At 35.2% G+C, this 144,179-nt stretch overlaps 2 protein-coding genes across 4 annotated transcripts; both read left to right on the top strand.

Moving 5' to 3' along the window:
* Positions 1–1,590: 1,590 nt before the first annotated feature.
* On the top strand, positions 1,591–5,786 carry LOC149807441 (uncharacterized). Its single transcript, XM_089966596.1, has 2 exons — positions 1,591–4,744; positions 5,383–5,786. The coding sequence occupies exon 1, from the start codon at positions 1,654–1,656 to the stop codon at positions 3,172–3,174; it is 1,521 nt and encodes a 506-aa protein (XP_089822722.1). The 5' UTR covers positions 1,591–1,653; the 3' UTR covers positions 3,175–4,744; positions 5,383–5,786.
* A 20,201-nt stretch (positions 5,787–25,987) lies between these two features.
* Positions 25,988–122,263, top strand: LOC149807440 (uncharacterized). Of its 3 annotated transcripts, none has more exons than XM_089966577.1 (17): positions 25,988–26,096; positions 28,860–29,017; positions 42,260–42,400; positions 43,956–44,774; positions 54,067–54,147; positions 56,755–56,921; positions 58,982–59,074; positions 64,834–64,915; positions 69,252–69,340; positions 84,147–84,228; positions 94,189–94,274; positions 95,476–95,591; positions 98,918–99,054; positions 110,599–110,720; positions 115,647–116,141; positions 118,446–119,067; positions 120,715–122,263. In XM_089966577.1, exons 3-16 carry the CDS (start codon positions 42,337–42,339, stop codon positions 119,043–119,045), a joined length of 3,033 nt encoding a protein of 1,010 aa, XP_089822703.1. In that variant the 5' UTR covers positions 25,988–26,096; positions 28,860–29,017; positions 42,260–42,336; the 3' UTR covers positions 119,046–119,067; positions 120,715–122,263. The 3 variants fall into 3 exon arrangements, with proteins under 3 accessions (XP_089822703.1, XP_089822708.1, XP_089822717.1); XM_089966582.1 differs by having other exon boundaries at positions 120,702–122,263; XM_089966591.1 differs by lacking the exon at positions 115,647–116,141.
* The last annotated feature ends 21,916 nt before the right edge of the window (positions 122,264–144,179 follow it).

Genomic DNA, 144,179 nt, shown 5'->3' with positions numbered 1-144,179 from the left:
ATCCATCGACCTGAGAAAATAGAAACCGACACAGAAAATGCTCTTAGAGACATACCTGCTCCTCAGTTTCAAAATATTATTTGTTTTCAGTGCACAAATGTGTGTGCGCATAAAGCAGGAGTACACATTGGTATCGAATTGCAGGAATTGCAACATAATGTTGAAATGTATGATGATATGTCTCTGATAGTTCGTGCCTCTCTGAAGAAAAGTCACAATGTTTATGTGCCTGTCATACTCTTCTTTCCCAAAGGCTGCCTTCCGCCTGGTGAGTGTTTTCTTGCCTGGTGAGTGTCACTTTCATCTTGTCTGGATGACCAAGATCTCCCAGAGGAATATAGAATTCTTGACTCCTTTTGCTTTCAATGTTTTAAAGAGGAGAAACATTGGCTTGCTGATCCCTTAGATATGAACCACTTTCAAATAATGCGAGAATGGCGCTTGCACGTTCCTTTACCATTCCAGTGTTTATTAGAACAAACACTACTGAACAAAGACAGCCTCAGGCGTCGATCATCAGATGATTTCTACACATCAAAACTATCCTCTTTATATTGCCAATTCGATTCATCACTGAACATACTTAACAGAAATTACAGTGGTCTCATACAAGATATTGTCACAGATGAGTTGTTTTTCAACTACTATAACATCACATCTGTTTTTTCCATCACATCAGCTACCAATATGAGTCAAAGTCTACGAAATGGAGACAGACGTCTTAAGAAAGCTGCAGATCCAGAACTTTGTCACTTTAAAACGTATCTGAAACCATATCCACTTTGCTATATAAAAGCAAGTGATGTCTCATCTTCTGAACATTTGGTTTGTCTCAGAGACTGCCATCTTTTATTTTTCATGGACAATCTGGTCCAGCTCACCATGAAAACTGACCCACAACCTGGTGAAAGGAGAATAAATCAACTATGCACCCTGCCCATTACAATTAAAGGCATTCCAAAAGATTCAAACGATGTATTAACATGGCATCTTCCACTGTGTGAAGAAAAAGAAGATTGTGCATGCAAGGAAGCACCACCGCTGGAAAAAGAAGATCTAGAATGGGTTCTACTAAAGATGACCTCTGATGAAGAGTGTGCTTTTGAACGTTTTCAGCAGCAAGCCAAATGGGGCCTGAAATACATATGGACAAGACTTACATCATTACAGCCCTTCACAAACATTCTAGGCAAAGCGGCTTCGATGGAAAATTCAGAATTTCAGGAAGAAAACATGGATCTAGATGAAAGCTTTTCATCCTTGGCCATTCATGATTTGGAGAAAATGGATAAAATTAGTAATAATGATAGAACTGAAAACTTCCCACTAAACATCTCCAGTGAAGATATAGAGAGCATTAATGGAGCCATTACCTCCATTACATCCATTGACAGTAATGGGGATACAGTCGAGGATATGAAAAACATCCAGGATGATCCAAATGTATCTTGTGATTTGTTACCATATATTGATGTCAGTGATATAGATGAGGAGGATGTACATCCAATGTATAAAGATAAAATGAATAAAAAAAGAGGAAAATAAGACGAAGAGGAGGAGGAAGAATATTCAAATATTAGGAAAAAAGTTGGTGCTAATAAAGATATTCTCCAAGATGTTCAAGCCCTCCTTGAAGAAATACAGATACCATTTATGACAAACAAAGATGAAACTGTTGTCTGCAGTACTGATAGTAGCATACTAAAGTATCAGGATCTAAAGAACACACCATCACCGCCACTATTATGCCGCCATCCTCCACCCTCCAGTGGTAGAGATGACGACATAACCACATTGAAAGTGGTTCTCGATGATGTTTTGGAGAAGGCTGAACTGAGTGAAACAAATGATAAGGTTCTGTTTGCACCTGACTACAAGATTGCCAGAAATCTTTTTAAGCTTATAGATGGGAACAAAAAGTATGCAACATTTCTTCCAGAATTTCCAGTACTGCACTTGAGAAAGTCTAAAATCATGAATTTAATATCAGCTTATGAAACATCAGGCCTCATTCATATACTGAAATATATGAGAGATGATGATATTGAAAAAGACTGCAGTAAATTGATAAGTATCGAGAACATCGAGACAGCCACGCGAAATGGTTGGCGATTGTCAGCAGCTTTGCATATCTCGGTTATCATCACGTTTATCAACTCGCTACCACATTCACATGCAGAGGAGCTGGTAAAAAATTTGTATGATCAGGAGTTATCCGTCAGCCAGCTTGAATTGAGATGGGGACAAATGTTGAAAGAATTCATTAAGAAAACATCCACTGAGAATAAAACATTTTCCCTGCATATTGATATAATGAGGCATTGTGACGAAATTGTAGCCATCGCCGTTGCTGAAAGACTAAGAGGAAAAGATGGATACAACTTACTACTGGCCGGTGTGAAGTCTTCACTTCCGTTCTCATTCTTAAATGGAGCTTCCAGTTATGCTGGATTTTGCACACGGCTTTTGATAGAACATTACAAATCAAGTCACTTTCACAGACAAATGAAACATGCTCTATTCAGTACCTCTCACAATGGTAGTATTGTCAGGTTTGGATTAGACACTGCTCGAGAGATTGACCACAGAGATGCAAAGAAATGTATTCGACCAGGGGCCACACTAAGCAATGTAATGATAAGGATGTCCACAGTAGACGAGCAGAGACAAGTCCATAAAGTAATCCAGTCTGTCATCTCAGGAGAGGATGCTTCAAAGATTAAGCAAGATGAGAAAAAAGATGAAGAGATAGCATCCAAAATTTCAGAAAGGTACATGGGAAAAAAAGCCAGTGATAATGACTTGGGCCATATTGCAAGAACAGTTGGTCTGATACATCGAAGAAAGGGAATGTCATCAAGTTTTGATCCCATTCTAAGAAATGTATATCACAATGAGAATCCAGAGTTTCAGCAAGAGATGTTAGATTCAACCACAGAAGAGATAGGAACATTCATGATTCACAGATATGCAGCAAGAGAGTGTCTTTTGGGTATGACACTTAGTGATTGTCCTTACATTGAATTGATAAACGGACCCAAACATCTCATTAACAGAATAAAAAGATCAAAAGGGTCAGCAATCAAGAGGACTAAAGGCGTACCAAAAAATACATCATGTAAGAGCATAAGCCAGATGGGACAAAGTCATCCACAAATAAATCAGCTGGTGTGAAAAGAGCTCTTCTCGAATTGATAAAGAAAATATCTGATACCAGAGCTACAAGTGAGCAAAAGGACGATTTGCCAGACTTAGATGAGTTCATCCTGACAGATTTCAAAGCTGTTCCACCGACCATAAAGGAACAAACGAAAGCTTCAGTTGTAGAATTTGCCGGTGTGAAGTTCAAGACATCAGCTTCGACTGGAGACCAGTACTTAGAGTACGTATCAAAGGCAATTCTTCACAAGCTGATAGGACACCTTCCAAATTTACGTCACATTGTTATATGTGAGGAAAAATATTCCTTCATACCAGACACACTAAAAGCGCATACAAGAAAAATGCGGGATTCTAAAGGAAAAATATCTATCTTACATTTGAAGGAATAAAAAGAGGTGATCAGTGATGATACATTTCACAAGCCCTCTGTTGTGGGAACAACGATCGGCAAGAAACTTGTAAGTTCCTATTGAGGCAATCACATTGATCAGCTTCTTCTTAAGCAAAATATTATACTGGCTATAGACAGTGAAGCTCTGCTGACAGCATGTCATTGCCAAGAGGTCCCCTGCACATGTTGTCCTTTCACAACACCACTGAGAGTTCGATTTACTTCCGAATCAGGAATTGTTGGTATGGAGAAGCTGTCTAACATCAGGCAGAGAAAGGGAGAAGCAGAAATGGCTCAACTTGATTGGATGAAGGAGCTTGATGCTGAGTTGTCTGATGGAGATTCTGTTGTCAACTTTGTATCATCAGCTGATATCGACACAGTCCTAATTCACCTATTTGGTATCAGTCTCCACTGGAAAAGAAACCAAACTGGAACCTTTACACGCCCTGTTTATGTTTGGCTACAGAAACAAAAGCCTGAGCTGTACATTTCCAAAATCATAGAAAGTATTGAAAGATACTTCAATAAGAAGTATTCGGCGGCTCTGATTGCCATCATTTTGTGCATGGGAGGAAATGACATTTTGCCACGACATTATGGAATTTCACACGAGAAGATTTTAATGAAAGCCATTGACAATCAAGGTCTTGAGCTTTTCAAACTCTTTCACATGGAAATCCATGAGACAGATGAGTCAATTTCATCCATAATGCTAAATATTGATGCATACATTTCCTTTTTAAAGGATTTGTACTGTCCAAAGATCTACAATGCAGCTGCATTGTCCTTTGAAGAAGTAAGGCAAATGACAATCAAAATGCCTGGGAAAGAATTCCGACATCCACAAACATGGATGCCCCCGGAAAGTGCCCCGAGGAATTTAGGAAGCCTTATTCAAGTTCAGATAGATTATTTATTGACTATATGGTGTCACGAGGCCGCTTTGCCAGATCTTCTTCGATACTGTTGTATTTCCATGTGTCCAGACGGTGAAGTTTATTACAGTTTTGGAGATGATGTTCATGTATCTGACAAAGAACAATTATTATCAATACCAGAGGAGCTACTTCAGGAGAAAATTAATTGTGCGAAACAAACTAGAGTACGAACATCAAAGAAACGTGCCTTGCATGATACACCATGCAAACAGAATCCGAGAAAACGACAGCCTCTAATGTCAACTCCAAGGTAAGCATACAAACATTTTTAACTCAACAAATTTCTTTTTTCTCTCTTTCTCTTTCTTTTTGGGTTCTCTATGAACAAGCTGTGCAGTTGAATTTGAATTGTAATTAAGCACACCACACATGCATACATGTACATTGCCGTTATACACAGTTTAAATTATTCTATTTGATCATAAAATGCTTCAGTAAGGTTTATCAGATAGCTATTCATAAAATAAACAAAATTATTTTTAGACCATTTTAAATGTATGGCTACTTCTCATAGATTTCTGCTTCTCATTTTTCCTGGCAACATCTTTGAAAGAAAAACTGTTAACTTAGCCGCTAAATATGGGGAAAATTTGTACTGGACTGTTTTGGTCAAACGTCACATATCAAATGGCCAATTGTAGATCAATTTACATTTTATCAACATCAGTATTTTCCTCAGTAGATACATTCTTCTTGGGACAAAAAAATTGCATGCATCTATGTGTTAATTATCATTATTAAACTGATTTATATACCTTACCGTGGTGCATCTATATATACAGTTTTGAGGAACCCATAAATCGCATTCCATCCAGATCTATTTTTGAATCTAAGTTTCATTGTTTACCATACAGCAGTGTACTTGGATGAATTTGTGTTCTTTTCCAGAAAGATGAAGTTTTCCTAGCGATCAGCAACCAGACGTTGTAAAACACAACAAATAATGTACTACAGGACTTAGAAAGGAATGATGAAAATATTGAATGGCCATTAAAGTCCAATGCAATTCAGATAGGATAACGACTCATACCTTAAAAAGGAATTCATATAAAATGGAAATAACACACAATGTGGACAGTATACCCCATAGGGCAGCATTTTGAACAGTTGTAAATACTATGCTCAAATAATTCTAGGATCTTGTAATAAGCATGGATAGACGCATAGTTGATATCGTACCATAGATGTTACCTCTGATGTGTTCTGGTTCGGATGTATGAAATGTTTATGTAAACTTTGACAATACTTTTAATTTACATATCATCATTTGGAAAATAAATATCAGATTCGTTCATTGGACTTTATTAATTTACAGTGCAGTCTGCAATAGATGTTAAACATATTTTGTACAAAAGTGTTACAGTAGAAGAGTCATATGTAAAAATGGGGCATAGCAAATGATTTTTTCATAAGTTCATGTGTTTACCATCTTAGAATTTCTAAAAGTAGTATGTGATATTTTTTTTTAAAATGCACATTCATTGAAATTAAAAAAGCAGGTGCATTATTCTTTGAGACCGACAAATTACAATGTGGGATGTAACAACATTTATATGGACTATTCATAAAACCATATAGAATGTTTTTATGTGGCTGGAAGAAAAAAATCATATGAAGTAATAAGCCTTTATAGTACAGTAATGAAATGCATATAAAACGACACTCATTATATTGTCCAAACACTTGCTTCAATTGCAATATTTGGAGGTTCTGTGAACTAATAACCGGGTTCATACAGTAGTTTACACCAGCCTGGAAGAACTCATCAGGCTCACACAGGCATGGGCTTGGGATGTTAATAGCTGAGGGCCATTCAGCTGGGGTGTCATATTACCTTGGATAGAAACTATCCAAATTTTTGGGGCCTGTCCTATGAGTACATAGTCCAACTTTGATTTAATACATATTTTAAGGGAAATAGAACAAATTTGAAAGGCATAAGATATTTATCAGATTCAATGCAAGATGTATGTCTGTCTTCCATGTCAAAGAGTTCATATGAATAATTAGAAAGACCTAAGACATTTACCAGATTCACTGCCGTCCATGCGAAAGAGTTCATTGGAACAATTAGAAAGACCGAAGACATTTACCCGATTTACTGCCTTCCATACCAAAGAGTTCATTGGAACAATTAGAAAGACCAAAGACAAATAACATATTTACTGCCGTCCATGACAAACAGTTCACAGGAACAATTAGAAAGACCTAAGACAATTAACAGATTTACTGCCTTCCATGCCAAAGAGTTCACAGGAACAATTAGAAAGACCAAATACAAATAACATATTTACTGCCGTCCATGACAAACAGTTCACAGGAACAATTAGAAAGACCTAATACATTTAACAGATTTACTGCCATTCATGCCAAAGAGTTCACAGGAACAATTAGAAAGAAAAAGACAAATAGATTTACTGCTTTCCATGCCAAAGAGTTCACAGGAACAATTAGAAGGAAAAAGACAAATAACAGATTTACTGCCGTCCATGCCACAGAGTTCATTGGAACAATTAGAAAGACCTAAGACAAATACCAGATTTACTGCCATCCATGCAAAAGAGTTCATTGGAACAATTAGAAAGACCAAAGACAAATACCAGGTTTACTGCCTTCCATGCCAAAGAGTTCATAGGAACAATTAGAAAGACCTAAGACATTTACCAGGTTTATTGCCTTTCATGTCAAGGAGTTCATATAAACAATTTGAGAGACCTAAGACAAATACCAGATTTAGTGCCTTGCATGCCAAAGAGTTCACAGGAACAATTGGAAAGACGAATTTAAGACAAATAACAGATTTACCGCCGTCCAAGCCAAAGAGTTCACAGAAATAATTAGAAAGACCAAAGACAAATAACAGATGTATTGCCTTCCATGCCAAAGAGTTCATAGGAACAATTAGAAAAACCTATGACATTTACCAGATTTACTGCCTTCAATGCCAAAGGGTTCATTGGAACAATAAGAAAAACCATAGACATTTACCAGATTTACAGCCTTCCATGCCAAAGAGTTCATACAAACAATTAGAAAGACCAAAGACAAATAACAAATTTACTGCCTTCCATGCCAAAGAGCTCACAGGAACAATTAGAAAGACCAAACACAAATAACAGATTTACTGCCGTCCATGCCAAAGAGTGCATTGGAACAATTATAAAGACCTAAGACATTTACCAGATTTACTGCCGTTCAAACAAAAGAGTTCATTGGAATAATATAAAGAAATAGGTATTTATCAGATTCTAGCAAGGTTTTTTGTCTGTCTTCCATGTCAAAGAGTTCATTGAAACAATTAGAAATACCTAAGACATTTACCAGATTTACTGCCTTCAGTGTCAAAACGTTCATTGGAACAAGTAGAAAGACCTAAGACGAATACCAGATTTACTGCAAGATATCTTTTTGCAACCAGTGCCAACATTTGTCTAGTATGAACCAAAGCAGAGATGGAGAGAGTTAAATGGTGATTTTCATATGGTGTCCAATCTACAATGTGCTGCAAATTTCATAAAAAAAAGTACAATGTTATATAAAGTTAATAATATATATATACAATCATTGTGATAATTCTATTCCGAAAGCAAATAAGACAATGCTTACAGATTCTTTAATAATATGTTACCATGGCTACTGAAGAAATATCTATCAGCCAATGTGTTACGAGGCTACTGAAGAGATATCTGTTAAGATCATGTGTTACCAGGTTATTGAAAAAATATCCATTAAGCCCATATATTACCAGGCTACTGAAGAGATATATATTAAGCCCATTATGTTACCATGGCTTCTGAAGATATATGTATTAAGCCAACCTGTTACCATAGATATATATATATATATATATATATATATATATATAGAGAGAGAGAGAGAGAGAGAGAGAGAGAGAGAGAGAGAGATATAACGCCCATATTTATTTGTGTGCTCAAGGCATAACACTAAGAATTAGTGGAAAAAATATTTATCCCTTACAAATGTTCTGTATGCAGCATATGGATGACTGATTACAAATGTTCTGTATGTAGTTTACAGATGACTGATTACAAATGTTCTGTATGTAGTTTACAGATGACTGATTACAAATGTTCTGTATGTAGCATATGGATGACTGATTACAAATGTTCTGTATGTGTGATATCAATGACTGATTACAAATATTCTGTATGTAGGATGTGGATGACTGATTACAAATATTACTGAAAATATGACTGAATAAAGTATACAAGATTTTTATGTGGAAAAAGCATGAAATAAGGATGATGAATAAGGATAATAAGGCTGACATATTCAAGTTCATCATGTGGAATAAGGGTGACAGAGTCAAGTATATAAGTTATTCATGTGGGATAAGGGTGACATAATCAAGTATACAAAAGCTATATGTGGAATAAGGGTGACATATTCAAGTATACAAGTTCTATATGTGGAATAAGGATGAGAGATTCAAGTATACAAGTTCTATATATGGAATAAGGCTGACATATTCAAGTATACAAGTTTTATATGTAGAATAAGGACGACAGGTTCAAGTATACAATTTTTATATGTAGATAAGGACGACAGGTTCAAGTATACAAGTTCTATTTGTGGAATAAGGATGACATATTTAAGTATACCAGTTAAGTTCTTTACACGGGGTAATGATGACAGATAGAGATATTACAAAGCTCTATATAAGATGTATAACAGGTTGCATTACAAGTATTTTGCATGTAGAAAAAGGATTGCACTCTGAATACTGTGAAAGTGCAGCCAACACAGCTGTCTGACTTTACTCCTTAGATCAAACTTTCTGAATACCATGACAGTGCAGACAACACAGCTGTCTGACTTTACTCCTTATATCAAACTCTCCCAATACCGTGACAGTCCAGACAAAATCGCTGTCTCACTTTACTCCTTGTATCAAACTCTCTGAATAATTGTGACAGTGCAGACAAAATAGCTGTCTGACTTGACTCCTTATATGAAACTCTCTGAATACTGTGACAGTGCAGACAAAATAGCTGTCTGACTTTACTCCTTATATGAAACTCTCTGAATACTGTGACAGAGCAGACAAAATAGCTGTCTGACTTTACCCCTTATATCAAACTCTCTGAATACTGTGACAGTGCAGACAAAATAGCTGTCTGACTTGACTCCTTATATGAAACTCTCTGAATACTGTGACAGTGCAGACAAAATAGCTGTCTGACTTTACTCCTTATATCAAACTCTCTGAATACTGTGACAGTGCAGACAACACAGATATCTGACTTTACTCTTTATATCAAACTCTCTGAATACTGTGACAGTGCAGACAACAGAGCTGTCTGACTTTACTCCTTATATGAAACTCTCTGAATACTGTGACAGTGCAGACAAAATAGATATCTGACTTTACCCCTTATATCAAACTCTCTGAATACTGTGACAGTGCAGACAGCACAGATATCTGACTTTACTCCTTATATCAAACTCTCTGAATACTGTGAGATTGCAGGCAACACAGCTGTCTAACTTTACTTCCTGTAACACACTCTCCGAATACCATGACAGTGCAGACAATACAGACGTCTGAATTTACTCCTTAGATCAAACACTCTGAATACCATGACAGTGCAGACAAAATAGCTGTCTGACTTTGCTCCTTATATCAAACTCTCTGAATACTGTGACAGTGCAGATAACACAGATGTCTGACTTCACTCCTTATATCAAACTCTCTGAATACCATGACAGTGCAGACAACACAAATATCTGAGGCAATACACAACAAGTTACAAAGAAAAAATTCAAAACTAGCTGCATGTTTCAGACAAATTCAAAAACTCAAAAACTAACTAAATGTTCTAGGCAAATTCAAATGTTCTGGACAAGTCAAACAATCCAAACCTAGCAACATATTGGAGTCAAATTAAAAAAATCCAAATCTAGCTACATATTCCAGACAAATTCAAACAATCCAAAGCTAGCTACATGTTCCAGACAAATTCAAACAGTGCAAACCTAGCTAAATGTTCCAGACAAATTCAAACAATCCAAACCTAGTCACAACAAACAAACAAATTCAAGCAATCCAAACCACAAAAAATGAAACAAACTGATGAATTGAAACAATCCAAAAGCTAGCTACATGCTGGAGACAAATTCAAACAATTTAAGACTAGCTACATGTTGGAGACAAATTCAAACAATGCAAAAATTAGCTAAATGTTCTAAACAAATTTCAGAGAAATGCACACTGTAACAGCAATATATAGAATAATGGCCATGCAAATTATATTCTAAGGCAAACTTGGACTAGTGTAATATAAATATACCAAGGTCATAAAACAGCAAAAAATACATAGTCACAAACACTTGTAACAGTGTTATATATATATATATATATATATATATATATATATATATATATATATATATATATATATATATATATATATATATACCAGTATCATAGGTCCGAAAATATATATACCACACTCCATACGAACCTAAAGTATTATTATACTGTTTTAAGGTAGAAAACAATTACATTTTACCCTTCATAAGGACAGAAAGAAAGAGAACCAACAGAAAAAACTGTTTCCATCCATCTTATCACAATAACCAGTCTCAGGATGGACCTACTGCAACTATACTGTCTCCTGCCTAACTTATTACCATAACCAGTCTCTGGATGAACCTGCTGCAACTATACTGTCTCACCCTGACTTATCACAATAACCAGTCTGTGGATGGACCTACTGCAGCCATACTGTCTCCTACCAAACTTATCACAATAACCAGTCTGTGGATGGACCTACTACAACCATGCTGTCTCACCCAGACTTATCACAATAACCAGTCTGTGGAGGGACCCACTGCAACTATGCTGTCTCAGCCAGACTTATCACAATAACCAGTCTCTGGATGGACCTACTGTAACCATGCTGTCTCACCCAGTCTGTGGATGGATCTCCTGCAAATATACTGTCTCTTACCAAACTTACAATAATATCTGGTTTCTGGAGGGATCTCCTGCAGTCATACTGTCTCTTGTCAAACTTGTCACAATATGGAGTCTATGCATGGATATCATACTGTTTCATTCCATACTTTACATTCCTATATGGCTTCTGGATGGATCCTGCAGCCACATCAAGTACAACTTCCAAATATATTTTAAAGTGCTTGTAAAACTGCCAAAATATTTTAATAAATATGCTATATGTTGCTAATGTGGATGATATTCAACTGTTAATATTATACTTCCAGGTATCTATCTATCTATCTATCTATATATATATATCTATCTATCTATCTATCTATCTATCTATCTATCTATATATATATATATATATATATATATATATATATATATATATATATATATATATATATATATATATATATATATATATATATATATATATATATATATATATATATATATATATATAAATAACTATGACTAAAATGACATATGGTCAAATACATGTCTTTATTATTCTTTAACCTTTGAGATCAAAATATATAAAAATCAGTATACCTTATGTTCCATTTTCTGGACTTCCAGTCAAACTGACAAGCCATCCTCCACCTCACCACAGACAATGACTTCAAGGTTTATGTACTAACCTTCAGAGAGACTTCTACACCATAATTGACTGAAAGACTACTACACCACAGCTGACTGGCAAGCCTGAAAAATAAAGTTTGTTTCTAGTACACTAATGAATATCCTTTACAAACCTCACATCTGATGCTAGGTACAGTTGCTCAGGAGAAAAAAAATTGAAAAAGTTTTAATCATTAATGACTGCAGTTTGATACAAAGAAGTTGATTGGTTCAGTCGGTTCAGTGATAATACAGGTGAAGTTGGATGGCATTTGGGACAAACTAACAGACTCAATTAGTGCAGTGAAACTTTAAGTGTAGTTCATTGGTATTTGTGAGATGCTGATTGGTTCAATTAGTGCAGTGATACTTTAAGTGTAGTTCATTTGTATTTGGAACATGCTGATTGGTTCAATTAGTGCCGTAATACTTTAAGTGTATTAATTGGCTATTGGGACAACTTAAGTTATTACACCACTTCAAAGGGTGTGTCCATGGTTATCAGTGAAAGTTAATAAGTTTAGTTAATTGTCATTATGGACATTTGTACCAACTACACTTGTTCATAACAGTCTCAATGACTTTCAATAAGATAATTATTGTATAGATCTACAATGTGTGTTTAACTTTCGTCTATGATTTTAAAATGTAATGGTCATTGATAAACAACATATTACATAACTAACTTTTGTCCATGAATGTAGACTATACCTTAAACTACTGATCATATGTAAATAACATTTGTTGCTTGGATTTGAGTTCAGGACCTTGGTTAACATTTGTTGCTTGGATTTGAGTTCAGGACCTTGGTTTTTCCCTGGGGAATTCTATCATCTACCAGATTTTTTTCTCATGATGTTTACTTGAATTTAGGAATGGCTTTCTTTACCAGTATGGCATTTTTGGAAATGAAAATGTTATGAATCTGATTATGAAGTGACCCAAATCCTGGACATTTCATTGTCGGATAGGTCAAATGACAGTCTGCATATAAGGCACTGTTTGGGCAATTATATATTCCTACCTTAAAATCAGTCTGTGGAGTTATTTACTGTTGTCATCATATATACTTATATGAGGTGTTATGGTAGACTAAAGAACATTACTATCATTATGACTATATGGTCTTAAAATAAGTAATATAATTATATGAGGTATTATGGTACACTAAAAGGCATTTCTGTATTATATGAGGTGTTATGGTACACTAAAAGGCATTTCTGTATTATATGAGGTGTCATGGTAGACTAAAGGGCATTACTGTATTATATGAGTTATTATGGTACACTAAAAGGCATTTCTGTATTATACGAGGTGTTATGGTGGACTAAAGGGCATTACTGTATTATATGAGGTGTTATGGTAGATTAAATGGCATTGCTGTATATTATGAGGTGTTATGGTACACCAAAGGGCATTACTGTATTATATGAGGTGTTAATGGTACACTAAAGGGCATTACTGTATTATATGCAGTGTTATGGTACACTAAAGGGCATTACTGTATTATATGAGGTGTTATGTTAGGGCATTACTGTATATTATGAGGTGTTATGGTAGACTAAAGGGCATTACTGTATTATATGAGGCATTATGGTACACTAAAAGGCATTACTGTATTATATGATTTGTTATGGTAGACTAAAGGGCATTACTGTACTATATAAGGTGTTATGGTAGATTAAATGGCATTACTGTATATTATGAGGTGTTATGGTACACCAAAGGGCATTACTGTATTATATGCAGTGTTATGGTACACTAAAGGGCATTACTGTATTATATGAGGTGTTATGGTAGGGCATTACTGTATTATATGAGGTGTTATGGTAGACTAAAGGACATTACTATTATTATGACTCTATGGTCTTAAAATAAATAATATAAAAGAGTGAGAAGCAACAAGCTTTGTAAACTTCAACAAATAATGTATTCCCATATAATACAAATTGAAAAAATGTTGAAAGAACTTACAGTATTGTGAAATAAATTCCAATTAATCCTAAAATTTCCAATATGAGTAATAATGACTAAAGGTTTAAATAAAATTCAGTGGTATTCCAATATTTTGGTTTCCGGCTGAGATAAACATGTTGTTTACAAAATGAAAATCAATGATTTAGATCATGTACAAAATGAACTTGATGGGCAAGGTAAAGTCCAAAATACAGTTATCCATAGCATATAATGAATAAAGAAATCTAACAAACAATCCAAATAAAGTTAACACTATCTTAATTATAATTAGAAGGTATGTTACAAAAATTATAATATAAAATGCAGTAGAGAAACTAGTAGACCCAGCATTTCCTGGGGAATATCCAATGTTCTAGACTCAGATTGAGATGCACAAGCTGTTTGCAAAACAACACCAATGATTCAGGTCAGGTAAAATACAAACTTGATTTTGGATAGGGTCAAGTCCACAATGCAATTATCCATAGCATACAATAAGTAAAAAGCTAACAAACAGTGCAAATTAAATATACATAACACTATACAAGGTATGCATATAAATCAGCATGCATGTAAATGGTATCATAATGATATTATAAGGATGTTATTGGAAAGCCAATATTTTAACAATAATACTATAACACTTCATGTAAAATATACAAGTATATTATATTAATGTAAATTGACCTCTCTATACTAAATTTTTAATCAGAAAATATAAATTGGGGGAGAGGAATAGCTTAGGTTTTATGGGCCAGCCATTATATATGTATATTGTAACATGTTTTTTTTTAAAAATAACATATTAACATTTGTTTAAAAAAAACAAACAACTTATGATCATAAGTACTGTATGACTCATTGTTGAATTAATTGTTTTATTGATGTTTACAGCTGGTAAAATAGCTCTAGCAAGCTAGTGTTTCTTATTATGTAATGGAGTTCCAACTTTAAATAAAATATGTCTCTGTCTGCACACTATGATGTCATCTCACTTATGTGCATTGGTTGTGCATTCCTGTGATGACATCTCACACAGCCACTGGCTGTACACTCTTGTGATGTCATCTCACATAACCATTGGCTGTACACTCTTGTGATGTCATCTCACATAGCCATTGGCTCCACACAATGTTATGTCATCTCACATAACCACTGGATGTGGACTCTTGTGACATCATCTCACATAGCCATTGAATGTGCATTCTTGTGACATCATCTTACAGCCATTGATTGTACACTCTTGTGATGTCATCTCACATAGCCATTGGCTGTACACAATGTGATGTCATCTCACATAACCACTGGCTGTACACTCTTGTGACATTGTCTCACATAGCCATTAGATGTGCATTCTTGTGACATCATCTCACAGGCAATGGCTATACACTCTTGTGATGTCCTTTAACTTAGCTATTGGTTGTACACTCTTGTCATGTCATCTCACATAGCCAATGGCTGTACACTCGTGTGATGTCATTTAAATTAGCCATTGGCTGTACACTCTTGTGACATCATCTCATGCAGCTATTGGCTGTACACTCTTGTGACGTCATTTAACTTAGCCATTTTATGTTCACTCTTGTAACATCATCTCACATAGCCATTCGCTATACACTCTTTTGATGAAAACACCATGTAATAGTATACAGAGTTTCACGAGTGATGAAACATGACTCTAAAAGAAGCATGTTTTAACCATATGTGCATATCTTTCACCATACACTGTAAAGGGAGATAACACATGACTTTAAAATAAGTATGTTTTAACCATGATATGTACAGTTTTCATCATGCATTGTAAAGGGAGATAACACATGACTCTAAAAGAAGTGTTTTAACCATGATATGTGCAGTTTTCACCATGCATTGTAAAGGGAGATGACACATAAATCTAAAAGAAATATTTATTGAGCAAGATAGGTGGCACTCTACAGCTGCATATTTTGCACAGGGTTAGAATTTTACAGAAAAAGAATTTCCCCAGGTGTCTTTACTGGTTATATTGACTATTTTAAAAAGATGTGTATATTCGGTATTATTTAAAGAACCTATAATTCCCTTTATTTTGGTGTATGGTTGACGGCTGTAATATGGATTATAGAGTATACAGCTTGGCCTTACTCCAGATGTGCACCTTTTAAAAAAGTGCTTGCTCCACTTGGTAATTTTCACTTCCTGGGCTTCAGAGGAAAATTGTAAAAAAAAAATTAGCCAATAGCTTTTGTTATATTTTATATATTTGGTAATTCATCCATTAATCTTTCAGAACTTGGTATTGTGTAGTTGGGCAAAATTAATTTTCCCTATTTTAATAGGTGCTAAAGATAGGGTATATTTGACTTATTCAAACCACACGACACACAACACATATATGGATGATGATAGCTTTGTGTGTGTGTGTGTGTGTGTGTGTGTGTGTGTGTGTGTGTGTGTGATTAGGATTTTTAATGTAGCTTTAACAATTTTTCAGTCATATCACTACGATGTCTAAAGCATGGCAGTTAATAGTGATGTCTAGCATGGGGGCATCATGCCGCAGACATGTAGCATGATGTCCCACCCAGTCACATTATTCTGACACCAGGCTGATCAGTCCTAACACTAACCTCTTAATGCTGAACACCTAGCAAGGCAGCTGTTAGTACCATTTTTGTAAGTCTTTGGTATGACTCAGTCAGTGTTCGAACCCATGACCTCCCACTTCCGAGGCGGATGCTCTAACCACTAGGCCACCAAAGCGTTTTATAACTTTGTGAGAAGTGGATCAAATAAAACAGAATTGCACCAACAAAAGAAGTTATGTACCATGGATGCAGCTTTCAACATTTTTACATGTCACAAAATGAACAGTATGTGCACTTTTATGCAGATTTGAGCATCTCGGAGAACCCTGACAAATATATGCATACTTAATTTCATCTGTCAACCAAGAGTAATGTTTGCTTGATCATGCTGACAATGTGTTCCTCTAAAGATAGACACACGACAGATATAGAACCATGTCATAAGTCACACAGATATGGAAGCAATGCCACAAGCACACACATACGGTGAACCATGTCACAAGCACACAGACAGTGAACCATGCCATAAGCACAGACAGTTGAACCATGCCATAAGCACACACAGAACCATGTCATAAGCATGCAGTGACAGTTGAACCATGACATATGCACACACATACACTGAACCATGCCATAAGCACAAACTAACAGTGAACCATGTGATAAGCACACATATATTGAACCATGCCATAAGCACAAACACTGAACTATGCCACAAGCACAGACAAAAGAACCATGCCAAAAGCACAGTCACTGAACCAGGCCACAAGCACAAACAGACACTGAACCATGCCACAAGCACAGACACTGAACCATGCCAAAAGCAGACACATACACTGAACTATGTTACAAGCACACACAGCACTGAACCCTGCCATAAGCACAGAAATTGAACCATGCCACAAGCACATATAGACACTGAACCATGCCATAAGCAGACACTGAACCATGCCACAAGCACACACACACAACCATGCCACAAGCACACATAGATACTGAACCATTCCATAAGCACACACATTGAACCATGTCATTAGCACACACAGCCATTGAACCATGTCATAAGCACACACACACAACCATGCCACAAGCGCACACAGACACTGAACCATGTCATTAGCACACACACTGAACCCTGTCATAAGCACACACGGACAATGAAGCATGCCATAAGTACACACAGACATGGAACTACAGAGTCTTTCAGTATCCTAGTTATCTCCCTCTAGTATTATATACTACATCCAGTAGGTGACTAAGCCACTGGATAAGAAGATAACTGCTATCGTCACTAATGAATCTGCCTTTGCTAAGTGTTTGATATGCAGTTATGTTATTGCTAATGTATCTATCTTGGCTAAGTGTTTAGTATGTAGTTATGTTATGTTAACAATTATACAGTGCTGAGTGATTTCTAACCCCCATCACATTATACAATTACTATGGGGGAAAGACTGGGGAATAAAGAAAAGATCTCTGTGCGTGTGTGTGTGTGTGTGTCTATATATATACATATATACATATATGCATATATATATATATATATATATATATATATATATATATATATATATATATATATATATATATATATATATAGATATTAATTATACTATATACAAAAGCTCCAGTCTTGTCACTATTAAAAAATAATTCCTTGACCGAGACTGGATAACCATCACAACCCATCATTTTACACATCTATTATACCTTAAATTTTAATTCTTTTCTTGTATGTAAATAAAAAGTGAATAAATAAAAAGTAAAATAAAAAATTAAAATATATAAATTGGCCAGTCCTAACACAAACACAATATATAATGTTTAAAACAGTATATCATATACATATAAAACACACAGGACATTAGACTGATCCTTGGCCAAGATCATTAAAATGTATGGACCATGATATAGAAACCAAGTGCAAGACAGTCTCTGAGGAGGGAAGTATATATCATAAAAAAACATATTGGGAAGGAAAACAAAGTGACCAGCTACAGTGACATTGTGATTATGACCCACCATAAAATAACAAAATGAAAATATCAAAGAGCATCCCCTGAACCAAAATAATACATTTTTCTTCCAAAAATTCTTTTTGATTTTTTGTTTCACATAAAAACAGACACATACACTACGGGGGACACAGAAATACATAAAAGCCTTTCAAATATTTGGATGGCTGTGGCGGGGGGGGGGGGAACACTTCAAAGGCCAGTAGCTTAACATAGCTAAAGAATGAGAAGTTCCCACAATTAAAACAGTATACAGTTCATCATTTGTAAAATAACTTTGATGAATGATCTAGTTATTCTAGAACATGATCAATGGATTATAGAGCATTCTGCCTAAAATACCCAATGAAAAAATGGAAAACAAAGGCAATGGAAATAAAATCAGCAACGGAAATGATATCTATTTGCTTCATAATTTTTTCATTGAAAAAACAATTAAAAGAAGTTTTTAAATATCAGATATATATATATATATATATATATATATATATATATATATATATATATATATATATATATATATATATATATCAGTATGAATTGCACAATAGAAAATAAAATTAAAAAATGTGACACTACTAATTGTATGAAACATGCGCATTTGACAAAATACGCAATCATTGTATGCAAATGGAAATGATCACTCATGAAATAATATTCACTGCCAATTTCGTTTCTAGCACAAATCTTTAGCACAGTGGGAACAAACGCAGTGCAATTTATTTAGGCCATATCGTTTCGGAAGATGGCGTGCATACTGACCCAGATAAATTTTCGTTTGTTCAAGAGTGTCCGCAACCAAAGACTCCTAAGCAAGTTCGCAGCTTCTTAGGTTTATGATCTAATTACAGACGGTTTGTGAAGAACTTTGCTGATACTGCTAGAGCTTTTAATAAGTTGTGTGAAAAAGTGTCAAGTTTGCTTGGAAGGAGGAGTGCCAGGCATCATTTGATGCTTTGAAACTAACCCTAACCACTACTCCAATCATTGCTTTTCTACAACCTGGGCTTCGCTTTATTTTAGACACTGATGCTAGTAAATATGCAGTTGGAGCTGTACTTTCCCCAAGAGCAAGATGGACATGAGAGGGCGATTGCTTACAGGAGCAAAGTCTTGAATAAGCATGAAGTTTCATACTGTGTGATAAGAAAGGAGTTGCTTGCTGTACTCTCTGCACTTAGGAAGTGTCATCATTATCTCTGTGGGCAAGAGGTCATCATACGCACTAATAATTCTGCAGTCAGTTGGATACAAAATCTGAAATGTCCAACAGGGCATGTTGCAAGATGGCTGCAATAACTGGGCACTTACAATATTCACGTCACTCATAGAGCTGGTAAGAAACACTCTAATGCTGATGTATTGTCCCGAAATACTTACGCTGTTTGCCGGCGGCAACAAGAATCTGACGAAATCTGTGATGATGTTTTTGAACTCTCAAATTACAAAACTGAGTCACCAACACTCAGATATCCGTTGCTCCCTCCGACATTGCTCAGGTATCTCCGAACAAAATCAGAACAAAAGTGTGGATGTGAATTCTTTCCCTGTACAAGAGAACGATTTAGACTTCCTGAGGGTCATAACTCGAGCTTGAAAGGCACATAAGGAACCTGGTCCAAAGCCTACTCAATGTGTTATGGTGGCATGGTCCAGCGAAGAAATACGTCAAGACCAGTTGCAGGATACCAATATTGCCCCTATCATGGTACCAGCTGAATAAGATTCTGGCAGACCTAAGTGGTTAAATATCTCAGACAGTCCAGCAGAGCTGAAGACGTTATGGCGCATTTGGGACAGGTTAGACCTGAAGGAAGGCATGTTGTACCGAAAATGGATAAGTGAAGATGGCAAGACCACCCATTACCAGCTGGTTGTCCAGACAAAAATGAGGGCAGATGTAATCAAGTAGTTTCACGACGTTCAATCGGCTGGCCATCTGGGTGCAGATAAGACACTTGAGAAAATTACACATAGCTTTTACTGGCCAAATATGAGAAGGGAGATAGAAAGCTACTGCACAACCTGTGATAGCTGTGTAACAAGGAAAATACCGAAGATATCGCACAGAGCACCACTAGGCCAATATTTGGATGGCGAGCCAATGGAGCGAGTAGCAATGGATCTTTTGGGTCCATTACCTAAGATTAAAAATGATACCGATATATCCTTGTCATGTGTGACCTGTTTACAAAATAGACAGAAGCTTATCCATTGCTTGATCAGGAAGCTCAACCTATTGCAAAAGCCTCTGTTGACTTCTTTGTTAGTAGATTTGGCACCCCACTTCAAGTACACTCTGACCAGGGTACTAACTTCCAGTCAAAGATTTTTCAAGAAATGTGTGTTCTTCTTCACATCATGAGGACGAGGACAACCAACATGCATCTTCAAGCAAATGGAACTGTTGAAAGATTCAATCGGACCTTCACATCTATGCTTACAATGTATTGTGAAAAGAAACTACACAGTTGGGATGAGTATCTCCAACAATTAATGATAGCCTATATGTCATCCGTTAATGCCAGCACTGGATGTACACCAAATTGATGACATGGGGAAGAAAAATTACATTACCTAAGAAGGCAGTAATAGACACTCCGACGGAGTTCAACAACCTGGACACAACTGAAATTGGAAGTGCAGATTATGTAAAAAATCTTCAGTCGAGGTTGAAGGAATCACACAACATCGCCCGTACCCATCTTAAAGTCAGTACCCAATATCAGAAGAAATACTATGATCTAAAGGCAAATAAGAGATTATTTGAAGTTGTACAGGCAGTTTGGCTGCACAATCCAATAAGAAAAGTAGGAATCTATCATAAGTTCATTACAAAATGGAAAGGACCTTATCTGATCTCAAAGACGCTTGATGACCTAACTTATTTAGTTAACAAATCGAAGAAACAGCAAAATCTTATTACGTTGCATTATAGAAGAAAGAAGATACCGGTTTTGTTCTACCCACAGAAGTAGACATATCACAAATTGAGTAACATGAACCGTGTGCGTGATAAAATTATTTCAGTTTTCTCGACGGTTATGAAGAGACGAGAGTGGCATATTGAGAAGGCTGCTAAAGAAATTACCAGGGTAGGAGACGATTACATGATAGTGGACGGCTTCGTGCTGGCAGGGGGATATTTAAATAGTTTGACTCTGATGAGTCAATGCTGGAAGGTAGCTACCAATGATTGTTCGGTTTGGGCTAGGTTTGGCCAACCTGTGCTCCAAATCATTGGATCCCTGTCCTCCCTGGTTGTAAATAAGTACAACAACAGGAACCTGCGTGGTGAAGTGTCAAATTACGTGAGTTAATGTTGTAATGAGGTCCTACCGATGGAATACGCTGGGCCGCAATACAACCGAGCTGATGCAGAAAAGAACATGATAACTTTTCGCATGGAAAACGTACAGTGTTAAGCGTTCTGCTATTCAAATTAGAAACTGTGTGTTTGTGTGTGGGGGGAAGCAACAGCGTTTTAATAGCAATAATGTTTCGCGGCAGATAGACACAAGTTCTGTTACCAGAGAAAAACAAACATGTGTTTCTTGTTATCTTACATATATTGCGGTCTTCTTTCTCCATATGATGATAGAGATCTGAGAATGCAGAGCATTGAACTGTTATTGCTAGCATGTTGCTGGACCTTGTCAGTTAATAAAATGGTTTGAAAATTTCAGAATGTTCTCTAAAGCAGTTGCAAAATGTTGGTTGTGTCCAGCGGAATTCGAACGGAGGTGGGAATTGAAGACTCATCTCGCTGCTGCCCCACTTCCCCATTCAAGCCTACTCGTTGTCTGCGTCTGGTTCACAGATGATGAAAAAGGTGCTTCGCAGGATGGTGGACTTGAAGCAGCATGTCATGCAGTTACATGTAGTTACATACTAAAGTTGCAGATGATGTATCATCGGACTTCACCCGAGCGACTACAACCAGATTGTTGGTGCTTCCCCCATGGAAAGCAGTGTAGCTGTTCAAGCTAGAGTAAGGCTATTAATTTGGGTGGGAACGTGCTAAAATACCTCCCTCTTCAGGACTGAGTGGCAGAGACGATGGGAAGTTCTCTACAGCACTGGAGCTAGGCGACCCCTTGGAACCTCTTCCTTAACTATTCGTAAGGAACACAAACATAATGCATATATTGTATCAGGACATAGTTCAGTTGAGAATGCGTTTGTAACAGATTATCAAGATGATATCGATGGCATGATGGCGCCTCCCTACTCACCATCGAGGCCCAAAATTAAAAGGGAACATACTATTCATCATGTCAAGAGAGATGCTTCAAATGCAGTGGTGGAGGTCTTTGACAAAATCATTCAAGTTTGGTATAAGGTTGTCATCCGATGCCAGGAAAAAGGGATGCATGTAGCCTGGTGGGAAAAATGAAGGCGGTCACTTCGGGCAGTTGTCATTTATTCCCAGAGGTAGGCGGAATTCAAGAAATGTCAGAAGATATAACGCATGAACTCATCAGTGTTGTTGGGGTCTCCAAGGGGAGTTTAAGTAACCATATCAAGATTCATGCCACCAACCTTCGGACTAGGTTGTAAGAGACGAGAATCATCTGAAATATGTGCAAAGTCAGCAAAGAAGGCACAGGCCACAAAACCAATTGAAGATTCTTCGTCCGCTAATCAACCAGCCGCAAAAAAGTCAGGTCCTGTTAGTTGCGGCCGTACCTGCGATTTCAGCAACACCAGCTCACCAGTCACCTGAACCAAGAAGCTGTACACCTCTGCGTGACAACAACTTAGATATGTTTATCAAGAGGGATAAACCAGTCAGGCTAGGCAAACCCTATACGGCATCATCTCCGCCAGTATCGGCATACAAAACAGTGGCAGCCAACCTACAGGAATGGGGTTGTATGCCCTTATTACCACCAGCCAGACGGGAGCGGCACGAGGATACAGTCATCCAGATACCAACTGGATCAATTACGTCGCCTTAGCCACCCAAGGATTGGAGGAGAATGAATCCAGATCAGAAGTTACTCCAGTTGGTGTACGCCTCTATGCTTTGGAGAATTCCATTTACAAGCCATTACAAACTTCTCTATATAGATGCGTCTTACTGGACAAATTTAATATGTTGGCCGTCCCTGGTACGGCGGTCCCAATAATGACAGAGGAACAACTGATTTACAGGAAGGCAAGTTATTATAATTATGAGACTTTAAAATCCATTGCTATTGGGAATTTATCTATAGAAGACTGAAAAATAGGGGAAATGTTGGAAATGTATAAAGCAGCAGCTGAAAGGAAAGATATAACTACTGACTTCTTAATTAAATTAACCCTGAAGGCCGGAGTCAGCCATCGACTCGAGAATTAGCCCACAGACATCAACAGTAAATATAGTATGTGACCCGGAGTTTCACCAGTTAAGGTGGGGAGGGTGTAATGCCTAACTCAGCACATCATAATATTAGGCGCTATTAAAAACTACATTCCTTCTCCAATAGTAATACTACTAATAATAATGTATGAAAAAGAACAACATGAAACAAAGTCGGAAAAACATGAGCCAGTTCACTACTTTGTAATACCTTAATAGTATTGTGAATGCAGTTTTGCATGAACATTGTCCAATTAATGTTTGAAGATTATTTGATGATTAAACGTTGAGATATGAGATGATGTTTGTATATGTCACTGGAAACATTTACCACGTGTGAATGCTTCTTCCGTTCCCCAACGCATGCCACCCACCGACCATTGTTTAGATAGCCATCTGCATCTCTTATAAATGTGTACTCTATGTTTTCTACTAAATGTGGGTATAAAACCTTGCTCTGGTCCTCGTACTGTCACGCTATTGTCATGAGTATTAATGAAGTCGTCAAGAAATTCATTTAAAGACATCAACAGTTTTACATGCCCTGGGATATCAACATTAAGTTGAAGTTCGCATAATAGCAGTTATTGTGCCATATTCATTTTCATGGTGGACCATGCGTGTGTAGTGCTGGAATTTCACATAAATGGTTTATGAAATGAATTATCTTACCTTCCTTGATTTTGGAATATCAAAGCCAGAAATATGATGCTTGACCATAAATTAGAGATTTCAACCATCCGGTGGAGTTTTATTGCCGAAACAGGGGAAATGCAGGATAGTGTTGGAATCAATGTGCCCAGCCAAATAATCACATTTATATTGTCAGACTTTTGTTGAACAATAAGTTAGAAATAATGTTACTGTTCATTATTGTAAGTTATTGATTTTGTAGAATTTGTTATTTTACTTTAATGTGCGCACTAGCATGCATTTGATAGGGACTATTTCAAACTGTATGACGACTCATTGCATCATCAGTACGTTGTACTCGCATCGAAATTCACTTGTCCGTTTCGTTCAGTTTTATTTAATCATAGGCATGAATATATAAATAAGATTAAAAGTAAAAACGCACACGACGGACATTGAGAGGACAACTTCTGTCTAAATTGTGTGTGCGGAGGGATTTTGCCAAGCAGTTTGAACAGTTAACGCGGTTACCGCCAATGCTAACCCTGAGAAGGACAAACATTGATTGGCTAACTAAGATCATCTGACGTGAGTAGTACTCTATAAATACGAGTGCAGACAGTGCACTGGCAGATAGCTGTCAGAGCGGCAAAGTATGAACATCTAAGTAGAAAAGAAGTTCGTCAAACCATCACATATATTTTTAAACAACCGATATTAACTTTGGCACTTTAAAATCCTAAAACTGAATCAAATTGTTAATTGTTATGAGGAGTTTTAAATAGATTTAATACACGATTGTCAGTGAATTTAAATGCTGTATAATTATTATATAATTCCTTATAAAGCCGCTGCTATCTCCCACCACATTGCTCAAGTACACTAGTACCTATTTTTTTTTTTACTGAGATCACTCTACCTTGTCAGAATATATCACAGTCAATCCAATATTTAGCTGTTAATATACACAGGAGTTTAATAATATAATTAATTTCACCATAATATGGTGTATTATAAAATTGTCTTTTGACATTTAGACAACTAAGTCTTATCTATATTATCAAAAGCCGATAGAAGTGTGACGAACACTGTGTTTGTGTAAAGTCACTATGCCATATTGAGAAGCATGTTCCATCTCACATTTATTATTTATAAAAAGCATTTTTAATCTTGAACTCTGGTCTTTTCGATATATATCACACGGGTTGTTACAATATATAAAACCGATTATATGTGGACTAATCCCCTTGAATGAGACATAACTCTCCCAGGATAAAATTTTAAGTTTGCACTAATCGTCCTCCACTGATAAGACTAACATCTGGGTTATGACGTAGTTCGTTGCTGTGCATTGGAACACATTTTTGTAGTAATAAGTTGTTTTGTTTATAACAACCAGGCCTTGTCTGTTGAAACGAGACAAGTAACTTTCAACGAAATCAGCACTCCAATGACATCGAAAAGGTTACTTTGAAGGAATTTATATAACTTTTGTAAGTATCAGTTCTCTGTATATATTTACGAACATACTTTAGGTATAGTCACCAGTCATGTAATCTATGTACACTGTTGTGTATATTTTTTTAATTGATTTTATCTGAGGAATGAAATGAAAACGACATTGCATTGCTATGTAGAACCAGGGAATATTATGTTCTGTTACCTGGATTGAGTATCAAAAGGGCATCCTTCGTTTGAAGAACAAAAATATCGCGGTTATTAGGGGAATCCGTGACGGCTCAAGTGTTAGCGCGATGGATATGTCATCCGTATTTGTGTGTCTCTAAATAGCCTAGCATGCGTTGGGGTACAGTTCTACGCCAATGAATTCCATTTAATCCCAGCAGTCAGTAAACGGTGCTACTGGACGTTATTTTCCGAATGAATAAGATGTTTTTAAATTTTAACTAAATCTTGTTTGTTGGTATCTTGACGCCCATCTATAAAAATGAATTTTTGAATATCATTATATAACTTGACTTGTTGGTTACTGTAAGCTTAACTGTAAAATATCACTTTTGAATAACATTATTGAGCTTGTTTATCTTTTGAAGCTCAAGTGTAAAAAAACAAACTCTGAATAGCATTATGAACTTAACATAATATTGTAGGGCTTTAAGCAGTATTAAATACCATAAGACTGTTTATTTGCCAAAAAAATGTTTCTTGCATGCAGATCTTTTCAATTTAGTCGTGCTTCTTCTTGACGCAAAAGTACGCAAATTGTCATAATATCCATTCCATTTTAAGCACTGTACTTGGAAGGATTAAAGTAATTTAGACAAAGTAGATTTAAATTTTGACATTATATACAGTTCTCCAAATACTTTTCTGATATACTGGCCTCCACAAGAGTACGCATTTGCATGTAATGACCTGGAGAAATGAATATTACATGTATATAAAAAGAATATTTATGCTAATTGCCCGAAACCCTTTGATTTTCTAATAAGACACTAAATGCAGCAATTGATTCTTTCCTTTGTCTCCAATGATAATATTTATGTATGTGTTACGATACGACTCGTATGTATGTCCACCCGTGCGTCGCTTTTAGCTTTCCTTATTTGTGAACTGTGCCTATTTTAATCGAGAGTAATTATATTGGACATACATGCGAGTCGTATCGTAACAAATACATATTGGATGTTTTATGAGGATGAGTTAATGATCACGGTTTTAGCTCCTTCATGCAGCCACACGGGGAAGGATGGATTGTGGGGATGGGGTGAAAAAGCTCATAATTTTGCAAGTAATATTGGAACGTGAAAATAAGTAAACAACTGCAGATATTTGTGATGGTTCTATTTCTAGAATATAATTCTTTATGTCTAAACTCTTATGTTTGATACACATTATGCGATATATTGGTGTTTTTGCATAAAGTAGCCATTAAAAGTAATAATCCATAGTTGAACATATTTCCAAAGCAATCACAAGGTTGATGATACTCAGATGAAATCAGAGCATGCTAATTTCGATATAGTAAATATTAATATAAACATTTTATGCAACCAAAATAGCAAATTAACAAAATATATTTTCTAAAGAATGTAGTCGTGAGGTCAAACTGCTGCATCGGCTGATCCGATCACTTCGTCAAGTTTCAACTCTTATATCAATTAATCGGATCTCTTTGTCGAGTCTGACCTCCTACATCGGTTAATAAGGTCTCTTTGTCGATACACCTGTTAATCAGAACTCTTCGTCGAGTCTCGCCTGCTATGTGTATTGATCAGATCTAATCGATGAGTCTCGAAACTGAACTGAACTAGACAGCAGGTAAACATTTCCAAATGTACAACAACTCCGGATTGTGAATGTTATGAGTCTTTTAATCACAAATGCAATTGCACTGGCCGTGGATGAGCTACTCGTTTGGAAATGAAATCAGCGATTTGCATGAATAAATCGAGACAATGATTATTATTTTATGTTCAACGTTACTTCAGTTCCAGGAAAGTTGACGGATTTATATGGGCCTAACAGACTGCATGGCTGAAACTCATAGTGATTTGGTTTTCAATTTAGGAAGCAAATCACCCATACTTACCTAGAGATCAAGTTCACTGTTTCTACCAAAACTTTTTACTCCTTTGCCATTAACGGGGCATCAATGTTTTTTATCTTTGCTCTACCTGAAACGAAATAACCGCATTCATTTTAAATGTTCATTAATCATTTTCAAATCAGAGTTTCTTCCATTGTATAAGAAAGTGCAACGACACTCTTATCGGATTTCTTAATGTATACACACCCAGGACTACGTCAATAGAAATATATCTTGTGAAGGGAAAATATGTAAATAAAAATGACTAAACTTACGTCGGGATTTTAAAACTATTTAGTCATTCTGATTTAATAGCAAACATTAAGCCATTATCAGACTACATCTATTTCATATGATGTATATGTTGTTAGCTAAAAGTCCAAATTCATTTATATTTTGCAGAACAGGCGTCAGATAGCTACAGATATATGGATGATCTCAAACCAAAACCAGACCAGGGCAATCCAACGATCATTTATATCCGATTTTTTTTATTAATTATTGTGTTGTTTGTTTCTTTTATTGTAGTTTTTGTTCTTGCATGAAATCTCTTTCTCTGAGTCCAACTACCACAAGTTTGATGGAAAGGAGTGAGAAACGCGGAGATTTAAGCCAAATGATCCGTGATTACCTCTATGAATATATTTTGCCTCTCATTTTATCCACAACGACAAATATTACCATATACCTTTGTTGATTGTTTCAGTGTGGGTTTACTTTTGGTGGAGGAAGAAAACCCAGGGAAGAACCGTCCAGCCATTCGAAGCTACAGACAAGCTTTCTCATCTTTCTCATAGATTCATGCTGGCCATGCTAAGATTCGAGTTCACGCACACAGATGTCAGATGAGAGTGATTTGTAAAGGTAAGCGCCTTAGATCACTCAACCATAGTGGGTCCCTAACCATGCAGACTTACTTCCTTGTGTAGAAGTGTACACTTTGTCCCTATCCTTGCAGGTGTATTTCCTTGTGTAGAAATGTCCATGGTGTTCTTGCAGACACACTTCCTTGTATAGAACTGTACATGGTGTCCATATCCCTGCAGACGTACATCCTTTGTAGAACTGGACATTGAGTCATTATCCTTTTAGACGTATTTCCTTGTGTAGAACTGTACATTGAGTCCCTATCCTTTTAGACGTATTTCCTTGTGTAGAACTGTACATAGAGTCCCTATCCTTTTAGACGTATTTCCTTGTGTAGAACTGTACATTGAGTCCCTATCCTTTTAGACGTATTTCCTTGTGTAGAACTGTACATTGAGTCCCTATCCTTTTAGACGTATTTCCTTGTGTAGAACTGTACATTGAGTCCCTATCCTTTTAGACGTATTTCCTTGTGTAGAACTGTACATGGATTCTTTATCCTTGCAGTTGATATTACTTAAAATCGTAAACTGGGAGTTTCGAATATTGTTTAATAGTGTTGGCTGATAAGATTAATTATGATATATTTTTAACACGGCTTCTAAGTTCGGTTTATCAACTAGAATATTGCTGTTTCTTCTGTTCCTGTTGTTATATCTCCCGTAATTTCCATACAGCACGCACACGCACTGTTTACCTCAAGGTCTAATCTTTTGAATAATGTACGACTGGGTTGAGTCTCACAGATATATTTCATCACTTTTGTCCAAAACATTTCTATACATGCCTGGTATTAAAGCGGGTATCGTGAGTACATATACTTATTGATCTCCTAGACCTAGTTTCCTTGGTCACGAAGCAGTGTCATCTCAAACTTGAGAGGGCATGAAGGATTGCTGAAGATAACAATATAGATAGCTTTAGTTTAATTGTTTTTTTATATATTTAGGTTTCCAAAATAAGATTCACAATCATTTATTATAATATAAATTAAATTTCTAGAACTTTCTATTGAGGAATAGATGAAAACTCTTCAATATTACTCTGTCGGAAATGGTACAGGCTATGTGGCTCAACAGTAATTGATACAACATTTACAGATATAGTTCTGACAGGAATTATTTAATTTGTATATTCACCAAATTGCAAATGTGGATCAATATATAGAAAATTGTTAAATAATTTGTAAGTGAATATCACGACAATGAAATACAAAATGCAATTTGGTTTTGTATCCCTTGAAAACGAAAACATCAGAAATTATTCTTGGATACAACCATGCTAACAGAAGATTGAAAGTATTACATCAGCCCATTCCTGAAAGGTTTTTAGGAAGCTCAAGCACTCAAGCCGAAGATTTATTATAACTTTGATTAAAATGAAGTTAAACTAATAGAACGTTCTTGATCCTCTAACATGGGTTCCTGTTTTAGCTTGTTGAGTCCCACCAGCATCTGAGTTTGTTTTGGGTTTATTCTTGAGTCTCTTGCATAAAATGTTTCTGACTTATAATAAGCGTCCAACAGTACGATATGTATGCATACGTACCGTAACATAATGCGTCATTGCTGTTAGTCATTGTGGCACATATAATTTCGGATCTGCCAGCTGTATGCTGCAGAGTTATTTATAGGTCGATTTTAGTGCAACTATCATGAATCCATGAAGTTACAGGCATTGATGTATGATTTAGAATGGAACACTAATATTCCCTGTTTTCTAAGTTTGTGTTATATATTTTGACTTTGTGTTATTATTAAAATTATACAAATGTTGAATCTTGAAACTGAATATGGTTTGGATTGTATGCAGGAACATTGCTGACCGTCATATTTGCAATTTTGTCTAATTTATGCGTTCGTTATAAATGTCAACTCTTCCGTGTTTTTATTATGAGACCCGTTATTAGAGTGCTAATGTAATTGTATGTCGTTAAAAAGGTTAAATTCATGTATCCTTAACTGTATAACTAAAATTTCATCTTACATCTTAAATTTCACACTTAATATTATTTCTAGAAAGAGTCAAATTGGTTTTTCTTGGAGTTCATTGATGCCATTGTGTGCCAAGGTAAATCGGTTTAAGAGGAGAATCATCCTTTACGCCTGAGTTAATTATGTTGCATATGTATGCGTCCACATCTACCTGGAAATGTGTGCCTGTTATGCCATGATATCTGTGCATGTAATATTAATTTTGTAGTCTAGTTGGAAATCATTATCTATTATCATCAACAACAAAAGAGCAGAGTAATCCTCGCTTACAGAAAATGCCAATTTCCCTTTTAATCATATTTTGTATTCAAGAAGCGTCACAAACAATCGGCTGACATTTGTTAGCTTAGTTTAATGTCATGTATTAATAATAGCCGAGCTTCAAATGCCGCGTAGTACCTTGATTATCAACCTGTGAGAACTGAGTCGATGTGACAAATGTTTAACCTTGATTATCTACATGTGTAAACTGAGCCGATGTGACACAGCATATTACCTTGATTATCGATCTGTGTCAACAGAGTCGATGTGACGTAGAATAATACGTTGATTGTCTACCTTAGTTGATGTGACACAGCATATTGGCTTGATTATTTGCCCTTTATAAACTTGTTCGATGTAACAACCAATGTACCAGTTTATATCTAGGCATCTTATTCTATTACTGTTGTATCCATCCATGTATGTACGTCTCTCATTAGCACTAATGTACCTCAGTCATAGAAAGCTTCCAGAGACCATTATTTCTGGATTTAAAAAGATTGTATGCATTTCAATAAGAAACAGATACACTGTAGTTTTAAAATTGCAATTATGCTTAATCCTGCCAACATTGCTCCAGAGTAATAATATGTATTTATTCGCTATGTCTCTCTACGAATCACGAGAACTTCTTCGTCTAAATATTATAATAGATTTTGTAATGAACAATCATTGCTACAAGCCATTAGTTTTATGTCATTGACTACTCATCTAAACCATCCGAACGGTCTTAAATAGGAGATAATTGTGTTATTGTTTGTCTTGCTGACTTGTTTAAATTCAGTATGTTGTTTTAATAGTTCTAGATACTTCTGACCAGGTACTTAACGTCTAAACCATGTCTTTGTAAAATTTAAACAATTGCATAAGCAAATCATTTAATTTAAAAGGTGTGATTGTATTTATATTTGTAATTAAATACCTTACCTCATGATCCTGGGTCAATATCTCAGTTTTGTTGTCATAGTTTATATATGTTTATTATTACACACACGTCCTGGATTACGTTATTTAGCAACTGTATAAATCCTGCATACAAAGAGTGTTTGTTATTACAAAATTATTTATTTAATTAGATGCACATTATATCTTTGTAAAACAGTAGATACAGACATCGGTAAACATTATTGGGTATTTTCGCGTTGTTTTTAATGCACACTTCTGTTCCATTCCTGGAAGAAGATTTATTTAAAAAATATTTGTTCAAATCAAAGAAAATGTGTATGTTGATATATGCGTTATCACAGCAACTTACATTTAATTGTCTCTTTAAATATAGCTAAGGTATACATGTTACCCCAACCATCTCTTCATGTCTATATACAGAGTGTCTGACTTACGATTGAAGAGGGCTTTTTCGAATCCCACAATCGGATCTTCCCGGATAATATCCTATGTTTATCTGCAAGGTACACTGATCAGACTTAAAGCTGGCTTTAGTTAGGTAAATGTTTTAATGCGATACATGTTGCTTTGTACTGGGAAAATTATTTGCAGTGACGGGTCGTTTTAACAACAACGAGACTTTGTCTGGGGAAAAGAGGTAGGAAGATGACATGGCCCTTACTTCGGGAAGAATATCTTTTAAAGAAATTACAAAATTTTATAAGTTAAAGTTCTCCATATAAACGTTTAAATCTTAGCACAATCTATTGTGTCCTGATTGCTGTTGCATGATAGTAACACCAACTTCTGAAGGCAAAAACATACTTGCTGCTCAACAAGTTGCTAAATAATTAGCCTAGACATGGCAAAGTAATTATTTATAAGCTCTATTCTAGCCAAGATAAATACAACACATTTAGCGAATTTGACCAATCCGTGAGAGGATCTAAGTCTGCTGAATAAAACAAGACAGTTAACAAACTCTTCAGTACTTGACTAAATGGGCTGCTCTATTGTATTTGCTGCCTACAATAAACGCGGCGACCATTGCCATGAGAAAGATTCTGCTAAATATAAGTAGTTTTATCACGAAGCCTGGTGGTACCAAAACTATACATTTATAGCAATTTATTGAAATGCAACAGATATTCTTGAATGTATATAACTGCCGTTGACGAATTTAATTTACGAGACTGAATGTACAAGTTAGCTAATATTTATAAACATATATAGTATAGTCACATTTTGTGAGAGGAGGGGCGCCAATATGATGTTATGAGAAAGTATGTGCCGGAACAGCACCAACTACCCGTTTGAATTCTTGCAGCAAACATTGGTAAGCAAGAATTTCAATCTAAAGCAGCAGAAAAAATAATTATACATGTCATAAAATATAGAAAAAAGCCGCAGTGACAAACGTATTAGAGTACTTCGCAATATTATTTTCACGTCTGTAACATTGACTTCATGTAATTAGTAATGTAATCGAGTTAGTGTGATTAATAATGCAATTGCGTAATATAATTGCTTGACAGATTGACCTTGATCAGGTGTAACACGTCAACGCATTTCTAATCAATTAGACCGTTTTACATGCAGAACTGTCATACAATCATAGCAATTATCTCCTTGGAGGTATTTAAAAATGTGCTTTCGGTTGAAGAGTGGTATAACGCCATGTTCATTTACGAACATAATGATTACAGGACTACATGATATTTCCCGTCATCTAAAAGGCATTACCCCAAATAAGTGCCTACTTGCTGAATAACATTCGAGATCGTTTTCTTCAGAATCAGCCAATGTTTTGTAAAATATTTGTTGTTGAACGTAACAGCGGTGGATGCAGCAGCCAAATTCACTTTTCGCTGTAGCAACAATCTCTGAGTATTGCCACACCTGATGGTGCCGTCAAAGATTTGACGTTTTCACGTGCTAATGCTAAAATATCACGTTAATGATATTGACATGTCAGGGTTGTCCCAACTATCAAGTTCAATTTTGTGTTTAACAATAATATATTTTAATGTATACAAAGGTCTGGTACAACCGTTTCCACGAAAATATACAGTATGTTTGATGAAATCACCATCAACATTATCATCCTCTGTCGATTAATCTAACACGTTTCCGAGAAACTCAGCAACCTCGTCACTGCAGTCTGAATCCATTACCTATATGTAATAAGTCTAATCTTAAACACAAATGTTAAACACGTGTTGAAATGCTTCAAAATGGAATTCATTTTTGAGGACTGATTAGATTTGATGCTCTCTCTCTGTGAAATGGGTCGAAATCAATTTCATCATTTTACAAGCATATCACATCAGAAAAAAAATTCTAATATCACTGAGGTGTTATTACATTTCGCTGCATTAAACTTATCGAGTTGTTCCCGAGTCATCGACACGGTAACATTATCCGGTAATTTTGTTTGAGAATTATTTTATGGACCCAGCAATAATTGTTTGTGTTTTTTATTTTATTTTCACGAGCTGATATTTGCTAGTTCAGGCATTCTTCTAGCGATGATAGATTATCAATTAAATTCGTAACAGGTTCAATATTTCTATATCAAGTACTATATCAATATTCCAAAGGCGCTTTGAAGACCCCTCATTCAGCACAAGCTCCCAACGAGAAAGGATATAATTTCCACAATACATTTGCACCCATTATCACCACGTGCATGAAAATACACATCGACATCGGATTACATCATCAGCTCTAGATGTTCCAATAAAAAGAAATAAGTCTGCAACGAAGTAATGCAATCATGGTGGAAAATGTTTGCAAACCAGTATCATCGTTATGATGCCAGTCCTTTGAGACCATATATTATGATATGCACGTGCAATGTGGCGTATGAATAGGTATGTAAACTTAGGGCCTGATGACCATTTGACCACAGATAAACTTCAGTCATTTCTGAATTGTCAAATATCATCTTAGTCTGCGTTTAGTCAACATCTTCATTTGTAAGTTGAAACGCCGTAAGACCATGTCGGGTACTTATTTGCCATATAACATAACCCGTAATATTACTTAGTGGGTGCGCAAATATGATATGACACGACACCGATAAAGCGGTTCCAGATCGCATAAACAATAACAGACGCGAAGGTGATGGGAATACCGTAAGTATCCAAATTTTAATATTTCTGATAACGTTTTACTAGTAGCGGCACCTGCACAACGCCAAATTGCATCGTTGGTGTTCTTCGTAAGGCTTAATGTGAATGTGTTTTTTAAATAGCCATGGTGCGTTTAACTCTAGGGTCCGTTCTTTTTTCTGCACCTGCTAGAGCTGACACCTGTTCCAGTGATTATGTTTATGCTGCTTATTTAATATCCTTAGAATGTTCCACAATTTCCCTTGTTGATTTAATCTGAGGTACAAATGTATGTTCAAAACGAGCAGTGAGACCTTATCGTGCAGGGTGTAGCCACCCCGACTGCAAAGCATTTTGACACTTGTACTACCTGCTATAATATTGGTGTTCACGAGCATCTGTATGACGTCGGTTTTCATGCTATTATATGATTTCAATTTCTGAAGGCGGAGCTTTCTCATTCGACATTGTATAATGGTTGAATTGTGTTGTAAGACACGTTTGTATGAAACTCTTTCAAGCGTCACACGTTCGTGTCAAGACCCGCACCATATTTTATTGGACCAATTGTAACATCAATAGTAAGAAAACTATACATTTCTTGCTGGTCTTGGAAAACATATAACGAAATTTATTCATAGTTTGTGTGGCGGCACACCAATTACAATGAATGTTTGAGAGACCGTACGCGCCAATACCACCATCATCAACATGTTACAGTTGTCTCTGATTACCTTAGGCAATCATGCGTATTGTTAAATTAAATAAACCAATTTGGTATTGTTGTGTCAACCGCGTGAAAATATGTATACTTGATTATTTTAAAGCACCACATCATCATGTGCTACATGATTATTTTCATTTGCATCTACCTCATCAGTGGTAGGTGCTCCATTAAACCGTCCAAAGACGTTCCATTCCTGGAAATGTGGAAAAGAAGTTTAATGCAGTAGTTATGCCATCTCTTTTCGGCGTTTCCTTAAACTATATTAAAACATTACAACATGTTTGATCATCAGCCGACTGTGCAAGCACGTACAGACAATCAAACGACGTGAGTCATATCAAAATTAGAATCAACAACAATTGAGTGCTGATGATTACGTGGTACCGATGACTGGTCTGGGCTATGTGTTCGTGGAAAAGTAAACAACAGAAAGGTCTTTGATTTGTTCAAGTCAGAGCTTATGAGATCTTTGATTTTCCTTTTTCTAATTCCATGGAATAGCATATTAAGTTATAAAAGTGTTATATAATTCAATCAGGGATTCATGTTGTGTGCGATTGCGGAGCTTTTCATTGTTGCAGAGCAAACAAGTGTATATTTATTGGACCTTCTAGTTCAATTGGGAAAAGCTCTGGATGCAAACAAATATTTGCAAAAGTCGATGATGATGATGATGTCTCCGCTACATTGACGAGTTTACCAGGAACAATATGGAGTAAATATTCTGGTGGAAACATATAAAGTTCCTTCCATAACCTAGATACAATGAATTATGGCCTGGAACACCACTTGGTTGTAAAATCATTCAAATTCTGGTGAAGCATCAATAAATCGTGACTTTGATTATCAATCATCAATACATATCCGTGTACGTCAATGTTCCGACGTAGATCTGATGTGTGACTTAACTGTGGCTCATCAAACATATGTTGTTTTTTTTTGTGGCATAAACGACATTCTACAAAGCAATATACGCTATACATGGCGGGCAGTAGAACTGCTGAGGGAAGAGACCGGGAAAACTCTGCTGAGAATAGCAAGCAGCTTTTGGGAGGTGGGCAGGTATATTGTATTGATATAAACAAAACAAACATGAATATAAAATGACGAACATTATCGACAATATACTATAGTCTTCATTGGTATTGGAATATGAAACCTCTTTGGAAAAGTTAGCAAGACCGGCAAAGATAACTCATGGATAACTCGAGCATGGTTAATAGTTATTACTAAACAAGCCGGAGATCGTATAGCAGCCCTATAAAGGGAGACAAGGCCGAGTGAATATAGTCCACGGAAAGAAAAGTCTCCCGGCACAACATTTTGTATGAGGGCAATTGCAATTGGTTCCATCAAGTACAAAATTACAACCAAAAGTTAGTTTTTACACGTAATTAAATCACTTTGTGATTCACAATGTCCACCAATGCACTAGTGGATGTCAGTTTACGTCACTCGTAAGGTGAGGCGATTATGACCCACCAACCACTGCCAAAGCTTCTAGCGATAACGGATAATCGTTATGAGCGGGGTTAAGTTGCTCAGATTAAGTTGCTCAGATTATTGTAGATCAACTTCAAAGAGGTAACTATTGTTAATGTTGCCATTGTATTGAGTTGGGTAAATGAGCAGTTGTTCGGCGCTATATACATGCTTGGAAAGATCTTACCTTAGTACTTACTTTGCCGATTATCCAACCGGGCCAGTTGTCATTGCATAATGCAATAAAGATCCTGAACCAGTCCAATCTGTCAGCAATAATAATATTAATGTGGATATGCTCGCTTTGTTCGTGTGGGGATAGTGCGAGTGGATTAAAGCCTGTATCCCAAGTAAACACATAGCACCGATACCGGTTACAGTGGAGCACGTTTATGCAATGTAGCTTAGTAACCTGCACACATGTTTCACTAGTGTAACTATTTTCATGTGTGCTAGGGGATCTATTCAGCGTTAAATATCAGATAAAGTTATGTTTTTCTGCTCATAAGCTTAACCAAGAATGCGTCGTTTCCGTTTTAAGATAATTCATAAGTTAATTACTTTGTCAGTATATTCCGGCCTGCGAACCTATATAACCTCTTTTGAGCCGTTTTCATAAATCTGTATGGTGTATTCAAGGCGGTAATGATTTAAGTGTTCCTTCCAGGTTTTTAATCTACAATTCACATTCCCTTGATAAATTAATCTCATTATTAGAGACCTCCACAATCTTTCAAACTATTACAAGTGTCGTCTGTCCATTATATATATATTAACATTAATTCTGCCTACCATTATCAAGCATTCTCCTGTAGAATCCAGGGATATCACTTTCCGTTATGTTAGGTGTATATTAATAATTCTCTCCATGCATCTATCAGCCTAACTATCTGTCTATCTATCTATCTATCTATCTATCTGTCTGTCTTTCTGTCTGTCTGTATATATATTTATCTGTCTGTCTATCTATATATCTATTTATCTATCACTATATCTATCTATCTACCTATCTATCTATCTATCTATCTATCTATCTATCTATCTATCTATCTATGTAACTATATATCTATTTACGTATCTATATATCTATATATCTATATATATATATATATATATATATATATATCTACATATCTATATATCTATCTATCTACCTACCTACCTACCTACCTATCTACTTATCTATCTATCTATCTATATATCTACCTATCTATTTATCTATATATCTTTATATCTATCTATCTATCTATCTATCTATCTATCTATCTATATATCTATCTATCTATCTATCTATCTACTTATCGCTACTAATGTTTCAGTGCAGCATATTCTGTAGTAAAATTGCAATCAATCATTCAGGCCTGACTGAAGGTTTTACTATGATGATCATTATCATACCATGTAGTGTCTATCGAAATTGTGTCATAGTCGTTTTGCTGGTTACTGAGGTTGCTGTCTCTGACATATATGATTTTTGCCACTTGCTTGACCACTTGCTTGAGCACTTGTTTGAGCACTTGTTTGAGCACTTGTTACACCACTTCACTGTAGTCTATTAATAAGACTAGCTTTTATGCTACAATTAAGAATAGTTCTGACGATAGAGGCTTTGCAATAGAAAATTAACACAAATATAAAACTGTTAGTATCAAGCTACTAACTGTTTGATTTTATTGCATCGATAGCTGGCAAATGCATTTCACATGTAGAAGTGCAGAATGTGCATCTGGAAATATGCGAAAACATGTTATTCCAAGTTCTGCTTCAGTCTTGTTAGTTGAATGTAATTTGGAAATCTCACCACCCGATTTTGTCACTGTGAAGTTGATTGTTCTAAATAATCATGTCGCACTGCGATCTGCGATTATCAAATGTTGATTTCAAATTCTCACAACCACATGAAGACACTGACATCACTCTTTGAAGATGATTCTTCTAAATAGTCATGTCATGGTGCAATGTGTGCATCTTATCGATTCGTCACTATCAAGTCTTGACGTGTTAGGCATTCAAAATATGTATTTTAGTATGTGTGCAAATCAAAATCAATTTCAATGTTATATAGATTTTCATGCATTTGGTCTATTATTTTGTTAGTTAATCAACTTATTGCGTTGGCATGAGTTGCAGAAGAATTGTAATGTGCTCTGCCGCTTATTTTACTTCATATGCGAAGTTCATTATAAGATATATAAAGTTATATGTTCATTGGTGATCACCTATATATTGTATATAGAATAAACGTTGCTGTGGAAATTCACTGAGACTTAGATTATTCCTTTTTGGCATTGTGTTGATTTATTCATGTAGTAGGTTCATTGTCTTAATATTATCGCCATACTACTCTTGTTTCCTTTACACAATCTTCGCATCTCAGATATCATATATTTCGTTTTTCAATTTCGTCTATCATCTTTTCCTGTTACACATATCCGTGTTAGTGTTCCCTATTCTCTAAAACATTTATTATGTGGTAATTCTTTGTCAATTTAAGTTTAAAATTTGTATATGGTAAAAAATACTGTCCTAGGCAACTGCATAGTTGATTGAATATTGTGAAAATCGTCGCCATGCCTTTTAGGAATGAAATGTAGCAGAAGCTTAAACATTTTGATGTGTGTAAGTGTCATTACTGGTTATTGTTTCATAATTTTGCAGGTCAACTTGTCGTTTGCAATGTGTCTTTTTCCAGCTTTGTTTATATGCAGTTGCATTCAAAACGGATAGTTTATAATGTCATTTAAATTTATACCTTGCTGGAGTATTGCATCATTGTTGCAACCTATTATTCGTCTTTTGTGTATCATTTAGCTGTATAAATATTTTAATTAATGACCCACAATGTCCTACATCTCACCATGTGATCAGTACAAATGTCGCATAACGTGCACTTCATTGTTTCTATTTCTGTGTGACATTAAGAATAGTGCAATTTTTTACACAGATAATGCATGCTGCTGTGTAATACAGGGATATATATATATATATATATATATATATATATATATGTATATATATAATGTGCTTCTATTGTCTCGACAGAGCGGCTGTGCATACAGCAGACCGTTTCATAACATGACAGTGAGAGGCGTTATTGCCACATCATTCATTTAATCGAATCTAGTTTCTTACTTGTTCCAAACTGCTAAACAACTCAGCATAGATTTTCCATTTAACACGTACACACTTTATGCCTTTCATTCTCTAAACTTACGTCTCTTCTACCTATGTTCTCTTTGTTCGTGAAACATGTTATCCGTGTCCTCTCCATTAAAATCTCTAACGTTTTAAACAGCATTATCACCTAAAATTACTTCTCTGATTAAATAAGAAATTTAGTCCTCTGTAAAAATGTTTTAAATTATGAGATTTGTCTGTTTCGTGAAATTTTGAATTTAGGAGACCCATATACACCATTTGTCAGATAACATAAATAATCCATACTTAAGATTTTTTTTCTTCCTTTTATATTTATATTCTTGGATTTCAACTGTGTCCGCCTGCCATGATTTTGTATTCGGATGACACACTCGCATCTTGACAACGTAAACAATATACATTTAAGTACACAATATCACATCCGAATAGTTGGTTACTTGGTTCGACTTGAGTTCGGACTGAACGAAGTTTTTTTTGTTCTTCAAAGTCATGAGCACTTTCAAGCTTCTTAATACATTTAGCTTTGAGCATGTCATACTTCATCTAAGAAGTCGATATCTTTTCACACTAAGCGACCATTTGTATTAAAGACGTGTGCTATGGGTTGGCAAATTGCATATGTCTGTATGTGTATGTGGCAACACTGATCAAAAGAGATTATATGGAGGGCAGGTGTCTTAGACCTCCACTAAAATTAAATTCAGTGACTCTTCCAGGACATTCACTGACCTCGAAGCAAATCGCCAGTACCACAAATATCTAATGTAAAGGTGAATACAAAAAGAACAAACGCTGACAAAAGGGAGACCATAAATAATAATATCGTCAATGAACTGATATTGTCATTATACATTAAGCCGTCAGACGAAATCAAATCTAAAAACGAGTTCAGAAGCAGAAAATGATTTTCAATAAGTTTTAAGGACTTTGAAATTAAAATGCCAATTTTCAAGGATTTGAAGGCTTCGAATATAAAATCCAAAATGTAGTCATGTTATGTCTTTCAAGGTAGCTTATAAACTGGAGAGAGAGACAGGGAGACATATATACAGACACACAGGCAGACAGACAGGCAGTCAGATAGGGACATATAATCATAAAGAGAGAGAGAGTTGACCATGGATTCTATCGCATTATCTCTGGCGCTAGCAGGGTGTTAAAACATACATGATTTGCCTTCAGATATTTTATAGCATTTGCCATGTAGATGCAAACAATATCAAACAACAGAGAAAGGGGAACAATGTGCATCTGACCTTAGAGACATGATTAGAGGCTTCGGGAGAGATCACAATACAAGGATTCGACTGGACGGTTTTACGCTAGTGGACAATCTACTTCTGTATTGTGAGCTACTTTTTTAGTTTAGAGATCTACGAATATGCAAATATCAAGATGGAACTATTTTCCCACAGCTTGTTTAATAATAATAATACTAATAATAATAATAATAATAATTTATTTCATAAGCTCTTTACGGAACAAACTTATAATTGAAATTAAAACTGAAGCATCTGTTTTTCTAGCAAGCTGATTTCTCTACAATACTGTATAAATTAGCTAGAAGTTATGTACACGACATGGGCACGTCTAAAATTTTAGTCTTTATATTTTGCAGCCCAATCATCTTGGAAAAATTATGTTATGTTGACACTTCACTTTACATGGTGTCGTAATTCCTGAATAATTGAGGAAATGGCCGCAGGAGGAGAGGAAGAAAATATCTGCAGACTGGTCAATGTTGGGTATTTGGAACTAGGTAATCTTCATAACCGATTTGCTCAAAAACGAAAAATGAATATAAGCATATTCTTTGTTCTACTCTTTCGTTCCTATTCTTGTTATTCTTCGTCTTCTTCGTCTTCGTCTTTTTCTTCCCTTAAACTTGTCAATAGTGGGAATGTTTATGCCATCATTAATTTGCAGAACGTCTGCGAATTTATCATAATTTTACTTAAGTCAGACATGATTAACGGAATATGGCAGCAAATATATTATGAGCACTGAAAGTTTGAACTATTCATTAGAACCAAAATATGTAGCAGATGGTATGTTGGAGCAGTGTTCTAGCGTTATCAAAATGAATGGAAAGCACATTATAAATGACTAAGAATAAACACGGAATACTAATTAATACTAAAACTACAAAATACTTTTCAAAACTCAGTTTTTAGTTCTTTGATTTTGCAAGTGGCTGAACTGAATACGTTTCTATTTAATGTGTACCCATGTAGAATGACAAATATTGCATTTCGCTTTAGATCATTGAGTAATTGAGTATATAGTGTGTACAAATGAATGATTGTTGTTATTGTTGTCATAGGGTTTAACGCCATTTTCAGCACAAGATAGGCTATACATGGCGGTCAGTGTTAATGCCAGAAAACCCCGGAAAGAACCACCGACCCACGAGAAGCTACCGGCAAGCTTTCTCACATATCCACATTGGCCGAGCCCGAGACTCGAACCTACGCAGACAGAGGTGTGATGGCAGTGATCCGTGATGGAGAGCGTTTAGACCACTCGGCCACTGAATGAAGCCACATATATAATTCTCATTGCAACAAATAAATGTCCTACTGTATGCACAGTATAGCTTTCACATGCATTCCGGGAAAGATAACAAGAGAGTAAAATCTTCCACACGTTAGGAAAATAATACGTTTTGTCAATATATATATATATATATATATATATATATATATATATATATATATATATATATATATATATATATATATATATATATATTGCATTTACTGATAGTGGCAGTTAAAACAACAAGAAATATGATTTACAAGTGCACATAAGGAGAAAATCTATGTATAACAGGGCTTTGTTGCCGACGGGGTAATTATATGAGGTGCCGTTTATTATATATATGCTATTATATAATAGTATAATTCAGCCAATAACCAGTTACCATTGCCTCACTTGATACTCTCCAAAGGAAGTCAGAAAACCGTTCTTGAAAATGAAGATGGCTGAAGTAATACAGAAATGCATTGGAAAAAAAGAAATAACGTTAATTCAGATACATCTAGCTCTTTTGCCACATACGACTGTACGTGTGTATAACAACAACTTTTAAAAAGGGAAAATAGTAGGTACAACTTTTAAGAAGAGCAAAACAATAAAATGGCAATAATAACTATAATGATTATGTTGGTTACATTTATGAGAGGAGACTATTATCTTTGGTCAGCAACAATGGTTTTAGCGTTTCAATAGATATATATAAGTTGTTTTGTAGTTTAAGGTAACTATTCATGCTTAATTTTGATTTACTTGTATTACTTTCTATTGTTCCATAGCCAACTTTGATCCCGACTTCAGTGGTATTGTTGTGTCGGGAAACAATATAATGGTAGCAGACATTAATCGGTGTAATATTCAGGTCTACTCAAACCATGATGGACATTTACTGGTTGCATCAAATAAACTGGAGTCACAACCCTGTGGTCTCTGTCTTGTCAATGACATGGAATTATGTGTGCTTTTGAATAACAGTACGATGGAAATCATGTTGGTACGATGTGCACGTGACACATGTAGCATAACACGGGTGAGGATATTTCATATAAAACCAGTTTTTCACGAATTGAATGGAGTGGTGAATATGACGAATAAGGTTCTTGTCTTTGGTGAGAAAGCGGGCACGCTTTGCTTCTGTATTGTGTCCCTTAATGACGGACATACTGAACATATACACGAGATTTGTAAAGGGTACCAACAATATAGAGGATACAGTTATAGTCACGTGACCATAAAAGATAATATGATTTATATGTCCCGTTATGATGGTTCAGACTCTCCTGATACTGGTGTGTATGCATATGATATTCAGAATCCAACTCAACATAAATTTGTTTACAAACATAATGATCTCAAGAATCCCAGTGGTATAACTGTGGACAGAAGGGGGTTTATTTTTGTGTGTAACGACCATCAAGTATTACCTCCCTGCATTCATCATCTTACATCCACGTGTAAACTAGTGACCATATACAGTGACGGAATACCATGGAATCCCAAGGACATATTCTGGGACCAGAAAAGTGGACATCTCTATATCACAAGCAGGATGAGCAAAAAGATCACTCGATGCGAACCTTTGTATTTGGACCATCAAGGTAATCCATATTTATTATTTAATTGACATAATCTTTTACATTACAGGACAAATGAAGATGCAGTTTTCATTTATTAACAATTCGCAAGGACATATATTCACTTGTTAATAACGGAATGAGACATTAAGATAACGTTTGTTATATAGGGGAGCATTTCCTAATCTTAAATAAAGTTTTACAAAATGTGTGTTATTACAAATATTAATACTTGTATAGTTTTATATAAACCTTGCTGTCAAATTATCTGGTCATTAGACAACACCGTATCACGTCATCACGAAAAGTATTCATGGGCACAGTCGACTGTGTCAAGAATAGATTACCAGTACAGGATAGTACACATTTTCTATCTATCGCTGCGCTTTCTTTGTAACATCATTCAGTCTAACTTAGACCGGATAATACATAAGAGCTGGCTTTGTCTAAAGGTATTCATCCGCTGTAACAACGACCTTGCCCTATGCATTCTTGGGATGCTTCACTGATGATTTTACAAGGAATGTGTTGGACCAGCATACGGAATAAACCCGTAATGTAAAGCATTTGACATCACAGTCTATTACATTGACAAATACAGCCGATGCAGTCAATACAAGACGTCTACATGATTAGCAAGGCCTGTCCTCTAGTAGAAATGACAGTCGAGAATTCAGTTTAATACCACACAACATGCATTAGGGTTGTAGAGTGACACGCAGGCGAAACAATTCGAAAGAAATATAGATGAGCGAGCGGAGAACTCATTCTTCAAACTTTTTGAGGAATCAGACGCTTTTCTTTAATAGTTTCATTGAACCAATAATTACTTAGTTGGAAATTCAGTTCTGTGTTAAATAATGAAATATACGTATTGATTTGTAAAAACAATTTAAGTTGTTAACATAAATATTTTAATTTGGCTGCATACTGCTGATACGTGATCTACGAGTTACTTGTCTGGGAAAGGTGTTTTTAAATAAAAATGTTCCATCGCCAGATTTCATCTGTTAGAAACCGAATACAGAATATGGGGAGGAAGTATAAATGTTATAAGCTAAATCAAATCAAACAATGTAAAGTCAATCGTTATTGACTGCCCCAATTAAAATATATTATTGCATGTTTGTTCTATAGCAGTATCGTGAAGCCAGAACAGCCATATAAAGTATAATGATGTATCATCTAGAAGACGTTATATGCATGTACTGCTTGAAAAGGTCCTATTTAAGTAAAGTATGTTCGGAATTCGGAATTCTGTGGTAAAGGGATTTAAAGCCTTATTTGTGCATATGTGCACGTGCATTTATGGTCTACTTTTATATCATAAGCATGTAATAATTTTTATTAAATCTGTACCATAACAATCGATTTATGAGTTTCAGTATCATGGTGGTTCTTTTTAAAATTATTTTTATCGCAACTGTCAAAGAAATTAATTAAAAATGTATGAATTTCCGGAAAATTAATTTAAACCAAGGTTTCTATTAATTAATGCTTGTTTTCAGAACACACACTATATTGTGTTCCTTTGTGTAATTTTATTACACAATGCTGCGATTGTACAATTATATAATATCATAATTTTGAACAAGAAACGACATTCATAGATTATTCTTTATTAATCGGATAACTAAATATGCAACAAGTAATAAAATAGAGCGGAATAGACATTTAAAAATTAAAGAATGTGTGTAGAATTGATAAATGAATCTAGTTTCTAACGTTCATTCTAATTTCAATAGTATCTAATATTATGATCTCATAACTGTTATTCATACCGTGGTTTATAAAATAAGTGTACTATAAATGGACCTGCAATAAGAGATTTTCATGTGGTATAATAAGAACCTGATGCAACTCTCAAACATATTCCAACCCAACCATATGTTTCATTGGTAACATACGTTCCTCGCAAATAATTCAGCATAAGAACAATTAAATAAACTTTGTTGTACTATAGAGATGCATTATGGATTTGGTACAGTAGCACAGCTAGCAGCTAGTCGGACTCGTAATCAGTTATCATAACCGCCCAGGCCAGCAGGGTATACCGGCTGCCTCGGTGTCTCTAGGAGAAGTAAGAGAAGGAAAGTTACCTCCCTCGGCAAGACAGTACCTTGTTTAAGTTTTATATATATATATATATATATATATATATATATATGAAGATATATCAATATCGGGCAACAATGCTAGAGGCAGATATATAGATAGATGGGTAAATATATAGATAGATAGTTACAACGCGTTTCAAAAAGCTTAATATACTTAATATACTTAATCGTACATTAGTTGTTCTCAAACGTTTCTGTCCATGCACGAATAAGCAAGCATGTCAACAAAGAAACGTTTACTTCTGTAGAAATCACGCGCTTGCTGACATTTTTGCGTCCTTTAGTCTCTTTATCACCATGATTGGTTCAGTATTTGCAGTTTGATGTTTCTTTAACTTGTATGCATTATATGTGTGTATGTGCAAATCATTGTTGGTGTAACTGGCACAATAGATTTGCATACAAGCCCTACTGGATTGGAAACTTATTATAAGCTGCTTCGCAACATTGATTAGACAATCTGACTATCGGAATCTTTGATTTCTTCACTCTAAGGGTGACTCTCTATCATTCATATACATACTTTGATTTTGCTCCTGATTTGCAGATACATGGCCGTTTAAGATTAACGTATAATAAAGAAAACATGAACTGAAATATTTACTACTAGGCATCACACTCATAAGCAAATGAGCTGTCACTGAGATAACACTAAGAACTAGATATAAAATCATGAACTGCAATGCCGTATATACAATTTTCAAAACAGTTTATATTCTTTATAGATTTACCATACTTTATATTAGTCCCATCAATTGATCCCAACCAATTAATAATTATCTGTGATTTCTTATCAATACACTTATATCATTACTTGGCATTTTTTTGTCCTGTATATGTTTTATGCTTATTTGCTACCTTATGTAGTGTTTATACTAGAATAAGTAAGTCAGTCAAATATTGAAAATTTGTGACTATATCTCCAGTTACAATAAACGTCTCAATTTGACTCATAAACAGCATAAATTTGTAATAAAATGTATATATGCTAAATAATTTATTGATTTAATTTCCGTGATGAACATGGCAAATGCTTGAGAAGTTATATCGTATCAATGTTTTAGCAAGGTTGAAATTATAAAGGCAACGCAAGCATAGTTTTGGCTTCATTTGAAACCAAGTGGTAAATGCTAGCATTGCGATCTTCCAGTGATCTTCCAATGAACTCTCAACCCAATAAGATGGTCAAACAAAGTTGAAGTGGTGCAATGCCTTACTTGTCCTATGCGGGAAAGTGCAAGCAAGTAACTGTTATTTAATTACATGTTTTCACAGCGCTAGGACAGTATTGCATTTAAGCTATAACCTACGTAAAAAATGGTGGATGGATAAATGCCAATGAATATATGCATATTCATTGCACAAAATGGCATGGAAAGTGAAAGATCTAGACAGATCTAAAAAATTTGTGTGCAATTAAATGACCACATCAATTATCTTTTTCAGTATTTATCATATTATATTATACATTTTAATAACTTCTTTCAAACTGGATTAACAATTATTAGAAGAGAACGTGTACACGTAATGCTCTTACAGTTCTATAGACATGACATGTACAGAGGTCAAACGTGTTGGATCAGAATCAATCATTATGAATGCATAATCAATTCTTGAAGGTGCCCTTTAAAAACGGAGATTTCCGATCCATCCGGTCTGTTATAATTCAATAGACTATAAATAATACGAAAGAAGGTCTTAGACAATTACGATCTATAGTTATCAATGAGTTGATCTTGCGTCGTATTGACTAAAATTATGACCCGTCTAGAAGCAATATTTATTAGGTTATTTTGAACAATCTTGTCTTACTCTTATGTTAATAAGCTCTTGGATGAGCTTGACTGAACCCAGGATGCACACAGTTAATGAAGCGACCTCGCGTCTGATTTACTGGGCCTGTTATCACGGTGTAGCTCATATTTCCGAACAGCTTTGATCAAACTGTAACTTCAGTCTTGTGAAGATTATGCATGATTTGGATAAGAGAAAGAGTCACACATCTTCATGCAGTGATCTTGCAGAAGTCGACTTAGTACAGATTTCGGCATTGGCCAGCGGGCTATAGAATATATGGTAAACATTTAAACCTGTGTATTATATACATGATATTGTTTATATTATATGTTCCTCTTGAAAACACACGAGCCACCGACCGTTACGTCAGTGGATAAATTGACTCATGCCTTCCTACTAAATGATTGAATTTGTAACCAGTTTAGAGACACAACATTTAATTTTAAGTAAACCGATTTTTATTGTCAAAACATCAAGTTAAATTTGCTAGAAACAAATTAAAAGTAGTAATTCTGGTTAGACCTAATGCTCAAACTGTGTACAAAGAAAATATTTTTTTATAGCTGAAAATACGTTTTTCTCTAAATTAGGTCAAGTGAAGTTTCCGTGATTTTGACCTGAGAATCGCACATATGGCTTTTTGAGTTTTTGCTTTGAAACAGTACATGAAGCAGTTTTATATAATTAGAACGCAAATGCTCGCCTTTCAATTAAACAATTAATACAAATGTTGAAACACAGTATACTATAAGGGTTAAAATGAATTTTAGGAACTTACAATTAGTCATTTGTAATTTATTTTTGAAGATCGGGCTAAACATAATTTTATTATAGAAAGAATCAAGGGTGCAAGTATAAACATTATACATTAATTAGGCATCTGAATGTCTCTACACAATTAAACTTTTTCTTCTAAATCTGTGTTTGCTTCAATAGGAATATTTTAATGCATCAATAAATTACGTGCAACTATTGTCTTCATTTATTTGCCCTTGGTTTAATTGCTCTCGTCCCCATTAGGCAATTCATATGGGATATGGGGACAGGGATTGGACCGTCACCCGCAGTATCTACGCTACATATTAATCATGTTGGAGACAGGCAGTCTGCATATGCGAATCTAAATCCCCATTCCATATTTTCCTTTTAATTCTAAAGGGTTGTTAACATAGCTTTTCAAGGAAGCGAACGATCCTTCCCATTTATTTTGCCATTGATGTACATGCATTGACCTTACAATAGTACCGACCCTCTTGTCGCGGACCCAGATCGTCTGCTTGTGCGAAGTAATAGAGAAAGGAGCGGAGCCAGTTTTCGTTCCTGCCAGACTTCTTTTTAATCACCAACCACTCCCCATATGACCATTCATGCGGCCGCGGGGCTCTTTGCCTCTGAGATTAGGTCCCAATCGCGTGGGTAGAGAGGACAAGAAAAATATATCTAGTTTGCAGAAAGCATCTGGGTCTACATCAAGCCGATTTGACATCACGTGATGTTTACATCCACATCATGGGGCCTTCAAGAGGTCTTGACAGAGGGTCGGTCGGTACTAATCTTCTTGCTCTCTTCCATTCGGCTATGACTAGGGACCTCTCGCAAATACTTCAAAAAGGTTAGGAATTTATAGTTAGTTACCCGTCCTCCCGCCAAGCAGAAATCACTGGTCTAGGCAGCAATACAATACATTATCCCGCTGTGTCTTTTCATTTTCCCATCTGACCCTTTGAAATCCTGGAGATGATGTTAGATAATGTTAGGCTGCTCGTCACTATACCCTTACTTTACACTCTTTTTAGGCAGCCTCCTTCAACCGTTTAAAGGAGGAATATTTGTGTTGATCTGCACTGCAATGCTTACTGGTGGCGGTGGCCAGAGCATCCATATATGCACTGTGTTTGGCGAGGGCGCTAGGAACATTACTCTGGACACTTTGAATGCCTTACTGGACTGCAGTATTATCATCTTGGACTGCTTTATGGAAGTAGAAATGTTATTCGGAATCCTTGCTATCTGCGTGGTTTTCATCTTATATGGAACTAGCAGAATCGGTTCCTTGCATTCATTCATAGCCCGAAGTCACCAGCCAGAACGAACTCCCGTCCTGAATCTCATTGGGTCCGTCTTCTAAATTATACATGGGATACACAATTAACTGTCCATGAATAATTCTCATTAAAAATGTCCTTGAGACACATCTTTATCAAGACAATACAGTTAGAAAAACCTAGGGAGGAAGCTAGCATCAGCTTCCAGAGATCCTTTGAGTTCCCGTCTAGCCATCTATTCAGAGAAATTGTTTGACATTAAGGACGATTCGTGGGTCCATTTCATTCAAGCGAAGGTTTACCCGCCCAATTTCTGGAAACAACATATTTCGAGGAACCCCTCTCTGTCATCTTTTTCACTGGTCAAGACTAGACCAATTAATAACAGAGGTGCTCAACTATGGAACGAAGTGCGTGGTAGTGTGGGATTGTCTGGAATCCATACATGGTATAACCTTTAAATCGCTTTCTATTTTAAATGCATTTCTTCAGGATCAACAATTCTGGACAGATATTCCCGTTAGCAACGTCATACGGACTCGTGATTTGGTAGATTACATCAACCTTCAGGACGCGTATCTTTATATTACAATCAAATAACAATTTTTTCACCTCGTTGGAAATACACGTTTTCCAAATGTTGAACCGGGTCATTCAGCATAGCCTCTATCCTAATGACTTTTACTATAGTTGAAGGAATAATTACCCCACAATATAAGGTTCAGGATATCCCCATCCTCCAGTATTCAAGCCACTGGATCTTGCACGGGATCTATCCTGCTGAGAGTCAATTCGCCTTTCCCCAGATGGGGTAGATCTTCATGGTGTCTAGACCATAGTCCAGATTTCCCTCAATATAGACAACGTGGAAATGATGGCCGTATAAATATCACGATATGAGTGCGTCAACCACATAGGGAGCTATTGCATAATTTTTTGCTAAGGTAGCGTACCTCAGGCGACTAGGAGGTAAATATGCTCCAAATGCATATATTATTTGAACTGCCTTCGTCGGACAGACTAATAGCGGAATACCCTACATGTTGTGCATATTCCGGGAAAGAAACATATTGTGGCAGACAGTCTGTCCATGTGAAGAAAGGTAGCGTCTGCTCGGTCATGCCTCCTACTCATCAGAAAGATCCTACAATGCTTCACAAAATCATTGTTCCTGCTAAAATCACCAACGTAGTTCAATGATGTGTTAGACCTGCTTTTAAACGGAACGAGTACATTGCATCACAGTAGGGATCTGCTGTCGCAACACATGTTTTTTTTTATTCACATCAACTCATTCTACACCTTCGCTTTTGGATTACATCAAGCGATAAATTCATCAGGACACGTTCCAGTCAAAGTTCCAATTATATCGCCCACATACAAATTTGGTCTTGTTTCAAGTTATTCGACGCAAGGTGGAGAATATTCCATGGTATATGCAGTAGGACACAGCTTATTAATGAAGTTGCGGAGGTGCTCCAATTCCTGTTCGAAGAGAGAAAGATTATGTGCGTGTGCGTGAGTATGAGTATGTGTGTGATTGTGCATTTGCGTGGGGTGGTCCTTACTACTAGGGCTACTGGAACCTTGTCTTAGACACTTATGTTCTCTAATGGTTCTGCACTTGGCGTTGATCTTATTAGATTTTATCAAACATTAGAAGCTGAAACGCCTGTATTGTGCTCACCAATGTATAGATGAGATTACTTATCAACCTTTAAGAGAAGCTATATTTGGTAAACATGACTTACAACTGTCTTTTTGTACTTCATAGTAGCAGCCAAGACAATAAGAGAGCTTCACATTTCGGTCTATATAAAAAGTTGTTATGGACTCAACGGTAATAATGAGTTCTTTTCTCCATTTAGTCATCAAAGCTTACTTGCAAAAGCACAACCTCATTCTTTCGTTCCACTTTTTATTATCATATCCAGTCTCATATTTTGCCAGTGCTGGGGATCATTAACATATATCTTGCTTCGTCGAAAGGGAGAGGAATTTGTAGGAAGAGGCAGAGTTGAAAATGACTATTACTGCTCATGGGCCATTGACATGGACATTCAGATTGTGTCTGTGTTGTTTCTTTTGTAGATCTTCTAGAACGTTCTATCTGACGGTGTAACGAATTTTCAAATGTGGATAAGAGTAATTCCGTTTAAGGAAATACGAGCAATGCAATATTATCAGGTTAGAGTTTCTCTACTAAAATTATCTCCCATTAAAAAGCATAATTAATAAAAAGGAGAAACAGTTCAAAGATTGCACTAAGTAAGTTAATAAAAATAAATAAAAATGCATACATCTAATAAGGATAATGTCCATGGTGATAGATGTATTTATACATGTTTCCTAATATGCTGCCACATTACAAATTCCTAATTATGTGGAAGCATGTGTTTGATATGTTATGTAAATAAAGTTTGAATGATATTAGTTTTGCCAGAAACATATTTGACACACATTCCTGGGTCACGAGAAGACAATTGTAAATGATATGTCAAAGTATTGATTAAATGGAAGAACACAGATTTGCATCTGGTTATTATTACCTTTACAGTTTACGGTATATCGTCTCTCACTCTATCTCTCTATGCGTTCAGTCGCATACAATTATACGATATCAACAAATATTATGTACATCCTACACTCCTTAGTTATATTAACATGTACAGGATAATACAATGTAGTTTCATTTTCTTTTCAGGAGATGTCGTTGGTAGACAGGCATAGTCTTTGTTAGCCTGATTGACAAAATTAAAACAAAACAGACATCTTAACCATAAACATCCTGCTATTGCCAACACTGTTATTTACTTACACTCTATATTCTTATCAATCATTCTTTACTCTTTTACCTCTGCATTATATTCTAACTTTTAAGTTCAAACCATTGACCATCTTAATAGATGGTTGGGCTGATATTTTTCAAGGACAACGACAGCTTTCTGCACAGCTCATCATTGCCATTGGCAAGTTGATTTTATTAAAATTTGTTCAAGATTGTATTTAGATTGAATGGGCGGAACCTTTCCATAGTATATGGACACCTTGATTGCAAATTTAGCAATTATGTTGTCCTGGCAAAGAAACAATTGAAAAATGCCATTTGATTGTTTATAAGTTGGCCGGTGTGTTTACGTTTGGACCAGCTATATTTAGACAATATAACTGACATTACAATATGTCTGCGTTGATTATGGCTATATGCTAATTGTGCTGGTAATATGGCCCACAACGAATGTGACATGATAATATATTACTACTCTCGTCTGCCTATTTACTCATTCATCTATCAATCACTCCTTAGTTAAGGTTGCATGTAAGGGACAATACAATGTAATTTCCTTTTCGTTTCAGAAGAAGTCGTTGGTAGATCATTATTAAGTAGGTTCAAACATTTTTTGCGCATTAAGAAAAATCCCAACAAGAATAGTCAAGGTATGTTTACGAATATTTTCCTTTGCTATCCATTTTTGTTAACGCATATGCCTGAAGCCTTAGTGATCTTATGTCATGACCCTCTACCAATTGCTCATTTTCCTCTGTCAGTTACTAATCAGTCAATGCAGTTTTGGTGAACACTGCAGAGGCTACTCTAACGTGCGAGCTCAAGATAACATGAAATATTGACGTATTTTATAGACGTATTTGTCCGTTTGAACAAAATAAAAAACGCTCAACAGTTTCTGTCTAAACTGTATGAACCAAGTACGAATACCTTGATTATACACATGTCATAGGTTATGATATCCAATTGTGTTGGCTGGGAGACTGTAGTATTCTCAGACTTATAAGACAGTGTTTAACTATGTTTAGCAGATATGGTCATCACGTAAAGAAATGGCAACATATAATAACAAAAACACGTTGTTTAGAGATATTTGTTCATATAATGATATTAGGCAGAGTACAGCCCATGCGATTTTTTTCTCTGAGTATCGCAATGGATTAGATGATCGATGGGAGGATTAGTAAACGTTTATCAGCCATCTCTCTGAAAGATTTTACGGAGTATTTAGCTTGATGGGGAAAATTAATAAAATTTAAACGTCACCAACTCACTAAAAATGAAAACTATGATATCCCCCAACACATCCTATTAGCCCACCTTTTTTAATGGATGAATTGTTCCAGTAACACGCCATTTAAACATGTTGCCGGCCAAAATTGTAAGTTTGCAATAGCTTTAGAAAACTAAATAGACTTATACTCCAAGTGCATAATATAGTGTATCTTATTATAATTTTTGTGTTTCTTTAATTTATTGTTTGAACTTGTTTAAAACATGACAATACAAAATGTAAACATTTCTGCCCTATGGTTACAGTTTGTCAGTAGGTTTAAGACAGATTGTTTTGTGTATATTACAACACTGAACAATTTTCATACCAAACTGTGCAATCAGAATGTCTCCGCATATTTTTCTGAGACAAATATATACATCTAACATATGTTGGCGCAGTATTTTACAGAAAACTGCACATTTTTTCTTTGGAAATATAATTGCAATAATAAAATCCGACTGAAAATAACATTGACATACAAAATGTGATTATAAAAAAATAGTGCTATGCATTCGCAACTCCTGTTTAAATCCTTGTTTAGTAAATATTCGAGATAATCCGAATGGCAGCTAACAACATACATTCAAACTACGATCGGTAGGATTGATACCCAAATTAAAGGTGCTAAATCGTAATGTTTTAAAGAGAGCGTTCTGGAATAATCTGCGTTTCTGAAGTCTGCTTATGCCATCAAAAGTGAAAAATGTGTTTAGATGTGAAGAATGATTCATTTGATTCGCTCAGCGGATATGGCTGGGTCTAAACCACTATAGCTCATACTTACTGCTGAAAACATAAGACAAACGAAGAAACATCATATGCAGTACGTAGTAACGCGGACTTGATAACCTTACAGTTAGAACCTTAGAACCACTAAGTTAAGTAGTTCATAAACATAATTTGCTGGTTATGGGCAAGCCAACATCACATTTGTTCAACTCTGATTAAACCACAGAATAACTGAATGGGAAATAGCAAACAAGAGATGAAATGATTAGTGTCTGGTACATAAGGATTGGGTACATGTTGACTCAAAACGACGAAATTAGAATGGCAAAATCTCGATTTAATAATTAATGAAAAGTCAGCAAAAGATACAACTACCAAATCCACAAATAACTGTGAGAGAATTTGTTGCAGGGTCGGACTGGATCAAATAAATTTATCATGCGCTATGTAGTCTTTGCAAAAGGAACTTTTTATATTTTATCGTATAAGCAACGTCAACACCGGGGGACTATTCATCCAGACAGCCACAATTTGTCTCATTATTACAGTAAAACCTGAATTACCCCAATTAAAAAACATAAAATTATGTAAGGCTCGGACATTTATTGTTAGAACAGATCATGATATTTGAATGAAAGAGCATGCACTATCAAAGCATTAAAAGTCAGAGGAGTATCGAAAGGTAACTGTTCAATCAGTTAAATGAAACTCCTTGAGACACATTGGAATGAGAAATCAGAAGAAGCAGGTATCTGGAGTTCTATTCAGTAGTCTAATATGTTCATAACTTTGCTAACAAACACTAGGGTCTTATTCTTACTTGTCAATAAATATTGATATTTGAAATAAAATTCAGTCACAATTTTATAAATAAATCACACTCAGAGTGGTAATTGAGTTCATGACCCATTACATTATTATGTCATATGTACCATTTTATGTTTTCATACAGAATGTTAGATACATACAACTACAGATTAAACAGATACATATATGTATGTATGTATGTATGTATGTATGCATGCATGGATGGATGGATGGATGGATGGATGGATGTAGGTAGGTAGGTAGTTAAAAGAAAATTATTTAAATATGCTAATGTGCATCTATTGTAAGCTGCGTGCAAAGAAAGCTAGAAAACGTAAATTTCATAATCTCAGACTGGCTGTTACTGACACAGGCACATTTGACTGGAAAATAATAGATATAATATCTAATTTTAAAAGCTGAGATGATTTAGTTTTCTGTGTAGGGGATCACGCAGTTCCTGAGGATCTGGTAAAAGATGGAAAACAAGAGCCTGCAAGTGATGATTTAGTTTTATGTGTTGAAGCTCACACAGTTCCTAAAGGTCTGGTTAATGATGAAACAGAACAGTCTGTCTTTGAGGAGGTCTCAACTGAGACGGAGGAAGGAGTTGTAAGTTCTCGTTATCATAGACCAGATGCAGTTTTTCATACACCATAATCTCTAAGTTCTATATTTGAAATGGTGTCACGATGAGGATATTAAACATTATAATATCAAAAGTAGGCTGCAACTTAAACAAAGAATAAAGTGTTGCTGTTGTAACTATTTTGTGAGAATATTTGTCTACAGCACACAAATACATGTAGGAACAAGTATATGCTCAGGAAAATGAAAATTGCCACATTAGTGCAATGACATGCCTCGTACCCATACTGTACCGAGCATTCCTTAAATAGTGAAATTAGTTTTGTTACACAGTATTGGGCTTATATATATCTAATATGGATGAAGAGTAAATGGTTAGCTTGACTTTGTATTCCTTCAAACCTGTCCAAACAGTCAGCTTGATACAGTAGTCAACTGGTCATATCACAATTCCCGATGATAATTTTATTTTCAATTAAAAGATATGTATATAACGATCACCCTAATTAACAATACTTTCTTCGTGCCGTCAGCGGCCATTGGAGTATGTGAACAAAGACTGCAAATTCAACTTTTGTTTGCTAAAGAAGGTAATACTTTGTCTACCGAATAGCACATTAATCGACCTGTACATGTTTCTTGAATCACTTCTACTCACTCTATTCCAGTGACACTGTCAATTTAGATACAAAATTCGCACTATTTAGAAAGGAACGAATTAATTCGATTTCATAAAGGTAGAGAGTAATGCAATCTTTACAAAACTTGCCAGTACAGACAGATACACGTGCGGCTTACGTGTTAGTAACGAAATACCCACATTGACCTAATTATGATTAACTGTCATAATATTAATAACAGTAGTGTTCCTATTCGGTAGAGCGTCATATTTTTTTGTTGATAATCACGTTTTAAAAATTAACCGGCAGACAGAAGATGCATGAGAAGAAGCCCACATTTTATTTTACCACGTTTGGCCGCTATTGACAGGTTTAAATACACACACACACACACACACACACACACACATATATATATATATATATATATATATATATATATATATATATATATATATATATATATATATATATATATATATTTGTTTATACGGCAATTCTTTAATACATCCACACCATATAATTTGTATTCTACACGACAAGAGGAATTCTCTCAATTCCCATTGAAACACGGTGATATTAATATTTCAATAACCTTACCTTTCTAAACGCTGATTATTAAACCGATATTTGTCAGCATATTTCTATATATTGTGCACGTTTCTGTGTCGATTAAACCGTTCTCGGTCCATATGCTCGAGAAATATAGGTTTTCGGTTCCACAAAAGTCAATTGGAAAACAAAAGTTTCAAAAGTAGCACTGAATGATCTTGGTGGGATAAAGAATCATGAGAGGTCAGCAACATTCATCTCGATGGCAAAGGTCTCATTGATCAGATATGAGGCATTCTGTTTCAAAACCCAAGTGAGAAATATCACACTGGTGATCAGAATTAATCCATATTTGGTAAGCTGTCTCAAACTTTAAATTGTTAGGGAGCATCATGTTCACTTTTTGTTTTATTGTTACTACTGTAGGAATTATATCTTCATGAAAAGTGATCAAGTCTTTAATATTAAAGGATTAACACCAAGGTAAGACTTTTGTATTTTGATTACGTCTCCATATTTAGATGGTATATATTCATATATTTGGAACAGAGTGCATGTTTATTGCAGACTTCTTAACAAACCCAATGAAATGTACCCCACTCTCAGCACAAACGTTGCAGCTTGCTAGCACAATCCTAGCTGTTGAGATGCTTGCATATATCTAGCTGTCAAGAATGATTGCGTATATCTTCCTGTCCAGAATGATTGTATATCTCTAGCTGTTGGGATTGCATACAATCAAGCTGTTACGATAATTGGATATCTCTATCTGTTAAGACACTTGCATTTTTCTAGCGATTAAGAATGTTATTTTAAAGAGCTTGATCGTATTTTTTTTAATATAATTCTGCGAAGTTGAATTTGGTCGCTGTGATCTACTATTCTGTCACAAATAACTTTTTTGTTTTACAGGTTGAGCTTCGTGTAAAGGATCATTCCAACTTACAGAGATCAAGATATAGGCATGCTATCTACATAGAAAAGTCTCAGTCGCTCATTGAAAAGGTATGTCTAAATTATTTGATTAATCCACTTGTTTGTGAAAGAAAGAGAGAAACATATTGAGCACATGTGTAAACCAATATTGCAAGTGAGAGTTATTAAGGTCGCTAGATTTACAATATCAGGTCACTGATATTTGATTTCGCAAAATACAAAATATGATATAATGAGCAATTGTTGCCCATATATTTCATCTAATGCATGATCATGATGATTATGTAACAAGGAAGTGTGCGTCATGTGATGGAAATACCAATGAACTGATTAACCACATTAAATGGCATATTCTTTGATCAATGGGATATAATGAGCATCTTTAGATGAACGCTGACTCACAACATCTAATTTGAATTAAAATGTTTGTTCAATAGACATGTATAAATGAATTTACCTATTTCTAAATCATTACTATTCAATCAGTCACCGATATTTATAATAAATTTTATATGAAAAATATGCTTTTATAAATAACAATCAATGTATCGTTTAAAGTAATAAAGCGCATAAATTAATGTTTTCTTTATTATTCATATTGATAGCGTGAAACTAAAATCGTAAATAATACCAAACAAAAAATTGGACTATGCAGCATTCTGTAGAACCAAATGCAACTCAATCATTATACCAGCAGTGTTGTATTTGTAATGTCATTGGGCTAAAATGGACGTTAGTTAAATTTGTCATTTGAAAGTTGGTACACCAGTAAATTTAAAAACAAGCAATAACATGTCAATGGTCATAGTTCCTCGTTAACCCACTCCATCCCCAATCCCATCCCTCATTAGAGCACGTTTTTGTTACCCAATGTATTTCTGTAGCAGTTGAGGTTACAAATGGAACCACTTCAAGTCTAAATAATTAGTATTTAAATACCGGGGCTATGCTATATGCACACATTTACTTTCACATAACCTGTACAAGCATAACAATCCTAATCTATGTGAGAAAGTCTACGTTATATATGTAACTCGGGATAATACACCTACACAACGTTAGCAGCCCTTCAATCTTTGGGGTCTATTGTGCCCTAATATAGCATGATAAGCTTTATAACAGTTTAAGACCGACACTTATGCAAAATCTTTTGTTTACTTTGTTCCAGTTAGTGCCACATTCAAACTACAGGACAACACTACGTCAATTGCGTCATACTCTGTCATTACGGTTGACTATAGAGGCATACGTGGCAAATACGTTCGTGCTTATTTAGGGCAAATATTTAAACCCAAACAGTTGTTTTAGCAGCCGGTATCAAATATTTACCGCTATTTTGTTATCTTTTATTGCGCGTACACACATATTTCATTCCAAGCCAATTAGTATCAGCGATCCTGATACTTAAGTGGTCCAGTAGTTGTATTAGTCGCATCATTCCCTGAGTTTCATCGGGTTGAGGAAAACGCTGTTTACACGCCTTCCTCCACGGAAAGGCATACTGGGAGGGGCTGCCCTGTTCCACCTTGAGATATGACAGAGGACAATATTGTGATCTTTATCTATGTGGACGCACACACCTTCTGCATTAAAACCATGTTCAAAGTCCCCCACCCTCCTTTATCATATCTGCATTATACCCTCGTGTAGGACTAGGTGCATTGGAAAGGTTGCCTGGACGTAGTTTACCGCCTTCTTCTTCCGGACTTGTTTCCGATGCCTCATATTGAGAAATCTCTTCAGTCTGTAGAAGGTGCCGAAGCCAACATCTCTGGGGAATGGCTTCAACGCTTCAGTAACTAATACAAGATTTCGGACCTTTATGAACATATTGTCATTGCAATCACTTCTCATGCCAATATTTTCACCACTTCCTGCTTCGGTTTATTGGTAATCATTCTGTCGACGAGGACACGAAAATTCAGTCGAACGTGAATAGTCTCCCAAGATAGAACGGTGGGCTGAGATTTTCTTTTCCACAGACTTTATATTGGAGACTGTCAGCAAAAGCGGTGGTTTGTCACCTTCTTCTCTTCTTCTGCCTCTTTTTTTATTATTATTATTTTGTTTTTTATTTACATCCAGAACAACGTAAGACCAAGATTTGTTTGAGTGTTTTCTTATGGGTGTTTCACTAAGTAGAATTGCGTACATTTGCTTGTAAATGTCCCTTACACTTGCGTCTAACTTCAAGGCAACTCCCAGGCAGATGTAAGTACACAGCTTTGTCGTAAGTATATATGGAACTCGAGTTACAGTGAATGTTCTGTTGGGGTGCTCTCTGCGATGTCAATACGTAGCATATATTGGGCCTTCCTCGGATTGGGAGTCTGTGTGGGTTGGTTGTGTGTTGTGTGTGTGTGTGAGTGGGTGGGTGCAACGACGCATGGTGTTACAACCTTGAGACAGGCACCGCAACCCACCACACTAAACCAAAACGATTACTCTAAGCATGCAACAATTTAACTTGAGCTTCCTTTCCAAAATAACAAAAACTAGTTGGTTTTAAGAAAAGCTAGATTTCTAAACATTTAGATCTGCTGTCCATGATTTTTGCCGCTCTAGACGTCTGCGTTGGGTGCCTAATTGGAAATATTTGCCAAGCAGGAAAATGTAATTTTGAGAGTAAATTAAAGAAATCTAGAGATCAGGATCAAGAGAGACGGGTAGACATTGTCGAGCTACTATCCCATATATATATATATATATATATATATATATATATATATATATATATATATATATATATATATATATATATATATATATATACCTTGCTTTCCAGCTACGTTGATAGCTCCAGTGGCCCAGTGGTCAGTGCGTCCACCACGGATGCGAGAGGTCGTGAGTTCGATCCTCGGCCGAGTCATACCAAAGACTTACAAAATTGGTACTAACAGATACCTCGCTTGGCGCTCAGCATTAAGAGATTAGTGTTAGGATTAGTCGGCCTGGTGTCAGGATAATGTGACTGGATATGACATCATGCTGCATGTATGCGGCATGATGCTCCAGTGCTAGTCATCACTATAAGCTGTCAGGCTGCAGACATCGTAGCGATATGACTGAAAAATTGTTAAAGCTACGTTAAATTCACACACACATTCCTGCTACATCGCTATTTATTTATATCAGCATGGGTATCTAGCGTTTCTAATTGTCAGTCTCTTTCCTCTTTCATATACATGAATGTACCTGATGGCCTTACGATATTCTTTCCAATCATATGGGGCATCTAGCTTCCAAACCTATCTGATATCCAGGCAATACACAGAATAGAGATTTTTCTTTTTCCACAACTAGTTGATCGATTCTCCCGGTATATGAGAACATATATTATCGTAATTATTAATATTTGAGTGGGCAAATATCTGCGTACATTTGGATATGGTTATTTTAATGTTCTGTTTCAAAAATATATATCAATTAAAATTTTATGGATTTATTTACTTTGACAAAACTTCATTTTCCACAGGAACGTGGTGGGAAAAACATGTTGAAAAACCCAGAGGGTGTTAGATCCATTCAGTTTGGCTCATTCTTTGATTTATTTAGTTTTGCCTACTGATTGGGAGTAATGCGATATGCAGTGTGACATTTTTTCATCCTAACTGTCGAGCTTTAAAAATGCTTTGAAGGAAAGGGTGATGGAGATATCTGGAGTAGTTCTTCCTGTTCTACACGGGACTTGGAAAAAAGTTATTTCTTCGCTGCTCCTTACATTTAAGCAAATACACTTATTCACCTACCTCGTGAGACCGAAATAATGTTATGTGGCCCTTAACAAAATCAATGATTGAAATCACTGTTCAGTAGCACAGTGGATGAAATACCTATCTTAATATCAACGCTTCCGGACTCTGGCATACCGTCACACGGTGGCATTTCTTTGTCTTAAAATTTGACGAAATTTCATTAATAGTAGCGATTTAGTATCGCAATTATTACACATTTTCTGGTTTCTGATCATGATAATACATATCGTTGCACCTACGAATGTGTTCTTGCTGTTTGCTGATATTTTCATAAAGCGCGTGAAAAAACATACCTACTCTAGCTCTGTTTCTGAAAATAATTTTATACGATATATACATGGAATGTCACGGAGCATGTCATGGTGTCCCACTCTCTGACTCGTGGTCTCCATAAAAGGACTTAAGAAGCAACTGTGCACTTACACAAGTCTGGGACTAGGCGTAAAATTACGCAAAAGGGCAATGGAAACTTAAGAAAAAATTGTTCCACTCTCAAAGTAAAAGCCCGTAAGACGAATGTCTTACGTTAGGACTTTAGGAAATATTAGACGTACGTTCTTTTCTGAAAACGTGCACCGTTTGCTCAAGTGCACCACGATCTTTGCGCTCTGGGAAGTCACAAGTAAAGATATTACTTAGTGCATGGTTACACCTCTCTGATAATCTATTGTAGGATTTGGACTATAGGCAGGCGTTGTCGTGGCAATCAAATTTGCCTGCCGATCGCTTTTAAGCGGCTTCCTTCAATCTCTAGAAGGAACGATGTTTGCTGACGAAGGAGGAATGTAATACTAGATTTGCTTTTTCCTTCGCCCATACTAATGTCATAAGCCTTCTGCCACTGAGGACAAATTAGTTATCGAAACTCTGGAGAGTCTCTTTTAGGTAGTATCTCTCCCAGATCTTCTGTTGCTCGACAATAGTCCGGTAGCTTTCACCAAAGTTATTTAGCAGACAATAGTTTCTCATGCAGCAAGGGTGGATCTACCCTTTTGCTATGTCTAACCCGCTGGATGTCGACTGCAGCTATCATGTCATCATCAGCATTCCTGCTGTCCTGGCCCCTTAAGCGATTTCTTTCCATTGAACACACATGAGCTTACGGACCTTATTAGCGGTTCTATCAGCTCAGAGGCATTGAAGCGTATTCATGTGAAACTATTGTAGGCCTTCCAGCTTAAGACTGATACTCTCATAACAATAGCTCGCATACCAATCCCTTTTCGCAGTTCTCCCTCTGTCTCCCGAAGAGAAAGGTATTGTCTCCAGCCGCAACTCAGCATTTGCTGGAGGCTATAGCAAAAAAATCACATCATGCGTTATCCATGCCGATCACGATCATCTTCCTATAATGAGTGTACTTTAGTCAAAACCCTAGCTCTACCATGACCCTTTATCCGCCTGCAGTGATTTAGAGACTGAGGGTTTATGTTAATGCCAACCATTCCTGACTTCCAGTATGGAATACACTCCACTCATCAATAAGTTTTCTTATGTTGATTGGATGGATTAGTATATTGATAAATCCCGAATTTGTAATTCAGGATGAAGTCAGAATGAGTTCGTCTAGAACAATCCCGATCAGTAGGGCTCAAACTATGGTCAAATGCTCTCAGTGTGCATCATTTATGAGAAAGGTCTCAAACCAACTGTGCTGAGTGCATATATGCTAATGAATGCTTTAAATTGTAATTGGTTTATAAATGGCAAACAAAAAAGTTGTTTTTAATGATAAAATGTTTGATAGACCATGTTTATCCAATCTTAGTAAGTCAGACAGTGTCTCAGCTAGGATGTGATAGTGCTGCATTCCAAAATTACCACAATCATATAAAAATCAATCTTTATAAACATAAAATTATATCACATGTAATCCAGTTACTCAACTTCTAAAAGTAAATATCTCGGATGATCATTGCAATTGTATTTGAGTAAAGTGAAGTGTAGTTGTCCATAGGTGCTTGTGATCTAAGAGATGTATGTGAGCAAACATGAAAATATATTCAAATCAGCGTTCTTCATATGTAGATTATTATGCATTGTCACACTAAAATTGTATTGTTTGTCATCCAGGTAGATACAGGACGTTCAAGATTGGAGATAGAAGCGTCTCCGTCTGTACAGGTTCCTAAGGATTCTGAAGATGATAAAAGAGGTAACGGTAGCTACATGATATTGCTAAATATGTCTGTGGATTTAATATCTACACCATAACTTTTTTTGATAATAAATTGAGAATATTACATGTTTTCCTATAAATAGTCGGTACATTAACAGAACAATGTTAATCATTGATATGTACGACAGACAAAATAAAATTATATTACAAAATGGCAACCAAGTTCAGATTTGAATGTACGCACTGAAACATATCGCCATCGCATGCGGTTGCATACAAATAAACTAAAGAAAATAAGGATAAGAATCGTTACATCAGAGTTTATACCAAATCAAGCATTAACATAATGCCATCTTTTCCAAAAGAAGGAATAGCTTATCAATGTCGCTAGCTGAGAGAAAAATCTAGTTTATTTTGATAAGGCTGAGAACAAAACGAAAATACATGGGCTTTATTCATTTACTGAAAATGAAAGAAAAAGAAAAGATGAAATATTTTGCAAAATCAATGCTACATTTATTTGCAAAGCATTGTACATGGAGGGAACATTTAGACTCAAGTGTCCGAAACACATTCTTGAAAGGTATCGTAACCTGAGGATTACAGGTTAAAATTTAAATGGGTAGGTTCAATACATGTTGAGTTGGTTAATGATCAGTGGTTCTTACCTCATTTATTTCTGCAATAAATATTTACATTAATGACGGTAATACAAAACAGCTTCTATCGGATTGCCTACCTTACAGGGACTCAAAACAACTACGCACCATCTAGACAACCCATACTTCTATTATTTAAGTTTTTGATATACGAAGAGAACAATAGCCATATCTGCACTACGTACAAACCAGTGTTAAACTTCGATCAGCGAAAGTTGTCTTACCTTCATAATACATATTTTGGCATTGAACCTATATGTTTCTTTTAGATGAGTGTGTGTACTCACCAATCATTTAGTTTAGTTTTGCCGATGTTTAGGTTTTGCAGGATTTAGTGGTTTTTTGAACACAATTTGGCAAACGGTGTTTAAGGTAATTACATACCCATTTACTGTTCTGGTGCTGGGTTAATCATAATATATCCAATCCTGATTATGTTGATAAGCATAAATATTCATCTTTAGGATTATAATTCCTCAACAATTATAACATATTAAGAAGAAGAAATCCCTTCGAGATACCCATCCCATTTGTGTATGCACGTATGTACCATTATCCGGTCTTTGGAGTTATGAATTTCGGGTCTTGACTGAAAGTAGCCTCACATATATTGTGAGAAAGAAATTCCTTCCTCTTCCTCATCTTTGTTAGACGCTATACCCCTATGGGAAAATAATATCTCTTTGGAACAAGAATGTCATGCAATTTCCACCATTATAATATTTCTTAAACCCCAGGCATTCCAGATGATTGATCGATGTCATCAATGCCGGTGAAGGATCGAAGGTAACAAAAACAGTATACATTGCAACCCACACGAAACTCTTCTTCTGATCCAACCCGGTTACGGAGGAGCACTTCCCTCTTAATATTGATGTATCAATACATGTGAGAGCCGAATGGAACATTCCATTAAATTTCGAGAAGAGATTTTATTCTAAAATATGTTTTGTCGGCCTGTCCATCAGATCGTTGTCAACAGACCGACCATAGCCCAGTGACCGGTTTGCAACATTCGAACACCGTTCACCTGTCAACATACTTATATTTACTTATATTTTCGATGTAAGACGGAGATTGTGTAGATATCATCAACTCCATGACTGTTTCTATACAAATGGTTAATCCGGAGGGAATAAGGACAGGACCCTATTAGGTGTGTGTGTATATATATATATATATATATATATATATATATATATATATATATATATATATATATATATATATATATATATATATATATATATATATATGTGTGTGTGTGTGTGTGTGTGTGTGTGTGTGTGTGTGTGTGTGTGTGCGATCGGTGTCCTACCTTTCGTATATTCTCTTATAAACCTAAAGATAATTAGGAAAAATAATTTCCGGGAAGTGACATATTCTTGTCCCCTCATTGCACCTTGTATATCCCTCACTGGCCTCCAAAACAGGGTATATGATACAGGTCATATATTTATTTAGCCTATTGCGGCAGAAACCAATAAAATGGACTGGGGTCTTGAAGGGATGAGCACAATGATATCGCTCTAGGAACAAAAGTCAGAGTTTTGTTATATATATAGAATGGTAGATTGAACCTCTACCTCCTTTAATGTCATATTCGTAGCACTCATTCCTGTTTGTGACGCATTTTGATGATCTTTTCTTCAAGTTTCATTTTTGTGTACATCAAGACACTGATATATCCTCTTACCAAGTCGTGCAATCGAAATTCGAAACTCCAATGTCAGTCCTTGTTTATTAGATAGCAGATATGGTCCGAATGGGAGCTATCGAAATGCATGAAAGGTATAATTGTTTGCATTTACGTTGATGTTGCGAAGATCAGGTAGTGTTGTGCTTTTAGCAGAGCATTCCATAGTAATTTTCTTTTCCGATGTCTGCATATTTCTCATCCTTCAAAATGTCCAATTATTCAAATCGGTCAGACTAATGTTTATCTGATTCTTTCATAAAATGAAAGGAAGCTCATTTGTAATTTGCAGTCTCGCAGTCTTTAGAACGTTAAGATTAAGTAGTTCATAAACAAAATTTGCTTGATCCAGGCACATCAACGCAGATATTTTAAATCCTGTTTAATTCTCAAAGAGAGAGAGAGAGAGAGAGAGAGAGAGAGAGAGCAAACAAGATACGAAATGATTACAGTAGGGGCCTATGAGCAAATTTTGTTTATTTGTTTCTAAGCGCATGACGTTTATTCTGCACACCCTCCCCCGTTTTTATTTATTTAAATCTTTAGTTGGGTATATTGGGAAATCATCCATAATGTTTTTTTTATTATAACGTTTTCATCTTGTTTCTGTTTGCTTCGGAAATTGTGAAATACTATTTGATTCTGTACATATGTTAAATTACGTTAGGGAATTTTAAGCTTCTAATTTACAAACATTTAATGCCGAACTTGTTTCTGAGGCAATTTAGCTTTAAGATGGAAAAAATCCCACCATTATTAGAGAATTATCATATAATTTTGCAGAGGGGTAGCCAAACAATTATGAGGGTTAGAGGAAAGGAAGAAAGAAAATAATATCCACCTAAATGGCTTTCTATAAATTTTACTTACTGGCGTAAGTGTGAACATGTGGGGAATAAATTTATGGAAATTAAACAATCCGTGTTAAGTGAAATATTGTAAGGTTAATTCTAACTGATGTTAAATTGATTTTGTGTTACATGCAGTTGGGATTGGGACCAGTAGTCTCAAATCATGCTGATCAAGACACTCGAGCTGTTTGAAGGCAGGGGCTCCTAAAAAAAAACGGTTAGACCCCAGCCCTTAATTAATTGACGGAAACTCCTAATTTTCTTTGTAAAGAGCCCCTGTGTTTGAGGACACATGCTTACACACGCATGGTCAATCGGTGAAGTATTAGGCCATGGTGATAAGGAAAATTATTTATATTTAGAATATGCACAGGATAACAGCGCTTGAGCCCACTGATGTCAGCCAGCAGTGCTTGAGCCTACTGATGTCAGCCAGATTAGAAATTTTTCATTGTAGCATGCAATTTGTATTTTTCGACTACTTTTTCTGTTTTTAAAAATAAATGTTTTTATTTAATGAAACCTGTGGTGGGGTAGATAGAGATATATACTGAAGTCATCATATTTTGTAACTGTATCAACCTAGATGCAAGCGTATTTTTTTTTAAAATCTCCCATCCCCCTAACCAGCTAACCATTGTATGATTTTGCAGTGGGGTGGCAAAAATGTTACGAACTAAAAGGAAGGAAGAAACTAATATCCACCCCATCCACATTTAAATATTTTATTTACTGATGTATTAAGTTTGAAACTAAGGAGTAATTGTATGAAAATAAAATAAATATAATGAAATATTGTCAAATTAAATCTGACTGCTGTTGGTGTTTATTGCATGTAATTGAAGCTTAGCCCAGTAGCCTCAAATTTTGTTGAGCAAAACATTCAATCTATTTCAAGACACCCCCTCCTCACATGGTCATTCTGAGATGCTCTCAGTAGTTTGCAGGTTGATCAAGAAAGAATAGTCTTATTTAAAGTTTCTCGATATACTTTAGGACAGTAGCGCCAATGATGTATTACGAAAATTGAATGGTTCCCAGACATATAGACATATTTTACTGTAATCTTTAGTTGTACAGAATTTAATAAATACCTAATTCAAATTCATTGCTGTGGTGGCATTGCTTATTATGCTAATTAGCTGGGAAAAGTTTTTTTCCTCTAGGAAGTCATACCGCTTCAGACATCCCAATAAGCGATGAAATAAAACAACCTGTCATTGAGGAGACAGCCATACATATGGGACAGGGAAATGTAAGTACTTCATACATGCATTTCATATAGTTTACCACACTGTGTACTGGTAGCTCACTTCTAATATGACACGTATCACAAAAAGAGCTTGTGAATTGCGATATGGATTGATGATACACCTTTAATGATATTCAAGCATTTTTACTTTGAAAGTAAGGGGTATTCTACAGTAGAACAGAAAACTTATGGGGAGAGGTAAATGCCCTCACTATTTTAAAGTTGGGGAGATATTTTACAAATATCACAGGTTGTAAATGAAGGCAGATGGACCTGGCTAATAATGGTATTGCTTTTATTTCATTTGGTCAATGTTTTTACAGTGAATTTTGTTATAACAGTCTACTTGTACATTTAAACATCAGAAACATTTTTGGGATGGGCCCATTTGCCATCATCTGACACTATCCTTAAACTTCGGAGGGAATTGCCATGAAACTTTGCTGACACATTCATGACAAAATATATTTGATCTTAAATGGAAATGTTGCCATTTGGACATCCAATGTTGCAACCACAATGGCAATCTTGAAGTTCTAAATGGATATCAGCATGGAAATTTCTCTAACACACTTGCAATGTCAATTTGAAATCAAAATTTCATCCAATATACATATTACCATCTTGGCAGTCATGGTCTAACTCTGTTTGGTTCTCCTTCTATGCAGAGAGCCATAACAACTAGTCAAAGTTTCCTTGATCTTTCCCACCACATCTTTGAGTTTTGTTATATATGTTTGGTTATGCGTCAGAATGCATTGCCCATCAAAATAAACTCCATTGGGGTAGATGCTTGCTAATAAGCCTGGTAAAATTAAGTGGTTTTACATTCATCCCCTTTTGTAAGAATCAATTACAAGATAATTTATCTTGTGAAAAATATCAACTAAAAACATGTATTATATCTTTAATATGTTGATAGACGAGATGAAACTAGTGTTGACATAATTTGACCTAGTACTCTCTAGGTTTCATTGCTGATCAAATGAAACTAGCAGTCTATACGTGTTTGACATCAGAGGTTCAATTTTCATGCGATACTAACAAAAGCCCCCTTCCTAATAATGTTTAACAAAATACCGAAAATATTTAATAAAAGTCATTTTTTTGAACAACAATAAGATGACACATTATTTTCAAACTTTATTCCAAGAACAACCACAAACCTACCGCTGTCACATCAAGGTAGAAATCCAAATTCATCATACAGTGAGAACATTTCAAAATTTAGTCACGTAATACTTAACTAGAAAAGATATCCAGCATGGCCATCTTAGTATAATCTTGACAATCTGCTCATTACCTATTCTAAGTGATAACGGACTCATTGTGATCTCTAGTTGGTGTTAAACAAAACTGTGTTTATCTGACTCAGAATATGTTGGCCATTTTGAAAATCTTGTCATCGGTATCTCTAATAGAAAGTAAAATCAAGATGCGGTTTTCCGCAAAATGCTTCATTTGATGTATTGTTGGTCCTAATGAAAATGGTGCTAATCTATCATTCATTATGGCCTCATTACAGGTACTGTGAAATATTATTATTGTTGCTTCTGATCCTAAATATAATATTAAATTGATATAGTGTTTTCAAGAGGTGACTTGCGATGTGTAGTTGGTCCAAAGAAAACTTGTGCTCTTCCGGCTCCAATGAAGCTATTATGAAATCGTTTTCTTGCTACTCATCCTAAACATGATGTTTTATTGATATAAGGTTTTCAAGAGAAGACGTCTTATCATTTGTAGTTAGTGCAACATGAAAACTATGTCAATATGACATCCAATATGGCTGACATTTTAAATATGTTGCCACTGAAAGGTATGTCAACTTCCAAGTTTTAGCAGAAGATTTAATTTATGGTATGTCCCATATGAACGGACATTCAGTATAAGCATATAATATTTTGGTAAACTTTGTTTAAATTATTTACAGTTTAAAGCTCTCGAGTCATATCAGTGAACAAAAAATGTAATGCTATGGCTTTATTTCATTTATATAATATTTCTTTATTGGTCGTATAAACTGAAGTGCTCTAGATTTTACTTGGTTTTGAGAAATAAACAAAGTATTTTCATGTTGAGACTTCCTGAAGTGTTCTGAGGTGCTAAAAAAAAATTGTACTAATAATACTGTAGTTATTCATAATAATCTTATTTAGCTATGTATGACTATTTTAAATTACTACAGGGTTATTGCAAGTTCTCAAACATAATGACTGTAACATCTAAATATGTTTCTGGAAATTTAAGAGCCTTGCTGGCATGGACATATTTTCATAGACAGACCTAGCTTTTTGCAAAATTCTTAACCATGAGTATGTATTCTACTCAAGTTTTGATCAGATCTAATTTGGAAACTCAACAAAAACATTACGAATAATTAGATTTTAAAAACAATTGTCCATCAATTTGGTGGCCATAAAAGCTTTGAGACAGAAAAAATCTGAGTCGAGTAGACGAATACATACTCACATACTCTATAGGTGTATATATAACTTGTGTAATATATTGACTTGTTTGTTTGATACATATGGCCTTATCTTATTTAATAACCACATACATGAATTAACGTCATGATATATGACTTGAAATATATTCATTCCATTGCAATTTGACCACTGTCATGAGAATTTTATATAGCATATCCATTTGCAGATAAATGTCATTGGACGTAAGATTCATAACTCCTTTCTTGTTGTTTCTTGAAGCTGTTTAAACGCTGTAATGAACATACATATCACAAGACATTATAGTTTTTACTCAGCCTAATTGCTATACAAAGACGAACATATAAAGTACTCATGACATTTAAGACAACATGGCATAGTTTGGACAAATATTTTGGAAAGAAATAGTGCAAAATCTTTCTTTATATACTTTTCTAAAGAGTGCGACTTGATTTTTGCTCCCCAGTATGATTCACTCGTTGATATGTAAAACATTCATTTTGTTTCATTGAAAAATAAGTGCATCTTTTATGTTGAATACATAATTGTGTTTAGTTAGCGAATCAGAAAATGTATACTTAAAATTGGGTTTCATTTGCAACAGATTCATGTTTGAACGACTTAGTTTGCATAAAAAATAAACACCATACTAATTATATGCAATTTACAGAATCCTTGATTTATTTTTTCTTAAGCACCTTTTGGCTTTAAATCACCCTCTGTTTCATGCTAACCTGTTTTGTAACATAGCTGCATGGTGAGTGGTGTCTGTTCCATTTCCCATATAATCCATTAGCCAGGAAACCTGTGGCCCCGGGGGTTGGGTAAATTATGGAACAGATTGCATGGTATACAGCAAATTCAATAAAAAATATGAGAAATACGGTTATCTCTCTTTGCTAGTCACTGTACATATTTTGTTTATCATGTTCTTTCTTAGTAAAATGCATATACTGATATCCAATACATATCTATTAGCCCAGACTCTTATGCTGCACGTTTCCACTGGGTATACATGCAGGTGACAGATATTCCCAAGAATAGAAGTACCAGTGATAGAAATATGTAGCAGAATTGGGTTTAAATACAACGTAATCGTGTAATTTAGTAATTCATTTCATTGGTACTGTATTTGCATCAGCTTAATTGAAAATCAGCATTATTGTAATGGCCTTCGGTATTGTGTGTACACATGACTAACAAGATTGTGGATGTATGTATTTGTAAATGTGGTGCAATCAAGTGAATGCCATGTGTATAAATACCTTGAAATTAGTTGAATAACTAAGAAAAGTATAAATTAATCACAATAATAGATGTAAATGTGTAATTAAACAATATTCTAAAGAATTAATATATTTTAAGCTTCCATCTTATTTAATTATACTGGTACAATGGTGACTATCACCGTAAAACACAAAATACAACTTTGGTTAATAATTAGTCTCAATTACAACAGTTAAAAAATATAATTATGGATTTGAAAATGAAAATTTCTGATCATTAAACGTTTCATATGGGCAGTTAATCTTTGCTCTACGAAAATTAAAGCTCTATGTTTTTAATGTTAGAGAAATCGTTTACATTACCTTTTATCTAAAACAGACAATAATCAAACCAGTTTTATTTAGTACAAATTGATAAGCTAAGAAAATTTAGTACATGTAACTGAAAGTTTGATCTCTAACCTTAAATGGGGATGGTTACCTAAGGCAACATTTTGCCATAATCACAATTCCACCAAGCTTTTAGTTTAAATGCCCTTCCAAATTTCATAAGGCGGACAGAATTCTACAGAATTCATACAGAATTCTGTGGCAGACCACCGTGCAAAATCTTAACCCCACTATGGAATATATTCAAGAAAATAAGAATATTCTATGAACATAATACTTTTTACAGTAACTTAAAATATATTCATTAGACAAACATTACATCACATGGAACACAGATGCTTTGTAGAAAAATATATAAACAGACTCTTCTACAAAACTTATATAAAAAACTAGAAATAACCTGAAAGTGAACCTTAGTGAGGTCACAACACGTGGTCTAACACCGCAGTAGTCTAAGAAGCAACAGCAAGGAAAACAATTGCCAACCGCAGGCACAAAACAATAAACAGTAAGAAAATTAGATAACAGATACAGGTACTTAAAACATTAGAGCTGGTTGGATTCATTTCCGATGACTTTCATTCCTGATTTTTCTGAAAAATGTGCTCATCACACATTGGTGCCTCTTCCCCCATGTAACACTGTTGTAAGCATGCTAAAATCCTCACAATATTTTGTACATGTAATTCTAATTTAAGGTCAAGATTTGTGTAATTGCTCAATTATAAATCAATCTCATAAGCAAAAATAAAATGTCTTGTTTACTGGAAAAACAAATTAAAACATTGAGACAAAATATATATTTGTCTTAACTGCTAGGCGTAAGGCTAATAATATAGGAATTAACATAGAATACAGAATAAGGCTGTTTTAGATAATACAACTGTGCAAATGATTTATATGGGATGCCTCCGCCCTGTTTAAAACACGGGTATATGCATGCTAAATCCTTTCAATCATGTGTATTTGGTCAATTAAAAGTCAATTACAAAAGCTAAAATATTTTTTTTTTTTTAAATTCCAAACGAGTTTTAAAACTTGAGAGAATGTACATATTTATCTTAACTACCACATGTTAGGCTAATAATATAGGAATTAAAATAGAATAAGCAATAAATCTAAATTTTGGACAATACAACTGTGTAAATGATTTTAATTAGTCTACTGTGAGTTTCAGACTTGGGTTCAATTACAATTTAACTGAAGTAATTGTAATTGAACATCAATATTTTGTAATTGTAATTGAACAGTCATAACTTTGAATAATTATAAGACTGCAATTGATATATTCAAGCACATTATAATTGTAATTGTAACCGACGAACGTAATTGAACCCATGTCTGATGCGTAGACACCTACTATAGTCCAGCTGTTAGTCAGTGGACCCCACTAAACAGATGCAGCTACATTCTTTTTTAAGTAAAATTATATGCTTATAATAACTACCAGTTTGGGCATATTACGCTCTTGACACGAGTTTAATATTGCTAAATTGCAGGGTGAAATTACAGTTTATTTTAACCAAATACAGATGCAACTTCATTGTACTCTTCTAGTCCACATGACATGTACCACAAGACATTGTTGCACAGAGTTAAGTAAATATTGCAATTTTGGTAGCTACTGTATGTTACTGTTGTACCAAAACGTTCTGATACATAACCACACTGAGGCCTTTCTGAGAGGTTTGCATAAAGTGTTAGCCAATAATACATGTACAAAAGCATATTTAAACTAGGTTTTGTAATTTAGCCAAGTCTGAAAAATGACTGAAATCTTGTACACAGGAAAATGGAGTCAAATATCAGAGTGAATCACTGCTTGAAGTCACTGCAACAAACATATGACATCAAAGCTGAGTTGAAAGCATTCTAAATTGTGATGTAATTTCCTAAATGCATTGCATCCATGTGCACAACAGAGAAACCAAAAGATGTAGACCACTTAGTCCCTACTAGATAACCAATATGGCTTAGTGGCCATTTTGAATTATTTCTACACTTCACGAACGGATGGATATTATTGACTTGGGATTTTCGCTTGGAGACTTCTTATGATATTTGTTTATTTCTAAATCGAAACTGTACTCTCTAATATGGCTGTGTGGACAGCCATCTTGAATATATTGCTGCCCATTGACATGTGTTTACACCTAGAGTTATTATATGTATGTGTTTCTAAATAAAACTGGTGCAATTCTTAAATTCGGTGCCACTTCAGGTATAAGTTGTTGCAGTATGTCTATTTTATTATAACCTCTCTGATTTGGAAAATAGGATTTTAAGACTTTCCAGAAATGTGAGGTAGAAAAAGGATTCGATTGACTGTACAGTCTGGCATCATCTCATATTTATTTTGTCATTATAAACACAAAAATAGAATTCCAAACTTAAAATAATAATAATAATAATAATAATAATAATAATAATAATAATAATAATAATGTTAGTTAGAGAAGGCAACTCAGTTACATAACTACTCTACCTTGAGGTATGTTAGCTTATATGTATAATTACTTACTAGGTATTTATCCACTGTTCCAACAGTTTCATGAATTCCTATTTCATAAAATCAATTGTCCATTTGTAAATAGTTAATAATGTGAGATATATAATATTTATAGATAATATGTTTAAAGTCCAAATATCTAAACTCAAAATTCACAGGCAAAGTTCATTTGCTTTTGTGGTGAGAAATTATAATGTAGGTTCTAAAATGTAAATGATTATCAAATTTTGTACATGAAATTTCCTTTGCAGGTTTATAGTTATGCAGCCTCATTGTATGTGGGGACTCCACACATCTCCATCCCATCACTTAGAGATTTAAGGGATGCCCCTCATGTTTTCTAAACTTAAAGGGCTTTATGTTTGTCTATCCCTATCTGTTTTTGATGATTGGATATTTTATCTATAAAATGTAAACAATTTGGAAAACATTATTTTTAATTGAGGTTTGTCTGTGTTTTATGTTTGTCACATTTGCTAAGCCTATATATAAAGTCATGTGTTTTATGTCTACACATTGGCGCAGAGAGCGAATCTATTATCGACACAGGTAATAGAGCATACCAACTGGACAAAGGCTTGCCATGTCACACCTACATGTTAAAGGTTCGTCCAGAGATCAAGGGAAGCCCATGTATGAACAGGACGTGTTTTCATCCGTCCCCACGTGGACAGACAGTGAGAAGGACATTGTCTGCTACATTTGATTGGATCGGGTCATATCGACATCAAGTTTGAATTGAGACAGAGGTGGTGATTACAATCTAGATCCGAAATATAATTTCATAACTTGCAAGGAAAAGGTTAGTAGTCGCCTGGGAAGATTGCTTACCAAATAGAGTTACTCCGGGAAGCCACTCGTAATCTGATGGTAAAACTTACAAGTATATTCTAAGGAAAAGCAACGCTTCGAAACACAAGCTTTCAGGGGACAGAACTTCTGGTTCAGTTGAATCTCGAGTCTCCAAGAGGGGAGACGGAAGTGAGATTAGCCGAACAGTAATAGAGTCGACAAAAGTCTAGTCGGTGGAGAGAAGGTGGACAGAATGTGGAGGAGGAAGAAACGGAGTATAGAGAAGTATAGGAGGAGGAGTATATAGCAGTCATGGAGGAGGAGGAGAATAAGACGTCGAGGAGGAGGAGAAGAAGGAATTTGGAGGAAGTTGGGCGGACGTAGAGAAATAATTGAGAGGATAGGAGAGAAGAATACACAGATGAGTAGAATACAAGGACAGGTGGAAATCTATCTCACACTAATCAAGTGATGATACAGGCTGTTAAAGGGTCGAGGGGAGGGAGTGTACTTAGGAAATTTGAATCATTTGACTATTGAATTGTATTTAGTTGTTATTATTGAATTTCACCCTTTTTTGTATATTTAACCATTTAACTGTCATCATTGCTGAGTGGGGGTTCGGAGGTTTACATCTGTCATTCACTAATTTAACTTCCAACCAAAAACAAACCTAAGTGGGACTTATATAACATTTTTAATAAAATATCGGGAGCAGTCCCCTCCAACCATAACAATCCCCACAATGTTATTTCCCTTAATATCTTTTGTTATTGGCTAATCCAACATAGGTTTCTGGTTCCATATTCTATTCCCTTCACGTGTGATTGTGTTGGACTGGGTTCCTTGCCTTTTCCTTCTTCAGGTCATTAAATGTCCTTGTGCCCTTAGGTTTGATAGGTTTTGTTACTTTGTTCCCAGTGATGTGGTGCTTGTGGTGTTGCATTTGTTGTATGTTCTTCACTACTCTGTTCTTATAGGGGATGGAGGTGTGTAAGTCAAATTTTGACATAGGCTTTCCTATACAGAGATTTTTGTAAATAAACCAAAAATGTGTATGTTGCATAGTGCTAACGCGTGTATGCAATGTTATTATTTAAATGTTTAATATTATTATTATTTTTCAATTTCTTTATTTGTTCATTCTTTTTATTCTATATACTATTTTTTTATTGATATTCTGAGATTAATTAAAGTGATTATTTTATGGACATGAATGAAAACATGGTTCAAGAGTTATATCTTTCAGGTGTTTTGACGTGAAATGGATTGAAAACATTGTTTAGATATGATGGAAAACTTGGTTCGCTTTTTTATATCTTGCGTTTGTCGATTGGAATAAAACTTACTGCCAAGCATTGGTGACTGAAAATATAGTAACGTTAATGCTGGTGTATATTCTGAGCAGTCTGAAGAAAGGCTGAACATGTTTCTTGCACTGACTTGATTGAAAACAAATGATAGTAGAGAGAAATATGTATACTTCGTTAGAAATAAATAGATTAAGACTGCTCAGTGTATAAGTAAGATTTTAAAATAGCCACATTAAACGTTTAGACCTAATGAGACCAAAATTGTTTTGGTATGGACTTGAATGAAACACGGTGGTAGTAAAATTATGGTCGTACTACACATTAAGCCATTAAACACACTTCTTAAATATATATATATATATATATATATATATATATATATATATATATATATATATATATATATATATATATATATATATATATATATATATATATATTTAACTGTCCTTCCTCTGGCTTGACGTACTTGTCTTTGTTTTTGTTGAATTGAAGTACAAATTGATTTCCTGACCTACCAATGTTTTTCTCATTTTTGATTTAAAAATTTGATTTGGGTAATTTGTATAGTATTGTGTGTTTTATTTAGATAGGGCAGCCAGGTAAATACACCTACCTGATAGTTAGATAGATAAAACTGCCCCTTAACCCACGCATTAATTAGTTTTCTGTATTTTGATTAAGTTAAGTTGCAAATTGTTTTCTTGATTTACACATTTGCATTCTGCCATGGTCATTATATATTTCCTTCTTGTATCCATGCCTTCCTATATCTATCTCTCTGTCTATCTATCTATCTATCTATCTATCTATATCTATATATATATATATATATATATATATATATATATATATATATATATATATATATATACTTTTTCTATTTGCAATAGATGTTTATATCATTAATAGTTGCTGTAGGTGTTCGTCTTTCCTTGTTTAAATGTCTGGGCTAGGAAAACTGTTTATTTGTGCTGTCTTCTATTTCACATTGGATTACAACACTCAGTTTATTACCCTTCTGGTTCTTACTCAGTGGTCACGTGGATTCTTTATCTCAGTACATTCCTTCTGAAAGTTATTTCCCCATGCATCAGGTAGGCATCTTAATAGTATTGCTAGAATGTTTTGTGGTTTTTATTTGGCATAGATTGTTCCATACTAGATTCAGATCGTTATTTAAGAGCTTCGATTCTACCAATTTTGTTTGTATGAATTGGCATATATTTTCATATTATGGTATTTTCCATATTTTAGGATCTAACTACTATTATATTAGAATTTGCTTTGTTTAAAAAGGCATTTTGTTTTTACCGTTGAAAGGTGGGTTATGTAAAAAGATATTTAAAGACATGTTACTTCTTTTCACAGATCTTGTTATCTTATTATTTTTTTTAAAAAACTTGGTCATATGAATATATAGACTGACTCAATATTTGTTCTTGTTAAGTAAAGTCCTTTTTAGATGATTGGATTCCTGTCCTGTATACAACTTATTATTTTTTCTATATGAGATAGTTGATTAATATGAAAATCTTAAGTTCATATGTACCATATTTCTCCCTGAAGTTTTTTATTAAATACAGTTTTGAAAATTCATTTATATGTGTTATGCTATTCCTAATGCACTTACGTGTTTTTTTTTTTTTTTTTTTTGTTTTTTTTTTCTTGTTCTGGTGGAAGTCCAAGGTGATTTCTTTTCTCTTTACCTCCTGCTAATATTTCTGTCCTAGAATGTTGTATTTGTGATTCAGCTGTTTTACCAAACTGATTGAATTCCTTCTTTGCTTCTGAATATGAGGGTGCGTCTTGTATAAACTAGTGCAGTAATCTGACTTATATTATTTTCACTTCATGTTGGGGATTTGAATTCCATTGTAATCATTTCTTGTTAAAAGGCTTATACGTAATCAGTGGTCTTATCACATTCAGTAATGCAGATAGCACTCATCCCTGTTACTTCACTGATTATAAGGCTTATACGTAATCAGTGGTCTTATCACATACAGTAACGCAGACAGTACTCATCCCTATTACTTCACTCATTATAAAGATTTTATAAAGATTATACGTTGTCAGTAGTCCTATCACATACAGTAATGCAGACAGCACTCATCCCTGTTACTTCACTCATTATAAAGATTATACGTAGTCAGTAGTCTTATCACATACAGTAATGCAGACAGCACTCATCCCTGTTACTTCACTGATTATAAGGCTTATACGTAGTCAATAGTCCTATCACATACAGTAATGCAGACAGCACTCATCCCTATTACTTCACTCATTATAAAGATTATACGTAGTCAGTAGTCCTATCACATACAGTAATGCAGACTGCACTCGTCCCTGTTACTTCATTCATTATAAGGCTTATACATAGTCAGTAGTACTATCAAATACAGTAATGCAGATAACACTCATTCCTGTTACTTCACTCATTTTCCTGAAATTATGGACCCTGCTCTACAACCTTTACTCAGCTGACCCCATTTTTTCAAGCCTGACATTTTGTACATCCTCAATGCTGCTGAGTGTTACCATATCAACTGCTAAGTCTTCTTAGGCTGGTTGCTAAGCTGACTACATAAACTGATAGTAAAAACATGTTTTGTTATTACAATAATTCTTTATGTCACTAATTATTGCTGGATTTCAGTGAAATAAAACCCAGCTTACAGGTTGTACAGTTTATGTTATCTCTACATTTTTCTCTTGATGTATTCTTACATCCCACCAAATAAGAAATCGGACCTACAAACTGTTTTGAATCCCACAAAATAAATCTAACATTTACATATGAAAGTTAGAAGCCCCAATATGTACTTCTGCTATTTCTTTGCTTTATGGCTAAAACTGTATTGCATTTGATTGAGGTCCACTGTATCCACTTCCATATTGTTTTTTTAATAATCATCTGCAACCTTTTGTACATGTTACTTCTTTTAACCTCCTAGTTGTTTCTTACGAGTTACACAGAACATCTGTGCGGAATCCACGTTATTAAATAATATAATATTATGGACAATTGTCTTGTCTTTCCAGGCAACACACCAGCTTCTGCATTTGCTTACATTTCATGTCTCCCTGGCTTTCTAAACCAGTTATGTACAATGTTCTGGCATTTATGTTCTGTTTGCATGGGCTGTGCCATATAGAAGAGTCCATCCTGATGCAAATTTTCAAATGCCTGGGGACTTGAAAAGAAAATGTCTATACAGATAACCCGAAATTCATGGGGGTAGCCAGCTTAGGGATTGGAACTTTTCCAGACTTTTGTACCAAATATTGTGAATTTCCCGGCAGGTATTGCTTGAACAATTGTCTTCCTTTATAAGCAATCTTGCCTTCATCAATTGTCTAGTCTTTTGAGCGTCATACTTTTCCATGTATTACTCAAGGATTTTGACATATAAAGGTCATGTCTGGCAAATTGTGTCATGTCCTGCTTATCTCTAGGTGGATTGAGATTTGAGTCAATGACATGAAAATGCGTGTCGTTTTTTAAAGTCTCTTTTGTCATGATTGATTGTATTCCTGAGACTCCAAAATATGTGAATGCCATCCAGGTAATAGAGTATTTGAGTATCTGCATTACATTCATGACATGCTGCTGGTATTAGTTTCGGTCTTCCATTTTCTCAGGATAACTGTTTGTCTATTTAACAATCTTTCCCACCCGACATTCAGTGGAAAAAAACTTTATTTTTTTTTTCTCTCACTGCTTAGTGGTCCAAGCTCAATAGTTGAATCAACATCATAATCAAAATTGTTGCTCACGAACACGGCGATGTCATCAGTCAATTGTGGAAGTGGGCCGAAAGTTGATCAGTGCAAGTTTCTTGCTTACAAAGTTCAGTGTTTATAACACACACACACACACACACACACACACACACACACACACACACACAAATAAAAGCATACACACACGAACGCACACACACACAATTTGTTCCAATATCATCTTTTTTGTTCCAGTATTTTCGTTTGTTACCATACATCAAAATATAAAATGATTATAATAACCATCGTCAGTGTAAAATTAATTGAGATTAATTGAAATAAGTTATAACTAGTTATAGCAACAAGTATAATTTGTTTTTAGTCTTTGTTCCGGTATTATTTATATTTTAACGGCATTTTCGTTTGTTCTGCTTGATCCGGTAAATACTCGGACACCTTTCCTGCGTGCCACATTTTGAAAACTTATTACGTTTAAAACGCAAAGCAAAATATTGAGTAAAGAGGTCTCTTACTGGTTATGATATCTAAAATTCAGTTCTTTTGAGCCAATCAGTGTTTAGTTAACATAGCGCTAATGTGGTAGTCATCTAGAATTCCGGGTAGTTTTTGAATATTCGCTCAGTAGTAAAGGAACATTATATCAACACTGCATGTAAGCGGCAGGGGGGTTGAAGAGATATTTACAGGTGACATATATATATATATATATATATATATATATATATATATATATATATATATATATATATATATATATATTGTTCAGATTGATTATATATAGAAATTAATCAGCCAATTCGAAACGATCATGCTGTTGGTGACCTCGTGAGTTGCTGAAACACTCAATACTGTGATTGAAATCACCAATATTCATACAGAAATGACAACCTTACTTGTATATATGGATGCATCTTTGACCGCATGAGCAGGTAATTTTATTTGACACTCTTGCATTGATGTACAAAATATGTAAAAGGTGAATGATCATTTACATTTACCAGGGGTCATCTCAAAATGGCTCTGCACGACTACAACATGTGGGAGTGAAATCAGCTGATCGGAGGACAGGTAGAGGCATGATATGCATTACCAGTAAAATGGAGAACATGTATTTCATTATTTAAAATGGCAAATGCCAACTCTGTACGTATTATAACATGGGTTTATAAAAGGCACATTTCGTCATGAATATATATTTTTTAAAATTAATAATGTGATAACACGTTGTGTTGTTATGAAAAAATGTATGTGGTTCTTGAACAGACTTTTACCTAGTGCTGCTATTTTTGTGATTATATTATGAGTTCCGATAAGAAGAAACTACTCTTTATATCTCATACCCTGGGTTTTTTAAAAGCCATTTTGCCAATCCAGTGTTTATATTTAAAAAGATTAATGTCATAAGAATTAAAAGCATATTAAAGCATAATGAAACTTAGCTATTTCTGCACATAATAAAGTAATACGAGATGACGCAAATAAAGGTTAAAGTTATGCATCTAAGGTCTCACTGGACAATTTATCAGGTGAATTTTCATTCAACAATGACCTACTGCTGACAAAAGAGAATAATTTTACACTGAAGATACAATAAAAACAAACTAATGATTTTTGTAAAATGCATGCATGTGTATTCTGACTGCGGCAGTCAGGCAAATTACTTCTACAACTGTTGGCTTTTTTTACTGAAATAACACTGCCACCAACTGTTCGTTTTACGTTCATTTTTAACAGCAGATAGCTATTTACTGCGAAATAAAATTGCACAATATTTCTTTGACACTTAATTGAAAAGACAGACGGTGATTAGTATTAGCACAACTTTCATTTTCTGTATGTATATCTGAAATAATCGTCAAAGAACTATTGCCTAATAACAAGAGCAATCAGATCAACGACAATACTAAATAAAAATATAAGGAATTTATTAGATAATGACAACTATGTAATAATACTAATATCAATATAAAAATAATACTATAATAAGATAAACAGTCTTGTGTTAGAACGGGACATGGGATTAATCTGAAGTAATTTTATCACTTATATTTTATTTCAGATTGTTACTTTTTTCAACAGCAAGCTCACGTCGAGAACCTGTGTATCATCTATGGTACAGTGTACATGCAATTAGAGAACTGTGCCAGATTTCAGATGTAAATGAGTTACCTAAATTGAATCCAGTTTTGAAATATACAGAAGGAAATACCGAGAAATAATGAATTTGTCAATTACAGTAGAGTAATGCTTTTTGTAGTTAAATGCCATTTATATAACGAAAAGTGATATTATTGGTGCTGACTGTGATTATATCACAGAGCATTGTTCTTTTGTGCATTACGTTGTGCCATAGTTTACCAGTGATTTCTTCTGTTTGATATTTAGGTTGATGAAGGTCAGTCAAGTGTAGAGACAGAAATATCTCCATCTGAAACAGCCCCTGATGACTCTAAAGATGAGACACAAGGTAACAGCGATGACAAGAAATTGTTACATGTATAAGATTCATTCAGTTTAGGTTCATCACCAATATTATGTGTAATATATTGAGAATTGTAGAAGTGTGCCTCAATTATGTACATTTATGTGACATTCTCATTTACGAAAAAAATGATAGTGGGAATTCAGTGGTTTATTTACATGACAGCCGTCATTTCATTATGCATCTTTGCAAATTTGTATTCTAGTTTATATTTCAATGTACATACTGTACATTTCTTGATGAGATAAATTAATGGGAGACAAATGAGATAACCACAAGGGTGGTGCCTCTTGTAATGCCCCAGTGGTGATATCACGTTTGTAACTACATGTGGTTTGTTTTTGCATTTAGAAAGAATACTTTCTCTTGCGCATGTTCTTCAGACCAGCATTGCAGTACTTATATATTTTATTATTTCCTATTATCCCTCCTTCTCTCCCCTTTCTCTTCCCATCGGATGGTTGAATGGAGCTTAAAATGTGTCGAGACTGTTGACCTTCGAAGGGCACACATTTATGTGATTAATATAAAGGTGTCACCAATAATGCAACCTCAGATAATAAAAAACAGGCTTCACTTTTATAATTTTTAGTATTTCACATAAACCATTCAGATTGTCAGTGATTGAGCATACATGACCTGTTGCTATTTGATATTCTCTCTCACGCACATAACTGCTAATCTCTATGATAAATGGTGCACTTTTTTAAGACAAACTCTTGATTACTTATATCAAAAAAATTGGTTAATGATTTGTTCCTGTCATCACAGTCATAATCATATCTGAAATTAATGGAGAAATCTGCCATTGATTAGTGGAAAATGCAATCCAAGAATTAAGTGACAGTCACAATCGGGCTGCAGTCTCTCTTACGCAAATAGACTGCAAGCCTGCCAACACAACACGATTTACATCGAAGTGCAGCAATAAATAAATATTGCAGACAAAATCCTTTAATGTCAACTAACAATCATTATAATCTACAGCTTAATGATGTAACACAGATCTGAAGCCTGTCGGAGTGTTCTGTCATGGCGCCACAGTACCCCCACCCTCAGAAGACAATCATATTTATCGCATAAAATCAATAAATCAATTGAGAAATACACAAATTGAAAATATCATATGCTTATGTCACGTATTTAAGCTCCATTAATAAGTAATATGTAATCTGAAATACCTCCAAACAGCACGATATACAACTTCTAGTGTAAGAAAAAACACTGCTTCTACTGAGAATAATTCTCCAAAACAAAGACTATATCGTCTTCTAAAACGCAACAGGGGTTCACGTGGATCATATTCCAGAACCCCGTAGAAATTAGGTACTTGTCGAAGATCACGTACACACAGTGTGGCCCTGACGAAAACCAATAATTGTACTCTTAAAAAAAAGTAACAGAAGAAAGAGTAAAAACAATAAGCTTTGAAAAAAATAATTTATTTCCCTTTACAGTTCTGTAAAAATGAAGAAAAAAGATATGAACTTACGGTTTTAAGAATCAAGTCCAAAGATAATACAAGGAAAATCCACGAATAAAGTTTTTGAAGTCCAAATAATAAAAAAATGTTCTTCTGATTTCATGTTCGAACTCCGACGAAGAATCCAAGATGGAAGACGATGACGTATCCTGTAATCTGTAATATTGAAGTCTATATCTCCTTATAGAAACAAGAATCATCTCTCCGGCTTTTGGAAATTTGAATAAATTTGAATAAAAACTTTCCTTATTCAACAATTTCACGTTAGCACACGTATCTTCAAGGAACAATAATCCTTTTGAATCCAAATAATTTGAAATAACTCCAATCCAAGTAATTTGAAATAACTCCAAACAGCACAGAATACAACTTCTAGTGTAAGAAAAAGCACTGCTTTTACTGAGAATAATTCTCCCAAACAAAGAATATATCGTCTTCTAAAACGCAATATGAGTTCGCGTGATCATGTTCCAGAACTCCGTAGAAATGATGTACTTGTCAAAGATCACGTACACCCAGTGTGGTACTGACGAAAACCAATAATTTTACTCTAAGACGTTTTAAAAATAAATATCTTAAAAAGATAGTCACATCATGACCTCGACAACAGCCAATTATATTCAAATAAAAATAGAACTTTTTTACGTGCATGCTACTAATTTTGAATCAAGGCCAGGATCTAGATCAACACCTGGTTGTCTACAAAACGAACAATCAAGGTCAAAGTATATTGTGCAGTTTGACCACAGCTGACCAGAATATGAAAATAGGGCACGACCAGGGGGAAATTAGGCACGTCACAGGGAGAAACGACGCGTCTTTTTGCGAATTTCACGCATAAAGGACCAGGGAGATCGATCAATATTTATTAAAAGCAAGGCTTTAAAAATGCCACGAAAAACCTCCTGATTTTAGGTCCCAGTCTCCTATTTTATTCAGTCTCTCTCCTTTGCTTTTGAAAAGTTCATAGTTTACCTTGCTCCGCGTTTACAAAATTACGGTAATTGTACTAATACAATGGAAGAAAAGGCAATTACTCATCAATGTATTGGTATAGGTGCTGGTCGAAATTCCCTAGTAACACAAGCCAGTTTCAGGGTTTTAATGATTAAATGGCCTGCTTTGCTGTCGCAAAATAAAAGACACATTCATTGACTATCAACAAAAGAGACGCCAAAATATCAAGCTTCCCGTTGTGTGGAAAGTTATAATGTTTGTTCAGCCAAACACAAAACTAAAATCGATTGATATTGATCTTAGTTGATCTATATGATAATTTTAGCCTTTATTATTGCCACTCTTCCTGAACATGTAAATTATGCTGGCTATGTGCCTTGTACAATTAAACGTGCGTACCTTTTTTAAAAAAGTATTACCTCAATTTGTAGGATTACTTTTATCATTGAAAATGAGTAACTTGTGAACACGTGATTCAATGTAAATGAAACAGTTATTAAGCACTAGCTTAACTGTTATCTAAAAAAAATGCAATTTGGTCGAAACAATGAATAAAGCAAAATCTGCATCTAATATGCTTGGGAATAAATATGGATTTAAGTTTCGCTATGCACTCTTTGCACTATGTATGTACTGTACATTACAATTCAGCCTGGTCTCCCGTGTAAACTCAACCGGATCTCAAATTATTAAGTTTCTATTTGTCTTTATTTAATTTCATGTTCGAGAAATCAGAAAATATGCATGTTCAAAATAATAATAAAATCGATCATAGTGCTTTATAACAGTTTATTAAATGTCATGGAAAAAATATTACTGTTTTGTGATCTCTAGATTTAAAGCCATTACAGTATTCAGCAAAGATCTAAAAACTCAAATTTAGACACTGGCCCGCGGATAAGCGACACCCCCCTTCCTTCTAGGCCTTTAATATTTCTTAAATTATTCGGCTTATTCGCGAGTATATATGGTGCTCATCGGCATAAGCATGAAAATACCAAGTCCATCGATTTGAACATCAGCTCAAGGGATGTTTAAATGAGCATGTCTAACTTATTTAACATGCCTAAAAAAACTAACTCATTTAGGGTACTGGCCTATGCTTGCTGAAAAGTGTATTCTCCCTATCATATATATGCATATGACGTGCCCTTCAGAGTGTTAAATCTCATAATGGGATCTCAGCACAGAACAATGTTTATACAGGTAAGGAAAATATTCACTTCAGAAGCTCTTTTCTGAAAAATCCTTAAGCCGACATTTTTAAAAGATTTTGATTTTAATAGAGCTCCATCAGAGTGAAGTGGGAAAATTATACACATTTAAATGTTAGGTAAATATTGAACTATGACCATTTCCTCCTCCAATCCATTCACGTTTACTCTATTATTTATTTTAATGTGGTTACCGCTCCCGTGGCCTAATGGTTAGAGCGTCCGTCTCGGATGCGGGAGGTCGTGGGTTCGATCCGCGGCCGATTTTTACTAAAGACTTACAAAAAAGGTACTAACAGCTCTCTCGCTTGGCGCTCAGCATTAAGAGGTTAGTGTTAGGACTGGTCGGCCTAGTGTCAGGATAATGTGACTGGGTGGGACACCATGCCCCAGTGCTAGACATCACCATAAACTGTTATATTGCAGACATCGTAGCGATATGACTAAACAATTGTTAAAGCTACGTTAAAAATCCAAATATCACATCACGTCACATCACTTACCTATTATTTTGGTGTCAAAGTAGGACCTTCCCTATTAGAAAAAATCCATGAAAACTCGCATTGATAATGCTAGAGGTTCTTTATGATGAGTTTGTTGTATGCATCTTTCTCACCCACTGGTTAAAAGGCAAGTAGAAGTATATTTTATCTTCATGTACCTAGTCTAGATATTTAAAAAGTGCACATACATGTATTTAATGCCACATCATAGTAAAAAATATTTTGTCGACTTCCTCCCTTCACAGCTTCGTACATCTGACAATTATTGTGCAATTAATCATAAATGCTGCTAACGATTATTGTTGTTTTCTTATACATTATCTCCCTTTCTTTTCTGTACTTTTTGGGCATCAAATTGAGGAATTGAGAAAGAAAGCGGTGAAAGATTGGCCCTCATGGTCATTTACTATCCCGGTATGGCCTTGTTAGGGGGTATAGATAAGGTGTACAATTATTGCTAGATAATTTTCAATGGTGGTTCTCAGCGATGATATGCCACATGATATTATTTTCAAAGGCAGGTTGGGAGGGGAGAGGGAGGGGAGACAGATGAACAAGGTTTCTCCTTACTCATGCTTCTGTTAATCTTCAATTGGAACCATGTTATATTTTGTTATCTGGATCCAACCACCTCCATTGTATCATCCTACCTTCATAAAGAAATTTTACACAAGACTATTTAGTTGTTATGCCTGTAAACAGTGATGAAGATAGTACAAAAACTGCAAAAATAAGGTTTCTACTCCTATACATTTCCGTTTACACAGTTCATAGGAACTGGGACCAGCAATATAGATGCATATAATTAGTCTCAACGTGTTGGATGTATACTTCGTTATATCGATCCATATGATTAACCTTAACCTGCTGGATGTATACTTCCATATATCAATCCATATCATAGTCTTAGCATGTTGGATGAATAATTCCATATATCGATCCATATGATTAGTTTTAACATGTTGGATGTATATTCCATATATCGATCCATATGATTAGTCTTAACATGTTGGATGTATACTTCCATATATCGATCCATATCATTAGTCTTAACATGTTGGATTTATACTTCAATATATCGATCCATATGATCAGTCTTAACACGTGTGATATATACTTCCATATATAAATCCATATTATTAGTCTCAACATGCTGGATGTATACTTCTATATATCAATCCATATGATAGTCTTAACATGTTGGATGTATACTTCCATATATCGATCCATATGATTAGTCTTAACATGTTGAACATATACTTCCATATATCGATCCATATCATTAGTCTTAGCATGTTGGATGAATACTTCCATATATCAATCCATATGATAGTCTTAACATGTTGGATGTATACTTCCATATATCGATCCATATTATTAGTCTTAACATGCTGGATGTATACTTACATATATCAATCCACATGATAGTCTTAGCATGTTGGATGTATACTTCCATATATCAATCCATATGATAGTCTTAACGTGTTGGATGTATACTTCCATATATCGATCCATATCATTAGTCTTAACATGTTGGATGTATACTTACATATATCAATCCATATCATTAGTCTTAACATGTTGGATATATACTTCCATATATCAATCCATATTATTAGTCTTAAGATGTTGGATGTATACTTCCTTATATCTATCCATATAATTAATCTTAACATGTTCGATGTATACTTCCAGATATCGATCCATATGATTAGTTTTAACATGTTGAACATATACTTCCATATATCTATCCATATTATTAGTTTTAACATGTTGGATATATACTTCCATATATCAATCTATATGATAGTCTTAACATGTTGGATGTATAGTCCCATATATCTATCGATATGATTAATCTCAACATGTTGGATGTATATTTCCACATATCTATCCATATAATTTGTCTTAACATGCTGGATGTATACTTCCAGATATCGATCCATATTATTAGTTTTAACATGTTGAACATCTACTTCCATATATCTATCCATATTATTAGTTCTAACATGTTGGATGTATACTTCCATATATCAATCCATATGATAGTCTTAACATGCTGGATGTATACTTCCATATATCAATCCATATGATAGTCTTAACATGTAAGATGTATACTTCCATATGTCGATCCATATGGCTCTAATCATTGTCCTTGTCCCTTCACCAAGAGTTGCTCTTGATTCCTAAAAAACATTCGAAAAGTTTTCTTTTAGTTTCACAACATGAGTATTCTTCCTTTCTTCATCGCGGTGAATAATCAATGCAGTCAAGTCATACCTTGCTTTTATCAACATCTTGGTCCATCTACATATGGAAAGCTTAATGCAAAACAACTTGGTATCTTCATCCCAAACTCACTGAAAAAATCGTTCCTGTATTATTGAAGGCTTCAACCAACACACTGATGTTGTACCATCAAGAAAGGCATTTAATGATGATACACTACAAAAATATTTCGTTAGTATGATTTTAGGGTCATGTTATGAACAACCTTATTCCCTTATGTGCAGATCAATGTAAATGGGTATAATCGTATCCATTTCTCAAAAGTATATCTGTTTACACATACTGGCTGATCATCGGACATGATACCAGTAGCCGAATTTACACTAGACACCAGTCGCTTACCACCGGTCACTTTGCAGTGAACATACTGAGAAAGGGGATCAGAAGACAGATACAGGACGCAGTACCAAAGACTTCAAGAAACACATTGTCTGTGGTCATTTGCTATCAGCAGAGTTGATGTCACCTCTGCATGGATGTCACTTGAGACACCTCAAAAGTACAGTTTTGCAAGAACATAGCAAGAACCTTAGTTCTTAGGACTGCTTCCCTAGAATCAGAAATATTATTCAGTGGTCTAATACCTTCCATAGCTTTATCAGATCTTATTAACCATCAACATTGGTCTTTTGTTTTGATCCTGGCCTATAGTAACTATAAGCAAAGTTAAATTCAGGATGGGAATGATGATTGTTTTATAAATTATGTGTTGTTCAATATTATGCAAACCAAAACACAAATAAAAACGTCAAACAAAACGTTGTATTGACCGATTTACCCTATATTTTTCAATGGTATATAATCATGCAGATTTTCTGTATTTGTCTTAATCAGCAATAATAATAACCATGATAAGAACCTGTGTCCTAGAAGAATAATCTCAATGCTCTCACTGTAATGCATACTATGTATTCCTGATCTCAGTGATCTCACCGTGATGCATACTATGTATTCCGGAACTCAATTATCTCACTGTAATGCATACAATGTGTTCCTGAACTCAGTTTGTATGTTAATTCATAAAGATGGATAACTTGAGACAGACCATCGTCTAATCTAATAGTTTAACGTTATGTTACATAATTTGCTCACTGTAAAGTTAAAATAAATCCTAAAGCATCCAATATATAAAACAGTTATATCATATAGATCTGATAGTAAGAAAGAATGCAGTGTTATACTTCACATGCCTTTACAGCTGAAAAATGCTCACAGTAAGCAACATTTTCCTGACAAAACATTTAGTATGATAAGACAATGAAAATTTACTCCACGAGCACCTAGTGTATGAAAAAACTTCAGAGCCAAGGAACTTGAGGTAATTATGTTCTCATTCGCACGTTCAGCAATCGGTAAACTGAACTCTATGACTAAAAGTAAACCACATTTTCATTCATAAACAATGCATATTAATTATTTTAAATAGTTCCAAATGGTCACCATCGTTTAGCAGGTTTGAGGTGGTATTTCTGGATTTGTGTGCCTTTTCTCATGTGATACTTTATTCATCTGCATTGGTGGTTTCGTCATGGATTAGGATGCTCTATTTGAGTATTTCTTCATTTGATTATTATGGAGGGGAATGATGTTTATTTAGCCGTTTGGCCTACTTGTATTAGAACTGGGCTTTTTCCATGACGTCATCACGTTATATTCTTTAGTTGACCCGTTTAAACCATGATGGAGTCTCATTAAATGCATTAAATAACAACTCCTAGCATTCAATACTACATTGTAAACTAGACATGAAAACATGGGACTACATTCGTCTTTATCTAAGCTTAAATGTCAGGCGATGAGCCAAATTGTGTGATCTAACACCCTCCGGTTACTCAAAGCAAAGAACTCCATAATGCACCGTGTTAACTACGCTACTCCTTTCAGATTTAAACGCACATCGTTCGAACAGGGGCAAACCTCACACACAATTGAACAAATATCAATCCATTTTGTTTTGCCTCTGCCGCATCCGCCTAGTCACAAAAACATCTGACTGAATATCTCTTTCTGGAGCAGTTTCGTAACCTCCTGGAGTATGGAAATTTGATAGGTGGTGATTGTCATCCTCGAATTCAGTTAGCCAACCCACCAGTAAACATGTTCACATTTTAGACTGGATTCTTCGTGGACTAGCTGATACCATTCTACAGTCTTGTTTGATGACCCACGAACTTGATCCAATCACGTCTGCATCATATGGCATCTCATCATAACCCTCCATCTCTGTTTCTAAGAGAAACCTCCGTAAGATAAATAGAACACAACTAATGCATGACATTCAAAGAAACCTAATATCCTCACTTTGTTTCGTAATTTCATGTTGCTTGTTTTTGTAATCTTGTTGTATATGTTTTATTTGCTATCTAATATTGTCAGCGCTTAAAGCTTTTAATGCAGGGTCTCAAACTCGCTGCCTATGGGTCTCATGCGGCCTACCAAGCCGTAGCACTTGGCCCACAGAATGATTGGCGTCACAAGGTTGCCATGAGAGATGTAGCTGTCGAACACTCTTTGGGCCGTCACATTACTATTATTATGATTAGTAGTAGTATAAACATGAATAATTGTGTGACACTGTTTGTCAGACTAGTTTTGATTTTGTCTGTCTCAGATTGATTACTCAGGTAATGAAGGTCAGGACATCCACAACACCGGTTATTATGACAGCATGCACTGCTTTGACCTCAAATGTTTTGATTCAGCAAACCTTATCAAGCTGCTGAGAGACCCCCTAGGTGTCGCCCGATGGAAAATTCTACTGACACAAAATAATGGGTATCTTCTTCACATAGACCGCAGATTCCACACCTTCTCATCTGTAGCTGATATATCTGCCATACAGTCTATTTTGTACACAACCATCAACTACATTCGTGAAGCATGGAAATGATCTACCATGAATATAAAAGATATAAATTGGAAAATCTGTGTGATTCATGCACAAGGAACAATGTTATTCTTGGCTGCCCTACTATTTCTTTAGGCTCGGCTTCTGTTTCACACTTTGCATAGGTTATCCTGGTTATTTAAAATAGAACTTATATATCTTGGGTATTTTATAATAATATTCAATTATTTGTGAAGTTAAATTATGTGTCCTATCTATAGTATGATTGGGTAAGTATTATTAACAAAATATACTTACTATGTATTTTTTCTTGCAGGTTAATGAAACTTTATTTTACAGATGGATTTAAACTGCTCACCCATTACCCTAAATTATGTCATTATCACTGTCATGTTGTTATTCAGGTTTTGCTTCCATTAATATTTATCAAGCTTTAATTTTGCCATGTAATGTTAATTTAATATTTTATATCAAAGCAATATGATTATTAATATAACCATATAAAGGGCACTTGTTAACAATATTCTTGTTACCTGGCTGAAAACACTCTGGACTTATTTTACTGCAGTCTTTGGTTTATAATTTTAATAAAAACTTCATTGAATTTCAATGTTGTAGTGGTTTTTCTAAATGATATTTTATTTGTTTCAGGAGACTATAAAGCTTCAGAGGTCCCAATTAGAAAACAACCGGTCATTGAGAGAATATCCACACAAAGTCAGATAGAACAGGACATTGTAAGTACTCATATTTGATTCATGTATCACATACAGTTTACCACAATGTGTGTCATTAGCTCATCTCCAGTGTGACACATATCACAATAAACAGCTTGTGACATGTGATCTACATAAGTAGTTATATGAAGCTCATACACTGGGTCAGAAATGTCCTTATCAGCTGGGAGCTGGGTGATTTACCTGGCTACATTTATGTTTCCCCCAGCTACATAAAAACAACCTGCATCCTCCTGCCCACAGTGGAAACTCACCCTCCAACTTTAAATCTAATTGAAGGCCCTGCCAACTGTAATTGTACCAAGAGAGCAGTATCTTTAAAACATGTGACCTCTGTGGGACAGGATTCTCTTTTTCTTACAGGAAATAGGGCTGAGGGTAGCCAATTGGTCCAATGCACTCGCCTTTACCAATTATTGCTATCTCATTTTTGTCTTGTATGAGTCTCAAGATCAGCCAGTGTGGCTATGTCAGAAAGCTGCCTCTAGCTTTTTGGGTGGTTGGCTGGTACCATTGTTTTCCAGGGTTTTTCATCCACCACCAGTTATCCTGGGAATTATGTATAGCCTATGTGAGAAATAACATTAAACCCTTAAACAAAAACAACTTAAATGAAGGCTTCTTTGACATTTATATGATAAGTGAAAATGTAAACAAATAGAAGCCTTTAGTAACTTATATGTGCTTTGCATGACTGTGATGTATCATCATCCAGTTTATTCAAGTGCATTAAACGCAATACACATTTATAAGAATACACATTTAAGTCTTTGTCAAATTAAATACAAAGCATGCAATACACATTTGTAAGATTGTACATTTATAGTATGTTTATGTCAAACTAAATATAAGGTATGCATGCACGTTTATATGGTGATTCATTGATAGTAAGTCTTTGTCAAACCAAATACAAGGCATGCAATACACATTTGTTCGATTACAGATTTACAGTAAGTCTTTGTTACAATTAAATATAAAGTATGCAGTACAAGTACAAGTTTAAGATTATGCATTTACGTGTACTTTTCTAAGATTATACATTTACAGTAAATCCTTGTCAAATTTAGTACAGGAATATTGCCTTTTTTTATATTATATCATATTACATATGTAGAAATATACAAAGGTAAATAATGGATAACTGTCAAGATAGCAGAGGAGTCATAGCAGATGTAATCACAACGTTTATTCATGTCTTCAGCTCATTCAGGAGAGTGTTGGAGAAACTTTAAACCAGGCAAAAATTCAGATGTCAACAGAAAATCGGGATTTGTTTCTTAGATTTCAGCGTGAAATTGGCACAACTCGTCACTTCAGGTGAAAATAACTTTATTTTTTCCCTTTCTCTTCCTAAACAAAGACTTGAATTTTAAAGTGAGAATTAATTACTGGTATTTAGCTGCATGATAATTTCATATAAGTACAGGCATGCTGGATATGATTAATAGGCAGCAGGTTTTAATGGTTATTACTAATAGAATCTAAACTATTTGGGTAGGAATTTTAATTATGTGGCTACAAGGGTAATCTGACCACCCTGGTTCATTTTGGGGTTGATCCACTGCATGAAACAAAATGTTTGAATGAATCTGAGCTGCTCAAATAAGAAAACCACCATAAATCCTTCATATGTATTGATGCAAAAATAGGAAAATTCTACCACGGATCAGAATTTTGTGTCAAATCGTAGGCAGGCATTTTATCCTGAAACTGAAACTCTACTATCCTGCACAGAAGCACAATGAAGGATTTTTTTAACATATCGGATGGACAAAATGTCAGAATAGCGCGTTGTGAAAAATGATGTACCTTTCAAACAGAAAAATTCCAATTTGAAAACTACCTAATATGGAGTAAAGAAATTCCCATTGAAAAATTACTTTAACATAGAGGATACAAATTTATTATACACATAAAAATGATGGGAACAATTTAATGACGTTTGAAAAATGTCTAGCTTTCAAGCAAATCAGATATTTTATTGGATATGCCAAAGGCAATGCACAACATCTAGAGTGTGCAGATATCTTACAATACACCAGGATTGTTTACTGATATCTTACACAGCATCTGGAATGTGTACTGATATGTTACACAACATCTAGATTGTGTACTGATATCTTACACAACATCCAGGTTGTATTGTGTACTGATATCTTACACAACATCCAGATTGTGTACCGATATTTTACACAACATACAGGTTGTGTACTGATATCTTACACAACATCTAGATTGTGTACCGATATCTTGCACAACATCCAGATTGTGTATTGATATCTTACATAACATCCATATTGTGTACCGATATTTTACACAACATCCAGGTTGTGTACTGATATGTTACACAACATCCAGCTTGTGTACCGATATCTTACACAACATCTAGATTGTGTACTGATATCTTACACAAGATCCAGATTGCATACTGATATCTTACACAAGATCCAGATTGTGTACCGATATCATACACAACATCCAGATTGTGAACCGATATCTTACGCAACATCCAGCTTGTGTACCTCATACAGCATCTGTATCTGAATGTTCTAGATTTATTGGGGAAACATGAGCATGCACATATTGGTAGGCAAGGAAATATTTTCATAGTTTTGCATCATTATCATTTGTGTTCTATATCTTGCATGAAGCAATTGTTCAAAAGTAACATTACAAAAAACAACAACATGTATATCAATTAATCAAAACCATCTGGTAAACAAAGCTGTTTCAATGTACGTCTTGGCCTTTACTTTAGCTGCAATCATTGTTATGTTGCAACAGCAGAAATACAAAGTGAGTACAGAAATACCTTTGCAGTCTTGGACTTTATTTTTCATTAACTTGGGCTCTTACAGGATAGCGTTGATGCCCATTGTTGCTATGCACAATGCCAATATTTTCTTGATTATGTAAGACATTTTGTTTATTTACGCATGTGAACACTTTTTAAGATCCCTGAAAAGCTTTCTTGTTGTCTGCAGACTAGTTGGTCCCAAAGCTTTGGTACCAAACTATGATGACACCATTACTGTCCCCTGATCCAACATGATCAGTGATTGCATGATTCAAGTTACACAAAACCCAAAATAGTTATGCGACTTACCATCAAAAACAGCTAAATTACAAACATGGAGCTATATAGTAAACGAATTGATGTTAACCTCAAATACAACTGATTTCGTTGCACATTAAATCAAGTTTTCATAACTAATGTACGAGATTCTTATCATAAAAGGTATGTTCACAAACAAATTTGTGTCAGATAAAACTAATCGCAATGGATTATGAGAACTGGAGCATTATTCATAATTTCATGCAGGCAACTTACACTTGAACTGAATTTCTTCAATTATAAAAATCGCTATCTTGAAACAGATTATATTCTATCTGGCAACGTGTCGTTATGTGACATAGATCTGACTCTTCGTAAAATTTAGTAAACCTTCCCAGACATTCAGTACTTGAAACAATTATATCACATAAGAGAATAGTATTTATATTTCACGTACCTGAATGGATGACATTTGCTTCTGTGAAGTGTATAGGTTACTCACAAAATATGTATTGTGATAATACAATGAGACTTAGCACCCAGATTTGGCAAAACGTCACATCCAGAGCAATGGAAATATCAAAAGCAGTGTTTTGAAATAGCTAGGCTAGAAATAAAAATAAACCACCCTCATGTGATGCTATATATGGCAACAAACTCTGAGTAAAACTTTGATCATTTATATGATATCAATTAAACACAGTTATGTAATAAACCGCCGTGGTTCTGGCAGTGAAAATCATTTAGAAATAAGGAGTTTCAAATGCAAATTAAGTCTGATAGCCCATCCAGTGTAAGACATGACCTGGATGAACAGTTAGCTCTATCTAAGGATAGACATTCCCAGGAAAACCCCACAAAAACCCCAACCAGCTCAAAGCAAAGCGTGTGAGGTGATTCAGCCATTTCTGGACAGACTGTTTGTACCTATGAAATATCTAGAAGACTGTCAAAGATTTAGTTCTCTCTCTCTCTCTCATGTGCAGTGCAGTATGTATTGCAAATACATTCTGGAAAAAACAAACTGAGCATTCCTATTATGTATTAATTGTTCATGCACACCTAGCTGGCTGTTTGTATTGCCTTTTATCAGTTCAGGTTTATAATCTTTGTCGTTGGAGAAAAATGACAAAACCCCAGGTTTCCTGACGATTGATTTGAACAAAGTCAGGCCTTAGTAGGAGGCATTCCATGGTCACTCCCAATGGAAATAAACGAAAGATGAGAATGAGTACATTCATGATTAGGGTGTGAGAAGCACCCTTTCGGAAAGAGCAAGCGTGACCAAGGCACTTTCTCACAGAGCACTTGTGTGCACCTCTCCAGTTAAGGCAATTGCAACACCCTATCAAGGCCCTTAGCTCAATGAAATAAAAAAGACTGCACCACCCTGCTGGTGAGAGCAAGAGTCATTTGTTTTACACGTTTTCAGGTGGGGGAGAGTTAATTCTTGTGAGTTGCACTAAAATCAGACGATCCTTAGTCTTACAACAAACTGGAGCTGGATGTCAATCAAAATGACATTCAGAGCATGGGGAGTATAAAATCACCTTTACATGCAGTATAAAAAATGTATCTTAATTTTCAGCAAGGATCCACATACATGTATTGATGGCCAGGAGTCCCTCAAGACTACTGAAATCTTCTTTGAGCAGAGTCGTCCTGATATGATGGACCAATGGCTTGATTACAAAAATCAGGGAAAACTTACTCCTGAACTGATAGGTCTGTAGTATGTAACTTTATCAAGTATTCATATTCATAGTGAAGTTGTAATACATTTAACACAAAATAATTTTCATTAGTTTCAATATATCTGAATTTTTGACATCATGATGATGTTGATGCTCGAATCTCTGACACCATGATGATGATATCCAATTATGCTGATGATGTCAGAATCGCTGACATCATATTACTGACGCTAAAATCTCTGATATCATGATGCTGACGATGTTTTAATCTGACATCATAATTCCCATGAAATCTGACTCCCTAACACCATGACGCTGATGATGTCTTAATCTCTGACATCATGGTGCTGATGACGTTAGAATGTGACATCATAATTCTGATGACATCTGACTCCCTAACATCATGATGCTGATGATGTCTGGATCTCTGAAACCATGATGCTGATGATGTCCGAAAATGTGACATCATAATTATGATGACATATGATGTCTGAATCTCTGACATCCATGATGCTGATGATGTCCAAATTTGTGACATCATAATTCCGATGATATCTGAATCCTATTACAAATCTCTGACATCATAATTAGGATGATGATTTAAGCTCATTCCAGGAGATGTGAGATCTACTAATTGGTTATGAAACAATCGAAATTATTCCACCCAACACATAGTGGGGTGTTTCATAGCCTATATTTTGTAACCAAGGCTCCGTAGAAATCTATCTTGGCCGTGGTCATGTTAGAAGTGTTTGCTCTGTAAATAAGTAACAGGAAATAGTACAAAAAACAACAAGCGTTGTAAATTTCAACTAATATTTTATTTCTTTAGAAAACAGAGTGAAAATGAAAATGTAAAATTTATGATATTCTGAAATACATTCCACAATAATCATATAATTACAGACACGAGTCCAAATAATGTATAGGTCTAAATAAACTTTAGTATAAATCCAAATTAAGTCCAGTATCGAAGATGTTGATGTGCCTGTACTAGTCTGTATTGTGTTGCACCAATAGTTTTGAATTTACAATAAATCAGAGAGGACGTCTCTGTCCAGGAATTTTATTGTTAATGAACACTTTATTTCCAGAGACAATTCAACTGAACTGAACAATTTGAATAAAAACTTCCAAATCAAATAACCCAACAGTCACATCAGTAATGCAAATTGATTGCATTTGAACTAAAGCATGAATGAATAATCTTTCTACTGACAAGATTATGTACTCCTTTAATTGACCTGAAGTCATAATTAACATTTTCTGAAGACGAAAGATATTACAGCAGGTGAATTATCGTGAAATTTCAATAGCCTAGACCCATCTTGTATATCAGTTAGTTCCTGAGTCATGTATGTGTGTGCATCAATTGGTTTCTGATTAATGTATCTCTGTACATCACTTTGTTGCATCCAGGTCTGTATGTTTATCAATCAGTTCCTGACTCATTTAAGTCTGCACATCAGTTAGATCCTGAATTAAGTATGTTTGTGCATCAATATCTTTCCGCCTCAGGTCTGTCATACGTCACTTAGTTCTAATCAGGTATATATGTAAATAGTTCCCAATCAATGTCATACGTCACTTAGTTCCAGAATCATGTATTTATGTACATGAACTATTTCTCGAGTCATGCATTTATATACATAAATTAGTTCGAGTCATGAATGTCCGTGCATGAGTTAGTTCCTGAGTCAAGTCTTTACATCAATTAATTTTCAGGTCAAGTAGGTCTGTATATCAGTTAGTTCGTTAGTCAGTTATGTACATCAGTTAGTTTCTGAGTCTTATGTATAGAAGTTAGTGCATGAGTCACGTTTTTCTGTATCTTAGTTTGTTCCCTTATCATGTCTACCATAACATCACTTAGCCCTGGAGTCAAGTCTGCCTGTACTTTAATTAATTCCCACTCAGGTCTGTCTCTACTTTCATCAGTTCCTTGGTAATGCATGTCCGTACATCAATTAACCCCGAAAAGTGTCTTAGCAAGAGAAACTAAAAGATTGTATCCATATGTAGAGGATCGATCTGATAAATCATTCCTTTACATGTTATTAATAGCTATATTTCCAAACTTTATGCCTCAAACGATGGTTGTCACTTTCATAACTGTGGAAACTGAATGTTGAGTGACACTGAACACAACATCATAACAACTTTCAGAAAACCTCATTTGAAATAAAACCTCATTTGAAATTCGTGGAATGTTCAAGACTGTTTATATGTACTCTGTATAAACACTAATCATTTTATTGTCAATGTAAAGGTAATATTTTACATTTGGTTGCAGCTGTGTTTAAATGTCCAATCATATGTATTTTAATCTAATTGTTCTAATTTCTAAACTTGAATCATGTAAAGAGTACGACTATGATATCGGCAGTAAGCTGTCCTCTGTCCTAAACAGGAATCATAAAGTTTATATCTAGGAAAATGATTGTAACTGCCCTTTGTCCTAAACTGGAATCATATCAAGTTTATGTATCGGATAATACGGTAAACTATCCACTGTTCTAAACTGGAATCATATCAAGTTTATGTATCGGATAATACGGTAAACTATCCACTGTCCTAAACTGGAATCATATCAAGTTTATGTATCGGATAATGACGGTAAACTATCCACTGTTCTAAACTGGAATTATATCAAGTTTATGTCTAGGATAATGACTTTTACCTTCCTAAACTAGAATCATATCAAGCCTATGTCTTGGATAATAACTGTAAAGTGTGCTTGGTCCAAAAATATAATCAGATGTTTATGTCTAGAATGATGATTGTAAACTGCTGACTGTCTAGGATAATGACTGTGGTCACTAGAAGAGAACTATCAGTGTGCAGGAGTCGAGATGCATAAACACTTGTGGAACACCTCCAATCCATACATACTTTTGAGATTCATGCAAAAGCATGACACGGTACTTTTTTTATTCTGTTCAGCGTCATTGGTATTCATGCAATAATGACACAGCAATGTTTTCTTCTTCTGTTAGTGTAACGAATATTTAGTCGTATGTCCTCATTTCCTAATAAAGTCACGCAAATACACCCGTCCCTCGCAAGGTGTCGAAATGGAGAGAAGAACAAAGATTTCCTCACATAACCGAAGGCTGTCCCGCTATGGATGCTTGTCACGCATGAGGTACGTTTTGAGATACATTAAATACGCCATGTCCTCATTTTAGTAAATTTAGTTACCTTCATGTATACTCTGTTAAATATTACTGTATTTCTTTCACGATTCTTTGATTAACATGCTTAATTCTTGTAAACTCAGCTGCATTCCAACTAGCGATGTCCTTTCACTAACACACTCTCCAGTGTGGAAGTATTTAAATTACGTCACGAGGCGGGATGCGTTGCACGTTTTCGTTGGTTGACCGAGTTTCCCTTAGCTACCGTATTTGCATATAAATAAGTCTGCATCGACATATGAGGGATGCTCCCACACATTTGAAACACCGACTTAAGCGATTTTAATAAAAGAAACGAAACCTTAAACAATGGTTATGGAGATGATTCAGGTGTCATTGAAGTTGGATTAAAACCAACCATAGCAATATTAGATGAACTATAAATTTATCCTGTTTGGAAATACATTTCCAAAGAAACATATTTCTCTCTATGGAGACATACTTCTAAATTCTTCTCTCCAATACTGAGTAACATTCCCAAAGAAAATATAATACATGAGATAATATATGTATGTGCAAAGAAGTAAAGTAAGGAAATTATTAACCTTACAAGCCACAAATATGAGATTTGTATAAATTGTGGAGTGATGTAAAGACTTGTAAACTTGTATTTTTTCTTATGTATTGGGTACATATCAATACCCATAAGTGGGTAAACCATATATATATACACATATAATATGATTGTCTGTACTATTTGATTCCAATATTTGTATAAAATAAATCTACTATATTTTACTTATCCTCACTTAGTTTTCTTTTGGTCAAGTGCTAGGTTGGGACGAACCTATTTCTTTTCTTCTATGAAAACGTTGACCTTATGTGGATCGGAATAGGTTACACTGGTCTCAGAAGTGGAATTAATTGGAAACATTTTCCTATTTCTTGGAAATTTTTCCCAATGTCCAAACGAACACTTGATTTTATTTATTTTTTTTAAATCTAGTAAAAGCGAACAAGTGGAACAAAAAACAGAATTTTATTGAACAATTTTTATAACAATCATAAATAAAAATTGGATGATTCTGAAATTATTTTCCCAAGAGAAACAGATCAGTCTGAGTCCAATGCTGGAGACAGTCAGGAGGAAGAAACTATAGTTTTACACCAAGCTGATTCTCCATCTGAAAATATACAAAACATGGCTCTTAGTGGCATTCAAATAAACTTACTGAGCAGCTAGATCTCTTTAGACAAGAAAATATGAGACGTTTACTGGATTTGAAAATTTCGTTGAAACAAGAAGTCAGTGAAACTGTAAGGGACCTTAGCAAAGCGTTTAGTTCTCGTAAAAACCATGTAAATACTTTGGAAAAACAAATTTCTATAGAAGCAACTGGAAGTATGTTTTCTCATGAGGATTACATAAATATTACTCACCTATCCAAAATAAAAATGAAAACCATATATAATTTTTTTTACAAAGCCCAACCCCTGGCAGTGGAAACGGACAAGTTAAAATCAAGCCCCAGCAGTATAAATGACATGACGATTCTGAAGAGTATTTGTCTCAATTTTAATTATTATTTTTTTTTGCTGATCAATAACTGAAACTACCATGAAAAATCCTTATATCTGGCTGGAAGTATTATTGGTAGTGTTATGGGAGTTCTAATAGAATAAGAGAGGCAAGATTGTGATTCTTTGGTTTGGATACTAGCTATCAGATTTGGATCAGCTGAACAGTCGGGAAAATACAAAGCAAACTTGCAAACTAGAGTTAGGGGAAAAGATGAGTCCTTGCAGAACTTGCACACTCTGTTCGAAAGCTAACCCGGTTAGCCTATCTATCAGCTTACTCAGCCTTATTGAACACTTTGGCTATTGACTATTTCATTGACTGTATCCCATATTTAAAAATAAGGCTTCGTATAAGGGAACTTAGGCCCAAAACTATCAATGAAGCTGAAAGTCATTATATCCGTCTGGATGCAAACATACTTGCTGAAATACAAAGAGGATTCCTTCCAACAATCTGCATAGCATGAAAGCAGTGTAACGTTCTGTCAGACCCAGAACCAGGCAGTCCCTGATAAAAAGGAGGAAAATAACATTAAAAGCCTTGAGTCAATCAAAGCACTGAATAGTACGAGTAAACAGCTAGCGGAATGGTAATCCAAGTTACAATAAAACGAACCAACATAATTATAATGGAAGCCAAAGGTAAAACCGAAACAGAAATGGCAACCAAAGCTTCCAGGGTAGGGATAATACACAGACACAACCAGATACAGACATAAATAACCAGTCTCAGAGCATACAGATAGGGGAGAACTAGTTAGTACTAAATTCGAAGACCAGAAGTCAGCATAAATGAAAAAAGGCCCACTGATATTATGATTTTCAATATAAATAACAGTAATCATGGATTCTTTGTTTGTACTAAAATACAAAATTATCAAGTACCTTTGCTTGTGGATACTGGTGCCAGTGGTTCAAGCATTAGCCATACATTTACTGAGAAATTAGGCTGTATTGAGAAACTTCAGATTGAACCTGTGAATTTAAATTTGGTTCTGCAAGTGGAGATAGGAAACCTTTCCTAGGAAAATGCTGGTTTGTCCTTTCACTAGGCAGTCAAAAGCTTAGGCATGCGGTTCTCATAGCTAATATAGAACAGAATAGAATCCTTGGTCTAGACTTTATGACTAGACATTCTGTTCATATTCATTCCCTCCTAATAGTGACATTATTGTCCCTGGAAAACCTATTGACCCAGTTATTAAAGAAACAACTTCTTTAATGGAACCAACACCAAACGTCATGCAAAACTATGAAATATTGTTGTCTAAAACTATTGTCAATCCAACTTTGTGTACTGTACCCTTGCGGTTTCTAAACAGCATTGACAAGGGTTATAAAATTCACAAAAACACTGTAGTGGCCACAGTTGATATGTTTAAGTTGTATATTGAACAACAAGCTATTGTTGCTATTGTTAATGATGTAAAAGGTCATATAAACATGCCCAGGTGAAAGCATAGTACCTGAACATTTCATTGTTCCAGTCCTGTAACGAATTAAATGAGACTGAACGTGGAGTTCTGAAAGACCTGCTAATGCAATATCAGTACAATTTCTCCAGATCAACCAATGACATGGGTGCAACAATTCTTAGGCCTATGTTCGTATTATAGAAAGTTTGTCTATGGACTTGCTGATATAGCAAGACTTTTTACCCAAACTTCCTGAGCAAAGTCAAAGATTTATCTGGACTGAAGACTGTCAGGCTGCGTTTGACAAACTAAAAAGGACCTTGACAAGTTCTCCAATACTGGCATAACCAACAGCTGATGCATCTAATATAGGTCTGGGTCACAATTAAAAAATGGAGTAGACAATTTGATTTCCTATTACAGTAAAAATGAAAGGAAATTATGTGTGATCTTTGAGACCTATTAGCTATTGTAAGTTCAATAACACATTTTCACCCCTATTTTTATGGAAGATATTGTAAAGTTAGAACAGATCATGGTTTTCTAACCTGGTTGTTAAGCTTTAAAAATCCAGAAGGGCAGGTTGCTCGTTGGATTGAATTTCTGTCTTCCTATCAGTTCAAAATAGAGTATAGATAATGCAGACGCATTATCTCGCAGACCTTGTCTAAGTTTGGAATGTATTCACTGTACCCGAGCAGAAGGGAAATATGAAAATGCATATTGTGAAAAGTGACAATCAGAACAGTCAGATTCTTCCAAAAGCTACAGGTTACATACCAGCTCTAGGGATCCACATGCAAACACTAAGCATATTGGCTATTAAAATGTTGAAATGATAAATGAGAAAACAGACAATAACAATAACATCGATACAATAAATAAAAACACTGCGCAAAGATATAAAACATTGGTGTTATGTTTGTGACCAGTTTGCTTCCAGGAAACCACCTCATAAAAAAGGAAAAGGACCTATGCAATCCTACAATTTTGGAGCCCCTATGGAAAGATGGGTAATTGATGTGCTTGGTCTTCACGGAAAGGTAATAAAGGAAATTTATATTTACTGGTGGTTGCCGACTATTTCACAAAATGAGTGTATGCTATACCCATTAGGAATCAAAAAGCACAACTGTTGCACATTCATTTGTTGAAAGAGTAGCAACCATTTTTGGCACTTCGATGCAGTTGCATTATGACCAAGGTACTAGTTTTGAATGAGGTGTATTTCAGGAAGTTTGTAAAATATTTGGAATAGACAAACCCACACGACCCTCTACATACCTCAGTCTGATGGCAGGTTGGAAAAGGCAAATTAAACTATTGAATCCATGCTTTCAGCTTTTATTCCAAAGAATAAAAGACACTGGGATGAGCATGTTTACCTTCTCATGATGGCATATAGGTCGGCAGAACATACATCAACAGGTTTGGCCGAAACATACATTTACTAGTAGATCTTCTTCAGGATAGAGCTGAAACTGAAATGGAAAACATAAAAACTAATTATGTACTTGGATTAAGAAATAAATTAGAGACAATACATACATTTGCAAGGGAAGAGATTAAACTGTCTTCAGAACACATGCGAACAGATCATGACAAAAATATCCATCTAAATCCCTATGGAAAATAAGTGATTTTGTGTGGTTATATAATGCACATATAAAAGGCAGATGTAGAAAATTACACTGTCCATGGGAAGGTCCATATCTCTTAATACAAAAGATAAATGATGTTATCTTTCGCATCCAGAAAACTCCAAAATCAACACCTAAAGTTCATCACAATTTTCTTAAACCTTACAGAGGATACAACACATCAATTTGTTGAATTAATTAAATAATTACTTACCATACATATAGATGTATTCTTTTTAAGCTCTGTCTTGTACATTTCACATTCTACTTCCAGATTACAAGGTTCATATGTACTATATATAGAGACCTGGAATTTGCCAAGTTCCACTATTGTGAAAGATACATCACCTGTGCACACTCTGGATCTGGATACAGGTGTAGCATATGCAAAGCTGTCAGCTCATGATATGACAGCAAACATCTATCATGCCCTGGACCCACGTGAACCTCATCAGGAGAGCAAATATGATGTATGGCCAGGAGGAAGAGAGGGAGTACAATGAATTTATCAGAAAACGTACACAGTATGTCCGATTTGTTGCAAAAGAACCTGCAACATCCGCAGAAAAATTGGAAGCCACTTGAAGGATCCCATGTGTCATAGAAAAACCGGATAAAGAAAACTTCCTGCCAATAGGAAACCATCAAAATAGATGGCACTAAGAAGTAATACCTTTACGCAGATCGACACAGCCAAACAGGCTTTATGATAAAAGAACAAAATTAGTGTTGACAACAGCCATCAATAAGGAGGAGTTTAATACGACCACAGTAATATCCTACTCCAAGCCCATCAACAACACTCGAACAATAACTGCCTTTGTTTCAGCTATACAGGTACCCAATCCAACGGCTGCTGCAGCATCAGATAGTAACCATCAAGCCCTAAGCTGTCGTCTATGGGAAATTCAGACCAAAGCCGATCAAATTATTCCTTCTATTTCATCTTCATCATCTTCCTCTTCCTTTTCCTTTTCCTCCTGCTCTTCATCCTCCTCTTCTTCGTATGAAAGAATTGGACTCAACTGGTGCTGGTACACAAGCACAGATCACCCCTTCATTACCCACTGAACAAGAAACCACCAGGCTGGAAACCCCTGTAGAACAGGAATCATTTGGAGTGCAATCCTAATCCATCAAGTCTAACCAGGAGCAGTATAAGACGAAAATTGACATCGCTCATTACACCAAGTCTGTTTGTTCAGTCAAATCAAACTTACTTGACAGAGATGCCCTGTCAATAATATATTCTGAATATGAAGTGGAAGGACCCAAGGACCAAACTAAGACTTATGAACCTACCATCAAGTCCTTCGTCAGACTTATGGGTATGGCTGCATGCCAATCACATCGGATAATTATCAACGTGGGTGGGACTAAATTTGAAACATCCGCTCCAACCATTCAGTCAGATCCATCATCACTACTGAGCAAGATGATAACCAAGGAATCCCCTCTGCAACTCTATGAAGTTGACAAATTTTATACATATTTTATCGTCCGTGACCAAAGTCATTTTAGGACTATATTATGTATTATTCAGTAGTATGTATCAATATTTGTTTGTTATATAAAAATGAATAATTTGTGATTTTTCTATAATCATACTTTTTGGGATTAGTTTTATCACCAGCCGTATTAATTAATGTAACGTATAATGTATTAACAAAAGTCTTGTTTATCTTCATGATGTCGTTGGGGTCTCCAATGACGGGATCTCCTGGTCTTAATACTCAATATGTTATTCAAGTTCCATTCGGGATAAATGATTTTCTCAGGAAGGGGGCAATGTAACGAATATTTAATCGTATGTCCTCATTTCCTAATAAAGTCAAGCAAATACACCCTTCGCTTGCGAGGTGTCGTGATGGAGAGAAGAACGAAGATTTCCTCACGTAACCGAAGGCTGTCACGCAATGGAAGCTTGCCACGCTTGAAATACGTATTGAAATACATTAACTATGCCATGTGTTGATTTTACTATATTTAATTATCTTGATGTATACTATATTAAATATTAATGTATTTCTTTCATGATTCTTTGATTAACATGCTTAATTCTTATAACCTCAGCTGCATTCCAACTCGCGATGTCATTTCACTACCACACTCTCTAGAATGGAGGTATTGAAATTATGTCATTAGGCGGGATACGTTACACGTTTTCATTGGTTGATCTAGTTTCCATTAGCTACCGTATTTGTATAGAAGAATGTCTGCATCGACAGATGAGGACTGCTGCCACACATTGAAACACCGACTTACGTGGTTGTAATAAAATAAAAGAAACCTGAAACCATAGCAATGGAAATTCTTCAAGTATCATTGAAGTTGGATTAAAACTAATCATAAGAATATTAAATGAACTATAAATTTATCCTGTTTGGAAATACATTCCAAAGTAACGTATCCATGGAGACATAGGTCTAAAATCTTCTCTCCAATCCTGCGTAACATTCCCAAAGAAAATATAATACATGTGATAATATATGTATGTGCAAAGAAGTAAAGTAAGAAAATTATTAACCGTACAAGACACAGATATGATATGTTTTGTATTCTATAAATTGTGGAGTAATGTAAAGACTTGTAAACTTGTATTTTTCTCATGTACTGGGTACATGTCAATACCCATAGATTGGTAAACCATATATATACACACATATAATATGATTGTCTGTACTGTTTGATTCCAATGTTTGTATAAAATAAATCTAATATATTTTACTTTTCCTGTCAGTTTTCTTTTGGTCAAGTGCCAGGCTGGGATGAACTTCTTGTTTTTCTTCTATAAAAACGTTGACCTTTTGTGGATCAGAAAACGTTACATTAGCATCATTGATATTCATGCAATAATGACACAATATTTTTTTCTTATTCTGATTAGCGTCATTGATATTCATGCAATAATGATACACTATTTATTTTCTTATTCTGGTTAATGTCATTGACATTTATTCAATAATGACACAATATTTATTCTTCTTATTATGGTTAGCGTCTTTGGTATTCATGCTAAAATGATGTATTAATATTCTCTTAATCTGGTTAGAGTCATTGATACTCACGCAAGAATGAAACAATATTTTCTTGTTTTTATTCTGGTCAGCGTCATTGATATTCATGTTAAAATGGTACTTTAATATTTTCTTATTCTGGTTAGCGTCATTGATATTTATGTTAAAATGGTACATTAATATTTTCTTATACTGGTTAGCGTCATTGATATTCATGTTAAAATGGTACATTAATATTTTCTTATTCTGGTTAGCGTCATTGATATTCATGTTAAAATGGTACATTAATATTTTCTTATACTGGTTCGCGTCATTGATATTCATGCAACAATGATACAGTAATTTTGTTCTTTTTTCTGGTTAGTATCATTGATATTCATTCAATAATGGCACAATATTTTTTTTGTTCCTATTCTGGTTATTTTCACTGATGCTCTTGCAAGAATCAAACAGTGTTTCGTTTTCTTATTCTGGTTAGTGTCATTGTTACTCATGCAAGAATGATTCTCTTATTTTGGCTAGAGACATTAGTAATCATGCATTAATGGCACAGTAATTCCCTTATTCTGGTTATAATCACAGCAAACGTATGAGCAACATAAATTTATGAGTGTTTAGAACAAAATTATAGTTATCTTGAGATTGAAATTAAAAGCAGTGATTTGGGAGACCTCAATAATAAATATTTTACAGTTTCTTGTTTAAATGATCTTTATAAAAGAATCACACAAAGCTCTTGTTATCATATTGTTTTATGTAAACTTAATCCACACATTACTTTCTAGCTGTCATCTATTCGGAGGAGAGGAATCCAGAACTACATGTAAATAAAGATTACATCCTAAAGAACATGGAAGAATTAAACATCATTGTCAAGGCAAGGTCATTCAATGAAAATGGGCTGACGGTCAGTTAATACTAATATTCATTTTCCATATCTATCTACATATTGACATTCTTTACGTCCATACAGATTCAATTAATTGTGATCAATATTTTCACATTTAGGTAAATATCTGCATTAGAAAAGAGTTTATTGTGGATGTTTTCTTCCAGGGTCATGACAGCATCATGTATGTATATGCCTTGGAAGAAAATAATTTTTTTATTTTGCAAGATTTTCATTTTGACCCATGTCTAGTGCCTCGTCGAAATTAAATGTATATCCGTACAGTACTATATCTGGTTGGTGTACGCCAATGTACATCCCATGTATAGTGCCAGTTCAATTCACTGGATATCTTGCATAAGGATATATAATTTAATTTTAAGTTTCTGTGCGCCATTATACATCCCATGTCTACATTATTTAAAAAATATAATAACCTTTAAAAGTCTCTTATATACTGCTACAACAAATTAAATAAATTAGAAGAAATAAGACATTTCTTGTCAAGAAAATGCTGAAAAGGACCCAGTTACGTTTCTTGGACATCACGTGCCAGTTTGGGTGTCTCATGGATGGAGATATGATTGCCATCGTCATTTGAAATGGGTAAAAAAGTTCCAACAATTACATCAAGTTGAGAGATAACAACAGGTCATTGAGTTGCATAGGGTTTGGAACTAAAGTTTATGCCACTGTACTAGTGGTAAATAAAATTTGTAAATGGTACGGAAAAAATCAACTGCCTTACGGAGACGGACTCGTCCGGCTTGACATGCATGAATCTAGCTACATGCCAATTATTACTTAGGAAAACCTTTAAAAGAATTCATCTTTAAGACAGATCATACAGGTACTCCGCATTTCAATAAATTTGATTTGATGCACCTGCATATGATGCGCTTTAAAGATTGTACAAATAATGCAGACATGTTTTAAATATGGCTGACATATCTAGTTGAAATGAAACAAATGTTTATTCCGGAGTGTTCAAATAATATTATAATGCACGGCTTTTGTAGGTTGAATTTCAATGGGCATAACTCTGCATTGAGTAAATATCTGATCATTATTCGGTTTAACTGAAAGCTAGAGTGATTACGTTCTTCTTGATGACAATGTAACTCATCATTTTTGAAGACCCAATTCTCCCGGAGAGTGCTGTCCGAAAACTACGGAAAAGTTCACCGTGGTACCCGTTCCGCCGTTTAACGGGTAAGAGCATCATAAATTTATGAGTGCCCGTTAGAACATGAAAGACATGCACAGCCCTAGTTACACCACTGTCAATTTTTCACCAACCCGTATTGTTGTAGGGTGACGAAACGAACAGACTATTTAAATCATTTTGCTCAATGTTTACCAAACTTTATCCACTATTTCGCATTCTCTTTTTCGCATTTTACCAATTCGTACTTTCGCATTTTCACATTCGCACTTTACCAATACCCAAAGGAAGACAGCTGATAGTCTTACGACGGAGATAATTCGTTTTCCTGTTGTACTTCAAATTCTCTGTATTAGATAGTGCTATAATAGTTTGTTTGATTTGTCAGTAGGATGAATTAATATTACAATGTCGTTTCACTTATTAATAAACTTCCAACAACTTACACAGAGTGTTTTGTTATTTATTACTCACGGCGAATGGCGGTGAAAGTCAACTTCCGTTTGAGAACTTAAATGCTAAACGAGATTTACACTTTCGTAAGTAAGCAAAACATCACAATATCAAAATTTCAAATTAGAATAAAATAACGTTTTTTGAATGTTTTTCTGAAATACAAACTAAAAGATCAATGAACTAAGAAAGAATTCATCATAGCTAAATAATACCAGTCTGTCCTAGTGTACAAGTGCATGATAATTGTCCCCGCAAAATTTCCAGTTTTTGTTATATAAAAAAATACATATCGACCATATCTGGCGACAAAGATGTACGTTACCTGTTTACAAAATGTCCTGCCCTCGAAAAAGCACTTTTTAATGGAATTGACGTTCTAGGAATACAGATATATTTTCGTACAAGGGCAGTATTGTTTTGAAATGTGAAGCCGTTCACACAGCCCAGCGTGCGGTTACTCGGGTACCCGTTGACAGCCCTACCCCTGGGTAGGATGGGTAACTGAATAGCTACCTTGGATGTCATTGTGAAAAATTGCTGGTTTTACTTTCAACTTCCCAGCTATGAAATCAAAATACCAGAAACAAACTAAACTTTCAAACAATGAAATTCAAATATCAAAAACCAATCTTCCGAAACATTAAAATCTCTGAAATATTAACATTTCAAAGATATTGAAACAGATTCAAGTCCTGAAAATATTCAAGTGAGGTTTCACTTCCGAGACGACTTTCTATTAATCTTCAAATATTCTCCGCTGAGCCATCCAATAACCATGGTACGTCTTGGGTTTCAACTTAAGTAAAACGACACGGTAAACCCATTGATCATTCAATTGTCCATAATTAAAAAGTTATTAAAATAGAATAGAAAATCAGACAAAGTGAAATATTGAACAACAACCTACAGTGTATAAATTCATAGAATATTAACCTAAATCGTACTATATGTTTCACACTATTCCAAAAACTGCCCAGACGTATTCTGCATGAAGTTTCTGATATTTCTCTATTCTAAGATTTTAGCACCACTGACAAATCAGTCCTAAATAGAAATGTTTTACTTCGAAGGAATCAAACAAAAGAGGAATATCACTGAAGTCCTTGAAAGTTTCACATAAACCAATAGAAGTATATAAATATTCATAATTTTTAATACATTCACATGAGCCAATAGATACTGACTGTTTAAAGCAAAGATTCTCCACGCTGTTAAATCCCACAAATATTATAACTAAATCTCGATTTCTTCACAATGACGCTTACAACGCTGTCATAGGCTGAAGAATGAAATGGTGCCTCATATAATCATCACATATGCATCGAATCAACAAACTATATATCCCTAAACGATTCTTCAAAATTCATAATTATTTCCTTGCTTAAAGTAAGCTCATCATGCTGATTATTTCAAGGCTTAACGTAAACTCACCATGCAGATTAGTTCCTGGATTAGAGTAAACTCACCCTGCTGATTATTTTCTGGGTTAAAGTAAATACACCATGATGATTATTTCCTGGGTTAAAGTAAATACACCCTGCTGACTGTTTCCTGTCTTAGAGTAAGCTCACCCTGCTGACTGTTTCCTGGCTTGCAGTAAGCTTACCCTGCTGACTGTTTCCTGGCTTGCAGTAACCTTACCCTGCTGACTGTTTCCTGGATTAGAGTAAGCTTACCATGCTGACTGTTTCCTGGATTAGAGTAAGCTTACCATGCTGACTGTTTCCTGGATTAGAGTAAGCTTACCATTCTGACTGTTTCCTGGATTAGAGTAAGCTTACCCTGCTGACTGTTTCCTGTCTTAAAGTAAGCTCACCCTGCTGACTGTTTCCTGGCTGAGAGTAAGCCTGTCATGATAATTATTTCCTTGCTAATTAATCGTAATGGCAATGATGAAAATATGAAACAGATAAAAACATTGCATTGTGGTAAGTTAGCAATTTTATTACAGGCCTTGGGCGATCCAGTGTCATAATATGCATGCAAAACAGATCACTGCTATCTTATCTTCGTGAGGTTTCGAATCTTGAGCTTGGCAATATGGGTACGTCAATTCATGCTAGTAGCTTATTGTGGGTCACTTATTATTCCCATGGCTTGCTCGGGTTCTTCTTTCACCAGTTATACGTTTTGCCATGCATATCCTACATGCACTGAGAATTAGCGTTAAAAACAAAATAACAACAACTAAAACAACTTCTTTATTACCATTTTTAATAAAACAATATTTTTCTCTATGATAGTGTGCAAATTACATGCAGCAACTACATTCGATAATGCAATCTCAAATAATCGTTATTCTATCTGAGTATCAGTTATTATTATTATTATCATTATTATTATTATTATTATTATTATTATTATTACAGCAACACTTGACTATTGTACAAACATGTGTTCATCAATATTACTAGATTAAATTGATCATAATAATAATATTGTATTGTAGACATTACACTAATCAGTCCATAAAATCACCAGATTGAATTAATAATAAAACTTTATTATAAACATCATAATAATCAGTCAATACAGGATATGCTATTGATAATGCATTCATGTGCAACTACTGACTAGACCTTTGGAACAAAATGTATAAAGCCTAGGCTTTAATTTAACACGAAAAAGAGATGTCATTATCATTTCTCTACACATGTTTGATGGCTATAGAAAATAAAATTAGATATTGTTGACAACAGCAAGTCTTTATGATGGTCAATTTTATGTTCAGACCAAATAAAGTAATGATGACAACAGCAAGCCTTTATTATCGTCAATTTTATATTCAGACCAAATATATGAATGGTGACAGCAGCTAATCTCTATTATCCTTCAGCACATGTTTGGGGCCATGAGTAAATACATTTTAATCATCTGACTAGACTGGATGTGCACATTGACTATGCTATATCTATTTTCAATTTAGTAATTCTGCTCGACTAACTTTAAATCATTTTAGAAATAGTTAAGTGGCGCAGCAACTATATATCTGTGTGGTTCACGTTCTCTTGTATAGTTGTATAATGTAAACGCATTTTAGAATAAAGGTGCTATCGTTTGGAAGGCATATTTAATAATAATGTTTTCGGTTCTGTTACTACTGTTTCTCGGTTACTATTCTCATAAATATCAGGTAACAAGGTTAACATTCAGGGGAAAGTTGTTAGAATTTAGAGGAATGTAGAGATCACACAGGCACACAGACACACACACATACAGATATATATATATATATATATATATATATATATATATATATATATATATATATATATATATATATATATATATATATATATATATATATATATATATATTTTTAGGAGGAGAACTACTTCTTTACACCTTGTATGGTTGACAAGGAATCTCCAAGAGAGGTTATTGCTCCTGAACAAGATCCCCGTATGGTTAGCACATCAGTCTTGTGCTGGGTCATTACAGGAACGTTTATGCCACTTGCCATTATCTTCCAAAACCTTATTGCAGCCTGTTTAACTCGCTGGCCAGTTGCCAAGAAGAAGGAGGCATCCGAAAATCTAATTTTTCAAGATTGTACTGTTTTTAATCTTGACCCTATTCATAGATTGTTTTTGTACCGTGAGAACCATATTGTTTTTGCAAGGATAACAAGGATGGGGATTGATGACGTCAATGCAAAGATCTGCACCAGAGTTAGAAAGTTCATTACTCTGAATCTCTCTCAGATTATCTCACATCTGGACCCGGACTTAAAATATAGGCTGTGTGTTCAGAACGACGAGTCTCAAGTTGATAGGTTCCGTTTGTCACCACCATTTGAAATGTGGTTTGTCGATGAGGTAAATTGTTTTCAATATTACTGAATAGATGGGAAATATTATTATACTATTGTCTTCTCCTGGTGGCACTGCTCTCGTGTTTTCTGCTTGGGCATGAAAATGCCCGAGTCCAAGGCGAGATTACTCTTCCCAACTCGATAACACTTTATTAGTGGAAACATGTTCACTGGAGAAGGCAGTAATATATTTAGTTAGTTGCCTGCTATCACATAACACGACATGACGTTGGTATTTTGTTGTAGTTCCTTTTAATCAAGTTCAATGATTGTTCCTGGAAACAGATCCCAGAGTCTAGAGCAAGTGTAAAATATACTAAAATAAACAAAGAAATAAATTCTTTCAGTTAGCCATTGTGTACCAGAAATGTATTATATGATGTAGTGAAAGACTAAAATCACATCATGAAGTTGGACTTCAAATACGATCTTAACACTGATTGCTGATTAAATCACAGGAAGGGTATAAACCTACATAGTAGCATCCCTTTTTTCTAAAATGGATTTCTTTTCATTAATGTCTTTGTTTATTTTCAGTTTTATTTGTAGTAACCTGGATTATGACTTAATTGTTTTATTTCATTTGTAAATAATAGGTTCCATCAATTATTTTAGTAAAGGAATGTGGCTACATTTATCATCCTTTTTGAATTATTTTAAGTCTATTCTGATTTCTGAATGTCAGTATCTTGCTCACTAAGCCATTATAGCAAGTAAATTGATGATATGGAGTTCATTTTCTTGTGTTGTTGTTGTCGTAGGGTTTAACGTCATTTTTCAGCACAAGATAGGCTATATATGGCGGCCAGTATAACTGATGGATGAAGAACCCTGGAAAACTCAGGGAAGAACCACCGACCCACGAGAAGCTACTGGCAGGCTTTCCCACGTACCCACGCTAGCCGAGCTTTGGACTCGAACCCACTCAGACAGAGGTGAGATAGCAGTGATCGGAATGGTGAGCCCTTTAGACCACTCGGCCACTCGGGGCCCCAAGACACTGGAGGCACTATGTCTGATATAATGTTGATCAAACTTGGAACATTGGTTTATGCCATAAAGTGCTTGCATGAATTCATGAACATGCAACATCTACATATTATTGAGGTAGTATTTGATAGTATTGGACAGTTTTAGATCCAGGTTGTAGAAAGGAATGTAGGTTCATAATATCAAGATTTCAAATGCTTTAGATAATGAGTGAGATCACTTTGATGGATGTTCCAATTTTCATTTCAAATTTGATATGTTCCAGAATATTTATAAATATTAAAGCATGTTCAGCATAACAAGAATAAGGTCGAAAATGTAATTTACTGCAAGATATTGGGTTATCATTATAATATGGATGTCAGCACACCATTCACCCAACCACCTTTCATAAATCTATCTCAGATTCATTGGGAATCATAAATATCTGAGTCACATATTTAACTGATTCCCGAATGAATGTGAGATAGACTTATGAAGGGGGGTTCGGGTGGATGGTGTACTGAACAGTGAGTTTACACAGATACATACATTTTAAAAATCGGATTCTGCATTCGATCTTTGTTTAGTAAAGGCAGTGTTTTCTACAATTACTTATACGAATACCTGCTTTAAGTTTTCCATTTATATTGTGATTCTAATTTTGGAAAGAAATATCAAAAGTACAAAGAAACTCATTCCCCATATTTTATATGTCTAACTAGTGTCATTATTGATTCTATATTTCTTAGGGGCCCTAGGTGGCTGAGTGGTTTTAGGTACTTGTCTTTATTGATCACACTCATCTCACCTCTCCCCACGTGTTCTTAGCAACGGCCAATGTGAGTATGTAAGAAGGCTAGCCGGTAGCTTCTAGTTGGTTCTTGCTGGGGGTTTCCCTGGCGGTTTCTCAACAAAATATTCTGGCCGCAAAGTACAGGATATCATGTGCTTAAACGAAAATGTGTTATGCATACAATCCACTACTACATCCATGTATGAATAGATAGGTGAGCATGCTTTAATTTAGTTTTATTCCAACTTTTGCTACAAAAAAGTAGAGGAGGCAATTCAAATAAACAATCCTGATAATGTATATATAGGCTATTGAAGTATTGAAGATGGAAATCCCATTCTGATTTACACACATTTCAGAGTGAATCTCCTTACATTTTGTACAGTAAATCCTGCTGTCTTATTATATTTGAGCAAACAATACCAAACATTATCTTTACACTATTTACATTAGTGTGAATTCATTTACATTGCTGTTTTTACTTTACATGTAATCACTGATGGCATGGGTCTTGTAACAATGTTGACCTTCCTCACTCTTTAGGTACATGATGATGATGCACCCATAACACGTGAACACATGAACCATGCTCGACTCTGTGTTGCTCTTTTGACTGTTTGTGCAAATGCCATGAGAGACATCTTACTTACCAGAGTTCCTGCACCCCATGCAAACATCTACCAGGCAATCCTAGCGAACAAAACCAGATTGACCAGCAGGACACAGATAGGACCAAAACAATGGCAGAATGCTCTTCTTAACAATGATCAGATTAAGATGCTCTTCACAGATCCGAAGGGTCGTTTTACAGCTCCAATTGATCAGCTTGATATTTCGTTGTTATACACAATGATAAGAAACGTCAGTACGGTTATCCGTCCATCAAATGGATGGGGAGTTGATCCGCCAGATAACCCAAGGGACGACTCTCTAGGAGCTAATGTGGAGCGAATTCATTCATGTAGAAATCATATATGTGGTCATTCACCAAATGGACAAATTAGCCAAGAAGACTTTGAGGAATACTGGTTCAAGATTGAAGCTGTGCTTCATGACATTGAAACTGTAATTGGTCAAGAAGTCTACAGTCCAGAGTTAGAGAAGCAAAAGAGACAGGTGATCTCAGTCTATGAAGCCTGTTAACAACAGAAGAAAATCTATAAAAGTGGCAACAGATAAATTAGCATGTAAACACAGTATCATAGAAGAATATGTATATAACTTGTCATGGCACACTTTCCGCTTTATCTGTTCATGTTATTAATAACACGCTTTTTAGGTATGTTGGTACTCGTTAGGAATATTTTGCAGTGGGTTATAAATATTTAGAGAGAATTGTGCCAGCCATTTTTGTAAATCAGGAGAGCTTTCCTGTTTCTTTGAAAGGGACTCCTTGATTTTTGTTCTTAATAGATTTATTACAGCTTTGATATATAAACCGAAACAGTAGTTTCCAAACCTGCTCTACTGCCTAATTAAAACTTTCTGTCAAAGTCTGTATGATGCCAGTTTTGTTTCTCACAAGAATGCAAATTGTGTACTGCGTACAGGTGCCAAACTTTGTGGATGGCATATACTTGGCTTCAGGAAGAGTTGTATCAATGTTGGCAATAAATGGTGTTATTGCGACTAAAAGAAGAAAATTATTTTCAGCAAACATAACTTTTCCATTTTGTACAGTTACTAAATTTTGTGGAAATCTTGAACTTCGGGTAAGAGAGAGCCTTGTGAAGTTCATATTGACTAGGTCAGATTCAAAGTCACTGTGATTAAAAAATAAAACTAGTTTTAACAAAATAACTTTCTTTGTGGAAGACATGCACTTGGAGCAAGAGAGGGTAAACAGGTCCTAGGTCACTGTGACTGAAAGACAACAGCTGGTTTCCACACAATCTGAGATTACCATAATTCTGGAGATAATGTGCATATTGAGTAAGAACGAAAACTTGTTTCAGATATTTAAATGTGAAAGGTCAATATCACTGATTGAACTAGGAACAGTTTTTGGCACAAAAAAATATTTCGCAGAATTGGACTTACCTTTTAGGAAGATTTGCACATCAGGTAATGCAGAAGCTTGTTGATTTGGAAGTCATGGGGTCATTGTCATTACCACTGTGAATAAAACTAGTTTTCACACTATAACAGTATTTTGTCACAGACTTGGATCGAAACGTGGTGGGTGCCATGTATTTGGTGTAAGAAACAGTTTGTAGGTTGACACTTAACTACTGATGAAAAAAAGAAAGAAAACCCCTCAAAAAGCACCAGTTATGAACAATAAGTATATTAAATATAACTGATTTATCATGTACTTTTTATGGTTATCTTACTAAAATGAAATACTAATTTTACCTCACTGAAAGCAACTGATGAAATTGTTAGGACAAAATCTTCGTCGCAAGTGTTTATGCATTTTTGTCTTTATCTTTTCATACAGCAATAAATGTGTGGTTCTTCAGCATATATAAACATTAATTTATTTTCCATGTTCATTGATATACAGTTTTGTAATCTACGTTTCTTTGGTGTCCCTGGAAATGGGTATATTGTCATATGGTACTATGGTACATCTGCAAGTAAATTGAAAGTATATATGATGAAAGCTTTATATTAGAGGTAATATAGTATAGTTTAAAATGACTGTTTAAACATGTTATTGAAGTTTTGGTTTGAAAACTAGATATAACATGAGCAATTAGTTCGCGTATCATTTAACGTTATAGGCATTGCTTTAATTTTACACTTGTTATGTGCACCATAGCAAAGTTCGTGGGCTAAAATGATTTCAAAAATCAGTTTGTCTTTTCAGATTAAATGCTTGGAACACACAAGATTTTATAAGTGGAAACTATGACAAGATTTTATAAGTGGAAACTATGACAAGATTTTATAAGTGGAAACTATGACATGAACTGTTTACTTAGTACAGGTTTCAATTATCAGAGGTCCCTCTTCTCACAGACGACGAGTGGTTGACTGGATCCAATACAAGCTAACAGAATGCCCAATTCTATGCCAATAGTCACTAACTAAGGAACAGCATAATGACAAATGCCATGACAAGCATCACTACTGTATGTGACCATGACTAAAGTCCAGCTTTGTACATAATCGCATGTCATTTTTATATGCGGTTATAATAATGACTCATCTCTGAGGTGTGTGAGCTCTACAAGATTAATTGAGAATGCATTACCTGACTATGGAGAAACACAAAATGTATATAGTGTTGATAATGGAGAAACACTAGAAATGTATAGTGTTGATAATGGAGAAACACTAGAAATGTATAGTGTTGATAATGGAGAAACTAGACATGTATAGCCTTGACAATGGAGAAACAAGAAATGTATAGTGTTTACTAAGGATAAACAAACGAGTTATTGCGTTGACTATCATTTACTTACAGCTGTCATAATTCATACTCACCATCATATGTATGTGTCGGATGTTGACTATGGCGAAATAATACCAGTATATTGTTGACAGTGAATATATGCAAGACAATTATAGCATTGACAATGAAGAAACAATACCAGTATAGTGTTGGCAATGGAGAAATGCAAGACAATTATGGTGTTGACAGTTAAAAAACAATGCCAGTATAGTGTTGACAGTGGAGAAGTACAAGACAATTATAGTGTTGACAATAAAGAAATGCAAGACAAGTATATTGTTGACAATGGAGAAATTCAAGACGATTATAGTGTTGACAGTGGAGAAATACAATAAAATTAAAGTGACTATCGAGAAATACAAGATAATTATTGTCTTGATTATTGTGAAACACAAGACAATTACTGTGTATACTATGGAGAAATACAAGACAATTATATCATCGTCTATGCAGACATATAATATAATTAGTGTTGACTATGTGGAAAAGTTAGTGGCGGGAAAAAAGGACTATGGTGTTGACTATGGATGTAGTTCTGGTTTTCTTTTTTTATGAAATAGTTAACAATGGTGGTGCACTGGTTGATATACTATGAAAGCTTACTTGTATAATATTTACTTATGTTTATTTAAAGATGTTATATGTTGTCAGATTTCTCAGCCTTTTAATTGACTGATATTTTAAACTTTTTTTGTGTAGATGTTTGTCTACCAGTGTAGCATCACAGTATGGCCGCTGTAATATCATTTGTTTCCCAAACACATTAAGTATTATGTTCATTCAACAGAAGACTGACTATTATAGGTCCTATAAACCAATGAAACATTCAAGAGGCCTTGAGTGACATTTGTATCAAGAACCATATATATGTTTACTTCCATATGATATAACTTGAATTATTTGTCATCCTACCCTGTTACTTTAATGTATGGATTGCTTTTACTTTTGATTAATTGAGAAAATAAATTATATATATATATATATATATATATATATATATATATATATATATATATATATATATATATATATATATAATTTATATCCTTATCAGTTATTTGCCTATCATTTATATACCTATAATTTGTATACCTATCATTCTTGCATCTATTACAATATTACTACATCAGCAGCTACCTCATACCATCAAAATGTTTGCTGTTGAAGCACACGGCAATTTGTCTTACAAGTCTTTATTTCCAGAGAGTGGATCATCAATAATAGAATTATTCATCATTAAAACATACACGATACATTATCATTCATGAATTTTCAAGATAATGGATCGTCAATGACAGAATTTATCCATTATTAAAATATATTCGATACATGATCATATATGAATTTTACAGAGAATGGATGCTAAATGACAGAATTATTCATCATGATAAATATACACAGTATATGATAATTTATGAGTTTTATAGAAGAGTGTATGCAGTGGCCTTATGATCAGTTATGTATCCAGTATGATTTGTCCATCATACACTGGCACTTGGTTAGCTGCTACGACGTTTGTCACGTGTCATTTGTCTATCATTCGTTAGCACTTGAATGGTGAATTCTCCAAATGTACTGGAAGACATGCTGTAACATATCAAAAACTCATCCCAATATTTCATTGATTATATATGAAACTGGTATCCATTATCCATCATGACAGATGTCTCCAGATACTTGCTACTTTTTCTACTCCTGAACGGTTAGTTATATTGGCATTAGATTTTAACTTAATTACATTTTACAATGTTCATTTGGTTACAAATGTACCAACTGTACAGATTTGGCATAACATATGTCATTCGTGATGATCATGTTACATTTTGTTATCGCTTCTTCTGCTGAGGACATGCTTTTACTTTGACACTATGATGTCCAGATGATCCTAATACAAAATGTTCCGATTCGACACAAGATACGGCCGTCATGAAAATACGGATACCGTTAATCTCCCTGAAGAGATGGTCCTATTGACACGCTTATTTCCATTAAAAGACTTCTTGTGATGACTGGTTTCAAAATGAAAATCGTGCTGATTTGATATTGAACATGTCTTCTATATATTATTATTTCTCTCGAATTGCTTTTCCCTTTTGCTACATGGGATTTCTCAATGTATTTGGGAGGGGCAGTAATGATAGTTGTTTCATTTTAGCTATATGGGATTTCTAATGATATCGTGGAAGGGTGATAATTAATTTAATAGTGACTCGCTTTTTCCACTTTAGCTACGATGGATTTTTGAACATATTGGGGAGGGTGGAAGCGGCACTTTAGTTCATTAAAGACTATCATGCAGAGTTAAAGGGAGGTAACTATCTTCCCAGAAAACACAGAATCATTACATTTGATTTAATTTTATGGCCAAAAGACCATGGCAAGTGATTTAATGGTGTGCAACTGAGTACATCATGGCTCAGTTCATTAACAAATCCTTGCCGTCACTCTGGAATCCAGATTTCTAAACATGGAATATAGTTTTATGTATTCAAACATCTTCTATCAGTCTGATAATGATCAACATCCATAAATATGAATGAGGTCTTTAATCAGTTTGATAACGAGCAAAATCCGTACACATAAATGAGATGGTCATTAATCAGTTTGATACTTGGAGAGGTAATTGAAAAGACTTTAGTGTAAAAAAATTTATATTGAAGACATAATTAAAAGCAAATAAGAAATACATTATTTCCTCATATAAAGTGATTTCACTCAAATTATAAAATCATATACATAAACAATGAGGAAATGTTCAAATAGTAATAAATAAGTTTATACTCCTGTAACAAATATTCACTCAGTGATAAATGACAAATTTTCGCTCAAATTAGTGGTACATACATGTAAAAATTGGGACATGTATCTAGCGACATCCAATTCATCACCACAATATATTTTCAGTCCCATCGCTCTGTCGGATTCTCAAGGAAGCACCACAGATGGTCTGCCCCTCCTGGTCTGCCTGCGAATCCGTAGAACCTCTTGTTCCCTGCATATATGTTGGTCCCAAAGCTTTGATCCCTCACCAGGAGATAATGATTGTCTTCTTCCGGGCCAACATCACCACCGCCAACAGTACCCTGGGTGGGTATATTCCAACCCAAATTAACACCAAGGCTAAAATGACACCTTCAGTACTGTGCAAAAACAAATATACAGCATAGCTCTATCATTCGGTCACTCCTTTCAGTCTTTCACCCTTGTTCACAGCTGAAACTATAACATCTGAATCCGCGTACTATCTGTGGCATGGACATTTACAACATAATGACGTATGTAATGCAAATGGAGTGGATTATTTTGTAAAGAAATTGTTATTGTGACCATTCTACAAGGTTTTCATAATATAAACAGGTTCATAAGTGAAAATGTGTCTCATGAGAATCTTACAGAAATTGAAATAACATTCTCTCTGCCATTATTACATGCAACATTAATGTGAATGCAGTCGTTCCGTTCAGTTACATACTGCATACTAGAAGCTAGAAAACAGGCTATAATAAATCTAATAACATTGCAGTATACAACACAAATTGGAACTACCTAAAATACAGGATAGGTATGAGAATAAAACAAATATATCCTATAATACAAATAGAGAAATAACATTTACCAATTCACATACCTTTACAAGTAAACATATTGTGTCGTAAAGTGGACCGCTAACTGACAAATCTTTCCGTAATGTGATGTTTGACTCTACGATCAGTCTATATGTACACGGGTCTTGCTGCTATGAAAAGCTTGAGCGCTCAAGCTGTATGCTTTCCCATCGTAAGCACTTTGCTCTTTGCTCGTGCAGCATGGGGTGGGGTAAACCGAAATCACTACATTGAAATAACATATATATATATATATATATATATATATATATATATATATATATATATATATATATATATATATATATATATATATATATATATATATATATATATATTCGGTGTATTGGTCTTGTGGTGTGAATTAGCCTTTAATATTTGTTATTTTCTGTTTTTTCATTTTCTGTTTTTATGTTTTTCAGTACATCTATCAATCAATTGTTCACATTTAGTTTCCAGAGCAAAATTCTCAAAACATTTGATATTGATACACATATTACACAAGTATTGTAGGTGTTCCTTATGCGATTCATAATTCTTCATTTCCAATATTTAAATTTTCAACCATTCACTATTCTTATTTGGTATTCAGATCAAAACCATTAATCCGTCACTTACCAAAATCCTTTGTAAATACAAACTTCCTTTGTGTGAAATCTTGAGTGATTCACAGCAGATATTATGGAATGTCAACTGATATAAAAATATCTCATTTTTTTCCTTATCTTTGGAACCATAGTCTCCATTTTTTAGCAATATTATCAGCAACTGATATGACGTGCCTTTATAGACATGTACTCTTTACTTATATTTTTAGTCAATATACAACACTATTTTAAAAACACAATGAACGATATTTTCACCTGACCTAATATTTAATTGACAGTGATTTCTGAGGTCAAACTATGCATAGCATTAATGGAACTCTGTCACGGTATTGCTACAGAATATTTAATTTTCCATGTCGTCAGCTTGCTTCCGTTTCCACAATTAATTAAATGCCTACCATTTTTTCCATTTCATCAGACTACAGATCTCGTCATAATAACTAGTCAAGTTGCTATCCAGTTTATGTTAATTACATGGTAGAGGTATATTAGCATGATGTTTATATGTCATTATAAACGTCGGCATAATTTTCAGTGTTGACCAATTGAAAGAGAAGATTGTATTGGACCCACAATGGTTCATTGGTACCCTGAATTCCTTCGTCAATGCTGAGGTGTTCATTCTTAACAAAATACCTTGCCATCAGGAAAAATTGGTCTGAACTGAAAAAGAAAAGAAAATTACTCCATGTTAATTCAAATCATAGCAAGTAGATTTACGCTAAGTCTGACAGATATATGGTGTACACAGGACGGTCAGTGCAAGTCATAATATGTTTGTCTGTCATTATGTCTGGCAGTTCTATGGTCTACATGTGACTGTCACTGCAACTCATAGCAAGTTGTCTACAACTGCATTTGACAAAGTACATCTATCAGTACAGGTGCTAAGGGATGTTCAATTAGAATATACATTGGACCTGCAGTTTTGAATTTGGTTACCAACCCTAAGATGTGTTATGGCCTTTCAGGACATATCGACACAATGTATTCTTTGTTAAAATCACCTACCAATATACGTTTTGGGAGAAGGTGTGGGGGAGTGCAACCTTCCACAAAAATGATATATATTCATTAAAAGTCATTGTTTGATTTTCATAAGTTTCAGCTACACAATATATGCTTGTATAATTACTCTGAGAACAATTTATTTCAACTTGTATAAAGGTGTACACATTCATTTGTATAAATACATATGATCTTAAAAAACAATAAACCAGTCAGTGTCAGCTTGAACTTTCCGGTGAATCGTAAATATTACAGTTGTATTGAAATGTCTCTGATAATTAACCTCTCAACAATTAAATTAGTCGTTTATTTACTTTATTTATTTGTCCGATAAAACTTGATAGTAGTGGTGGCTTTGATTTGTTTTGATCACACATTTTTGAATGACATGAAGAAGTTCATAACAAAAATGAGGTGTGTCAGTATAAGTAGTGCTCAGTTATTCAACATTCAGGTATATTTATAAATTATTGTATCCAAAAATACAAAACGAAACGAAAATGTCTCTTGATGCTTTAATTGCACTGAATCAATAACCTGTGATTCTAAATTAATAAGATGAATGCGGTGTTATTATCATACCTTTGTTATTAAAACTACTGCCCTCGTTTACCTGGTTTCAACATGTCAGGTGATAAAAATAATATAATTTAGCTAATGTCCCCTATTGAACCACAGAAATCAAATTCATAACCAAATAAATTAATGCCATTTGAATTTCGCCATTGGAATTAAACTTGAACCTTTTAAAATACATTGTTAGTAGAGAAGCATTCTGAAAGTAACAATGAGTCTTTACTCTTTGATAATCGCAACAAAAGTGTTACTTTATGCAAATGTCATGTGCTCTTTGATTTAGGTGTACCAAATGTTTAAACAGTAGAAGGCTGATACATTTTGGTTTTGTTATGCTATGCCAGAAAATCATGAAAACCCGTGCTTAATATTCATTTTAGTGAACAGTATAGAGACTTATAGAGGAAATAATCTTCATTTTATTGTATTCATATATATATATACTTTTACGTGTGAAAAATATGTCCTTATATTTTCACTTATGAGCATACAAGATTACCATCATATCATGTGACAAACAGTTTTGGGTGACCACAAAAACTGTATCTGGAACAACAAACACAAAGTATCTTGTGAGCTAGAACAAATAAATAGACACTGGCGTACGTTACAGAGCACCGAAATTCAACAGACGCTGATACTATTTCTCAGAAGATATCTCCCCTTATGTCATAGACACCAACATTAAACCGGCAGCAATGCATTTTGATTCGGACTCTTATTGTTTTCAGATAGGGTCAACTAGTTAATAAAATGAAAAAATATAAATTTAATGTGACAGATTAGGTCAACCACATCATACCACTTACGCAACGTATATTTATATAAGCCTATGAAAGTATTGTGAAGTTTCATAAAGGAGGGATATATTGTGCCTGAGAGAGTTTAATCGTGTAACATGAATCAAGTTTGGTATATAATAAACAGAAACGTTTATTTCCCTGCGTGAATACCACCGCTCCGGTGGCCTATTGGTTAGAGCATCCACATCGAATGCGGGAGTCTTGGGTTCGATCCCCGGCTGAGTTATACCAAAGACTTAAAAAAATGGTACTAACAGCTGCATTTCTTGGCGCCCAGCATTAAAAGGTTAGTGTTAGACTGGTCGGCATGGTGTCAGGATAATGTGACTGGGAAGGACATCGTGCTACATGTCTGCAGCATGACGCCCCAGTGCTAGACATCACTATAAACTGCCCCATTGCAGACATTCTAGCGATATGCCTGAAAAAAATGTTAAAGTTACGTTACAAATCCAAATCACACACTCACACACACACGTGAATACCATACATATTGTATTGTGTGGTATCAAACAGGTGATATTTTTGACGACTGGAGAAGTGATCTATATTTGACAGCAAAAAATATATGTGATTGTCAGACTGATATACCATTTCCTCTCAGCATGTTAACTGGAAATTTCATTGTAAGCTTGCTCTTTGTACTAAAGGCACCAATTGGTCCACTACCATGTCGCGGGATGCAAGACATATTTACTGGATATAACAGTACTGACACTTGTATTTGTGTCTGAAAAAAGCAATAAAATGTCGTCTAGGATATGACAGAAGGAGCAGCTATATTTTGAAACTTTTACAAAAGAATCTTTCAAACAGATGATAAGACACTTTTCTCCTTTCTTGCAACGTATTTGGCCATGACCATGCTTGCTTAATATGCAAGTTAAATGCTTTAATTAAATGACTGCCCATGCATTGGCCAATCTTAAATGATGCATTGCACCTTTTTAGAACTTATTTCCTTGATTCGTTTCGTTATCAAACTTAATAAGCGGTACAAACAAATTGGAAGGTGTGCAAATAATACAGGTTGTCTGCTTTGAGTATGGCAAATAGGTTTCATTGTAGCTATAATAACGTTTGTGCCATTAGGTGTGTATCTACTACTTGGTCCTATTGTCTTGTCAGTCATATACACATATACATGCTTAAAACCCATGTACCCCTCTGTGTGTACATGTCAAATGGAGGGTCCCTAACAAAACAAAGTTGAATCCAAATCGAACATAAGTAACACATGTGAAATCAAATATGCCACTAGTGTATTCATTTTGTAAATTATTCAAGTGAATAAAACTGGAATATAAAGTACTAATCATATATGTGTATATCATGGAAATTATGTACATAATGTTGTGTATATATACCAATGTACTGGTACATAAATTTATTTGATTTTTGTGATTTGGCGATGGGGTTCAGATGGTTCTAGAAGAGTTTAGCAACATCCCATTGGTTGGGCTAGATCGCATGAATATACATGTTTGTGGCAAAATGAGTAATAAGGTCCGTCACGTAGGGTATATTGTGAAATTTACTCATAATAGACAGGGTATATAAGGAAACTGAGCAATCGGATTTATTCCTATTTTGGAATCATCCTCATTTCCTGTGCTAGTGTAAGTTTGCAGAAGTATCGTATGTTGTACTCGGATAGTATTCGAGAGGAAAAACATTTGTTTAAACTTTTCAGTGGAAAGAGATAGTACTCATATTTTTGGAATACAATATTCTTGAACTTGTGGATTATTCGAAGGTTCTAGACGATGCCATCTTAACGTCACAAATCTTGGCGGACCAGTACATTTTTATTTTTAAATCTTTTGCGAAACGTTTCATTATTCGGCTTATTTTAGAAATTTGTCGGTATTGTTTTGGATTCACTTCATAATACAGTATGTTCCTTTCTTAATTCATTTTTTTAACTGCGATAATTAAATTATTTGTTACGTTGTACAAAACGTTTTGGTTTTGGTTATTTCTGTTACTTTTATTTAGTTTGTGACCATATAGTTGTAATAGCACGTTGTACTGTCCTAACTTTTCGAACTTGACATGCACATATACAAAATCGAAACATATGAAATTTACCTGCTACTATGGTATCATTTTATTTAAATTGTGTTGTGAAAATGAGATGGCAAGATACTAAGTAGAAAGTTGTAATAAGCATATACGTGTATAAAAACTACGACTGATCAAGTTTTTACTAAATACTTGCTTGGTTATGACTACTACCAATGAAAATGAGAACTGTTACTATAACTTACCTTTCTAAGAATCTGAAGCCCCGATGCTAAAAATAAACCGGCACATTTTGACTTTGATCACCTAAAGTTATTTATTTATTACGTATGCACAGTTTCATTTCTGTGGAGAAATGACTATACGATTGAGTGAATAATTATATATTACTCACCAACTAATTAGTTTCAAGATACGTTTCTTAATTATGTTCTTAAACTTCAACTGCCTTTCCATACATTGCCATTGATTACAATATTTATTTTACACTATTAGAATAATTAAACATAAACAATGCAACTGAATCTATGAAACTAGTTAATTTATAGTGTCACATACGAGACTTCAAACAAACATACAGGAGAACTGCTAATGGCATTATAATAGTCACTGCTTAAATTCCGACTTTTAAAGATTCAACACTTAGATGTTTATTCTAATAAACTTTCAATAATCAATATAATATCGGAATTATCTCTGGAACTGAATGTTGAATGATTGCACATTTGAGTTAAAATTTCAAAATTCAAAACTCCTTTGCACAGGCATTCATACTTAATAATGAAACTAGTACAACCTTACTGAGTGCATACCATACCTAATCGTGGGACTATTACAGTGAGACTTGATGCATATCATACCATACCTAATCATGGGACTATTCCAGTGCGACTTGATGCATACCAAGCCTAATCATGGGACTATTGCAGTGCGACTTGATGCATACCATGCCTAATCGTGGGACTATTGCAGTGCGACTTGATGCATACCATACCTAATCGCAGGACTATTGCAGTGCGACTTGATGCGTACGATACCTAATCGTGGGACTATTGCAGTGCGACTTGATGCATACCATACCTAATCGTGGGACTATTGCAGTGCGACTTGATGCATACCATACTTAATCGTGGGACTATTGCAGCGCGACTTGATGCATACTATACCTAGTCATGTGACTATTGCAGTGCGACTTGATGCATACCATACCTAATCATGGGACTATTGCAGTGCGACTTGATGCATACCATACCTAATCATGGGACTATTGCAGTGCGACTTGATGCATACCATACCTAATCATGGGATTATTGCAGTGCGACTTGATGCATACCATACCTAATCATGTGACTATTGCAGTGCGACTTGATGCATACCATACCTATTCGTGGGGCTATTGCAGTGCAACTTGATGCATACCATATGTAATCATGGGACTATTGCAGTGCGACTTGATGCATACCAAGGATAATCATAGGACTATTGCAGTGCAACTTGATCCATACCAAGCCTAATGGTGGGACTATTGCAGTGCGACTTGATGCATAACGTGCCTAATCGTGGGACTATTGCAGTGCGACTTGATGCATACCATACCTAATCGTGGGACAATTGCAGTGCGACTTGATGCATACCATACCTAATCGTGGGACTATTGCACTGCGACTTGATGCGTACGATACCTAATCGTGGGACTATTGCAGTACGACTTCATGCATACCACCCCTAATCGTGGGACTATTGCAGTGCGACTTGATGCATACCATACCTAATCGTGGAACTCTTATAGTGCGACTTGATGCATATCATACCTTATCATGCGACAATTGCAGTGCGACTTGATGCATACCATACCTAGTCATGGGACTATGGCAGTGCGACTTGATGCATACCATACCTAATCATGGGACTATTGCAGTGCGACTTGATGCATGCCATACCTAATCATGGGACTATTGCAGTGCGACTTGATGCATACCATACCTAATCATGGGACTATTGCAGTGCAACTTGATGCATACCATATGTAACCATGGGACTATTGCAGTGCGACCTGATGCATACCAAGGATAATCATGGGACTATTGCAGTGCAACTTGATGCATACCAAGCCTAATCGTGGGACTATTGCAGTGCGACTTGATGCATACCAAGGATAATCATGGGACTATTGCAGTGCGACTTGATGCATGCCAAGCCTAATCGTGGGACTATTGCAGTGCGACTTGATGCATACCATACCTTATCATGGGACTACTGCAGTGCGACTTGATGCATACCATACCGAGTCATGGGACTATTGCAGTGCGACTTGATGCATACCATACCTAATCATGGGACTATTGCAGTGCGACTTGATGCATACCATACCTAATCATGGGACTGTTGCAGTGCGACTTGATGCATACCATACCTAATCGTTGGACAATTGCAGTGCGACTTGATGCATACCATGCCTAATCGTGGGACTATTGAAGTGCGACTTGATGCATACCATACCTAATCATGGGACTATTGCAGTGCGATTTGATGCGTACGATACCTAATCATGGGACTATTCCAGTGCGACTTGATGCATACCATACCTAATCATGGGACTATTGCAGTGCAACTTGATCCATACCATATGCAAACATGGGACTATTGCAGTGCGACTTGATGCATACCAAGGATAATCATGGGACTTTTGCAGTGCGACTTGATGCATACCATACTTAATCATGGGACTATTGCAGTGCGACTTGATGCATACCATACCTAGTCATGGGACTATTGCATTGCGACTTGATGCATACCATACCGAGTCATGGGACTATTGCAGTGCGACTTGATGCATACCATACCTAATCATGGGACCATTGCAGTGCAACTTGATGCATACCATACCTAATCATGGGAATATTGCAGTGCGATTTCATGCATACCATACCTAATCATGGGACTATTGCAGTGCGACTTGATGCATACCAAGCCTAATCATGGGACTATTGCAGTGCGACTTGATGCATAACAAGCCTAATCGTGTGATTATTGCAGTGCGACTTGATGCAAACCATGCCTAATCGTGGGACTATTGCAGTGCGACTTGATGCATACCATACCTAATCATGGGACTATTGCAGTGTGACTTCATGCATACCATATCAAATCATGGGACTATTGCAGTGCGACTTGATGCATACCATACCTAATCATGGGACTATTGCAGTGCTACTTGATGCATACCATACCTATTCGTGGGACTATTGCAGTGCAACTTGATGCATACCATACCTGATCATGGGACTATTGCAGTGCTACTTGATGCATACCATACCTATTCGTGGGACTATTGCAGTGCAACTTGATGCATACCATACCTAATCATGGGAATATTGCAGTGCGACTTGATGCGTACGATACCTAATCATGGGACTGTTGCAGTGCGACTTGATGCATACCATACCTAATCATGGGAATATTGCAGTGCGACTTGATGCATACCATACCTAATCATGGGACTATTGCAGTGCAACTTGATGGATACCATATCTAATCATGGGACTATTGCAGTGCGACTTGATGTATACCATACCTAATCATGGGACTATTGCAGTGCGACTTGATGCATACCATACCTAATCATGGGACTATTGCAGTGCGACTTGACGCATACCATATCTAATCATGGGACTGTTGCAGTGCCACTTGATGCATACCATACCTAATCATGGGACTATTGCAGTGCAACTTGATGCATACCATACCTAATCATGGGACTATTGCAGTGCGACTTGTTGCGTACCAAGCCTAATCATGGGACTATTCCAGTGCGACTTGATGCATACCAATCCTAATCATGGGACTATTGCAGTGCGACTTAATGCATCCCATACCTAATCGTGGGACTATTGCAGTGCGACTTGATGCGTACAATACCTAATCATGGGACTATTGCAGTGCGACTTGATTCATACCATACCTAGTCATGGGACTATTGCAGTGCGACTTGATGCATGCCGTACCTAATCATGGGACCATTGCAGTGCGACTTGATGCATACCATACCTAATCATGGGACTATTGCAGTGCAACTTGATGCATACCATATCTAATCATGGGACTATTGCAGTGCGACTTGATGCATATCATACCTAATCATGGGACTATTGCAGTGCGACTTGATGCCTACCATACCTAATCATGGGACTATTGCAGTGCGACTTGATGCATACCATACCTAATCATGGGACTATTGCAGTGCAACTTGATGCATACCATACCTAATCATGGGACTATTGCAGTGCAACTTGATGCATACCATACCTAATCATGGGACTATTGCAGTGCGACTTGATGCGTACCAAGCCTAATCATGGGACTACTGCAGTGCGACTTAATGCATCCCATACCTAATCGTGGGACTATTGCAGTGCGACTTGATGCGTACGATACCTAATCATGGGACTATTGCAGTGCGACTTGATGCATACCATACCTAGTCATGGGACTATTGCAGTGCGACTTGATGCATACCATACCTAGTCATGGGACTATTGCAGTGCGACTTGATGCATGCCATACCTAATCATGGGACTATTGCAGTGCGACTTGATGCATACCATACCTAATCATGGGAATATTGCAGTGCGACTTGATGCATACCATACCTGATCATGGGACTATTGCAGTGCGACTTTATTCATACCATACCTAGTCGTGGGACTATTGCAGTGCAGCTTGATGCATACCATACCTAATCGTGGGACTATTGCAGTGCAACTTGATGCATACCATACCTAATCATGGGACTATTGCATTGCAACTTGATGTAATCCATATCTAATCATTGGACTATTGCAGTGCGACTTGATGCATACCAAGCCTAATCATGGGACTATTGCAGTGCGACTTGATTCATACCATACCTAGTCATGGGACTATTGCAGTGCGACTTGATGCATACCATACCTAGTCATGGGACTATTGCAGTGCGACTTGATGCATGCCATACCTAATCATGGGACTATTGCAGTGCGACTTGATGCATACCATACCTAATCATGGGAATATTGCAGTGCGACTTGATGCATACCATACCTAATCATGGGACTATTGCAGTGCGACTTGATTCATACCATACCTAGTCGTGGGACTATTGCAGTGCGACTTGATGCATACCATACCTAATCGTGGGACTATTGCAGTGCAGCTTGATGCATACCATACCTAATAATGGGTCTATTGCATTGCAACTTGATGTAATCCATATGTAATCATGGGACTATTGCAGTGCGACTTGATTCGTACCATTCCTAATCATGGGACTGTTACAGTGCGACTTGATGCATACCATACCTGATCGTGAATATTGTACCATGTAACTTTGTGTATATCATACATAATCCTGGATCTAGTGCAGTTTGACTGATTGCAAATCATACCTAAGTATGGAACTAGTACAGTGTGACATCATGCTAATCATAACACTTGTCATGTTTGACATTGTGCATATTATACATGATATCTAGTGCCATGTGACGTAGTGTGTATCATACATAATCAATGAACTAGGATATAGCCCTTCAGCTTGGTGTTCAGCACAACTTATACAACTTCTGTGGTAAACTCCATAATCTTAAGACTTGTGCAGACAATTTACTTCTTGATAGACATCTGTTGTACACAATTTGTCTTGCAGTACAAATGTCAAACGTGATTTAAACACATGACGTAAATGAATTCACGTAGAATTTATATTTATTTTATCTACACGCACATGTAATGATGAATTGAGTAATTTAGATGTTGTTAAGAAACGTATCCAACTTTCAGTTCTTATTGCTTTGAAGACAAATTGGTACACTTTGGTACTTGGCACCTAAGATGGTGACCTGTGAAATGATTAGTACCTAAGTTCATTATTTTGATACGATTATCGCATATATTAGTGATACGATTTGAACGTATGTTTGTGACTTGCAATATGTTTGACACTTGCATTGGTGACATGTGATGTGCTTGGCATCTATGACAGTGACTTGCGATGTGATTGGCTCCTACGTACGGTAACTTGTGAAATGATTGTCACCTTATAGATTTCATTTGCAAACACAAACACAAATTCGAGATATAAATCTTCACCAATAAATCAGTTAAAGTTTGTTTAATGATAAATCCCATTTCTACAGATAAATACATATGAACATGTTTCCAAAGGGCCAAAGTAACAGGTTTGATGAAACACAGGGGCAAGTCTATGCTCTCACACACCATGTAACACGGGAATAATTCTACGTTGCCATATAATTACTAAGACAGGGGTAAATCTAGGGTTTTATAAAACTTGTAACACAGGGATGCATTTAAGCTATTGTACACCATGTAGCGTAGGGGTAAGTCTAGGCCGTCATACACCATATGTGACTGGTTCTCTCCGCCTCTCTTCGAGCAAAAAATACATGCAGTTTTATAATGGTTACATGTACCTAATTTATGCTTACTAAATTTGTTTTGCTTTATATTTAGAATAAAACCAGCAATGAATCAAGGATTATGCAAATTTTATATGGTGTCTCTAAAAATGTAATCATGCAATCAAAATACTATTCCAATCTGTCTGTGCCGTATAGAAATAAAAAACTGAAATTTTTTAACAAATGTCAGATCAACCATGTAAACTTAAATAGGTAATACGGTTTTAGTATCTCAGATCAACAATGCAAGATTAATTCGGCATGTGCCAATATAAAATGCCAGATCAGCCATTTAAGATTAAATGAGCATAAAATGACGTATCGCCTATATATGATTAAATGTGTTTGTAAGCATCTAAGGCTCAATATCACTATAATTAAATGGTAGAAATACAACCATATTATATCTGCGCTTGGTCTACATAAGTTAGGTTCTTAATTTCAAAGTCATTGTTACAACAACTGGTCCTAAAATGAAAATGATTTAGATAGTGTATTGTCATTTGTATTACTGTCTTCTCTGAATGGTAGTTCACGTCTAATTATTTCGTTTCCATATTAAAAATAAAACATGTATGCCAGAAATTATATCACATTCATAATGCTATATGGACGAGCGAGAAAACCACATAATTCTACAAGATAAAAGAGCACGTGTTACTTGCGATGGGAAACTTTAACATTAGAGCCAAGCCAAGGATATATACTGAAGGCAGTGAAGAGTTAAAGGGCAATTTATTGAACAGTCTTTTCTTTTCGGAAAATTGTTATTGTTGAATTGTTTGGAAACTAGTAAATCTGAACGATAGGGGAGGGATTGGAAATATAATATAATATTATCTTTATATATATATATATATATATATATATATATATATATATATATATATATATATATATATATATATATAGTAGTGAAGTTCCTGTGTGTTTTTAGGAGTGGGTGTCTTTGTACATAACCCGTGGGTAAAGGGGCTAATGGTGCTCATGTATATATGTGGTTACATACATGGTTCTATCTTGTCATGTTATAGCATTTCAATCTAATGGCACCTGTGTACATAATTTCTCCATTCCAATCATGCCACACGTATACCAACTTCATGGGTAACCGCTTTGGTAGCCTAAGTTGTTAGAGCTTCCGCCTTCGATGCGGGGCTTGTGCGTTCGAACCCAACCCAAATTTTACAAAGAGTTATACAAATTGTACTAGGAAATACTTCGTTTTGGTGCTCATCATGAAGAGGTTAGTGTTACGGATGGTCATCCAGATTTAGTTTAATTTAACGTAACTCGGTGTGACGTGATGCTAAATGTATGCGGCAAGATGTCCCAGTGCTAGACACCACCACAAACTGACACAGTTTACAGACATGGTAGCGATATGACTGAAAACATTTAAAATCTACGTTAACAGCTAAATTACACATATACGTTTTGTACATAGAATCAAGACCCCTGTGTAAAAGCGTTTTGTAACCTAAATCCATTTTTACATGTATTTACATATTTTCTAATTTTGGTTAATTGTGATGCTTTGAAGTTCATTTCTCATGTACTGCTCATAATAGATTAGTGACATGTTATGCTTGTACGTGTTCTCCACTAATTCTACACCATTATAAGAAAAGGTCACTTTAACCCATCTTTTGATGTCTTGCGACTTTCAGTTGATTATATTTGTTTCAGCTCATGACCAAAAAGGTATTTTGTATGTTATGTACAAAATATTCAGCTTGTATTAACAAAACATAATGAGGTGGTGCAGCTGTTAGCGCAGAATCTGCAGTACGCCGTATTGTCTTTATCAGAGTTGTGGGCTAGCAAAATCTCAAACTCTGAGTTGACACAGACGATACAAAACAACAACATTATACACTCACAATGCCTTTCATTAGGTCTCAAAATAGGTCTTGACAAACAGGACCACACCATTGTTTGCAAACGTAGGTCACTGACCCATGATTCAAGTTTTACTGACTTTGGATATATTTTGTATTTATGTTCATTTCTCTGATGGCTTTTATGCTGGACTCAAGCAACCTGATCATCACATGCATGTTAGTTAGCAATTTTGATGAACGATCTCACACCGATCACAAATGTGAATGCTATTTTACGCATCAAGATTCCTTAAATTGTACAGTAGAAGTTCCTTTCTCAGACACTATGTATTCTTGAATCCTTTAACATGTGGTAAATTTATCTCAGCTAGCACACACAATTAAAAATTTTAACTTTATTTTAATGGCATTTTTATTAAACGTTTGCATCAGCTCTTGACCACATAGAACGTTTGATTGTTCAATGTTTTGATCTGGTACAATATTAACACAAGCAGGTCTGTCTTGGATACACAGTATACTCATCATGTTTTACGATTATCCATTCAATCCGGTAAAGGTGGACAGAAGGACAGTGGATTAAGTGCCCATCATGTGTATTGAAAGACTGAGTTTGGTGGATTTTGCACCCAGTATAGTTAATATCCACTCCGTTTGGCGGAAGTCCATCACAGATTTTATTTGCAGTAGTATTGGGTGTTGTGTCATTCCTCAGTGACTCTATTGTACTTACTTCGTATGTCAGCACACTGAACAAACCAATGGCTGTAACCATTAAATTGTACGCCCGGCCCTGGCAAATGTCTATTTCATACCTTGACCATATACCCACTTTATACAAATATATTGAACGCTGCAATGGATATAAAATTCAAAAGGATATTACCAAAAAAATGCCTTACTCTTTTCATCAGATATGTATCATCGGAACACCAAAACTTTATGACATGCACGTTAGAATTCTTTCTAAACATTATTCTAGAAGCCTAATTTGGCATCGCATATTAAAAATGGATACTTGAGCTATCCATACCTTTACCCTGAGTACGACAATATTTTTAAATGCATATCATTCGGCACACTCTATTGACTCTTAAGTTCTATCAGCAGCCATTCATATCACGAACAAATTGATTTCAAGATTTTTTTAAAAAGATCTTGACGATTTTTAAAGAATGTGCTTGCATCACCAGGCACTGTTTAAGGAGTGATTTTCTTACTCTGAAGTCAGCCACTACGATTGCTAATGCAGGTTGTTGTCTCAAGGCAACAACAGTCCGTCAGGACTATAACTACATGTACCAACTACTGTCGAATGTCCTGCTGTTATGTTTCAATTTGGATATTAAACTGTTTGATTAACATATCTGAATACAGCACCCCTTAAAGCTAAAAAGATGTTTTCGAAAACCAAAATTTGGCCAACAAGCATGTTTGATGTCAAGTACTCATAGTATCATGTAAAACTTTCATCTGGCATTGATCTTAAATTTAGAAAAAAAATGTATGGTATTCATGCACGTCTAATTTTTGTTATTTCTTTTCTAGAAATCAGAACAGGTACATGTGTTCAGCCTGTATCTCATCCTCTCCTTCTGTCGTTGCCTCTCAGCCTTAAACCACATCTCCACTCTTAAAAATATTAAGCGAATAAAGTATAATCTTAAATTACCTAAATTATGGAAGTTCCAATCAGCTATAGGTCAGTGATAAGGGTTTTAAAAATCACTGTTGAATTAAAATAATGTTGTCACAAAATCAAATGCTTTAAAACTACGAAGATTAGAGCAATACATTTTTAATTTGGCGAATTCGTCTACATATTATTCAAGGCTGCTCTCAATTGGTCGCTGTTCATGACAAAAACCAAGTGATATGTATGAAAAATGTTTGTCTCTTTGACACTTTTGAATCTTGAAACACCAGGCGAGGTGTGACATTTTTACGAGAAAGTCAGGCAATAACTAACACTTGTCAACAATAGCTAATCAATGTTGTTGAGCAGCAGAGAGGGTGAACAGACCATAGAATTCCGACAAAAACAAATAAAACAAACAAATAAATCATCTCGTAGAAAGGTCCAGATTTTACAAATGAACTTTCCTTGAGATGTTTATTTTTGCAATGACCGATTGTGCTAATAAAACCTCAGTTTGAAATAGTAGCTGAAAAAATAAAGTACTCTACGTGTTTATTTATTTCTTGTTTATTTTTTTTGACGACCAACGTTGGTAGGTACCCTCTCTGCTGCTCCTCTTCTGCTGATATTAATTAAATTATTATGTTATAATAAAAATGGTACATCCAGAATCTCATACTGCAAGAACAGCACGAGAACGATTAGAAACAATTAAAAAATTTCTTCCTGTCAGAGACTCATTTAGAAAAAATCTACAAGCGCAGCAAGAATCAAAAGTTGAGTACGAAGAGGACACTAAAAAACTATTTAAACCCGTCACTGCAGCTACTAAGAAAGCTGCGGCGGCTGTTGAAAAAACTATATGGGGAGATATTGCGGAGGAAGATGAGAAGAGGAAAAAGGGTATTTTTCCGGTATTAGAACAAACTGCGGTGCAGGCTGAAAAAACAGCAAGAAGAACCAAACAAACAAAAAAGATTTTACGAGACCTTCCAACTGGCATAGCTGCAGCTCAACCTCCATCTGTTGATGAGGAAATACTTGAAGGCATTGAAGAACTTCGTACTGAAGTCGCCGATGTGAGAAAAGAACTTGCATCTAAATCCAAACCAGCAAGAGAAAACGTAGAATTAATTGCAAAATTTAAAGAAGGAGTTGTTGAGGAAATTAGAAAAACTGAAAGAGAGAAATTACCTGAAGCAATATTAAATAGTATATCTAATAAATCTAGTATTTTAAAACCCGGTTATGAACAAATAAATGATGATAATTTCATTAAATGGATATATCGCGTATATTACAACAAAAAACAAGCTAGAGGTCCAGAATTTGAAGGACTTAAAGAAGAAATAAAAAGACTTTATAGAGAGAAACGGGAACAACTAGAACAAGGAGAGTCCTCCCAGTATCAGCTTCCTCCACCTCTGCAACAAATAGAACAACAACAATCTTCTTCGCCACAGCAAAGGTTGAAGTCGGAAATTAAAAAGGCTAAAGAGTCACTTAAATCACCCCCCTCGAAGAAAATTCCTTCACCTTTACGTAAAATTTCTGCACCGAAAATGACATTTACACCGACAGATTCACCACCTGGATCACCCCCGGCCACCACTGAAGTACTTACTCCGGTAATGCAACCACCAGTATTTAAAACACCTCAAGATGAACCTAAAACAGGACGTGGTTTATGTCCTGATAATATCATCAATGACGTATCACGGTTAGAAGTCCTCATAGGAGGAAAACGTGCCGGAAATAATTCACCAGAAATAACCAATGAAGCAGCTGATATTTGTCGGCGACTATTTCAAGGTGGTATCATGGATATTGGCGTTTACCGAGAACTTATTGATGAGCTCGTTGATGACTAGTTGTTAGATAAATGGTAAATAAAATAAGATGATTGTGCATGATAATCATCGTAAACCCACACAGGTTAGAGCGGTAAACTCACGATTACCAATCTATAGTGTTATTTACGGAAATGGACTTGGTGATGTCATCCGGGGATTATTCACGAGGATAGCTCCAAAAGTAGCACCTGTAGCAAAACAATTATCGATGAAGGCTATTGATGTTGTTCGTGATAAAGCTCCTGGTGCAATTGTTAATGTTGCTGGTAAGGCGTTCTCGGCGATCAAAGAAAGACTAGCACGATTATTGCGACGAAAACAACAACCACCGGTGAAACTGGCAAGTACTGAGGTGATGCCTGCAGATGTTAGTAAAATAATAAATCAGGCTGCAAATCAAAGACTAGCGGCGATATCTGAAGAAGCAGAAAAAAATATAACATCAAATTTAATAGCAGGAAGTGGTCTTCGTCGACGATGATCATCATTTGGAAAAATGGTAACTATAATAAAAATGTTCAGGCGCGAATCAGACCCAGCATTTGATATGGAGGCACCTGTCCTTAAGTACGAGTCAGTACGTGATTATCAATTTTATTCTTATGACGCAAGACTACCAAATCAGCGGGGGAGAATCGAATTACAGGTTCATGATACAAGTAGATATTTCTTGCCCGCTGAAGCGTTTATTGAAGTAGAAGGTAGACTTGTAACGAATGTTGTAGCTAATACGGCATATGCTGCTAATTTGCGTGTTGGTTTTGTCAACAACGGGATCATGGCGTTGTTTGATAGCGCCACATATATGATTGATGGAAAAAATATTGAATCAGTTCAGAAGGATGTTGATGTTGCTACAACAATAATTGGTCTGGCGAGATATTCTGACGACTTTACAAAATCAGCTGGTCCAACAATGATGTTTGCTAAGGATATTACCAACAACGCTGATCATGTTCAGTATACCAAAGTACTGGTAACACGAAATACTGCAGTTGATCCACAACCAGCTGATTTTGAGCACGCAGACAGACCAGGTGCTGATTATGATATTATAAAAAGCGTTAATGCGACTTACAACCTGGGATTTGCAACACGCCGATCAGCGCTGTCGGGAGATGATAGAAATTTTTCGTGTGCAATTCCATTATCTCATATCTTTGGATTTTGCAGAAATGTTAGAAAAGTCATCTTTGGAGCTAAACACACAATTGTGCTCGTAAGAAAAGGTGATGATAATAATGCAATCTGGCGAGGTGCTGGTGTTGCCGAGGGTAAAGTAAATATATCAAAACTTTCATTGTGGATGCCAGTAATGACTCCATCTATTACTGAGGAACAAAAATTACTATCTTTTATGGATCAAGGCGGTAAATCATTGCTATCATGGTTAACAGTAACCACAGATGCTGCTCAAAGCAATATTAATGGTTTATTTACATGGCATATAGCATCACAACAGGGTGTTTCTGCACCACGACATATTTTTATTGCATTGCAAAATATTAACCGGATAAATGATCAAGAACGTTCACATATGATATTTGATAACCTTGGAGTTAGTGAAGTATCCTTACGGATAAATGGACATCAAGAACCATCCGAGGATATATTGTTAAATTATGCACAAAATCATGTAGCGCGCGCATATCATCGTTTAATGTCATTCATGGGACGTGATCAAAATATAGATACTGGTTTGCAAATATCACAACTAGATTTTACAGGTCTATATCCGATTTATTATTTTTCACTAGAACATCTTGATTTATCCAAACAATCTGTTGTTGATATACACTTTCGAGCTCATGTTACTAACCCACCAGCTGGTGGTGCCTTTTACAGAGCGATCGCGGTCATACTTAGCGACAAGGCCATGTTACTTGAAGGTGGCAGTGGTCGAATGAGGGTCGTTGATGCACCGGTGGAAAATCTTTAATCATGTTATTTAGAAAAATATATTTTATATAAAAATGTCGTATAGTCATGTTAATGTTACTCTGACCCCGGGTCAGGTAAAAAAGTTTCAATCAAAAACCGCCAACAAATGCGGAACTAAAATATCACTAAAACGAGATCATATTAGTGGTGGTCCAAACAAATTATCGCTGACAAATAATCAGATTAAACATTTCAATAAAGCCCTAGAATCAAAAACTGGAGTTCAATTCCATCTCTCCCCGAGCGCCATCAAAGACATGGTTAAAACGGGTGGTATATTTCCACTTCTTGCGGCCATTCCGGCATTAATAGCTGCGGCTGCTCCAGCCGTAGCAAAAGCGGCCGCGTTAGGTGCTGTTGGAACAGCCGCTGGAATGGCACTAAAGAAAGCAGCAGGAAAGGGATACAAAAAAAGGGACGCGGCCTAAGATTGCCAGGATCTCGTTGGGGGAGAGGCCTAAAGCTTCCAGGGTCATTTCGTTAGACGTTCCATCATCAAATTTTGATTTACTTGATGCTG

This window comes from Sinohyriopsis cumingii, chromosome 1 (genome assembly GCF_028554795.1).
Source record: "Sinohyriopsis cumingii isolate HCF-2022 chromosome 1, ASM2855479v2, whole genome shotgun sequence".
Classification (NCBI taxonomy): Eukaryota; Metazoa; Mollusca; class Bivalvia; order Unionida; family Unionidae; genus Sinohyriopsis; species Sinohyriopsis cumingii.
Note: the sequence above shows the minus strand (reverse complement) of the source record. Positions and strands in the feature narration are given on the sequence as shown.

Bases quoted from the DNA above. Each gene is read 5' to 3' on its own strand.
- LOC149807441 (XM_089966596.1), top strand. From the start codon at position 1,654: ATGACAAACAAAGATGAAACTGTTGTCTGCAGTACTGATAGTAGCATA.
- LOC149807440 (XM_089966577.1), top strand. From the start codon at position 42,337: ATGGCCGCAGGAGGAGAGGAAGAAAATATCTGCAGACTGGTCAATGTT. The intron at 44,775-54,066 runs GTAATCCATATT...TTTTCGTTTCAG, and splicing joins TTTGTATTTGGACCATCAAG to AAGAAGTCGTTGGTAGATCA. The intron at 54,148-56,754 runs GTATGTTTACGA...TTTTCTGTGTAG, and splicing joins TCCCAACAAGAATAGTCAAG to GGGATCACGCAGTTCCTGAG.